Source organism: Phodopus roborovskii, unplaced genomic scaffold, assembly GCF_943737965.1.
Source record: "Phodopus roborovskii unplaced genomic scaffold, PHOROB, whole genome shotgun sequence".
NCBI classification, from domain to species: domain Eukaryota; kingdom Metazoa; phylum Chordata; class Mammalia; order Rodentia; family Cricetidae; genus Phodopus; species Phodopus roborovskii.
In genome coordinates, this window is record NW_026126480.1 from 27,504,863 (window position 1) to 27,623,369 (window position 118,507).

General features: G+C 45.9%; 2 protein-coding genes across 2 annotated transcripts; both read right to left on the bottom strand.

The window, feature by feature from the left end:
• Window positions 1–28,803: 28,803 nt before the first annotated feature.
• Window positions 28,804–38,634, bottom strand: Coq7 (coenzyme Q7, hydroxylase). Its single transcript, XM_051192784.1, has 6 exons — window positions 38,469–38,634; window positions 34,446–34,621; window positions 32,844–32,958; window positions 31,124–31,263; window positions 29,607–29,675; window positions 28,804–29,057 (listed from the first exon to the last, which is right to left on the bottom strand). The coding sequence occupies exons 1-6, from the start codon at window positions 38,539–38,541 to the stop codon at window positions 28,980–28,982; spliced, it is 651 nt and encodes a 216-aa protein (XP_051048741.1). The 5' UTR covers window positions 38,542–38,634; the 3' UTR covers window positions 28,804–28,979.
• Window positions 38,635–43,197: 4,563 nt separating this feature from the next.
• Window positions 43,198–69,501, bottom strand: Tmc7 (transmembrane channel like 7). The gene is made up of 15 exons (XM_051192785.1): window positions 69,232–69,501; window positions 66,948–67,096; window positions 65,060–65,227; window positions 63,117–63,199; window positions 59,854–59,999; window positions 58,119–58,266; window positions 56,893–57,066; window positions 55,457–55,614; window positions 52,166–52,283; window positions 51,888–51,985; window positions 50,794–50,980; window positions 48,348–48,478; window positions 47,336–47,491; window positions 45,188–45,266; window positions 43,198–43,537 (listed from the first exon to the last, which is right to left on the bottom strand). Exons 1-15 carry the CDS (start codon window positions 69,465–69,467, stop codon window positions 43,463–43,465), a joined length of 2,106 nt encoding a protein of 701 aa, XP_051048742.1. The 5' UTR covers window positions 69,468–69,501; the 3' UTR covers window positions 43,198–43,462.
• Window positions 69,502–118,507: the final 49,006 nt, after the last annotated feature.

Sequence of the window (118,507 nt, forward strand, 5' to 3'; positions counted from 1 at the left end):
CAAGGTTACAGCCATGTAAAAAGGGACTATGAACTAGAAAGGTTGGTGACCATCTCTGACACCTGTACTCAGGAGGCTGTGGTCATGAGTTCAAGGCCGCCACGGGCTGCATAGGCAGACCCCGTCTCAAAAACAAAGACCCCACAGGCAGATGTTCTGGAAGGAAGCTGACAGAAGGAGTAAAAGGGTGATCCTCCAGGGGTGAGTCCATACCCCACCCCCAGTCCTGCCCAAACTATGGGGTAGCTAAGGGGTGGTATTGGGCCTGAGAAGGAGAGCTGGAGCGAGGAGATAATGATAGTTTTTACAGGGCTGGAGTCAGGCTTGATGCCCAACCTCACCACCTGAGTTTGATCCTGGAACCTACATAGAAGAGAGAGAGAGGCACTTCCCCAGTTACCCTCTGAGCTTCTTATATATGCTTGTGAGTGAGCACAACACATACACAGAGAGACACAGTAAATGTTTCTAAAATGAAATGCTTTTATTTTGAAAAGGACTTATGCCTGCATTAGTCACATGGCACACATTCACTCTGTACTTTAATGCTAATACATACTGATTAGACACTAACACTAATATCTATTGCTAATGGGTAGTACCTTCTCTGCTTTTCCCATAGGGAAACTGGGACTCAGGCAGGTCTGACGATTGCTAGAGGTCACATGGCCTTTGCAGAGCTTTGTCTTGAACTTGGATGCTCACATCTGGAAGAGCCAGAGGGCAGGATGCCCAGGGAAGAGACCACAGGTCCCTTTACATCCTCTGAGCATTTTTTATGAGTCTAAGTGCTTCCAGGACTCTGCAAGCACCTGGAAAGCCTGTGCTTTTTCATAGCATGGATACTCCCAGGAGCATTCTGAATTTGAATAGTCATCTGTATTTGTTCATACTTAATTATACCTGTGTAAGTAGAGCTAGGGTGAGTGAATGAACTATAAAGCATATGAGAGCCCATCCATGGTCTGGAACCAGAACACAGGCTCCTCCTAGCATTAAAACAGATCTTGATTGAGCCGGTTGGTGCTAAGCATAAGTGTGTGTGTGTGTGTGTGTGTGTGTGTGTGTGTGTGTGTGTGTGTTGTGTTCACTCACATGCATATATAAAGACTATAATTAGGTGCTATTCCTTGGGTCCACCTTGTTTTTTGAGACAGGGTCTCTCACTGGGGCCCGAGATTGCTGACTCAGCTGGTCACTGAGCTCCAGGGATCAGATTGTTTCTACCTCCCAGATGCCGGAACCATAAGCTAGTGCCATCATGTCCAGCCCCTTCACACTGACCTTCCTCCAGTGATTCTGGGGATGGAACTAGAGTTTTCATGCTTGTGAAGCAAATGTTTTATTGACTTAGCCATCTCCCCCAGCCTCCACACCTGTTTTAGATCCCACCTGTGCTGGTTCCAGAATCCTGGGGGAGTCCTAGGGAGCTGCTGGTCTTCAGTTGATGCTGGGATTCCAAAGAAGTAGGTTCTACCATCCATGAAGAATGCCTCAGCAGCAGGAACCAAGAACAGATGAACTTGCCAGCAAGAGTGAGGGCAGGTAGACAAAAAAAAAAAAAAAAAAAAAAAAAAAAAAAAAGCTTCCATCTTCTGTGTCCTTTTATTTAGGACGTCACCAGAATCTAAGGACCAGATTTAGGGTGAATAGTACCACTTCAAATGATCTAATCAAGAAATCCCTCACAGACATGCCCCCAGCTGCTTAGGTTTTAGTTGATTCCAGATGCGGTCAAGAGGGCAACCAAGATTTGCCATCACACACCCACCCCTTGACAACCTGAGACACAGTCACATCACCTGATGCCATGCTTAATTTCCAAATGAAAACAATAACTGGGTCATAATTTTGCCAAACATGACATAACTAGCCACATACCATCACTAATGCAGTATATATTTTAGAAGAGGGGGCAATGTCTCTTAAGGAATGCTTAGTCTTCTAGTGTCTCATGATATGATAATAATCACTGATATTATCTCAACCTATATTATATTACATGATAGAGAAATAGAAGAAAGTGAAAATATCTGCTTAATGTTCGTGTTCCTACATGATAGAGAAATAGAAGAAAGTGAAAATATCTGCTTAATGTTCGTGTTCCCATGTACAAACACATTCTTAACAAAAATACAACAGAAACACATCAATTATAATCCTCATGTCCGCAATTAGTCATGTGGTCTCAGCTGATATTTATAATTACCTTTCTCAGCCAGGCGGTGGTGGCCCACACCTTTAATCTGAGCACCTGGGAGGCAGAGACAGGCGATCTCTGTGAGTTCAAGACCAGCCTGGTCTACAGTGAGTTCCAGGACAGCCTCCAAAGCAACAGAGAAACACTGTTTCAACTCCCCCCCCCAATGAAACAACAGCAACAAAACACATACACCTTTCTCTTCTACCCATTCTGTATTTCCTTCACCCTCAGCAGGTCTTGGCTCTTTTCCTGGAGGAGTGACCCACCCCTTCATTCCTGGGGGTTGGTACCGTATCTGGCAAGGCTCAGTGTGGGTCTCTGTTCTTGGATGACCTGGCACTCAGCAGCAGCTGTAGCCAGGTCAGTTTTGGTGACTGGAAGTTGCTGATCCCATACATAACCTGCATTTCTACCACCATAGCTACTTTGTTCATGGACCTATTGGGCAATGACAGGAAAGAGGCTGACTGTCCACAGGGTGAGTATTAGACTAGCTAACAAGTTGACAGGGATGAAATACAGCCAGACATTGTTTAAGGAGAAACATGTATTGCCTGTGGTGAACCTACTTCAGATTCAGCTGGATCTAGCTCCCATAATCCTATGTGTACCTGCTTTCCCTCTGTCTCTTAACTCTGGATTCTCCTAAACGGGCTGAGCTTTGTAAGGTCACCCCTCTCTATATGCCATGACTAGCCTAGCCTCACATTTTTTTATGGGTTCAGAGGGAAAGAATCTTGGCTTTCCCAAAAGTTGTGATCAATGTTGTGCCTTGGGATAGTGTCGGGTCATGTGTGAAAAGTGACCAGGTAAGAAAGGGCACTGATTGCCTTCCCCTGGATGGTACTCCCATCTCCAAATTCTGTGTTGAAGTAAACCCTCCAAGATGACTGAACATGAAGATAGGGCTTTGGGACATTCACTAAGGTTAAATGAGGTTGTAAAGATTGGGTCCTCATCTGATATGATCTGTGTGATATGTTCTCTTGTGAGGATGCCTGGCTGTGGGCACTCACAAAAGAAATATCATGAGGGCACAGGGAGGGTGTCCATCTCCAAGCTGGGAAAGCAGCCCTCCTCGGAAACTAAACCCTGGCAGAACCTCCTGGCCTCCAGACCCAGGCCTAGATAAAGTCCCATTGTTTAAGTCTCTCAACCTGTGGTGTTTGCAGTCAGTCCAAGCTAACTAATGTGCTGGGTACCCAGCCCTCGGAACAGGACACAGGGTCACTGTGGCAGGGGTGTTTCCCCAGAGAAAGTCACAATACTGAAGGAAGAGGGGTAGGGGAGAGCAGAGGCTGCCCAGTTTTGTCTTAACCTTGCTTTTCTCTGGTCATTGCATCCTTAGAGTAGGAAGGGTTGTGACACTTACTAGGTGAGTAATCGTCCCATATTAGATATGGTGGCACACTATCTCCTACCCCCCAACTAATGGCAACGCTGTAGATCAGAGGTTGGCAAACACTTTTGTGACAACCCACCCTATGAATAGTGTCAGATGGTGAGCCAGACTTCCACAACTGCTCAGGTCTGCTCAGTAGCCCCGGCAAAGCTCTGTTCACTTCCTGGGGCCACCAGAACAAAGTTATACAGAGTGGCTCAAACATGAAACTATCAGGCATGGGGACACCCACCTGTAATCCTGAGACTTAGAAAGCTGAGGCAGGAAGATCATAAGCTTAGAGCCAGCCTGGGCTACATAGTGAAATCCTGTCTCAAAATATCAGAAAGACAAAATTTCTTCCTAGTTCAAGAGGCTTCTGTAGCAAAACCACATGGTTGACCAGGTTCTTCCTCCTCCTAAAGCTCCCGAGTAGAACCTGTCCTAGTCTCTGTGGGAAGTCCTTAGCATTCCTTAGCCTGTGACCATAACATTGCTACCCCTGCCTTCTCTCAAAGCTAGCTTTTATGCATCCTGCCCAGTCCCACAGACACTTATAAAATAATCACTCTGAGGCTTAATATTATTATAATTGTTTGGCCAATGGCTCAGGTATATTACTAACTAGCTCTCCACATTTAAATTAACCCATTTCTATTAATCTATATATTGCCACATGGCTGTGGCTTATTGGTAATGCTCTGGCATCTTACTCCTCTGGTGGTTACATGGCACCTCCCTGACTCTATCTTCTTTCTCTCTTTATCTCTGTATGGATTTCCTGCCTGGCTCTATTCTGCATGTTTATTGACTAAATCGGCTTCTTTATTAATCAATGGTAATATAACATATTCATAGCATACAGAGGGGCATCCTACATCAATCTCTTCCCAAGATGAAGTCATACTAGGACAGAGTGGGTCTTAAAAACCTCTTACTCATGGTCATGGGTATTGAACCTAGGCCCTCACACATGTTAGGCAAATGATCTCCCACTGAGCTATATTCCAAGCCCTTCCTGTGGTTTTTCAAATTTTTGACACAAGCTCTCCATACACACACATACACATACACATACATACACATTCACACACACACACATATACACACATACATACACATAACACACACATATACACACACACACTCACACACACCCATACACACACATACACACATACATACACATAACACACACACACATATACATACATACACACACATACACACACATATATACACATAACACACACATATATTCATACATATACACACACACTCACAAACATACACACACACACAGTTTGTGTGTGTGTGTGTAGGGGGTACTTGACATTGAGGCATCCAGATCATCTAGAAATGGTTTAAAGTCAGGGGTTACACACACAGTATGCCTTTGGGTTTTAGTAACTACAGGGGCCAGAAAACAACTCCCCTCCAATACTGAGAGATGTGGAGTTATGTGTCATCCTCCTGGGAACTCAGGGATGTGAGTATGTGTTGTCCATTTTGTGATTTACTCCTTTGTCCTTCTGAAAGGTGCTACAGAAGTAGACCTATGTCTGCTCACTAATGTATCCCTGGCTCCCAGAACAGTGTCCAAGACATGGTAATCCCTGATAAATATGGTCGGGCATTTGCTTAATGACAGGTTACATTCTGCAAGAAGCTTTGCTTAGCAATCTTGTTTCAAGAACATCACAGACTATACTTGCACACTCTAAGGGTGTCATCATCTATGGGACCACCAGGGTCCATTCTGGAACAAAGCATGATGCTCTTGGCTGTATTTGCTGAGTGTTTCAGTTTCCTGTGTCTGCTGTGAAATCACCACACATAGGATGGCTTAAAACCACCCAGGTTCACTCGCTCAGTCCTGTGGTTTGGGTGTGAAATGGCCACACCGGATAAGGTTTGGTCATTTGGTCTCCAGCTGGCAGTGCTGTCTGGGGAGGCTGTGGAGCCTTGGCACGGGAGGAATGGCTGCAAGAGTTGTCATGGGGTGGGGGTTAGGGTGCCTTTCAGGATTATGCCCTGTCCCTACCCCACCAGAGCTCTCTGCTTCCCGATCCACCTGGATGTGAACAGATTCTGTCCCCATCCCCCATGCCTTCCCTAAGCCACAAGCCAAAATAAGTCCTTCCTTCCTGTATTGGTTACTTCTCTGCCATTGTGACAAAAACGCCATGACAAGAGTCCATCACCACTACAGGTGTGGAAGAAGGCAGGTGTAGAGTGCTCACAGGAATGTTAATCGCACTGGGTTGTCTCCTCAGTGGAGGAAATGTAAACTTGCTTTCCACCCAGAAGGCTAGGAGCCAATGTTATTAATGGCCTGGTGACCTTTGATATCTGTAGAGCCAGGCCCCACCCAGATCCACCAGAATGTTTATCCCAGAATGTTATGTCTGGGGATAAACATTATCTTTAGCTTTGTTTCTCTGGCAACAGAACTCATCCTTAGGGGAGATGTCACATGCACTTTATAGCCTGCTGACCTTTACACTTTCTCCAGATCCCAGGCCCGTAAGCTATAAAACCCATCTTCATGGCAAAGGTCACATGTACTTTGCAAAAGAGTTTCGATATAATCACACCTTAAGCTTTAATGTGCACACAAGATTGGGATATAATTGTTACTAGGAAACTTTTTCCCAAAACTGTACTGGACTTAAATATGTCTGAGATAAACCGACCTGATGTCAAACTCCTAGAGTTTGAACTAGCACCCAGTAAACTAAATCATCCAGAACCAGCTTTACTTGTTAACCTCGTGCAGATTGGAACCCATATTTCCCTTCAGGCTGTGATGCTTGCAGGGCCCCCACAGGCAGGCATGGAAAGAAAGGAGGGAGGGAGGGAGAGAGGGAGGGAAGGAGGAAAGGAGAGAAGGAAGGAGGGAGGAAAGGAGGGAGGAAGGGAGAGAGGGAAGGAGGGAGAAAAGGAGGAAAGGAGGGAGGAAGGGAGAGAGAGAGGGAGGGAGGAAAGGAAGGAGGGAGGGAGGGATAGAGAGAGGGAGGGAAGAGGGGAGGGGGAGAGGAAAGGAGGGAGGAAGAGAGGGAGGGGGGAGGGAGGACATACCAGATGTGACACAAGGCTTTTGAAACCTCAAAGTCTGCTCCCAGTGACATACTTCTTCCAGCAAGGCCACACACCTCTTAAACCTACCTAAAAATCATCACCAACCAAGTATTCTGATGCCTGAGAATATGGAGGGCATCTCGTTCAAACCACCACATCCATCATGGTCCCTTAAATTGCTTGTTGGGCATTCTGTCACAGCAACAAGGACACAATGTGCCTCCTGTTCTCTGGAACAGAATTCTGAAATCAAGATGCCAGCAGGACTGGATCTGCTTCTAAGAAGAGGGTCCTTCCTGCCTCTTCTACCTCCTGATGCTCCAGGCACTCCAGGTGCCTATGCCCACACATGGACCTCTCCTCTGGGACTCTGTCTCCTTTCCTGTTTCTTTCTTTTCTTTTTTCCTGGTCTTTCAAGACAGGGCTTCTCTGTAGCCCTGGCTGTCCTGGAACTCCCTCTATAGATAGACCAGGCTGGACTCAAACTCACAAAGATTCATCTGCCTCTACCTCCGAGTGCTGGGATTAAGGGTGTTAATCCTTAATCTGCCCTGCTCCTTTCCTGTTTCTTATTAGGACTACTATTTTTTATTTTGTGTCAGCCAATCCCCTGAACTTCATCAAGAGATGCTCAACTTACAAGTTTTTGACTCAAAGATCTTTAATTATATCTTTGGTTATATCCTTTTTCCAAATAAGGTAATACTCAGGGGGTGGACATGTCTTTTTTAGGAATGTGATGGCCAGTCTTCACTGTCAACTCATCTGCATTTACAATCACCAAGGAGACATAACTCTGGGTCTGTCTGTGAGGGCATTTCCAGAGAGGTTCAGCTGTAGAGGGAAGACCCTCCCTGAGTGTAGGCAACATTGTCCTGTGGGCTGGTGTCCTAGATTGAAGGGAAAAAGAAAGAAAAAAAAAAATCAGGCATGAAAGGAAGCCAACCCAGTGCCCAGTGCCAGCATTCATCTGTCTGCTACCCAATCCACCCACACAGGAACAAGCAGCTTTCTGCCACCGCAATGCCTTCCTATCATGATGGACTGTCCTCTCCAACAGTCTTCCTGTAAGTTACTTTTGGGGAGTATTTGGTCACAATGAGATGAGTAATGAATGCATAGGCCACCTGTCCTCACCCAGCTATGCTGAGGGTTCCTGCAGCTCTTCTCATCACCAGTTTCTTCAGAGCATTTTCTCCAAAGGGCTTGAACTAGACCCTCAGAGCCCGGAGTCTGGAACATCTGCTATTGGTGTTGAACCAAATGAAAGTTCATCTGTTGCTTCCTTCACTACCCATGTCTGTGGGTTCTTAGATATGCCAGGCAGAAGGGAACTTGAAAGAAAATAAGACATCCTGAGGTTACAAAATAAAAAGGTCCACACAGAGTAGGTGATTCCAGAAAAGAACCAGTCTCTTAGATTCCAGATAATCTTTTCATTATAATGTCTCCCTTAAACCCTAAGGCACAAAAGCAGGAAAAACAGTTCCACCCTTTACTCATCACTGCAAGGGGTGAACTAGCCAGGCAATGTTGTTGAGTTCTCTCTGGTGGTAAAGACGGGGGAGAGCTGGCAAGCTGACCAACCCTGCTACTAACTACACAGGCCCAGAACCAGGTGATGTGTTAACCCACACCAACATCCAGCCCATCTGTGATCTGCCGGAGCACAAGTGCTGCAGGATCTCCATGGCACAGGGCAGTAATGGGATATCCAGGAAGAGTCCCACTGTGGGCCTAGTGTTGATGGTGCAGCAGAGACCAGGGGCCTGGAATCAGATCAATGATTCTTTCCGATAAACGCCTGAATGTAAAAATGTATGGATAAAGGGGTTTACAGCATGACTCACTGTATCACACTGCAGCTTCCACAATGAGATTACCCATTTCTTCTTGTCCTTTCTTCTCTTAAATTTTATTTTTGGGGATAGGTAGATGGATGAGATCGGGAGATATGATGTGGAGACATAATGTAAAAATTTGAAAGACGAAAAGAATAAATAAAAAGAAAGTAAAGTAAGCAAAGTTTTTGTTTGTCTCCATTAATATTAAATACGTGATGAAAGACACACCTGAATCTTAACAGCCCAGCAAGGCTATGCACACATCCCTCTGTGTCCTGACAGCAGACAGGAGTGTCTGCTTTCCCACAGGAGGGCCAGGGGAGGCAGGCGACAGGTGGTTAACTTGATGGACAGTCTGGTGGATCCTGCTGGGTGCCTCCCGGGGGTGGCCCATGCTGAGCAGCATTTCCTGAAATGCTCAGAGAATGCAGTGAGGCTGGTGCCATTCCTGTCCAGGGAAACTGAGGCTGAGAGAGGGTAACAGACTTGTCCCAGGCCACACATCAGACATGCCTGATTCCAGAGCAAGGATCTCACCCTCTGGGCTCTACTCCCTGGCACAGCAAAGGAGCATCCTGGGAAGACAGGTTTTGTTCCATCTGCCTCATGATGGGATGGAGATCTCAACGGCAGAATCTTTGCTGCTTTCATCTCAGTACTCCTACAGCTTTTGCCACAGTGGGAACTTGCGGGCTTTAGTGAATGAATTCATGAGTGAACAGGAGTGTGAGATGCAGAAACTCGGAGATGCCAGCCCAGATGAGGGAAGCAAACACAGGAACGCTGTGGTCAGTGAGCATGTGACATTTGCGGGAGAGGGGTGGCTCTGTCGTGTGGAAGTCTGCAGTTTTAGAGTGGATGCTGTAACTCCATTCACCAGCCATCCATTCTAGCCCTTCTTCTATGCCCGCATTCTGTAGTGTGGGGACCCCAGCTCTGCAAGTGTGGCAGGCTGCAAGGACAATGTCTTTCTGAAGCTCTCGCCTAGCCTGTAGCAGCACTGTGTCTGGAAGCAGCTCCCTGTGGGACCTGGACCAACAATTCCCTTAATACTCGGTTGTGTGGGCTTGGAGTCTTCTAGAATCTTCACTTAGCATCTTTTCCTGTACACTTTCCTGTGAATCTGAAACTATATGTGACAAGTGACACTTTTTTTTTTTTTAATCTTTAGTGCTAGAGATGTGATTCGGTTGGTAGAATGTTTATCTAGCTTCCATGAGGCACTGGGTTTGATCCCTAGCACCACACAAACCAGGTGCAATCCCACCACTCAAGAATTGGAGTTAGGAGGATCAAAAGTTCAGGGTCATCCTTAGTTACATAGAGAGTTCAAGGCTAGCCTGGAATACGTGAGACCATCTCAAAAATAATTTTTTTGTTCTGCCACTCACACCCCACCAAAAACACCACACATACCCCCACTCTGTCCCTGCAGAGGGAAGAGCCAGCTGGTGACTGGCTGTCCCAGTGATGGTGAGTTAATATGGCTGCTTTAAGACTCAATGTCCTGGCCCAGAGAAGCCAGTGAAAGCAGGACCTGACACATAACACTACCAGCAATGATCTATAAATGGATCTATAAGTAGCTTGTCGTAGTTGGGGTTTTATTGCTGTGAAGAGACACCATGAACAGGAAGACATTTAACTGGGGCTGGCTTCCAGGTTCATAGGTTTCGTCCATTATCATCATGGTGAGAAGCATGGCAGCATGCAGGCAGATGGCTGAGAGATCTATGCCTGGACTGGCAGACAGCAGAAAGGGACACAGGGACTAGCTTGAGCTTTTGAAACTTCGAATCCCACACTCAGTAATACACTCCTTCCAACAAGGCCACGCCTACTTCAACAAGGCCACACCTCCTAATAGTATCCCTCCCTTTGAGCCTATGGGGACCATTTTCATTCAGACCAATCCAATTGGCTCAACCCAACCTTCTCTCTGAACAGGAAAGAAGAGCCATGGGGAAGTAGGATTGAGAATTAAACATTAACTTTAAACATCAGAAACTCAAGAACAGGCAAAAGCCTTCCAGCGACAGAAACCACAGGAAAGGAGAGCAGAAGGCTGAAAATGGCAGCTGTCCCTGCTGGCCAGCTCCTTGTGTGTGTGGGGGCGGGGGTGCACAGAACTGCTGTGAAACCTCCAGCTTCTAGGACTCTGGTTTGAAAGAACAGCTGTTGCCTCTGTTCCCAGGATCCATCGAATTCCCCAGGGGGGCTGAGATCATAGAATTAGTCTCTTCCTGGCAGCTCAGATTTGGGAAGAGGAGGGGCATGGCACAGGGGTGGTATGCGATGCGAAAGCGTTTCCTGTTCCCTAGGAAGCAGACACAAGTTACAGTCACCTGCAAATGTTTCCTTGGAAAGCGAGCCCCAAAGAAGCTCTGCAACAAACTGAGACGGTTCCTTGCTGTTCACAGAGGCTGTCTAGAGCTCAGAGCCCTCTCCCCCCCTTCCCCCATGCCAATCCCTGGACAGACCGTACCCACAGGGTGCTATGGTGAAGCCAGAGTCCCGCCAAATCTGGACTGTTGCTTGGCACCTCGTGAAGGAAGTGTGGGGTTTGGGGCAGGAGTGGGGTGGCAGCTGAGTCTTTCCAACTGTGCACACGAGTGGAGTGAGAGGTGGTTAGAGGAGCCCTGCCTGGGAGACAAGGCGAGGAGCTAAGTAAGATCCATGAGTGCAAATGGGGCCAGGTGGATCGGGAGTGATCTCTGACCTGGTCTGGGAACAAGAGTTCTTTGGAGCAGCTCCCTGCTGAGTTGACTTTAGAAGAACTGGTAAGAGCCAGGATGGAGAGGGGCCCCTCTAGTGCAGAGCCCTGAAGAAGCTGCTTTGGCTTTTAGTAGGTCTGAAGTGTGGGGAGAACTCGGGGAGATGAGACTGCAGTTAGTGGTGAGCAACGTCATAGACCACATGTTCCACCATGCCTGGCTAGGGTGTCCTCAGTGCAGCTGTCAGAAGAGTAACACAGACAATGAGGACACTGCCTTTCCATGACTGCAATGGCCCCCAGCTTGTTTTTCTAATGGTTCACCCATGGCATCTTGTTCCTACCAAGTCTCTGCTCTGCATTCCACAGCTTTGCTCTCCCCCCCCCCATTCAAGATGGCCACCATGGCTCTGGGTAGTCACACCCAAATACTGTAACAACCATCCGAATACATACCTAGGAGGCCAGCGAGATGGCCGAGACAGTAAGGGTGCTTGCCACCAAACGCAATGGGCTGAGTTCAATTCCTGGAACCCCATTGTAGAAGGAGAGAACACATCCCCTCATGGTGTCCTCTGACTTCCACACTTACACTGTGGCACACATAAGCCCACACACACACGATAAATAAACAGACAAATAAACAATGCATCCGAAAGAAAGAAAGGAAGGAAGAGACATACCTAGGAGCTGGGGAGGTGGCTCGGTGGTAAGAGCAGTTGCTATACAGACACGAGGGCCTGAGCTGGTCCCCAGCACATGACGCAGGCCTTCAATCCCACTGCTGTGTGGGGTGGAGACAGGAGGTTTGTGGGACTTGCTGATCACCAGCCTCACTCCAGGTTTAGTGAGGGACTCATCTCAAGGGAATTTGGTGAGGAGTAGTTAACTAAGATACCCACTGTGCTCCTATAGCCTCCATGTGCACACATTGGTGTGTACTCTGTCCCCATGGCACATGAGGAATAATAAGAGGAAGGAAGGAAGGAAGGAAGGAAAGAAGGAAGAAGAGAAAATCCAGCAATCTGCCGCACCACACTGGAGGAGGACTGGTCTTTCCTCTGGGGCCCATTGAGAAACAGGAAATTCTTTCAGAGATTTCATGAATTAGTCACATGGTCACGAGGAACAGCAAAGGAGGCTGAGAAGTATAGTAATCACCCTAGACATCACGGATCCCACTGAAATGTATTTTGTCATTATGAGAAATACTGAGAATACGTCTAGAAGGACAACCCCAGGCTGTGCCACAGTAGGGCACCAACAGAATCCACTCACTCTCAGTCCTGTGTTTACAGTGACTCACACAGCTACTAATAAATGCTTGCATTTACAGATAGATTGTAAATTTTTGAGTTGTAAAATTTTTAGTTGAGATGATTAAGAATACTTTTTTGTTTTGTTTTGTTTTTGAGACAGTCTTGCTGTGTGGCCCAGCTGGTGTCAATCTTCAAACTTTTGATCCTTCTTCCTCAGTCTCTATCATATACATGTTTTGGTTTTTCAAGACAGGGTTTCTCTGTGTAGCTTTGTAGACCAGGCTGACCTCAAACTCACAGAGATCCACCTGTTTCTGCCTCCCAAATGCTGGGATTAAAAGTGTGTGCTACCACTGCCCAGTTTAGATTACAATACTTTTGAGAGCAGGAACTATCTTTTTGTTTTGGTTTGATAATTCTCCATTTGCAGATAGGATCTCATGTAGCCCACACTGGCCTAGCACTTCTTGTCCCCCGACTAAGTGCTGGGATTATGGATGCACACTACCATATCCATCAATCTCTCTCTTCTCCCTCCCTCCCTCTCTTCCTCCCACTTGTGTTATTGAACTATCTGTCTGTCTGTCTATCTGCCTGTCCGTCTGCCCATCTGCCTGTCTGTCTGTCTGTCCACCCATCCACCCATCTTCTCACTCTGTAGCCTGAGACAGCCTAGTTCTCTGTAAACCTTCCTCTCTGCCTTCCAAGTGCTGAGATTCCAGATGTGAGCTCCTTTACCCAGCTTTCATGTCTGCCATGCAGACCCTCAACTGACCAGTAGGTGGAGTGGGGAGAGAGAGAGAGAGAGAGAGAGAGAGAGAGAGAGAGAGAGAGAGAGAGAGACTTAGAGAGACTTACCTCAGAGTCCAGCAGATATGGTCTGGATCAGTAAGGAGCCTTTCCCTGAAGAACACTTTCCCTGATCTTCATTTTAGAAACCACTGCTGTGAGTTATGCAGTCAACATCAGTTAAAGGAGAGCTTTGGTCTGGCTAAGATGAAGAGCTAATGAGTCTGATGTAACTGGGTACCAATAAAGTGGCACTATATGAATCAAGGCCATGAGAACACGATTAGAGACTAACTCATCTGCTCCAGCTCTTTGACTTTGAATCATTTTATGGACAAGTTCCCACTGACATTGTCTGGTGATGTCATGGTGGGAATCCTGACAGCCATTAAATTTCTCACCAGAAGTCCAACAGGGCCACAGAAACTCAGAAGGACTGGAACACTAAATCACAGAGCCCTCAAAGCCATTGTGCACAAAGTTGGCAAGGTGAGCATGTCAGATACAAGACTCCTTCTTCCTTGTCTGCTGGCAGCATCGTGGATAGAGACAGAAGGCAGCTGGAGTGTTTCCTCAGTAGCAGACAAAGCTCTAACAGGTAGTTCCACATGATAATAACTTGTTCAGCCCTTACATGCAGAACAGACTTACAAAGCAGAGTCTGTCTTCATCTCTACTTTACAGGCAGGAAAACTGAGGCACAGGCAAGCTATGTTCACTGCCTGGGATCCTATAGTATGCTGTGGCAGAGGTGGGATTTGAACCCAGGTTTTCCACACTTAAGCTTTCATCTCCCTGCACATTACTTTGAGTTCATTGTTTCCACATTCACTACCTCCTGCTTTGATGACATCTTTCATGATCTCACACAAAATATCACATAGGAAGAGAAATTTCATAAGGTTCTATTTACTATGGAGTCATCTCACATGGCAGGGACATTCAAAGCCAGCACTTTGCGGGGGGGGGGGGGGGGAGAGAAGAAAACCGTATTAAGTTCAAATTGACTTCACTCTGGACAGAGGAGTCTGTGTCACACACTCATCAGAACCACTGAACAGCCAGCTTCAATCTTGTGCGTTCCATTATATATCAATTTCACTTCTAAGTTCCATGAACTCGTGTGGAACACAGTGAAATGCACTTGGAGGGTGATTAAGATGGATGAGTGGGTGCAGAGAAGGAAGGACAGAAGATGGAAGATAAAATACTGAGCTCCGGGCGGCTTGTATACAGGACTGTGTGGTTCTCTCAGTTTCTCTGGATGTTTGGGAGGGTTTTAAACGTAATGTTGATGGAGGAATAACACACCTAAGGTTCTCTCGGGAAGCTGCTGGCATCCATTCTTTCATTGGCTACAGCAGTCAAATTCTCTACTATCCAAACCAAATTCTCACTAGTTGGGCATCTGATGATCCCAAGGGACCAAGAGCTATGAGGAATTCACAGCTGCCCTGGAAGTGATGGAGCTCTCTTTAAGTGTGGGGGTTGTCTTTAAGAAGCAGGCCTAGTGGGAGGTCACCAGGCCCACTGAGGGTGGATTACTGCCTCCGCTCTGGAATGGGCCTTGTAATTTATCTTAAGCACAAACACATGGCAGAGAGAATGGAGGAGAAGGGGGAAAATGGATAGGAGTGAGAGAGAGAGAGTACAGATCACAGCCCATGTTAGAATTCACTGAGTGGTGAACATCTCACGGTGAGAATAACCGGTGCTGGAGTCCTCTGACCCCTCACCTGTCTCCACCTGTCATTCTGCTGTCTGTTATCTGGTGGCAGAACCTATAAGAGGTGGGGCCTTGACTTAGTACCCTTTTCTGTTGCTATGGTAAGACGCTCTGACAGAAGCGACTTGACGAAAGGTTTATTCAGACTCAGTTCTGGGGTTCAGTTCTTCACAGGGGAAGTCAGTGCCTTCCCAGTAGCAGCTGAGGCAGCAGGTCACATGGCATTCTCATGGGAGACCAAAGTCCTTGGCATGGTGTCACCAAAGGTTAAGGCAGGTCTCCTACCCAGTCTAGAAACTCCCCCACAGACACATCTACAGGCCAACCTAACCTAGACAGACCCTCACAGGCTCCTCTCCTAGGTGCTTCAGGTCTGCCAAGTAAACCATCAATAATATATTAACTACCACAGGCCCAACAGAACAACTTAAGGCTATAAAATGGCCTGGATCCCTCCCCTTCCCTCCCTCCTACCCTTCCATTCCTCTGTTTCTCCTCCTTCTTGATCACAAAGTAAGCAGTTCAGACTGCCACATGCTCCTACTGTGATGTATGGCCACAGACCCAGAACAACCAAAACTGTGAGCCAAAAGAAACATCTCTTTCTAAGTCGATTGTCTCTGGTCTTTGTTACTGTAAAGGAACGTGATCTCGAAGGTGACTAATGCTTAATGCTTTCCACTTTTCTTCACTGTGTCCCTGAAAACAACTTCCCATTGAGGTCAATGAGAGAAATGGGATGATGCGTCCAAACTTTGGGGACAAGTTAGCTAGGTACATAGGTTCCCGAGGGGCCCCACAATTGCGATTTCTAGGTGTGCCGGATAGTTTTACATCAACTTGACCCAAGCTAAAGTCATCTGAGAGGAGGAAACCTTAATTAAGAAAATGCCTTCATAAAAACAGGCCATAGGCCAGGCAATGGCACATGTCTTTAATCCCAGCACTCGGGAGGCAGAGACAGGAGGGTCTCTATGAGTTTGAGGCCAGCCTGGTCTACAGAGCGAGTTCCAGGATAGGCCCCAAAGCTACAGAGAAACCCTGTCTCAAAACAAAACAAAACAAAACAAAACAAAAAAAAAAAAAAAAAAAAAAAAAAAAAAAAAGAAGAAGAAAGAAAAAGAAAAAGAAATTGGACTGCAGGTAAGCCATGCAGGGAGTTTTCTTAATTAGTGGTTGGTGGAGGAGGGCCCAGTCCATTGTTGGTAGTGCCATCCCTAGGCTGGTGGTCCTGGGTGCTATAAGAAAGCAAACTAAGCAAGCCATGAGGAGCAAGCCAGTAAGCAGCATTCCACCCTCCATGGCCTCTGCATCAGCTCCCACCTCCAGGTCCCTGCCCTGCTTGAATTCTCGTCCTGACTTCCTTTGATGTGGGCCATGATGTTTCATCACAGCAATAGGAACCCTGACTATGACATAGGAAATTATTTCAAGGCACCTTACTAATTTTGAGCCTCTGTCCACCCTGTCCCTACCCTGAGTGACCTGGGCCAAGCACACAACTCTCACTTGCTCCCACATGTGTTTTTCTCTGGAATGCTGGGATATGTTGCAATTCCAAACATTTTCACTGAAGCAGCTGTTTTACCCTGTCACAAACAGATGCTATTCATCCTCCAGTACCAACCTCTCTCATGGTCGCTTCTGGTGGCTTTGGCCCTTCTCCGTCTCCTCCCACTGTCTGGTTGTGCTACAGGGTTAGTGGGGATCAGAAGCCCATTGCTGACAGCCACAATGTCACGCTTGCTCAAGGCCACTTACGCTGCCCAGAGCCTTGCCTGTCACCCCCAGCTCCAGCCATCAGCCTGAAAAATGTCAAGCTGTTTTTGTGCATCTCACACTTGAACACAGAGGCCCTGCAGGTTCCCTTCTTTGTGGAGGGCAACTGTGAGGAAGAAGAGGTGCGTTTGGCTGTCTTTTTATAGTCCTCTGCAAAGGTCAGGCTTTGTTTTGCAGCTGAAAATGGCCCACACCATACTGTGTGCATAAAAGGGATGGATTATCAGCCTGCCTTCCCATCAGGCCTGCGCTGAGCACATAATCTGCCTTCTTTTTCTTGGGCAAAACCACCTAAGGTTTAATTTGATGAATTTTATTTCTGACCCTGCATGAAGGGTTGTCCCAACACCAGTCTCCTTTAGAAGGCAGTATTAGCCAGCTTTCCATGGTAATCACAAAAATACCTGGGACAGACAGTTTACAAAGTCAAAAGGTTAATTCAGGCTCAAGGTTTTAAAGCTCCAGACTGTGGCCAGTTGGTCCACATTCCTTTCAAGCCTGTGGGAAGGCAGCACACATTCTGGTAGGGAGCATGGGAGGGCAGAAATGATCTCCTGGGGTGGGTATGTGATGGGGTGGTGTAAGGAAGTGAGGGGAAGAGGGGTGTGTGTGTGTGTGTGTGTGTGTGTGTGTGTAGGTGCATGCACCTCCCCCCCAAAGACAGATAACCTCCATCCCTTAAAGGTCCCACTATGCCTGGATACTAAACTGGTATGGAGTGAGCATTTGAGGACTTTTATCCAAACCCCAGTAGAGACAAGAAATGGCACCTGCTTATTAGACATTTTACTTTAAGGTGTGTAACATTTGTTATTGCTGTATTTGTTTAATTATGTAAAGATGTGTTGCTGTTTTAGCTTGTTTGCCTAAGGCACTTGATTGGTCTAATAAAAAGCTGAATGGCCAATAGCTAGTCAGTAGAGGGATTAGTAGGGCTTTGTGGACAGAGAGAATAACTAGGAGGAGGAATCTAGGCTCAGAGAATGAGAGAGAATGAGGGAGAAAAAGAGAGAGATGTCCAGGGCCAGAGCCAGGCAGCTGCCAGCCAACCAAACACAGAGGAAACAGCAAAGTAAGACATACAAAATGAAAGAATGGTAAAAAGCCTGGAGGCAAAATGTAGATAAAGAGAAACAGATTAAAGCAAGAGTTAAGATAAGGCTGAGAATTCATAACTAATAATAAGTCTCTATGTCATGATTTGGGAGCTGGTTGGTGGCCCAAAAGAAATCCCAATACACCAATTTATGTCATAAGCTGTATGAAATGGGTGTCTGATCTGCATGAGGAAGACATCATGTGTAAACGGGCTTCAGCTACCCACAGCCATGTGTACATCCTTGTCCTCTGGAGGATGTTGGCTCACTGACAGGCTGGAAGATGATTCCTTCAGTATTGTAACTGAGCACACATTGCCTGACACCTTCAGTGTGCCATCCTCTGTTAAAGATTTTTGGAGCACACGCAGTTAACAAAACAAAGGCCTCATTATCATTCAGATGAGGTTTCCTGTCTAGGAAATTATACATGAGCAATGAAATTTATTTTCCAAACTCAGATTTGATGAAGGGAAAGTGGTTGCAAGGATAATTGAATTGGGACAACAGACACAGATCACAACGGCCCCCACACAAATCATAGTAAACACATATGTGTATGTTCCTGTGTAGACATGTGGATGCATGTACATGTGTGTGTGTGCAGGAACATGTAATGCCCCAGGACACAAGTGAATGTCATATTCATTACTTTTGCATTGCTGTGATAAAAACAACAAACAACAACAAAACAACACAAAGCAAACACCTGATAGAAACAACTCACAGAAGGTTTCTTTTTGCTCATGGTTGTGGAGAATCCCCTGTCAGACATGCTGGGCCGTCTATGGTGCTGAGAGAATGAGATGCAGGTTTCCATAGAATGGTGGGGTCTAGAAGCAGCAAGAAGGGCCAGAACCAGGGGCAAGTACAGCTGCCACAGGCCCAGGCAGGCTCCACCACCACAAGCTGGGCACTGAGAGTTTGGTCCATGAGTCTTCAAAGACATTTCAGATTTAGGGGTGTTAGCACCCCAAAAGTCACTCCCCTCTCATTGCCTCCTGGCTGCCACAGTGTGAACTACTTCTTTGTCACCTACTGCCTGTCACAGACCCCACAACAGCAGAGCCAGCCAAGTACCGAGTGAGCTCTCTGACACTGTAGGCTAAAACTAACCATTTGATAGTTTCAAGCATTTTGTCACAGTGACTGAAAGACGATACTGACCATCCCCTCCATCTTCCCTCTAATTGAGGCCTGATTTGGAGTAATGGCCTTTTATGGGATGTTTTCTGATCTTTTCCTGTGGACACCATTGTACCCTTCAAACGCATAACACAGCACCATCCTTCCTCTCCAACCAAACACATAGATGCAGAATACATTTTAGGACTGCTGACAACACCCATGACTTTCTATATCCTAATTTCACATTCAGTAACTCTCTAGCTAATTCAGAGGCTTTAACAATCATCTAATATATGGGTGAAATCATTGGAAAATGGAGTGATTCTAGAAGGGCATGGGACAGTGATTTTTTGGGTTGAGAATGACCTGCCAAGGAAACAGAATTAGAAATCAATGTGAGGAGGTCATATTTCCATTTTAAAGATGAATTTACCCCAAGAGTGGGCTGCAGGTCAGAGTCGGGGGTGAACTTGGTTTCTGGTTACAACAGTAGTTTTCAACCTTCCTAATGCTGCAACCCTTGAATACAGTTCTTCTTGTGTGGTGACCCCCAACCATAAAATTATTTTCATTGCTACTTCATAACTATTTCTGCTACTGTTATGAATCATAATGTTAATATTTTGGAGATAGAGGTTTTCTGAAAAAGCCATGCCCCACAGGTTGATATTTGCTGGGTTAGACACTCAGGCAGGTCTTTTCATTCCTATGTCTGGGGCTTCACCCGGCACAGGGCAGATGCTAACCAAATTCTTTTGCATAAAAGTTTGTTTTTCCTTATCCCAAACCAGTCTCTTCCCTTGACTTCATGTGTCTACCCTGTATTTCAATCATTCCTGGTCATTCTGCTGAGGTTCACATCTAACTCGGATTCCCTGTAGTGCCTGTGGTCAGAGTTTCCAGGGACTCGGAACCAATAGAAAGGAGAGGAGAGAAGAGGAACAGAGGGTGAGTGAGAAGGAAAAGAACAGGAAAGAGGAGGAGGAGAAAAGAAGAGAAAGAAGATTTGAGGAAAAGGAGAGAGAGAAAGGGTATAAAAAGAGAGGAGAAGAAAAAGACATAGGAGAGAGAATGAACACATGATAGGTAGGTAGACATAACGATAGATGAACAGATGATAGATGATAGGTAGATAAATAGACAATAGATAGATTAAATGAATAGATGCATGATAATGATAGGTAGATAGGCAATAGTTAGGTGATAGTAGATGGATGATCCAATAGATAGACAGATGCATTGACACACAGATTCATAAACACATAGATGCACACATTGATTTATTAGAAGGTCTCATGCAGTTGCAGAGGCTCAGAAAGGTCCCCAGGAGAGCATCTCATGGATATCCAGTGTGCACAGAAGGTTCTAGAAGTAGAAGAGCCAATATGACAAGGCAGTCCCCCATTTACAATGCTTCTACTTGAAAATTTTTCACCTGTATGATGTTGCAGAAGCCACTCCCAGGGAATTCTGTGTTTAGAGCATTGAGCTGGGATCTTTTCCCAAGCTAGTGCGATGTGGGGTGATTCTCTGTTGAAAAGCTGGGCACAGTCAGAGAGTGAAGATCCCAGTCAGCCATGCATCCATGAGGGGGCACAAGAGACTAACTGCAAAGTGCTGTGCTGTTAAGTTAAGATGCTTGGGAAGTGAGGTAGATGAACAAACTTCCTTTATTTATTTATTTAGTTAGTTAGTTAGTTATTTAGTTATTTAGTTAGTTAGTTAGTTAGTTATTGAGATGGGGTTTTTCTGTATTGCTTTGGAGACTGTCCTGGAACTAGCTCTTGTAGACCAGGCTGGCCTTGAACTCACAAGGCTTCTGCCTCCCAAGTGCTGGGATTAAAGGTGTGCACCACCAACGCCTGGCTAATTATTTATTCTTATTTCATGTGCATTGGTATTTTGTCTGCATGTATGTCTGTGTGAGGGTGTCAGATCCACTGGAACTGGAGGTGCACACAGTTGTGAGCTGCCATGTGGGTGCTTGGAACTGAACCTAGATTCTCTGGAAGAACAGACAATGCTCTTAACTGCTGAGCTGTATCTCCATCAATGACCACACTGTCTATATACGGTATTTTCAGCTTTTAGGGGGATTCATGGGATGTTACTCCATCAGAAGTTGAGAAACATCGAAGATAAGCTAATGTTTTTATACTTGGAACCCCAAAGCCCACACAGACAGTTGGCCCAGCCCTCAGGAAGCCAGGCAGGTGTCATGCTCTCTTATTCAGACTTTGCATTCTATAGGGTCTCTAACTGGTGGGGTAAGGCCCACCTGCTGTACTCAGCTCACCTATTGACATTGGTTGGTCATATCCAGAAACTCACTCCTAGGAACACACAAGCATTGACCAAATATCTTGGCACTTCATGGGCTACTCAATTTGACATAGAAGAAGAAGAAGAAGAAGAAGAAGAAGAAGAAGAAGAAGAAGAAGAAGAAGAAGAAGAAGAAGAAGAAGAAGAACCATTCCAGGTCCTTGGGCTGGAGCAGCTTTCTGTAGAGCCACGCCCTTGGAAGGAGAGATGAGACCTGAAGGAGGTGAGACCGGAAGGGAAGTGAGAGGAGCTGAGACATGAAGGGATGTGAAACCCAAGGAGGTACTATCTGGAGAGAAGGAAAGAGTGGAGGCATGAAGGAGAGTAAAGGAGTGAGGAGACAGAAAGAGGGGAGTGGGGGAAAGGGGAGGACCCTTTACTGTGAACATTAATTTCTATTGTCAACTCGATGGGATTGATGTCTAGGGAATCATGCCTCCCTGTATCTGAGGGTGTTTCCAGATACTAATTAAACTAGATCATGAGGGCTCTTGTCTAGTCCATTATCCTTATAGACTAATCTCCTGATGGATTCAGGATGGGGTGACATTAGGGAAGGGGTGGCAGGTAGGATATGGGACCTAGCTGGACAAAGGAGGTCTGGGGTGGGGGTAGAGTTAGGGGTTATATGTTGCCCTAGCTGTTTCTGCTTCCTGACCACCATGATTCAAACTGCTCAGCACCCTCTACCCCCCATGATGGACTGACAGTGCTGAAACTGTGAGCCAAAATAAGCCCGTCCTCCCTAGTGTGCATCTACTGGGTAACCTGGGGAGAGTGATGAGCACAGTAACTCACACACAAATCAAGCCATACCCAAATAAAGGGACCTCTGGGTTCTTCCTTAAGTAGAGCTCTTAACTTTCTATTAGGCACAAAGGTCAGATTTCTGTGGCCCTTCTAAATGGAGTACATGAATTTACAGTCTGAAATTTTTTTATACTGAAGCTTTAGAACAAAGTATAATTAAGGATAACTTAATTGTCCTTTTAATGGCCATGTAGCATTCTTTAAACACACACATGCGCGCACGCGCACGCGCACACACGCACACACACACACACACACACACACACACACACACACACACACCCCATCAGTGATTAAGCATATGGGAAGCTCAACATAATTTTTCATTATTGGAAGGAAGCAACTTGGGAGTTAGGCTCTGAAAATACCAAACAAAAGCTGTCCCCTCCCACAGCGAGAAAGGAGAACAGGGGAGCTGCCCAGCCACCATTGTCTCCACCTGGTGAAGACACGGGGCTTGGAATGTGTTTCCAGCTGCTGTGGCCTCAAAAGGGCTGGAGAAAAATTACAAAAAAGGCCCTTTCTTAGCAGAAAACAGTGGGGGAAAGTAGGACAGTAGAAACCTTGCCACAGCCAAGAAAGCAGGCTGCAAAGTGGAGGAAATGCCTCCATGGAGGGCAAACCAAGGCTGCCCTGGAATTAACATTTACTTCTCAATCTGGCCTGCACTTCCGAGCTCCCACATGGAGTTTTAAAATATATTCATCAGAGGCCTGGCCAGGGAGCCTCTGCTTCAGTAGCCAGAGGGGAGCATCTATAGTGTTTGCCTTAAGTCCATTATGATATGCTGGCTGAGTTAACAACCAAGGATGAAGTATTTGAAATTCTATGTAACCCTCAAAAGATGACTGGACTTAAAGGTAGATATGCTTCCAGAATCCCAAGAGACAAGGCTCTGGACATACCTGTGTGGTTAGGGGAGCTTCTAGACTGGGTTAGCCTCTGGGCATGCTTAGGAGGGAGGGTCTAGACTGAGGTGGAAGGGCCCCCTCCCTTAACTTTGGGCACGGTCCATGAGCTGGTGTCCTGCACTTTCTAATCAGAGTGAGCAGCAACCAGCAGCCTTCGGTTCCTGGTTCCAGGTGGATGTGACTGGCTACCTCCAGCTCCCACTGCCAGGCCTTCCCCACCATGATGGAGTATATCCTCAAACCATGAGCCAAAAGAAACCCATTCTCCCTTAAGCTGCTTTTGTCAGGGTGTTTTTATCACCACAACAGGGAAAGTACCTAAGACAGACAACAGCACGAAGAATTGAAAAATTCTCAAAAATAAACAGCAGCCCCCCCCAAAAAAAATCAGTAAAAGGTTGAGACACGGTTGCTGGGCTGGCAGGCTTGGCCACCTTGGGTGCTCATGGGCCGGCTCCTTCTCTCACAAGAAGTTCCCAGTGAGGGTCATTTCTGATTTGCTGCTATTTGTGTCTCCCATTTTGAGTCTTTACAGATGTGGGCTGAGAGCTCTACTCCAGGTGCTGGGAGATAATGAGGAGGTAAGTAACAAACAGGTTAGGTGCAGGGTGGAGGGGGGGCGGTGGTGTGTGGCGGGGACTTGGGGGGGTGGCGGACAGAAGGGAGATGAGGATTTCAGGTAAGCTATAAGGAGGGGGTTTAGAGGCAAGCAGCAGTGGGCAGCGAGCCAGATGGAGGGCAGTTGAGTCCGTGAATGCCACGAATGCGACAGAGTCCATGTGAGAGTCAGGAGTGTGCAGGGAGAGCAGGGACCATCCCGTGCAGCCTGGCCCTGGAACCTGGTTTCCCGCAGGGAACCCCAGGACAGGGACTAACTGGCCGCTCCTGTAGTCTCATCTCTGTCTCTTTTCTGAAAAAGCAAATGAATCCACCAGTACAGGACACCCAAGCTATGTGGGCAGTGCCGCCTGGACGCTCCAGGTCACCCTCCCATCTGGCAAGGCTCGGGTGTGGCATTAGGGGATGCTCTCCTTTTGCAGCAGAGGTGGAAGGATGGGATTGCCAGGGCCAAGTTATCCTCCTTGTGGCAGTTCCCTGATTCTCCCAGATGGAACTTACTACTGGCCAGTCACGCCTCGTGCTCCGCTCGGTGCACGCGCGCCCTCTGGAGGCCATTGGCGTGGCGGGCTGTCCCTGGGGAGGCGTCCAGGCGTGGCCCTGAGGGGCTGTGGTGTTGGCAAAGGACGCTTAAGCTGCGCTGCGGACAGCCCTGGGGAGCACTGAAGACCTTACTCGTTGATTCCACTTTCCCTGAGCAGGCCAGGTCGTGCTTCCTTTCCCCCAAACCAAGGATCAAACCTTGTCATGGAGGTGTTTGCGAGGTCCTGGGGTGAGGCTTCAAGACAGAGGTCTCCAACAGAATTAAGCCTTGCATCATAGGAGCTGGACATGTAGTTCGTAACTCCACAGTAAGGCCACCAGCAGTCACCAACAAAATCCCCACCTTGAGCTACAAGTTCAGATGGCCCCCTGAAACAACATCAGGGTCAGGAAGAACATTAGTTCATAGGGAACCCGCAGTGTTGTCAGCCTCCATCCAGATGGGTACCACTATCCCACCCAAGTCTAGTGTGGTCTACCAAGGAATCATGGGAACATGGGCAACTTTTAGGTGGCTGAGCCAATGAGAAAGGTCTCTCCTGAAGTAACCATTAACTAGGAAAGGTAAGTACAACAGAACAGAAACTACCAAGGAACCTGTGAAGCTCATGACACCACACTTGGCCAGGATGTAGAATCTGACAGGGGTGAGGGAGCACCCCCAAACTGCATTTACCATCTCCTCTCAGGTTGGACTCACTGCTGTTCGGAATGAGGAAGGAGTTGGGGGCATGCAGAGAACCCTAGCCCAGCTGCCTGTGGATGCACAGTGCTTGCAGGGACAGCTCTGCCATTGTCGTGGCATCAACTTTGGGTTCTGTCCAACTTTAAATCCTATTTCCCTGAAAGCTCAGAGTGGTAAAGAAAGAGAAGACAAGGGAACACCGACTATGTGAGGACACGCTGCGATGGATTAATGGCAAGAGGGGGAGTCAGAACCTTCCTGGCCTTGTTCTAGAAGCTCTCGGACGTGTCAAGCACCAGCCCTTCATTTTGAAGGGGAGGCTAAACAAACAACAGCTGAGAGTAAGATCCCTTCATGTGGCTCAGACATCTGGCTTAAGAGTGCTGATACAGGAAGGCCAGAGCTGGCACTGGAATCTCAGGAGACATCTCCACGCCTCTGCCCAGCACCGGAGAAGCAGAGGTCAGGATTTTTGGAGACACATGGCCTGCCAGTCCAGCTGGATCCTTGGGCTTTCCGGGTCAGTAAGAGACCTGTCTCACAGAATAAGGCAGTGACTGAGAAATAGCCACCACTGACCTTTTGCCTCTCCAAGCGCTCCTATCCCCACCCCCGACAAACACATAACCCATGAGGTCTTTGGTAATGGCCAGGACTGAAACTTGCATTCAAATACAGTATAGAACTGCATAATTTTAACTTTATTTCTATGGCAGAAAATCTACACCGTTGAACTTGGTGTCAGCGGGTTTAACTATATGCACAAGTTTGAACAATAGGCACCACCAATTCCAGAACACTCTCATGACCCCCACCCCCAAGCAATTGATATCTATTGGGAGTTATTTTGTTCCTCCCATCTCCCACTCCAGCCCCAAGCACCCACCAATTTCCCCTGTCTCTGTGACTGGCCTGTTCTAGATATGTCATATACATGAAGTCATAAGTGGCCTTTGAATCTGGCTCATTCACTGACCAAATGTTGGAAAATGTGGGAAAACATTAATGTAGCATTGCCACTTGGACCAGTTTTAAACAAACAGTTCAGGGTGTTGACACCAGCATCCCCCTTTAGGACTCTCCTCTTTCTTCTGTAGCTAAGCATATTTTAAGGTTCATCCATGTTTCAGCAGGGACTGATACCTCATTTCTTTGATGGCTAAGTAATACTCCCTTTTCTGTAGAGACCACTCTTCATTCAGTTTATCAAATGATGGGCATTTGAGTTAGGTTTTATGCCACTATGGACATTCATGTACAAATATGTGAACATGTTTTCATTTCTGTTGAATTAACCTGGGGTGTGTTAACTATGTGACTGAGGAATTGCCAGACTGCTTCCCTAAGTAGCTGCACCAGTGACCTTGTGACTAGCAGTACCTGAGGGTTGCAGTTTCTCTGCATCCTCAACAATACTTCCTATGGGATTACTCTTACAAGTAATGAGCAGAAACGTCCTCTCTGCTGATCACCTACACAACCATATCTCCTCTGAAGAAATGTCTATTCAAATCCATTGACTTTTTCTAGTTGATCTGCTTCTTTTTATTGAGTTGTAGGTGTTCTTTGTGTATTCCTTTTGGGGGAAAGGGTTTTATAACAGAATCTCCCTACATAGGCCTGGCTATACTAGAACTTGCTCTGTAGACCAGGTTGGCCTTGAACTCAAAGATCGGCCTGCCTCTGCCTCCTGAGTGTTGGGATTAAAGGTGTGCACCACCACACCTAGCTTCTAGAAACAAGTGTCTTATCAGATAATTCCATCTCCCACATTTTTTTCAGTGTCTTGACCTTTATGGCATAAGTTTTTAGTTTTGATGGTGTCCAGTGACTTGGATTTCACTGTTTTGTGGTAGGTTCTGCCACTGACCTGCACCCCAGCCCTCTTGTCTTCCTTTTCCACTTGTGCTTCTGATGTCATAGGCATCTAAGAAAGATGGCCTGATTCAGGGTCACACATACAGGCATATTTCCTTCTCAGGGTCTTGCATGTGGACACCACCAGATGGTCTATAAGCTTGTCTGTGGAACATTTTCTTGATTGACGACTGATGCATGTGTGTGTGTGTGGGGGGGGTCCATTGTAGGTGATGCCACCCCTGGGTTGATGGTCCTGGACTGTATAAGAAAGCAGGCTGAGCAAACCATGAGGGACAAGCCAGTAAATGGTGTTCATCCATGGCCTCTGCATCAGCTCCTGCCTCCAGGTTTCCACCTGAAGTTCTCTTAATGGGCTGTGATTGGGATGTGAAAGCCCAATCAACCCTTTCCTCCTCAGGTTGCTTTTGGTTGTATTTTATTGCAGCAGTAGAAAGTAAACTAAAACACATTAGATTTTTAGTGTACTGTAACTTAATTTTTATATGTGCTGTATGGGTCAAACACTTTTTGCTTTGAGACAGTCTCACTATGTAGCCCTTGACTGGCCAGCACTTACCATGTGACCAGGCTGACCACAAACGCACAGGATCCACCCACCTCTGCCTCCTGAGTGCTGGGATTAAATGTGTGCACCACTGCAACTGGCTTCAAACTCATTCTTTACATGGAAGCCCAGCTGGTACGTTTAAAACCATTAGCAAAACCACAGGAAAATGGCCTGTTGGTCCTTGGTGACATGAATCCTCACTGAATCTTTGCTGAGAGACGTGCAGGAGTCTCCAGTGAGCAGTTATTTGAAAGTGCCTGCAGGAAAGTTGCTCAGTGAACACGGGATGGGATTGAATGAAGAACTAGTCAATTTGCAAGTACTCCACAAGTCTGTATTTTATTGTGGTTGTCTGATAAGGCAGGGTGTCATGTACACTGTCCTTGAACTTGATTTGTGCTGAAGATAACCTTGGACTCCTGCTGATCTTGTCTCCGCCTCCGAAGTGCTGGGATTACAGGCCTGCACCACCACACCTAACTTAAGTATATTTTTCGGTTGGGGTAATGCTGTCCTGTCTTAGCCTATGTGGGCTGCTATTAAAATACAGCTGGCTGGGGAACTTGTAAACAATAAAAACTTCTTGTTTTCAGTTCTGGAGGCTGTGAAGTCCACGATCAAGGTGTCAACAGGTTAGTGTCCAGTGAGACCCGTATTCCCAGAGACAGCACCTTTTGTGGCACAGCATGGAAGGGACTGAGTCTCCCTCAGGCCTCACTTTTATAAGGGCACTAATCCCACTCCTCAGGGCTCTGTTCCCTTAGCTAATCACCTCCCAGCCTCCTCTCCCTTACAGTACCCTCTCAGGTGAGGGATTCAACCACCACCTTCTAACACCATCAGCTCTGGGCAAGGGCCAGGCAGAATTCAGAACGTGCAGTCACTTCCTGGGTGGACTTCCCAGTCTTGCTTAGCCCATCTTAAACATCCTCATGTTCCAAATGATTTTTTGTTCACTGTGAACTCAACTTATTTTCCTCTTTAAGTTTCCTGCAGGAGCTGGAGAGATGGCTCGGGGGTTAAGAGCACCTGCCATTAAGCAGAGGACCGGAGTTTGGTTCCCAGTTCACAATTTCCTGTAACTCCAGCTCCAGGGGATCCATCCCAATAGTCTCTTCTGGCCTCCACAGACACCCAAACATATGTACACACACATAAATAAAAATAAAATAAATATTAAGAAAAGATTCCTGCTAACTAATGAACGATACACTCTTGATGTCTTAGTACAAAATTAACTAAGATCAAAGAAAGACCAGCTGCATGAGCTGTGAGGTGAGCAGAGTTGGTCAGCTGCCTCCCTCACAGCAGAAGTAAACCCAGGAAACCAGTGCCAAAGAGGTTCTTGGATTGTTATTGTTATTGTTTTTTTTTTTTTTAAGTGTAATATCTGCCCTGGAACTCTGTAGACCAGGCTGGCCTCATACCCAGAAATCTTCCTGCCTTTGTCTCCTGAGAACAAGGATTAAAGGTGGGTGCCACCACGCAAGCTATCAAAGAGTTTTATTAGTGAAAAACAATGACAAAAAAAAAAAAACCAACAACCACCTCTTTTAGTTTATTAAAAAAACAAACAAACACACATACAGTGATAATTGTACAGTTCCTCCTCAGCAATCGATGAGGGACCATCTTTTCTAGAAATGGATCAACAGACATACTTTAAAACCTTTCTGATAAATATATTGCTGCACTGCATCCAGCCTGGATAACCCTCTTCAACAAGGTATATGCTGGAGCCTGTGGAGAACAAAGGGCAGAATGTAGCTGGGTGGGAGAGTGCTTGTCTGGCATGCACGGCATCCTGAGTCCGCAGTTCTTTGCAAGGGGTGGGAATAAGCAAACAGGGCAAAAGGTATGCTCAGTAGTAGAATGCTTGCCTAGCAAGGCCCTGGGTTCAACCCCAGCACCTAAGCGATCAGTAACCAAACCACGTGTGGTATCTATGTTTTGATGTCAGACTTGGACTCACTGGTAGGGTGGCAAGGTTTGGGCTCCTCTGGATAAGAAACAGGATCTGGGAAATCATTTAATTAGAAACAAAAGCCATTCAGACTGCTAGAAGCCCCTATGGCCACTGAGCCCCTAGGCTGTTTCTTGGGATGAAAATAGAGTGGGGCACAGGAGCCACACTCTGGACCAAGGCTGAGCTTGAGTGCTTTCTGTCAAGTAGCTGGCTCTCTGCCTTTTGACCTTTACTTCCAAATGCCTCTTTCTGGGAACAGAAACCTTTGGCCCCTCCACCTTTAAAACAGTCCCCAAGCATCACCAGCCACAGTCTGTCCCTACCAACTCAGCATTGTGGTCCAGGCCGGTGTCGTGGTGCTCAAGCTCCTCATCTCGAAACTTCTTGATAACCTGAGAAGGAAAAGGGATTCCAGTGGAAATAAGTCAGCACTCTAGGTCACCTGCTGCTCATCTATTTCCAGGCCAGAGCTTCGTGTCCTAGTCTACAGGTGAGGTCCATGTGCTTTTCCTATGAAAGGCCAGCGTTCACTCTACCATTTCAGTGAGGAGAGCAGCCTTGCAAAAGTAAACCATGGGTGTGGCTCCAATAAGACTTATTTATGAAACAGCTTGGCCAGCAGGCTGGTGATTGCCAACGGCTGATTTAGGTTTTAAAAATTAAGAGTTGTGGCCTATCTTAAGTCACTGTTCTACTGCCGTGAAGAGACACCATGACCAAAGAAACTCTTATACAAGAAAGCATTTAATTCGGGGCTGGCTTACAGTTTCAGAGGTCCGTCCATTATCAGCATGGCAGGGAGCATGGTAGCACTTAGGAAACTGAAGGAGTGGCTGAGAGCTATATCCTGATCTGCAAGCCAAGAGACTCTGGGCCTGGCATGGACTTTTGAAATCTTAAAGCCCACTGCCAGTGACACACTTCCTCCAACAAGGCTATACCTCCTAATCCTCTTAATCCTACTCAAATAATGCCACTCCCTGAAGAGTAAGCATTCAAATATAGGAGTCTATGGGGGTCATTCTCATTCAAACCACCACATGGTCAAATACAGTGCCGCACACTTTACAGCTCCAGCACTTGGAAGGCAGAGGCAGGAGGACTGAGAGCCAAGCAGAGACTCGGACTCAGAAGCAAAACAAACAAATATCAAACAAGCAAACTACTGGGGGGGGGGGGGAGTGTGGAGGGACGGTGCTAAGGCAGGCAGATCCCTTTTACCCACTGATTCAAGACCAGCCTGGGCTAATCTTCCTGTAGAAAATTCCCTGAGGCACTCCAGCAGCACTTCAGTCACTCAGCTTAAAGAGTTCATCATTTTTTAAATTTTATTCTTGAGATTATACTTTAAATACATCTTTCCCTTCCCTTTACTACCTCTAAACCTTCCCATTTACTAACCTCCCATGTTCTCCTTCAAATGTATGGCCTCTTCTAATTGTTACTGCATGCATATATGTGTCTATATATACATGTTTAAATATAACCTGCTGGATGTATATAATGCTATCTGTATGTATGCTTCCAGGCTCTTCCCTGGAGAAGGCCACCTCTCCTGTGTCGGCTTCCCTCCATTGCCTATGGTTCTGTGTAGGCTAAGGCCTCATGGACTTTCCTCTGTCCGGTTTAGCATGTTAGCTGGTATTTTCTGTGTACAGCCCATGTGGTTGAGTCATGGACACAGGGTTCTGGGCATCACTGTGCCAGAGCCCTGTGACCTCTCTGTCTCATCTAGAAGACTCACCACCACCCCAGGTCCTGCCCCCTTAGCGCCCTTATCTCTTTCTCCTCACTACTGTCACCTGCCCTTTCTCCCCTCAAGCACAGCACAGTCAGTCACCTGCAGCAGCTCCTCATACTTCTCAGGGTCCTCCTCCATCAGTGTGCGGATCTGGTTGTTATAGTGATGAGCAATGGACTCTTCTACTGCCACAGTGCAGGCCATTGCTCCTTCCTTTCCCAGCAAGGCAGTCCCTGCCCCTACAATCATCAAACAACGTCAAGCATGAGCCATGTGCTGCTGGTTAAGGACATCCGTGAGGCATCTGGGCACACACACATATATAAAACATATATACCATAATTCTGTATTCTTTGGTAATTTCACATCATGCACTCCAATCTCACCTCCCAGTCCCTTTTATCCATCCCTCACCCCTATAGCATCACCCCAAAAAAGAACTCCCCCCCTAAATTAAAACCAAAGCAAAAAACTCAAGAACCACCTTGGTCCTCTGTCTTTTCTTCCTCTCCAGACCGGGAGCTGCAGTGTGTCACGCAGTTTACCCTTTTGTCCAATCAGCTCCAGCCACAAAAGTTCAGTGCAATGAGTCACTGGTGTGGTTCAAGGCCTCTGGCCTAAGTCACACAATCATCATTGGACCCTCACCAAAACTACAAAATACCCTGCTATTGTCCCGAGTCATAGAAATCCTACCTACAGTTAGTGTTCAGCAGGACCAGTCCCGTCACACACTCCAGGAGATCACAGATGGATCAACCTAAGGTCCAGGATGTAGGCCTGGGTAGTAGCTGAGCTGGTCAGTCTGGACCCTGGGACTGTCCCCTCCCTCAGTCAAGGAGTAGAGCCAGTTCTCCCTCACCTGTGGTGAGGGGTGGGGCCATCTCTCCCTAGTATGGGAAGGGGGTGGGGTGGAGTTCCCATGAGGGTGGGGACCAGCTCTCCTGCTACAGTGTTCAGAGGCAGGCAGGACTGCTATCCCCAGGCCAGTGAAAGGCAAGGCTGGCTCAGCAAGGCTCTCAGATTTCAACACACATGGTTCCGGTAGCCCCACATCTGGGGATGTTTAACGGTGTCAGTGGTACCTGCTAAATGTAACTATTAAACATTCAGAGACTCCCATGAGTGCTCTGAAACAGTCAGTCCAAGTTGAGAAGTAGTTTGAGCTCATTATTAGACGCCAGTTCTAAAGTTCTTTTTTAATGTATTTTTCTGTTTTATTTGGTTGGTTTGTCTGGTTTTGTTTTTCTGAGACAAGGCCTCACTATGAAACCCAAGATAACCTGGAACTTACTGTATAACCAGGGCTGGATTGTATTCTCCACCCTCCTGCCCCTGCCACCTGAGTTTTGAGGTTACAGATATGCGCCACCAGGCAGGCTCAATGAGCCTTCTGCTAGGAGCTGAGAGTGCTACATTACATTCTTTGTTCTCCTTCCTTTTTCCTTTTTTCCTTCGGGGTGGGGCCTCAAGACAGGGTTTTTCTAAGTAGCCCTAGCTATCCTGGAACTTGCTCTGTAGACCAGGCTAGCCTTGAACTCAGAGATCAGCCTGTCTCTACCTCCCAAGTGCTGGGATTAAAGGGGTAGGTGTCCATGCCCAGCATTCCAGCTGCTCTCAGGTTAGCATCCCCAGGAGATATCATCTGTGTGCATCATACTTTCTATGTAGAAAGTGATGAGTCTCACATAAGCGAAAAAAGTTCAATCAGCTTCAATTTAATTTTAGGAAAACACTAAGTAAATATAAAAAAAAAAAAAGGGCATGACAAGAGTTACAGAGGCATGAACAAGTGACTCCTGGACAGACAGACACTTACCCAGTGCAAAGCCTGCCACATTCCACAAGGGCATCAGAACTGTAGGTCGGACCCTGAACGCAACCATCAGCTCATTGAACTTTTTCAAATGGTCTTTCTCTTGATCCCACATTTTCTGAAAAAAACAAAACAAAACAAAACAAAAAAATCTTTAAAACCCAAAACAAAAAGAGGCAAGCATTACAGGGGCCTCTAATATACCCTGAGGACTTGCTATGGCTGAGCACACAGGAGGCAATAAGGAAATGGTGTAATGATGGGAACTCGAGTCTTCCATCCCTTATGTATCCAAAAAGACAAAAGCAAAACACAGGAGAAACTCTCAAAAAAAGTAAAGAGCCTGCAAGGCAAAGGAAGAACCGAAGCTGGATCTCAGGCGTGGCTAAGAGTTCCACTGCCACACCTCCAGAGCCACATACAGCTCAATGGCCAGGCCTCACATCCGTGTGCAAGATGTTGGCCCAGCTCCAAACTGGGAGGGCAAAAAGTCACTCGCGGTGTAATTTCCTTCTAGACTTGACAAAAAGGATGGGGACAGAAGGACAAGGGCAGCTAAGGTAGGACAGTCAGTGATAGTGTAGGATGGACAGTTGATGGTGAGGTGCCATCAACATGGCTTTTGGAGGCTACTCCTGCCATCCATGCAATGCCTTGTTAGGGCAGCTGGATTATCCCTGAGGACTCAGCACAGGCAGCTTACAGTGAACCCTCTGGAACCCCAGGTTCTCAAGCAACCTCAGGAGAAAATAGCAGAAAGGAACTGTGTCCTGAGAACACATAGACTGTTCTCACTAGGAAACAGAACCCCTAAAGTGTGGTATTCTCCTGACATGGGGAACTCTAGTAGTCTTGACATGCTTCAAGGCAGAGGTGCAGGGGCTATATGCAGATGTACACCATCTTACTATGGAATGAGTTCTGGGGACTGGGATGTCTGTGGGGAATCTGAAGGGACAACATGCTAAGCTACCACATACTAGGCATGGTGGCAATAGTTCTATATGAGCTTGTTTATTCCCCAACCAAACCCAATGAGTTAGGAGTTTTACCAGGTTAATTTGCATAGAAGGAAATGGAAATCTAAAGGCCATGTGACCTCTTCAAGGTTGTAAAAGGTAAAAGAGCTGGAAAGGAAACCTGGGTCTTTGGGACTGTAAACCCCTCTCTCTGGCACTCTGTGCTAAGACAAGCCTACAATAACCTGGCACATTGAATATTCCCCCAATGAAGGGATTTTCAACCTCTGATGCCACAAAATATTCACACCACAAACACACTCAATTTTCACACCCAATTTCTTTTCTCTCTTTTACATTTCCTCTCTACTCATTCTTTCTTTCTGACCTGAGACTTCCTACGCAGATCAGGCTGGCCTCAAACTCACCGAGAGCTAGTTGTCTCTACCTCCCGAGTGCTAAGACTAAAGGCATGCAACATCACACCTAGCCATATTCAATTTATATCTGTGTTTTTACATAAACAGAACATGTGCTCTTTCTTTCCCTGCACCTTCCTTTAGGACAGACAGGCAAGTGATTACTACAGGCTTCAAGAGACATTGCCAGTGCAATAGATCAGGTTGAGACTTAGGGAAGAACCCACCTGAATGACGGGGCCAACACTGGACCGGCCCAACACAGCCATCTGCCCCGCATAGATGCGGTTTGCTCCATATTCACCAGCGTGATCCACCCGGATTATTCGATCCACAGCTGCCCGGTTAATATTGTCTAAGGTCATTCTTGAACTATGAAACCTGACAATGACTCTTCCACAGGCTGCAATGAAAATGCAAGTAACAGTCATTATCCATACAGAATATTGATAGTCTTTTTTATTCTAAAAAAAAATACATCTGTGTGTGTGTGTGTGTGTGTGTGTGTGTGTGTGTGTGTGTGTGTGTGTGTTGATGTGCACATGGCAGTCAGAGGACAACTTGTAGGGATCAGTTCTCTCCCTCTTCCATGTGGGGCCCAGGAACAGAACTCAGGCCCTTATGCTTGGCATCAAGCACCTTTATGCACCAAACCATCCCCTGTCTCCTTTTGAAGACAGAATGAAAGACATGTTAGAACCAAGGTCATAAACAAGCTCTGATGTCCATCAATGCATACTTTGTCATCTGCGATGCTCAAACCCAAAAAGTTTCACCTAAAGATTGGGGTTTCTGGCTTCACTTTACACATATTGGTCACCTGGAAAGGTCAAAGCTGTCCTCACCAGGCAGCTCATGTGACAGCTGCTTTGGGAAAGGCTCTTCCCTCCCAAGCTGTACAGAAGGCCATGGAGCACATCGAAAGCCATGATGCTCTTCCCCAGTCTCCCTGGGGAGAAGGTCCTTACTGATAGTTGAAAAAGCTCCAGGTGCAACATCTGGCAGCCCAGGTTGGGACTTAGAAGTTCTTTCAATACACCGGTTCCATGGACAGGTAACTTGAGACCCAGCCTGACAGCTTAGGTTTGACCTCACAAACTAAACTCCTCTTTAAATGTAAATTCTTTTGAGGAACCCGAATGGCAAACACTTCCTCTATACTCTCCAAGCTCTACATGAGACGATCTCAGATGTTCACCCCAGAGAAACGTCTTTGTAGTAAGGTATGTTCACAGGTCCCACAGAAACCACAGGTCCTCTGGCTTGTCACTCTAGCTGCAGCCTAGCTATTTAAAGTGCCACTTTTTACTATTTATTTAAAGTGCCACAGGCTCTTTGTGTCCTGTGACTACCAAGTCTTTAGAACATACTTTTCACCTTGGCTAAACTCAACATGCAGAGAGCAGGTGAAAAGGTTCATCTGGGACACATCTTTGGCTCTTTCATTAAGAAGGCCTAAGGTCTTTAGATACAAGGCCATGGGTGAGTCTGGCATGTATGAGTCAGAGTCCTGAACATGAACTTTGCTATCAAGTAGAATTTTAAATGTTGTACTTTTATTATGGGTCTGGAGATCAAGCCCAGTGCTTGATGCATTCAGGGGAAAAGAGTCTACCACAGAGCTATCCCCGCAGTCCTGGGATAAACAACACACTGTGTGCAAAAGAGGATGAACTTTGCAGGAGCACAACTAGCTTTGATCTACTGTGCATGACATGCTCTGCCTCTCTAGGAACACTGACTCTAGAAACTGAACAGAGTCCAGGAAGCAGACCTGGAACCCCATGGTCTTCTGCCAGGTGTAAGGCACCACTCCTGTCTTCAGAAAGTGGGTCAAAATGGGCTGTGGCCTATGTTTTATGGGAGAACAATGGGACACAACCAAAGTGACTTGCTGTGTTTCTGTATTCAAGTTCAAAGGCCCATGCTTCTAGCCAGCTTGTCTCAACTGAAGAAAGTAGGGTCTGGAGACAGAACTGATGAGCCAGTTCTACTTCTCAGCACAATCTTGTTTGCCTGTGTTCTCTTACTTGTTGGCAAAGAGAGAGGCAACCCTTTTAAAAAGGCACTGATAAATAGCAAGGAGCTGAGCAGGTGGGCCATCATGTGGCTGGCTTTTGGGGTATGATGAACAGGACTGTGGTTTTACTGAGAATACACTGCACTGCTCCCCAAATCCCACAGCTCATCTAGATTCAGGCCCTCGATAATGGCGAAGAGGATTGTGAAGGTTGTGTTTGTCCTTTTATCTAACCAAATCCATACAGGTATTTCTCATCTATAAAATCCTCAATCAATCCCAGCATCAGGAGGCAGAGGTAGGCAGAGTTCTGTGAGTTTGAGGAGGCCCTGTGAAGCAGCCAGTTCCAGGTCAGCCAGAGCTACAGAGTGAGACGCTGTTTTGAGTCAAAGCCAAAACAAAAACCTACCTAATAACAAGGCTATTTTCTTTCTAAAGGAGAAACACAAGATTTTTTTTTATTATCATGAGGCTAAATGAGACAAAGGAAGACAAATGACTTCATAAATGAAAACAAATAGTTCTTTTTTGTTTGATTTGTTTTGCTTTTCAAGACTGGGTTTCTATATAGCCTTGGCTGTCTTGAAACCTCACTCTAGTCCAGGCTGGTCTTGAACTCATGGAGATCCGCCTGCCTCTGCCTCCCAAGTGCTGGGATTAAAGGCATGTGCCACCACTGCCCAGTCAAATGATTCTTATTGTTACCTACTCACTGGGTTAACAAGCCTTAACATTCACATCCCTGAGTCCTGACTGCCTTGTTAGCCACTTTAAAATAAAACAGAAGTCCAGTTCTATAAGCTCTCAAATGTGCTGTTCCAAAAGTGATACCTGGAAGATTTTGAGTGGCTTATGGACTAGTAAGTGGACATACTAAGAGGCTCTTAATTCTTTTCTAATCCATTTATCATCAAGGAAGACACCATTTATAGCTGACATGTCTTAAATAATATCCAAACACTTGCTAAGCACTTTTCTTTTTCAGGAGGAAAAACAGTCTTGGAATCAAGCCTTGGTAGGCACATACAACATATCTAATGAAATTTCATATCTTGTTATCATGATGGTGTGTGTGTGTGTGTGTGTGTGTGTGTGTGTGTGTGTGATTATTCATCCATTTGGAGGCAGGCAATACTGACTTACTGTTTACCATAATGGCATGGTTTCAATGAAATTACTTCATAGGTCATAATTACACAAAAACACATCTCAAAATTGCAAACAGGCCAAGTAGTGGTGGTGTGTGCCTTTAATCCCAGCACTTGGGAGGCAGAAGCAGGTGAATCTCTTTGCATTCAAGGCCAGCCTGGTCTACAGAGAGAATTACAGGACAGGCTCCAAAGCTACACAGAGAAACCCTTTCTCAAAAAAAAAAAAAAAAAAAAAAGAAGAAGAAGAAAAAAGAAAAGAAAAAAGAAAGAAAGAAAGGAAAGAAAATTAAAAATTGCAAACAATTCCAAACAGTATTGCCATCGGGCAAAACAGAGATCTAATGCCTGAAGATTTAGTTTTGAGAAAATGACCTCACGATTTTCAGGGGCAGCCCAGATGATACATAATTCAGACCTGAATCCAGATCTGCGTCTCTCCATTCCAAATTTAATGTTTCTCATATTTTGCAATGCAAACAGTCCCATGAGGAGCTTGATAAAAATACTGATACCAAGGCTGGAAAGAGGGATCAGCAGTTAAGGAGTGTGTACTGCATTTGCTGAGGACTTGAGTTAAATTTCCAGCACCAACATACAGGGGCTCACAAACCGCTTGTTATTTTAGTTCCAGATTCAAACCCCGCTTCTGGCTCCTCTGGTACTTGACTTTGGGCACACACGCACGCACACACACACTCACAATTTTTAAAATATCTAAAAAAGAAAAACATAACCTAAGTGGATAATGAGTGTGACCCTTTTATAACAGGTTAATGCTGCCGACGGAAGGCTGCTTTGCTCGAGAAAACCCGGGTGGAGACTACAATGATACTACAGGGCACTCAAATTCCAACTCTGCACTGACGTCACGCCACAGGCTGGCAATCACTCGATCCCCGGGCGAATCCAGCGATAGTCCACCTGCTCCTGTCAATCACCACGACGTGTCCTACAAACCCCACCCTATGTCGCGCTCCTGTGACGCAATGAACGTCTCCCCCGTGACACCCGTGACCTCCCCTTCACTTATTCCCCGGAATGGTACCCTGCGCCGGAACACGACCGCGAGGGGCCGGTACCTGAGAAGGGCCTGCGGACGCCAGTGCGCAGGCGCCGCAGGGAAGCAGCCGCTATCGCCCTCGCGCCGCTCATCGCCGGTAACAATGCAACCACGGACGGATCGCCCGGGCCAATCGTGCTGTCGGCTCAGGGTGATGACGCATAGGTGCGGCGGGCCGGAGCCAGAGGAAACGCCCGAGACCCGGATTCCACCCGATTGGCTGGAAATGACCGACGCAAGAACTCTTATTGGGTGTGCTCCCTGTCGGTCGTTTGGACGTCATAAAGGGGACCCTGGCTGCTTTTAAGGGTGAGGATGCGGAGTTTCCCTGGAGAGGCAACCCAGGTGCGACCCCTAGGTCAGTCGTGGGCCTTTGTTTCTCCCGCTTCACGGAGATTATTTTTCTCTATTTGCAGTCTCTCTCTACCTAGAAATCAGTAGAAATTACCTGCTAAAACACTCCAGTGTTTGATGTAATTGTGGGCCTGACAGTTCATTTCACGGTATTCCCTGTCCCTTCCCAATTTTTGTATTGAGTTTTGTTTCATACATTGTTCTTCATACTTTTCTGGATTATTCCTGGCAGTGTGTATTGGTGCATATTAATAGTGAAGATGGCTGTGTGTTGAGGGAAGGAACATTTAGCAACAGTAAACCTTTTAAAATGGATATCTATTAATATGGCAGCTAGGATCCACATTTTCAAGTAAGTTATGTATATGAAGACAAAAAATGCCTATAAGGATATACATCAGTTGTCATAGGTGCCGCCAGAGGCTGTGGCTTTAAGGGGGCTTTGGCTTGCACCCTTATCTGTATATATTTGATGTATAGCTACTGTAAAATAATTGAAGCTTCTAAGCTATTCTATATGAGTATAGTGTTTAAATTAGTAAACTACAGTAACTTGAAATGAAAACGAATCCAAGTACTCATCATTAGTGGCAGTGAAGCTGTGTAATGCTCAGCTTAAATCTGGCACCCAAACCCAAAGGTTTCACATGCTGGAAACCTTTGCCATGTATTGCACTTCTAGATCTGTCCTAAAGAGAGAGAGAGAGAAATGTTGAGATGTATGGTGTCCTCGTTATTATTGGAAATTTTGGGAGGTAAAATGTTAAAAAAGAAGCAGAGACATGGCTGGGGGTTAAGAGTGCTTCCTGGCCTTGCAGGACGTGGGTTTGTTTCCCGGCACCTACTCCAGGAGGTTAACAGCTGCCACCTTCCTCTGGACTCTGCAGGCAGCTACACACACGACATACACAGACAAATACACATTAATAAAATATATACAGTGTTACCATCAAGAAAATGCTAAAAAAAACAAACATACAGAAACCCAATTGATTCATTAGCACAGTTAGCAGCTCCCTGGAAATGTATGTAATGACATTGTAAGGGAAAGGGGCCAGCCAAAGGAACACACCCAGAGCAGAGCCAAAGAAATGCACCCTAATCCTGAAACTAGTGCCAAAGAAACACAATTTGTTCCTAGAATCAGAGCCACTGAAAGAAATATACCCTGGTCCTAAAATTAGAGCCAAAAGGCTAAAAAGGACCAGTGAAAGAAACACATTTTGGCCCTGAAACAAGAGCCAAATCTGACCCTAAACCTGTGCAGAAAACCAACCAATCCCTGAGTAAGAGATCTAGCCAGTCTGAACTCAGGGATTGAAAATCTGACCAATCCCCACCCTGGAAATCATCTCCCTGGGGGAAATTCTGCACCAAAGCAGCTCTGTATATAAACCCTGTGCCTGTTCAGCTTGCTGCTGCCTTTTTCCACCCTGGCAGAGGCAGCCACTGTCCTGGATTCTTCCCTCCCAATAAATCTCTTGAATGAGGTTTGCATGAGACTTTCCTTTGCCGGAATGTAATGGAGAAGTAACAACTTTCCACCAGAGCAGAGCAAAGCAGGGCTGTAACACCTTTGCTGGGGAAACCTGCCCCTAGTGAAGCATAAGCTGCTATGCTTACTGTGACCTATGGTGTTCTTTGGCCCCCAAGTGCCAGAATACCTTTCCATCCAAGCCATGATGCTTACAGATATATTTTAAGTTCAGATCTGATTGGGTAACTCAGGCTTGCCTTAAATGGTGATATGGCTGCTTCAGCCTCCAGAACTCACAGGTGTGTTGTCAGTACAATGAACTGTGAAAGAACTTTGGATAAAATGGTAAAACTTTTAAGTGGGAAAAGTGAAAATACTATTAATTTCTTCCCTTCTTCTCTTCCTCCATCTGTACTTTATTTTATTTTGGTTATGAGACAACAGTCTCACCCTGTATCCAGGTGTCTTGGTACGTGCTGTGCAGTCCAGGCTGGCCTTGAAGTCTTTGCAGTCTACCTGCCTCAGCCTCGTTTGGTCCCTCTGTTCCTCATTTAAAAACAAACAAACAAACAAACAAAAACCCAGTTGTGTGCTTATGAGTAATTTCAATTTTTTCTCTGTAGTTTTCAAACTTTCTATGGTAAGTAGGTTTATGTTTCCAAAAGGGAATACAGAGTATATGCTTCCCTAATCAAATTCTAAAATTTAAAAGCAGTTTGTCTTATTTTTATATCTTAAATGTAAGGAAACTGTCCCAGAAAGTAAAGACATTTGTTCACAGTCACACAGCAAAGGGTACATCCCAGGTTTCCAGTACTTCCCACACTCTGGTCAGGCTTCTGGGAAAGCTACACACTACAGAGTCAAGATGTGTTTAGAAGTTCTCATAGAGTCAACCCTTGTGCCACCCTGGAAAAAATGAATTCTTTTGTTTCCAAATACTTAACGTAAGTGGCTAGCTGCTGGTCAGATTTTTAGCTGTGATTCTTATTTGCAAACTTAAGAGTTCATGCTGGAAGGAAGGAAGGAAGCATGGAGGAGAGAAAGAGAAAAGAACTAACAAGATCCTACAGAAGAAGAGGGCAAAATGAAAATGTTTGCAGAAGCTTTTAAAGTTCAGTCTTCCAGGGTTTGTATAGGGGAAGAATGACAAAAACCCACTTCAGGTAACCATTAGTGGTTACATTGTTACAGGAAATGTGTATTGCTGCTGTGGAATGGCCATTAAAAAGAAGGATGTAGCTACTTGCACAGAACTTCAAGGTATTATTAAGGAGAAATTCAGAAATATGTACTCATAACACATACCCAACACTTATATATTTATTTTAATATTTATTATATCTTTATAGAACAAAAAACACTAACAGTACTTTTCTATGTGTTCTATGTTTCTATGTTTTCTAGGTGTTAAGATATAAAATGCCTAAAATGTCTTTGTTTTTGAAATTTAAAACTCACAGGCATGCTTTTCTTTGGCTTCAGGAAAACCAAGAAGTGATAAAATTCATACCTGGTTCTTGATGAGGAGCTTCTGTGAGTTCAAGTACACAAATCACACTAAAACTTCCAAGACACTGTAATCAGTAGTTTAATATGCCTGTTAGAACCACACTTTAAAAACTACACTGACATTACCTGGTTATTAAAGTTATCAAAACATTCAAGTAATAGGTATACACATTAGCAGCATTAACTAAAATTAACATACTAGTTGGCATATTTTTGTATCTGTCTTATAACAAAGATATGTCATTTTATCCACCATCTGTTCAAACAGGAAAGTAGATAATCTTCAGGGGCATGGTGAGTGACAAGAATATTATATGAAGGCACTAGGCAAAAAGGCCAGCAATTAGAATGTATAAAATGAGGATGGAATGAGAAACCAATCATTTTTAAGAAATAAGGTAGTGGTAGGAAAAGAGAAATCCTTCTTGGCAGCTTTCTAAAAAATCTAATTTTAAATGCCAGCAAAGGTTAGGAGCCAATGAAAAATAGAAGACATACTGTCTGTCACAGGACTGCAGCACTCTGACAAAAACTTTAAAGTGAAAGCAGCTCAAACTAGACATTAAAAGGGTCGGCTTTGGGGAGGGCATATGACAAGGTATTTATTAAATACGGTTTTTACTGTAGCAAAGATCTCAAGAGATTCTATTTTTGTAATGTTTTATAAAAACAAAGGTACACACATCCAAAGTTTTACGTGCAGGCAAACAAAACCTAGCCCTTTGAAATGTGTATTTAAGCAATCAGGACCCAAACTATGTATTATGGGCTGTTCTTACGAATAGGCTAGGCCATGGATCTATATCTGAAATCACACATATAACCCTGGAGCCTTACCCACAGCTTCAATACCAAACAGCACATTGTAGCCTGGCTCTGAAACATTTGGTGCCCTTCAAGAATGAAGAGCTCTGCAAGGAAGAGTAATGCCATTTGGAAAACAGAGGACTTGTCTGTCCACCTTACAAGGTCGAACCCTTCTTCAATTCTTAGAACTTGGGGCCAGGTGGAAACAGAAGGCTGGTGGCTAACCAGTCAAGTAAGATCACTTTCCCTTGAGGAGTGAACAAGGCTGCAGAAAAGGCTTGGACAGCTGAGGAGCAGGGGCTGCAATCTGCCCCAATCCTCTGCTCAAGGGCTGACACTGCTAAGGGCAAAAATTCAAGTGTAGTCCAAGCACAAGGCAGGGGCTATCATGATGGTCTCTCCACATTCTTATCAGCTATCCCAAGCCTTTAGCACCTGAAGATGCATGTTCACTTAAAAAAATAAGTCAGGTTTAATTATAAGTCACTAGTGGCATTTGAGAGAGCACTCACTAGGCCTGGAGAGACTTCCAAAGAGACCTCCCAGCTTTGGAGATGGGGAAACTCAGTTTTACTGTGAAAAACAACACACACAAACCTTTAAATACTACAAAAGTTTAAACAAAAAATAAATAACAATCTTCCTCTCTGATTTCAATTATAAAGCCTGAGCAACTTGAGAAGTTAGTGGTTTGGTGGAATCCTCAGCGAGCCACAGCTCTCCAGGTGTTAGCCTGGTTGGCTAAGTCACTTAAAGCTCTGAGTCTAGAAAGATACATTTTAACATTTCCATTCAAAGCCCAGAGGGACTTTGTAGTGTCCTCAGAGTCAGGTGCTGAGAAATTGCAGTCAGCATCTTCATGCTCAAGCCTGCTGGCTCCGCACATCCCTTTGAGCTTCTGTTAGTTTCTGGATAAGATAACGCTTGTCACGACTCTCCTGAAAAAGAGAAGCAGGTTCCAAGTCCATCTCATATGTTTAGAAATGTACGAAGCTACTCCTATCAAATGAGTCTCTACCAGGCTCTAGATAAGGAATTCCAGCCATTGGATTGCCACAGTGATTTTCAATCTGGCCTGTCTCTCTCACTGGAGTCCTCACCACAGCCCCTTGTGCACATAATAGCTAGAGATCTTCTAGAAATGTACACGGGGGCTGAGTGCCTGGCATGCACACAGCCCTGGGTTCCATCCCCAGCATTGCATAAATTGGGTGTGGTGGGGTCCATGCCTGTAACCCCAACCCTTAGGATATGGATGTAGAAAGATCAAAAGTTCAAGGTCATTCTTGACTACATACTGAGTTTGGAACCAGCCTGGGGCTACAAAGACCCAGTCTCAGGCAGACAATTTAATTCAAATACTCAATAAAACCCAAGCCTCCTATCAGATCTGCCAGGCAATGCAATGACCTCTGCCAAATGTCAAAAAAGCATCTTGCCACCCCCATCCATCACAGCCCTCCAGCCTACACCCCCATCCTTTTGTCTCCCCAAAGGGCCGGGCTTATTCCCACACTAGGTCCTTCCACTCCACTAAGGACCTCTAATACTGGCTACTGCCATCATTCCCCTCTCACCTCAGAGCTCCTTCAACAGACCTTCCACATCCGCTGGCTGAAGTAGCCTTGGCCCCTCCATTACCCTACATACCTAGATTTTATGATCGCCACAGAAATTGGTTTTCAGAATTCATGTCATTGTGTGTATGTGCCCTTGAGATGTGTACATAGGGGTAAGGGAACATATGTGTGCATGTGTGGGCATTCATGTAGCAGCCAGAAGTCAACCTCGGGTATTATTTCTCAGGTAGGGTTGGGGAGGTGGGAGTAGTATTTGTCCTTAAAATTCTTTTTAGATGTTTATTTTATGTGCATCAGTGTTTTTCCTGAATGTACGTATGTGCACCATGTGCATACCTGGTGCCTGCAGAGTGTCAAAGGAGGGTGTCAGATCCCCTGGAACTATGGATGACTGGAAGCCACCATATGGGTGCTAAGAATTGAACCCGGATCCTCTGCAAGAGCAACGAGTGCTCTTTACCACTAAGCCACTGCTACAGCTTCCTGTCCACCATTTTTTGAGACGAAGTTTCTTAATTAGACCATCAACTTGCCTGTAGGACAGGCTTCTTGGCCAGTCGGCCTACAGATGTGCCTGATTTTGCTTCCCCAGCACTGGGACTACAAATGCAGGCTGTGGTGCCTGCCTTTCACATGGACTCTGGGGTTGAACTCCAATCCTCATGGTTGTACAGCAGCAGCAACTTAAACATTCAACTATCTCCCCATTCCGAACATTCCGAACACCTCTAACTCTTTAGTGCTTTTGTCTCCCTGGTGTAGCACTGGATAAACCAAGTGAATGAATGAATGAAACCAGAGAGGGCTCTTTTATTCCCCCCACCCCCTTCTTTTAACTGAAACCAGGTCTTGCTGGTATAGAACTCAGTATGTAGACCAGGCATATGCGGAACTTGCAACCTTCCTGCCTCAGCCTCCTGGGTGCTAGGATTATAGGCCTGTGCCATCATGTCCAGACTCCTAGTTTGATGTCCCTGGCCATGACCCTCAGGGTCTGTGCTTCCTTACCAGGGACAGCTGCTCTCGGAGCTGGACGACCACCCGCTTGTGTGCTCCAGCCAATGCAATGAAGTAGAACATGACAAGGCTGCAAGACAAGATAGACAGTCACGAGGGATCCTGTGTAATTAGCCAGTGCTACTTATAGTTACTGATGCTCCTGCCCTGATATTTGGAATGACAAAGCAAGAGGAAAAGTCCAGAAAGTCAGTTAAGGGTGTCAGTAACTGGCTGGGATGCTCACATGGCACGCACTCTGGCCTCTGTTTCCTCGTCTGTGAGACGGATAAAGGAAAACTCGGTGAGAAGTTAGGACTAAAAGCCATTAAAAGCTTCTAGTCTGCAGCTCTGGGTCTCAAATGGGGTCAAGTTACAGTGGACAGAGGGCAAGCCCCCATTTTATGGAGAAGCCAATCTCACCTTGTTCCTACCTAATATCCACAGACAAGGCTAATAAAATGAGGACCAAATAACCAGGAGATGTAGAGGTCCTCCGAATCTCTTTAAACCACAGGCCTCTAAGGACAGCAGAGGCAGAGCAGATGTCTACCACCAGGGGCACTGGGTGAACTATTAACCCACTGTGGCTGGGACACAGCTTCTTGTCAAGTCCAGGCCATTTGGCTGAGCATCTCTAAGTCATTTTATTAATCTTGACATGGAATAGGATTCCCCTTCCTATAGTGGGCTTTTACTGGAGTAATCATGTCATAGGATAAGAGTTAAGGCGTGAAAGGTGCAGTTAGTTTCAGTTAATTGTAGCTTAGACATGGCAGAGGCAGGGTTCAAGTGCAAGCAATTCTCTAGTGCTCTGTTTCCCACTGACCCATCATTTTCTTTTCAGAGTGTGGTAAGATTTAGGCAAACCACCAGTGATGTTAGGAATAAGTCATGCTTGCTGTGCTTCTATAAGCGGGCACATGGGGCTCAGGTCTTAAGTGTGTAAACTTTCTGAGTATGGTCAATATTCCCCTGAAAAGGTGAATGTTATGCCATTTTAAAACTGGAAAGTGAGGCTCAGAGAAGCTAGGTAACTTGTCAAGCCTAGCACAGGACAGTTTGTGGCTTCCCAAAGTCCCATATGCTAAAAGTGTGGCTCCCAGCAGGTGGTGCTGTTAGGGTCTATCAAGAGGAAGGTAGGTCACTGGGGTGTATCCTTGAAGGGGACATTGAAATCCAGATCCTTTCCTCTTTCTTTGCCTCCCAGTGGACATGAGGTAAACAGGCTTCCTGTACCACGAGCTCCCACTGAAGGGACTCTGGCCAGCTGGAGATGGTGAACGTGCCTCTGGCAGGCCTTCTGCTTCTCTCCCATTCCCTCTGCCATGCTACAAGCTGTTAATTTACATTCCTAAAGCTAGCCACCAAGGTCTATTCCTTTAGTAGGCCACTTCCTCCTCCTAAGAGCTGACTCTGAAAGCAGACTGGCCGCGCCCCTTGCTCATTGCTGCAAAGGGTGAACTACCCAGGGCAATGCAGGAGAGCTCACCCTGGTGGTGAGGACGGGGGAGAGCTGTCTGGCTGACTAACCCTGCAACTATCCAGGCCCATAACCACCCCAATATCCACCCCATCTGTGATCTGCTGGAGCATTTAAAGGGACCTGTCCTGCAGACCCAAAGCTGCAAGATTTCCACAACACAGGGCAACAGCAGGATAACCAAGAGGAGTTCCAGTGAGGGCCCAGCATTGATAGTGTAGCAGAAACTAGAGGCCCCTATAGACCAATGACTCTGCAATGAACGCATACAAATAAAGACATAAGGATGGCAGGGTCCACTGTGCGACTCACTAGGTCACACTAAAGCTTCCATGACCAGCTTTTCTTTTTCTTTATTCTTTAAATTTTATGGGGGGAGGGGTGTGCAAGGGCAGAGGGTGAATACAAAGGGATGGGGGAATGAATGGGATGGAGATGTATGATGTAAAAGACACCCGCCATGCTACACTAGGCCACTACAGGCCCAAAGGCAACAGGGCCAAGTGACCGTGGAACAGAGCATCTGAAACCCTGAGCCGGGAAAAAGTTCTCCTCCTTCTAAATTGATTCTGCTGGTATTTTTTTTTTTTTTTTAACAGTAACAGAAAAGCATCTGATCATACATCCTCCATTTCCCAAGTGAGAGGAGACACTGGTCTGGCCTGGCGGTCACTCACCAGATGATCATGAAGAAAGGCACTGCGAAGGCTTCCGATGTGACACCATGGATGAGGGTCTGCAGCGAGCTGGGGAAGGTGCTCACAGTCAGGGGTATAACCTCCCAGGTGGTGTTGAAGTTGGTGAACGGCCCACAGGCTTTGGAGGAAGGGATGCTGCCAGGACAGAGAGGGAGGGAGTGCAGCTCAGCCTGAGAGGTCTGCTGCTGCGTGGCCAGAGTATTTCTTTGCAATAGCCTGCAGGGAGCTTCCATGTCCACTAGTTTCTGGAGTATTGTGTTTGAGAATGCTGACCCTGAGACTCCATCAGGTCTCTAGGTCTAACCTTCAGTTTGTAGGACACACAAGGCAGACATGTACGCTTGATTTCACAGAAAAAAACCATACTGGACAGATATGTATTCCACAGTATTTTAATCTGAAAGCAGAGAAAATGGCCAGGACTCCTTAAGGAATCGAAAATGACGGCAAAGACTTGACAGCTGAGGGGACATGGGGACAACTGCTGCTTTAAAATAAACCTTGGAAGACTGTGTTGGGATAACTGAGACATTTGAAAGCTGGCAGGAGGAAATTAGCAGTGTTTCCTCTCTCTCTCGTGTGTGTGTACAAATGCACATGCACATATATGCATGTGTGTTCTCATGCACACATGTGTACCTGTCTGTTCCTGGAGGCAGAAGCCAACATCAGTGTCTTCCTTATTTAAAGCAGGTCTTAGTGAACACTGGACCTGGGGCTTGCCCTTTTGACCAGTCTGGCTGTCAGTGAGTCCCTGGGAGTTGCCTGTCTCCATTCCCCTGCCTGTCTTCTGCCTGCTACCCAGCACTGAGGTTAAAAAGTAGCAAGACCAAACAAAGCAAAGGAAAACCAAAAAAGGTAGGTCTGGAGAAACCAGTAAGGACTTCTGTGGGCTCTAGAAAAGCCCATGAAGAATGTTACAAGTTCTTGACCATAAAGAGATAGGAGTCACAAAAGAAAGGAGCAATTTAGAAAATGAAGACATACTTACCGAGACATGCTGATTGTTAGCGGTATTATTGCTAAACACAGCCCAATGAGCAACACCAGCAGGAAAAAGAAGTTAGAATTGGATGCTCTGAACTGCCTTGGGGAGGGTCTGCAGGTGTAAAGAAGACTCAACTATGGAACAAAAGAGAAAGGAAAATGAGTAAGAATCCCGAGTAGTAGAGCCCCACACTGTAGTACAACAGAGTGTCTAGCCTTGCCAGGGCACAGTATTGTACAGATCAAAAAGAAGAATGCTCAGCGCAGATTCCAGTTGGGGAAATTCATGCTGATGACATAAGAAGAAGAATGGACCAAAATACAGAGACACTACAACTGTTGACTAGAGGGGACAATCCAGCAGTGTTGAAAGCTAACAGTGGGGACTCCTTAAAGTGTGTTCCTGAAGGATGTAAGGATGAGAACCTGTTATATACCATGCAATGGATGGAAAATGTTACACTTCAATACCCTGTATAGCACAAACTTATGTAAGTTTTATTATTCATAGATTTAAATATACATAATGAATCTACAGTGGTCTATGCCAACTAAAGAAGACATTTTTCTTGAACAATTTACAAGAACATAATCTTTTCTATGTGTTAAAAAAATTAATATTTACACTGAGGAGTAAAGACTTGAAGGAAATACCAAGTAGAAAAGGAGGAAAAGAAAAATAAAGGCATACTATTTCCAATAAGACAAACAAACAAAACACCTGCATTTCTGGGTAGGACATGAAACTTTTCTGAATTCCATAGGAACCAGAACAACTTGTGAGCTTAGTTCTAGGCGATACTCAGCCAGTGGGGTGGGCCTGGAGCCTGTGTCCCACAAGAGGCCAGCGACCCATTCCACTTCACTACACTGCACATGGGAACTCTAGCCAACGTATTTTCCTGTGAATGTGTCCACAATCCTGTCTCTTCTGATGACATCAGCTTAATGATGTTTCCAAATGAAGGCATGAGAACACCAGCCAAAGGCCAAGGCACCCAGAATAAAGTCTGGCCCAAACCAAGGTCCCACTCACAGGGTGGGCAGCCATACCCAGTGGCAGTAAGCTACACCTGGCTCTAATACTCAGGGAGCATGTTCACACTGTGTGACTTGGGACCAGTTGGTCCTCTGCACCTCAGCATTCTCCTTCATTAAAAAAAAATAGTGTCTATTCCAGGGCTGCAGGGCTGGAGGTAAGCACCACAGACAGGAAATGAGGGCACTGAGGGGCATGGGATAATAGCATTATTGTCCACTGTTGTCACCATCGCCATTATGGATGCTATTTTTTCTATTTTTAATTGCTAGGTAATTGCTAGACTTGGGGTGGGCATGCAGGTGAATGGCACGGTACTTGCCTAACATGCTCAAACTTCTGCATTCGAGTGCCAGCACTAAAAAAATAAAAAATGAACTAATTAAAAATAAATCTTAGTAACAAAGAATACAGCAGAAGGGTGGTGATTATTATTTACATGCTTGTTTTATTGTTTAATGAGTATGGGGGCTCAGTAGCTAAGAGCATGTATTTTCTTACAGAGGACTAGAGTTAGTTTCCAGCACCCACACCAGGCATCTAGCTCACAATTCCCTGTAACTGATCTGAGAACCTAGCACCTCTGCCCTCTAGGCATGTGTGTGCTGTACACAAGCGTACACACACACAGAGAGAAAGAGAGAATTATAAATAATAAAAATAAATCTTAAAAAGATCTCCATCTTCATTTAAAAATTATGAGCATGGATTGCTTTATAATCATGAACAAATAAGTAAATCCAGGCAAGTCAGTCACCTGCAGGGCGACTTCACCCATGTAGCATCTGATCCTGCTGCAACGTGTGGGGACCATGAGCTGTGCCAGTCACCAAGACCTGAAAAGCTATGCATCGACTCCAACATTACAAAACAAATCAACAAACCCTAGGCTAAATGTCGCTGAAACACACCACTGTTGTTGGATTCCTAGTGGAGACTCAGCTCAGTCAGTCATATATAAAACTACATTTATGTCATAGCAAGAAAGCTCTGTGCTTGAAATTCTCACTGTGCTTGAAAAAGTTGACAAACAAAACAACAACAACAACAATAAAAATGACCCATAAGCCCAGCACTTGGGAGGGCAAGGCAGGAAGATAAGGGATTTCAGGCTAGTTAGAGATATATACCTAAGAGATGAACAGTTGCTGGAAGGCTTTTCCCAGACTAAACATATATTAAGGAGGAGGTGTTGCATGGGGCCCTGGGTTTGAGGGACATGAAATTACGATGTGCCTCAAGGGCTAAGGAATGGCCTTCAAACATGTGAGTGCCTCAGATGGGGCTGGGGACACAGCTCAGTGATAAACCACTAGCCTGGCATGCTAGGCACTGGATTCCTGTCCACAGCATTGCAATAGCAAAACAACAGAAAGAGTGTGCAGGGTGTGAGCCCCATCCCCTTTCCTACCTCTTTCACATAAAAGATGATAATAAATTTCAAGGTGGCAATTGCAGGGAGGAGTGGGGAGAAGAAGGCTCCGATCCAGCAGATGGTCTGCCCGTACACGATGCCCAGGACGTTGTCCGGGATGGCAAACTCCTGCTGCCCCCAGCACTGGATCAGCTTCGAGGATGCACAGTAGGTCACCAGGAGCCTGGAAACAAACTAGACTTATTCTTACCTGAGTCTACAAGAGCCCCTAAAGCTTCAGAACCATACCCACCAACCAATGCCATTTCCATGGCAAGTTCGAATGTGTGTGTTGTATGTATGAGTGTATACATGTTTGTGCATGCAGGTGTATGAATGTACCTGCAGAGACCAGAGATTGACATCAGATGTCTTCCTCAGATGTGTTCCACCTTATGTTTTGAGGCGGGCTCTCATCTCCTCTCCTCTCTCTCTCTCTCTCTCTCTCTCTCTCTCTCTCTCTCTCTCTCTCTCTCTCTTCTTTCTGTGCCCAGGGCTTACTGATTGGGCTGAAGTGGCTGGCCATTGAGACCCTATGATTCTCCCGTCTCCAACTCTCGAATGCTGGGATTACAGGCACAAGCTGCCACTCCATGCTTTTACATAAGTGTTGGCAATATGAATTCAGGTCCTCGTGTTTGTATGGCAAGTGCTTTACTGATGAAATGTATCATTTCCCTGGCCTAATGTTTCTTTTTTATTAAAAAGAAACTTCATGTATGTATGTATGTATGTATGTATGTACCTGTGAGTGCAGATGTGCAGTAGCACATGTATAGAGACCAAAGAGCAACTTGTGGAAGTCAATTCTCTCTTTCCACAGTATGGGTCCCAGTGAGGAACCTCAGGTGGTGAGGGTGGGTGACCAGTACCTTTACCCTCTGAGACATCTTGTTGGCCCCTACATTTGCTGTTCAAACATCTAATTTTAGGGTTCACTGAACTTCTAGCTGTCAACAGCCTACGCCCATTTGAAAGTCACCAAATGTCAGTGACTCCCCAGTGACTGTAGTCACCCAGCACTCATGGAGAACAGCTGGGTTGGGAGCATCCATTCATGGAGCTGGGGTGGCCAGGACTCCCACACTTACTTCCTAGGGAAGTCCACAAACAGCGTCACGGCCAGGATGATGATGAAGTCGAAGATCATCAGCTTGTACATTTCCTGTCCCACTTGTGTCTCCCAGCACTGAAACCAAGACATGAAGACACTAAAGGATCCACTCCAGCCCAGGAATCCAGCCTTCTCAGTCATCTCCACATCCCACTGCCCCTAAGCTCCTGCACAGACTTCAATATCCAAGTTCTTGACCATGCCCAGCATGGGGCCAGAGCGGTCTTGAAGCTGGGAGCTTGGGCCATGGCTCACCGGGTAGAGTTTCTGGTTATAGCCACAGAGGTCACATGTGTTGTCACCACAGGATGTGATCTTGGAGCCCAGCGTGAACACCAGCACACAGATGGTGGCCAGCCGCATAAAGACACACCTGCGACAAAGAGGGGAGTGGAGGAGAGGGCATCAGGGCCGGCCCTCCCGTGGACCCGACACTGAGGAACAGGTACCTTCCTTGCAAGCAAACCTGAACCTAGGCAGAGTTTCTGCTGGGGAAGTGGATGGTAGGGAATTGACTTACAGCCAATGAATTGTACACTTAAATGGATCAAATGGGATCTTCATATTATATATATTTTATAAGTTTTAAAATATCAATTTTTATTACTATATGCATATGTATGTGTTTATGTGTGGACATTGTGTACATGCATACAGGTGCCCCTGGAGGCCAGAAGGGGACATCAAATCCCCTAGAACTGAGGTTATAGGCTACCTGCTGCAGGTGCTAGGCTCTAAACCCAGGTCTTCTGAAAGAGTTCCTAACCACTGAGCCATCTCTCCAGCCTCTACAAGCTCTAAGGCAGGAAAAAGTAAGGTGTGATGGCACACAGATGATGAGTTCAAGGTCAGGTAGAGCCACATAGTGAGACTCTGATTCAGAGAGGAAGAGGAATAAGAGATGGAAGGGAGGGGGGAGGGAAAGAGGTGGGGGGAGGGTGTGAGTAATCAAACGCAGCATGTGGACCTGTGTGGAGCCACCAGCCTCTCCATCATGGAGACTGGCTCTGTTTTGAAATATGTGATAAAACAAGTCCTAGTGACTTGAAGACACTGAAGTGTTTACAGGTGAAATGACATGCCACCTAAGAGCTCCTTAATATAACCCAGCATAAACAAGAATGCATGAAATGAAGTGGGCCAAAGGTCAAGCATGGATGGAACTGTTGAATGGAAAGGGCTGAACATTCCTACAGAGACAGGGAGGGCACCACATATGAAATGGAAAACACGAGAATGTGGAGGAAGTCAACATGAAACTCATATACATGTGTGAAAAGTGTCACGATGAAACACATTATACTGTCCTGATAAGCACTAATAAAAAATCTCCCCCTGCTCCGTCTTTACAAAATGCAAAGGTTTTGTTGTTTGCTTGCTTTCAAAAAGAAAGAAAGGAAGAAAGAAAGAAAGAAAGGAAGGAAGGAAGGAAGGAAGGAAGGAAGAAAGGAAGAAAGAAAGAAAAGATATACTATGGATGGAACTTAAAGAAACCATCCTGAGTGAGGTAACCCAGTCACAAAAAGAGGAACATGGTATGTACTTACTCATATATGGATTTTAGACATAGAGCAAAGGATCACCAGCCTATAATTCACACCACCAGAGAAACTAGATACAAGGAGGAACCTAAGAGATTCATACAAGATCCCCTGAGCATATTGGGAATGGGGTGGGGGGTAGTGAGTAGAGAGGAAGTTAGGAGAAAGACAAAGGAATAAGAGGAGAACATGTGGGAATAGGAAGATTGAGTCGGGGGATGAATATACAAGAGCAAAAAAAAAAAAAAAAAACAAAACAAAAACAAAAATAGAGAGAGGGAGAGAGAGATACCATAATAGAGGGAACCATTATAGGTTTGAAGAGAAAACTGACTCTAGATGACCCCAACTAACAATCTGAGCAAAAGTGGAGAGGTTACCTTAAATTCCCTTCCCTGATAATAAAATTGATATCTAACTTATTATATGCCATTATAGAGCCCTCATCTAGTAGCTGATGGAACAGGAGCAGACACCCACAGCTAAACACTGAGCCAAACTCCTGGAATCCAGTTGCAGAGAGGGAGGAGTGATAGGAAAAGGGGTCAAGACCAGGCTACAGAAACCCACAGAGACAGCTGACCTGAACAGGGGGAGCTCATGGATCCCCAGACTGATAGCTGGGAAACCAGCACTGGACCGACTCAGACCTCCTGAACATGGGTCTCAGTTAGAAGACCTGGACAGTCTAAGGGACCTCTGACAGTGGAACCAGGATATATCCCTGGTGCACAAAAGGACTTTGGGAGAACATTCCCCATGGAGGGATACTCTCTTAACCTAGAGGCAGGAGGGAGGGCCTAGTCTCTACTCCAAATGACAGATTTTGATGCTCCCTCCTGGAAGGCATTGCCCTCCCTGTGGAATGGGTGGGGAATAGGATAGGAGGGGGGTCGGGGGTCTTGGGAGGTAGAGGGAACTAGGGTCGATATGTAAAATAAGAAAAAGTATATGTATGTATGTATATAAAGATATACTAAAAGCACTTAGGTGGTTGAGGCTGAAGGATCTAGAATTGAGGCCATCTTAAGGATAAAGTAAAGATTTCTAACAGCCATTTTCTTTCTCAACAGCAGTTCATTCAGCCACATATAAATCTATCTTGGATAAAAGATAAATTCCTTAGCCTTCTTAACCATACTGAGACTGTCTCTGTCCTGGATAGTTTTATGTCAACTTGACACAAGGTAGAGTCATCAGAGAGGAGGGAACCTCAATTGAGAAAACCTCTATAAGACTGGGCTGTAGGCAAGCCTGTAGGGCATTTTCTTATTTAATGATTGATGCGGGGAGGACCCAGTCCATTGTGAGTGAGGCCACCCCTGGGCTGTGGTCCTGGGTTCTATAAGAAGGCAGGCTGAGCAAGTCATAGGAAGCAAGCCAGTAAGTAGCACCCTTCCATGGCCTTTGCATCAACTCCTGCCTCCTGGTCCCTGCCCTGCTTGGGTTCCTGTCCTGATTTCCTTTGATAATGAACAGTGATATGCAAGTGTGAGCCAAATAAATAAACCCTTTCCTTTTCAACTTGCTTTTTGGCCCTGGTGTTTCATTGCAGCAATAGAAACACTAAGGAAATCTCAAAAAAAAAAAAAAAAAAAAAAAACCAAAAAACAAAAACCAAGAAACAAGAAACAAAAAACCTCACTCTTAGATACTTGAGGAGAAAAAAAAATTTATCCTATTCAAGCATAGTACCCACTTGGCCATCTTTACTCACTGGTGTAAACTCTCTGCACTCTGCCCAATACTGCCAAGTCTAACATCTTTAGAACAGTATGTCCTTCTAGGACCCCAACCTATGCTTTCAGTTAATACAGAATCAAAAGTGTAACATTGACAGGAGACTATGGAGTCTAAGGTCCCTCATTGCATGTGCAAATGATAACTTACTCATGGGGCTCATCAAAGAAAGGATAGCACAGCAGGAAAGTGTGCCACAACCGATTAGCAATGTCTGCCGTGAACAAGCAGTGGTATAGCTGGCACGCATGCAGTTAGGCATTACCTAAGAATTGTAAGGCGGATCTCAAAGCCTGGCGAGTAATCCTCATAGTGGATGATCCTGGCAAAGATGATGGGGGTAATGAAATTGGCCAATGTGATCACAATTGATGGGAGGTACAATATCAAGAGATTCTCCCCAAAAACCATCTTGTCAATTTCCTGGAAAGATAACAAAAAGCACTGGTCAGCATTAAGTGGGGTGGTGGCAATGACAACTTGAACTGAAAAGAACTCAACCGTTCATGCTGAGCAGACACACAAAGCACATTTATCATCCCATATGGCTGGAAAACAAAAGCTTTGGATGCTTGGAACCTTTCTCAGATGCATACATGCAGGGACCTACTGTCATTCTGGAAGAATAACAAATTATTATATTAATATATCATATTAGTGAAGTGCATAGAATTCTGTGCATGCTGCATAAACAGCCCGTTCAAGTTACTTTCAAGGATGTTGTGATGATTGACTTGTAACAGCCATTCTGTCTTTCCCTTATAAGTTCCTTACATGAAACTTAAGTTTCTTAGCCTTCCCTGAAGCCAGGTACAACTGTAACCAAATTCTAGCAGAGGCTGTAGAAGTTTTAAATAAAACTCCATATCTCATCCTTAAAGAGATGGGTCTGCCCCAGCCTCACCACTTACCCTTTGGCTAGAATGTGGAACACGGCAATGAACCACCTTGTACCATACAGAAGACAGCCACAGTATATGAATGGATGACAAAGCCATAAATTGGATGCTATTTATGGTATTTGGGTATCTAATACCCGATGACTGACAGCCACTAGACCAATTTAGACTTTTTTATATACCTAAAAAATACTATGTAATTCAGGCTGGCTCTGTTTGAGCCTCCTAAGTGCTGGAATCACAGGTATGCACAACCACACTCAATTCCAACATGGATTTAAAACACTGCTTGGGGCTGGGGAGATGGCTCAGGAGTTCAGAATGTGTACTACTCTTGCAGTGGACCTGGGTTCAATTTCCAGCATCCATAGCCAGCTACAGCTCTAAGTTCAGGGTCTCTGACACCCACTTCTGATCTCCATAGGCACATACACTCATGTGCACAAATCCCACCCCCTACATATATATGTGCAATTTAAGATAAAAAAATATTTTAAAACACAGATTCTTTAAACTGAGGTCCTGGCTATTAACTAGGAACAGTCAGAGAGAGAGCACAGGCAGCCCGGCTTAGCTCTAAATACTGTGAGCTCTTCAGGACGGAAGACATATCCCCAAAACAGTATTTTAGATGACTTCAAAGTGGAAACTGGTCAGCTGATTTACAGTCCCTGTATCAACTAAACTTCTCTCTCTGCCTGAATAGAGAAATGATGGTGGCACCTCCCACACAGGTCTGCAAGGCACCCAGCATGCCACCATACCAGAGCACAGGGTCAGCTGACTCTCATGGAGCACTTACTTTCTTCATGTGTTCTTGTGAAAAGGTAGTGGCTAGGTAGATTGCATAAAAGCATGCCGCAAGCACAGCCAGCACGATGCAGTTCAAGAACAGCCTCAAAGAGTAAATGCGTATGGTTTCCTCCGAAGTCCTCTCAGCTATTTTCTGTCGTATTCTCTCTTCCTCCAGATCTGCCTGAGGACCAAAGGAAACTCATCTGTGAGCAATGGGAGGGTCATTCTGTAACATATCCCACAGATTTCTCTTAAATATACATGTTGTTCAAGATACTTTCCCAGGCTAAGCCCCACCAGTTTTTATGTCTAAAACTTATGGTAAGAAAGAGCCTCCTACTCAAGACCTTTGTAAAAAATGTGTAAACTGAATCTGTGTGTGCTGTGTGTGTATGTGTGTGTGTGCATGTGCACATGTAAATGGTGCAGCATTTCTTTATTTTGTTATTTTAATTTGCTTATTAACTTGTCATTTATGTATCTGAAGTTCTGAGGATTGAACCCAGGACCTTGTGTATGCCAGGCCAGCACTCTACCATCAACCTATATCTCCAGCCCTTAAAAAAGTTATTGTTTTTTAGATAGTCTTATTAAGTTGCCAGGAAAGCCTCAATTTTAGCTCTTCTGCCTCTACCTTTCAAGTAGTTAGAATTATGGGTATGTCCTGCTATATTGGTTTGTTTTTAATCCAGCCTGGAAGTCTCTGCTTCTAACAGGATAATTTGACCTATTCATATTTAGTGTAATGAATAGTAAATAGAGCCAACCCCACCCATCTCCCTTAAGCTTTAGATTCCTACCCTCAAACTTTTTCTGATGGTTTTGACCAACACTACATTAATTTCTCTTTCTCTAGTAGATGTGGAAGTTTTCCTGTTATATTTCAATTTTTCTCTATTCTGTTACCACAGCATTCCCTTAATGTTTTTAGTGCGAACAATGTTTATAACACTATGATCAGGTAGGATATTAATAAGATAGGAGGGGATGGAGGTAAGATACCATCTGCCTGTGTGTCCTACCTCCTTTCCCAGTCCCAAGTTATCAGCACCCATGCTTGGGTTAAAGGTGATCAACACGATAAGATGTTTGCTATGAAGAGCTGCCAGAACCAGAAAAGAGGAAGCTTGCTGAGATAGAATGGATCCTGAGAACCCATGTAAGCAGCAAACAGCCTCCCCAGAGCCAGCCTGGCAGTGAGGTCCTTCCCCAGGGTGACCCAGCAGCACTCACTCGGAGCTCATACCGCAAGCTGCTGTGCTTCAGCTCGGCCATGCTGCGGTTGGTGATGCAAAAATCCCAGCCAGCGAAGATCTTATTACAGTAACTCTGGAAGTGCTCCTCGCTGCGGATCAGGTTGATTTTGAACCCTTCCACTGACCTGACCCAGAAATACAAGTGTCATTCTGAGAACAGCAGCAAAATATAGGCCCTCTATTTAATATAGAATTCGACATGGCAACCTTGCTGGCCCCTTGTGACATAGTCAAGCTTATTCTAAAGCTATGTGGCAGCTGAGCAGGTATTCGTTGATGAAAATCATTGTCTTTTTTCAATTCAGCTTCTTATGTTCTGGCTAGTGTGTGGTGAGACATTGTTGACAGTATTTAGAATCTCTCTCCTTTCTTGGGCGTTGCTCTCTCATCAAATCACCAGAGAAAGGCCTTGCTGTCTTATGACCTGTCTGACAGACTTTTCACACTGTTGCAAATACCTGACATTGACAGTTTAAAGCCAGAAAGGGTTATTTGCTTCACTATTCTGGAAACTTACATCCATGGACCTGAGGTGATGGGGAGGGCATCATAGCAGCAGATGGAAGAGGGGGGGGGGAGGAAAGAGTGAGGTACCTCATGGTGTCCAGGAAGCAGAGAAAGGGAGAGGGAAGGGATGTAGACAAAGCATGTCACCTGGTTCCTGCAACAAGGCCTGCCTCCTATTAGCCCAATCAGCTATGAATGCATCATAGATTACCCTATGCACCCTCATGATGCATCCACCTCTAAAGAGCACAGCATCAAGGGAACAAGCCTTCAACACTGAGCCTTTAGAGGGAATTTTACATCCAACCTGCATGACCCTAACCAGGGAATGGACACATACCATCAGGGGCTCAACACAGTCCTGGCCATGACTATAATGGAAGGGTCAGGATCAGGTATCTGAGTGGACAGAGCCAACAATGTCTTCACCGCATTTCTGTGCCCACAATCAAGGGAGCTGTAGGCTGACCGAAACGAATGTGCTATTTCCCGCCACTACAAGGAGTTGCCACCACACAGACACTCAGAGCTGATGAGGTTCTTGCTTCTGCTATCATGCCTAAGCCATGGCTGTGTCCTTCTTCAGTCTCTCTCCTTCACTGGTTCTCTGTGCACTAAATTCCCCAATGGTCCAACTAACCAGAGACAGTTTTCCGCCACTTCAGCCAAACGAGACCCAGCTAACAGAACCCTCCCCAGCCAGAATGAAGCCTGTAAGGAAGAGGCATCTGGAAGAGGCACTTGACACACATTGAACTGCAGGCCACTAATGCAGATGGCAGCTCCTGACTTCTGCTTCCTCCAAGTCTTGGCTGTAGCACACTCAAACCCTTCCTCTGAATCCCATCTTTCAGGCCCTGACTTCAGAATCCATGGAACAATAAGAAATTCCAGCCATCAAGAATCAGAGTCGCCCCACTGACTTATGGGAGTGGGGAAAAGTAGGAGGTTATAGGCAGAGCCAGACTCCTGGCTCCAGAGTGTTCTCCGCTTTCTGATCCACCACCATAAGAACAAGCTGCTGTGCCATGCTCCTACTGCCATTCCATACCTTCCCCACTGAAAGGGACTGAAATTCCCTGCAACCATGAGCCCAGATAAATCTTTCCTCCCTGGAACTGTTTCTGCCAGGTATGTGGGCACAGCAATAAGAGCTGCTCACACAACTGGCAATCAAAGGGAAGGAGAAAGCAAGGCACACTTACCTTTTCACTATCCAAAGGAGACTCAGGGCCAGGTAGGCAATCGTGCTTATTAAGTAAGCCAGGGGCAGATCATATGTGAAGCTCTGGAATTTTACTCCATCAATGGTATAATGTCCATAAAAAAGGCTGGTCTCCTCCAAGAAACCCTGAACAAAGCAAGAATATGGGGTCAGGTGGGTCAGCTCAAGCAGGCAACTGAAGGAGGCATTCCTGCCTCAAGGAACCCACATTTGAGTGCCCGTATTCATCCCAGAATCTCTCCACACCAGAGAAAAATACAAGGTATAAGGGATGTTCAGTTAGTGTTAGAGGAGTAAGGCACTGCTAAAACCTGAGTACCAAAATCTACTTCTAAGTGCTAGAAAGATGTCTCAGCAGTGCATGTACTGCGCATGTAGTAGACCCAAGTTTAGTTTCCAGCACCACAGCAGGGAACTCACAACCTCCTGTAACTGCAGCTCCAGGAGAACTGATGCCCCCTTCTGGTCTCCAAGGGTACTGTCTCATGTGCACATACCCCCCACACAGACACATCCATATACACAGAAAAAATAAAATACTTTTTAAAAAATTGACTGGTAAATCACACTTAACTGATGTGAGAAAAAAATTCTGGGTCATAGTATCAAAGAGAACACTTAAGAATAAGTTTAACATAAGTGTAAAAGTATATTCTGAAAACTATGAACCACAGTTGAAATAAAAGTGGGCTGGGGATGTAGCTCAGTGGGTAGAGTGCTAGCCTAGTATGCACAGGGTTATGGACTTGATCCCAGCTTAAAACAGGGATGGGGACCCACCCATATATCTGTGGTGGTGGTCACACCTATAGTTCATGTACTTGGAAAGCAAAACCAGGCAAATCTCTGTGAGTTCAAAGCCATCCTGGTCTACAGAACAAGTTCCAGGACATCCAGAACTTTTACACAGAGAAACCCCATCTCATAAAACCAAAAATAAATAAATAGGAAGGTATCCATTTGTTTTGGATCATGTTTTTGGTGCAGCATTTCCCATCAATAATCTACAAATGGGTCTACAGAACCAGCACAAACCCAATCAGAATCCAGCTGGCTTCACTCAGAAATTGACACGCTGGTCTTAAAGTTTAGTTGCAACTGCAAGGGAATCAGAAGCCAAACAACCTTGAGAAAGAAGAGTAAAGCTGGAAGACCACTATCTTGCCTCCAGATCTCACCAAAAAGCAAAATCAAGAGTGTCAAGTGCAGTCACAGAAACAGGCATAGAAGCTGCCTGTCATTCCAGCACTTGGGAAGCAGAGGCACGTGGATCTCTGTAATTCAGGGCCAGTCTGGTCTATACAAAACAAAGCAAACCAACAACCTCACAACAAAACCAGATACACAGCAGGGGAAAAAACAAAAAACCAACTACCAACCAATGAGTTTTTATAGGGGGAAACGTGTCCTCTGAACCCATGATACACATGTAACATCAACTTAAAATGGATGAAACATCTAATCATTAGAGGCAAATATACAAAAACAGCAAGAAGTTTAAGGTTAGCCTAGGCTGAATAGCAAGACACAAGACTGTTTAAAAATAGATAGATAGATAGATAGATAGATAGATAGATAGATAGATAGATAGATAAGAAACAAAGTCCTATTTTTTTTTTCATGACAACCATGCCTTCTCATACTACCTGGGTAAGAAAATGTTTAAATAGAAGCAAATGTAGAAAAAGAAGACTCTATACTATTTCCCATTCTAAGGCTAGACACACACATCTTAAAGCTCTGTCCAGCTCTTCAGATTCCTTTCCACATGGTCCCAGGTCCATCTCAGTTCTCACCCACCTTTCCCTCACAATAAAGGGACACCAAGGGCCAGAGGGCCACAGAGACCAGAAAATAAGCCCCCGACCTCAAAAGGAGCCTGTTTCAGAAGTCAAGCCTGTGGCCTTATTTGTCCCTCTTTTTTCCTGTTGGGCCTATTTCAGTGGAAAGTGGCAACAAAGAGATAAAAACTATTCCTCAGTCACAGATGCCACATCTCAAGAGCTCAAGAGCCAGTCGCTCTCACTGGGCATAACAGAGTCTAGCTACCCTCCGGAACACCGCATAAAGTTCTTTTGGACAGGGCTGCTGGAGCATGCTACCTGTGTTGCACATCTATGATCTGGTGCCACTAACTATCCCTTAAAATACACTAACCTGTGTTGCTTGTGGTATGCAACATAATGAAAAGGGGCTATTTGGAGAGTTCCTGTCTTGAAAAACCAGAGCGGAGGAGGAATAAAGAGATGACAGTAGCTCTGAGGCTTGGTTCTGGGAATTATTTTATTTATTTATTTTTTTTAATGAGACAGGGTATCACTATGTACACCTGTCTGTAGACCAGGTTGGCCTAGAACTTACAGGGATCCACCTGCCTCTGCCTCCCTGTGCTAGGAACAAAGGTGAACTCTACCATACATTGTTTGTTCTCAGTAACAATGACTTCAGACAAGATACTGAGTTGTTCTCATTTGCATAGCTTCCATTTTCTCATTTATATATCTGGCATTTGACTGTGTACCCAACAACCTGAGTTGCTTTGTAGAAAACATGACTTTGGAGATGTAAAGGCACACACACACACACACCCAATATTAAATGCAATGGATAAACCCCAGGCTTTCTACCTACCTATTCAGAAAAGCAACAAGTCCTATGATATGGCATTTTAATATTAGCAACTTCCAGGAAGATAGCTTAATCTGTATGCTAAGTGTCTTCTGTCTGAAATGCTTGGCACCAGGAGGGCCTGACATTTCAGAACTTTTCAGCTGAAAATTTGGAATATTACCCTAGACTTCACCAGTTGGGTGTCATCAGACAATCCCAAATGCCTCCAGTCCGGGTTTGGGTTTTCTGATCAGAGATGCTAACTGTAGAGCATTGTAATTCAGGCCAATACAAAGGTAGCAGAGGGCAGGAAAGGGCCACTGGCTGAAGCAGCCGGGTATTTCCTGAATATTCTAGTGGGGGGAGGAGGTCAGGAGAGCACAGGACTTGCTGATGAGCTCACTGCCCGCACTGGCATTTGGCTCTCATTGGTCTTTGAAGCACAACATTGTCTTTTGGATTTTGTTGTTCCTTTGAGGCAAGGTCTCACTAGGTAGCCTAGGCTGGTCTAGCAATCCTCCTGCCTCCACCTGTAAGTTCACAGGCACACACCACAGAGCCCCATTCGGGACACTGAGATCTAAATCACTGCTGTCATTGTAAGGAGGGTCCACAAAGGATTGGGTTACTTACTGTGCCAGACAGCAAGTCTATGATGTAACTGTAAAAGTAAATGAGCCCAGAGCTACTTATTGGGTAGACGGTGCACTGAATATCTGCAGGAAACAAAACCAAGGATCTGTGTCAGAAATGGCCTCATTATGTCAGTAACTCATCTATTACAGTTGGTGGACATAAGCTGTGGCTACATATTCAGATACACCTGTGCATTTGTCATTTCCTTCAAGTGCTACCTTCAAGTCCCAGTGTGTCTGGTACAACCCTTTTGCTCATATTTCTATTTTTAGGGTTTTTTTTTTTTTAACTGTTCCTTTGCTTTCCTTTACTAAATAATTTGGGGCTATATCTATTTTTGTTTGTTTAGTGTTTTTTTTTCATTGTTTCATTTTGCTTTTATTTTTGTTGCTTTTATTTATGTTTGTTGATATGCCTGTATATGTGCAACATGTCCATGCAGGTGCCCACAGAGGGCAGGGGAGGGCATCAGATCCCATAGAATGGAAGTCCCACGTGGTTGTGGCTGCTATGCTGATGTGGGTGCTATGACCAGAACCTGGGTCCTCTGGGAAAAAAAAAAAAAAACCTGGGTGCTCTTAACTGCTGAGTCATCAACCAGCCCCTTGTTTCACATTGTGGAGACAAGATTTCACTATATAGTTTAGACTATCACTCAGCATCTTCACACATCAGCATCCTAAGCAGTTGTGAGCTGCCCACTGAAGAGCTGAAAGCCAGTATTGTTTAAGGGAGAGATAATCATCTCTATTTAAATGATCACACCCCACCCTCTCCCCGCTCAACAGAAACAAACTGAGGCTCAGAAGGTCAATTGACTGGCACAGCTGGCCTGGAAACCTAATGTTGATTTTTTGCACAGCAGCAGGAAATATGTCTTTTAAAAAAAGATGGATACACAAGAAAATAGGAGTGCACACAAGGCAAAAGGCAGCCCTCACAGTAAGTCTGAAGTGCCGGGTTATTTGAATTTTAAGTGAACTAAAATGGGAACAAGATGAGGAGGAGGAATGCATAGGGCCCATAAATGTCCATCCAGGGTTCTTCTGGGTAAGGAGTTTTGTCACAGGAGGGCATGAAGGTTTGAAAGACCTCAGAAGATCAAGTTGGCTCCTCCACTGAACCTGGGACCAGAGGTTTACAGTGAGTATATGTGAAATAAAGGAAACCCTCCCCATCTGGGCTGATAGAATCCCCAGAAGATCTGAATTTTATTGAGAATACAAAAGCCCAGTCTAGCTCTTACCACAGTGTCTGGCACAAGATCACTGTGGAATTGCTATTAGCTTCAAGTGCATTTTTTGTTTGTTTTTCAAGACAGGGTTTCTCTGTGTAGCTTTGGAGCCTGTCCTGGAATACGCCCTGTAGACCAGGCTGGCCTCAAACTCACAGAGATCCACCTGCCTCTGCCTCCTGAGTGCTGGGATTAAAGTTGTGCACCTCCCGGCTTTCAGCACATTCTTATCATACATAACAATCTTGAAATGAAGCCCCCTTGGGTGAGGGGTTGATTCTTTTAGGTTTGCTAAATATCCCACTTACCCACCCTGCATTGCTCCTCCCATATGACCCCATGAACTCAGAAGGGACTGGGTGTCCTGATCTGGCCAGTGAAATGTGGAAGAAATGTGTTTGTGTCATATCCAAACAGAAGTGTCAGGAATCAGCATACACTTGCCATGGCTCTCTTCCCCTGGATCACAGTGACAATCATGGCTGCCCCAGCAGATTGGGCTCCAGAGTGAAGATTCCCAGCCCATGGTGGATCTGGACTATGAGTGAGAAGAGAAGTACATGTTTCCAGTCACTGGCACCCAGGTAAGGGGGTCATTTGTTTCTGCAGCATAACCTAACCCATTCTAACTGACACAGTTGCCTAAGACTCAGGTTGAAGATGCCCAGGGAAGGAAGCACTACAGCTCAACAGACCTTCGACTCACCCATGTCTTTGAATGGAATGAACACGAAAGTGCTGTTGGTAATCTTATACTTGGTGAGTAAGATGGGGAGCAAAACCAACATGAAGATGATCAGGAATATCACCAGGTTCAGGACCACCAGGAACCGTAGGAAAGAGAAGTAGGACTGGATCCCCGTGCCGAATTTCCCTGGAAAAGAAGCAACATGGGTACCAGTGACTCCATCACCAAGAGAAGGTTAAGGGAAGAGGATCCCTGCTGTGAGAAAGAGGGAGTCATAGCCCTTCGATGTATGTTTTTATCACTTGTGTGTGGGCACTGGTATGGAGGTCAGAGGACAACATTCAGGAGTCCTCTCTCCTGTCACCATGTGGGTCCCAGGGATCCACCTGGGTCATTGAGCTTCACCTGAGACATCTCATGCTCTGTTCTTTACTTGAAGCCCAAATTCCCAGAGTTTTCATATGTAGTTCCATAGCTGCTTCTGAATGTGTCCTCTAAGAGCCTTGTGAGGTAAGGAGGGCTGCACAGGTACCTACTGTCTCATGAATATCCAGCTGTCTCAGCACTGTTGTAGAGGCCAATTATCTGTATCTATGCATATGTTCTGAGTCCTATCCTGTCCCTGGTCCACACATCTATCTTTACACCAATGTCAGACTTAGTTGTTGCAGATTTATGCAAAGGAATAGCATCTGGAGCTACAAATTGTCAGAGGCACAGTTAAAGATCTGTCTTATTTTAATTACATGTATGTGTAAGGCCATGGGGGTTGGGGGAACATAAAGATGCCTATGGAGGCCAGAAGAGGGTGCTGGATTCCCTGAAGCTGGAGTTACAGTCTGTTGTAAGCTGCCCAGTGTGGGTGTTAGAAACGGAACAGAGGCCTTTGCAAAAGCAGTTTCCACTCTTAGTTGCTGAACTACGCTCCAACACTGTCCTCTCCAGAAGACCAGAGGACACCCCACTGTCTGTCTGTCTGTCTGTGGACATGGTTTTAAGGTATAACCTGGCTGATCTGAAACTCACAGAGATGCACCCATCCCTGGCTGAATTAAGGTCCTGGCCACCACAGCTGGCACTATACTTTTAGGGTAGGTAATAGGAAGATGGTCACTTCTCCCAAACATCCTGCCATGCTCCTTTTACAGACTATATAAGAACATCAATATCCACAGCTATAAGGCACTGATCACAAATCATTTTGTCTTATGTTAGAAAATACAGAACGGTAAGAGGCATCTCCCTGTCCCAGGCTCTGCTGTGACCTCTCTAGATGACAAAGGCACAGGCCTATTAAGGCTAAGTGTGGGTCAAGTTCATACTTGAGATGGTCAGCCTTGACTGTCAGCTTGCCCGGCTCTTGGCTCACCAAGGTGGCACCTCTAGGCGTGTCTGTCTGGGACATGTCTGTCAGGGAACAGAGAGGTTCGACTGAGGTGGGAAGTCCCAACCTAAATTTGGGCAGCAGCATCCCATGCGCTGGACTGAGTAAAACTGAGAACATGAGCCGAGCACCAGCATTCATGGCTTCTGTGTCCTGACTACAGACGGCATGTGAGCAGCCTCCTCAAGCTCCTGACAGCATGTCCTGCCCTACCATGGCAGCTATATTCTGAAATGGTGACCCAGAATAAACCCTTGCTTCCTTAGTTTACCTCTGTTGGGGGTTTGACTACAGTCATTAATACAGCTTTCATCCTGGAAGGACATCCTCAACATCACTTCAGCTAGGTGCAAACCCAAGTCGCTTGCAGGGGAAGAAGCCACATACAGCAGGTAGGCAAAATCCCACCCCACTCCCACCCACCCGAAACCTCAGCTGCCTGCAGGGGAAGCTGAAGTGGGTAGGCACACCCCCAGCTCCAGCTGCTGGCCTGCAGAGGAGCCAGCAGCAAAGGAACAATACCTTCAATGCTGCGGATGTCCTTGCGCCACAGCTCCAGGTGGGTTGTCATCTCGCGAGCTTTCTCTAGGAACCTCTTCCAGGACTTGCTGCTATACCGTTTCCACTGGTCCCACTCCGATAAATACTTCATCTGGGTTTCCTGAATGTCCCTGCATCAAAAAATGGCCACTAGCATGACAATGACACGGCATCGAGTCTAAGTTCCGTAACACCCTGGTCATAACTGGAATATTAGCCATAGCAGGGACAAAGCACTGATATATATATGCTTCTTGAAAGAGTTATTCAAAGTAGAAAAAGAAGCCAGACATGGAGGTCACATTCCATGCCATACAAACCCAGAGACAGCAGGTTCCTGGCTGCCTGGGCTGAAGGAGGGTGCTTTTTTAATGGGTACAGAGTTTCCAGCTGTGGGGGTAAAGCATTTTTGGAAGCAGCTGATGGTGATGGATGCACAGCATTGCCAATAGGCTCAGTTCCACTGGATTATAAGCTGTCAGTCACAATGGGTACTGTTCCTCAGTACAATGACCCTATGGTGCCATTCCTGACCTCTGGCCCCACCCTGTCAGCTGATCAAATTCTATTTTACCCCTAGGATACCCTTTCTTTTGATAACACATCCTTTCCAATTAATGTCTGTTTCTTCCAGTAGGTTACAAATGGTGGTTTTGTTTGAGACCGGGTCTAACAATGTAGTTCTGACTGGCCTGGAACTTGCTATGCTGACCAGGCTGGCCTTCCACCTGCCTCTGCCTCCCAAGTGCTGGGATTAAAGGTGTGTACCACCATGCCCAGCCTGATGCCACAAGCTCTTTAAAGGTTGAGAATGTATAGTATTCGTTGCTGTGGTCCTCTGTCCCAGGAACACAGAGTGCTGATTCCATGACAGCTCTGGCCTGGCCCAGTTTGCTTTGCTCTTCGTTCTTTCCTAAGAACAGTAGCTGGTGTTTAACCCATTCTTAATAAACACCCACCACTAAACAAAGAACAACATTCACAAAATATGTTCACTTATGTACTGCTGTGTTCATGAAAGGTGAACGGCTTTCCCATAGCACAGAGAATGTTTAGACAGACAAATAGATAGCTTTAGATACAGGTATTGATAAATGGATGGACAGGATAGACAAATGTATAAACAGATATAGATACAGATAAATTGATGGATGTATACAAATATAGATATAGAGGGATAGATGATGGATGGATATGGATAAATGGAGAGATGAATATGATTAGTGGAAGAGATGATTGTTGTTCTTTTGCTGCAGCTAATGCCTAAGAAACACAAACATGAGACTCAGCACCCACGTGGAGTTTATTGAGAGAGGGGAGAGAAAGAGGGGACAGCTGGTGGCCAACTGAAAGCAGGAGAGAGAGAGAGGGAACAGAGAGGGACCAGAGAGAGAGCAGAGAGAGAGCAAAGAGAGGCAGAGAGAGAGAAGCACTTGGCGTGCTTGCTTTAAAAGAGGCTTGCGCATGCATAACTGAGTCCTCTGGCGGCCAAGTAAAGCTGACTAGGGATGACAGGGCCATGAGCGTCCCACCCATCGTTGGGGCGGGGGTCAGCTGGCTGCTAGTTCCTAACAATGATGATAGCTGAGAGATTAATGGTGGGTGTAGAGATGGATGGATGGATGGATGGATGGATGGATGGATGGATACGGTATAGACAGGTATACATGCTTGTAACCCTAACTTTGGGAGGCTGGGACAGGTGAGTTCAAGATTTAGCCTAGTCACACAGAGATATCTTGACACAAAAAAGGAGGAAAAGAGGCCTGGGCTGATGCCTCAGTGGGTAAAGTACATGATGTACAAGCCTGAGGATCTGGTTAGGATCCCTAGGATCTGCCAGTAACTCCAGCTGGGGAGATGGAGACAGGTGAGTCTTGGGGACTTGATGGACAGCCAGGATAGCTGGTGAGAGAGTCTGCCCCCACCCAAAAACATTAAGGTGGAATGACAGAGGATGACACTGAATGTCAACTTCTGGCCCCTACATGGGTGCATGCACACATATACATGTACACAGAGAGAGAGAGAGAGAGAGAGAGAGAGAGAGAGAGAGAGAGAGAGAGAGAGAGAGAGAGAGAGAACTAAATAAACCTGGACTGTTTATTCAAACAGGAGATGAACAACTTCTTGAAGGTTAAATGTCACTGCAGCTTAGGAATGCTCACTACAGAATGAATTCTTGGTTCCTCACATGACAAACACACCACATACACCCCTCTCCCAGCCTATAGCATGGCCACTTGCAGGCAGCTATTGAACAAACCTCAGTCTCCGCTTCTCAGAGATGTTCAGTGCGTACTTGCGGATGGATTGGCTGTTGAGGTTTTCTGTGATTCCTCCATCCAGCTGGGAAGTGTAAGAGTCTGTTGGCTTCAGCAGGGTACCACTCTGCTTGTCCCGGGATAGGATGTTTGTCCGCCTCCGTGCCACTGACCGATAGCTTGGCAGCTCTTGAAGGAAGTTCACAGGTGGAGAGAAGCTACTAGAACCCTGAGACATGTTCTCTGGGTGAGAGAAGAAAAACAAAATTTATTCCAGACAGCTTGGGAGCCTTCGAATCTCAGAGACCATGAGCAAACCTTGTAGACAGTCGCTTGCACAGCCAGTGACAGAGTATCTGGACTTTCTTTTCTCTTTTACTGTGCTGGGAATTGAATCCAGAACCTTATACATGCTAGGCGAGTGCTCTACCACTGAGCTATCTAGCCAGGCCTTTGTTTATTTAGAAAAGGTTTTGATAAGTTTCCCAGGCTAGCCTTGAGTTTAGAATCCTCCTGCCTTGGTCTTCTGTGTAGTGGGAATTACAAACCTGTGTCAACACAAATTACCAATCTGTGTCATTCTTCTTTGTTTTGTTTGCATGTGTATGAATGCTCTCCTGTGTGGGGGCATGTGTGTGTGCAGGTGCATATGTATGCATGTGTTAGTGAGGACAAGGCTAGGTGTCCCCCTCCATCACTATCTACCTTAAATATTAAGACAGGGTCTCTCGTTTGAACCCTCAGATCACTCATCCAGATAGTCTTGCTGGGCAGCTTGCTCCAAAAGATAGGATTTCTCTATCTCTTGAGCACTGGAGTTACTACTGGGCTGTCCACCAGCATCCAAACTCTGGTCCACATATTTAGGGGGCAAGTACTTCATCCACTAAGTCATCTCCCTAGCCATAGCTGCATTTAATTGTTCAGCATGATGCACAGGACAGTGAAATCATCTTCACATGGGCTCACTCTATAGACATGTCTGCACAAAACTTAGGTGGTAAGATATTTATAGCCATTAGTTAAATGCATGATCCATTTGCTGAATGAAGCTAGCAATGTGTGTTCTATCTCCAATAAGTGGGGGAGGGGTAATGTATAAGAGCCATGATTGCCTCCATGGACATACTAACTTCTATTCTTCCTGTGTAGCATGATAAATAAAAGACAAAGAGACTGACATAGGGGTTCAGATTTCAACCTGAAGATCAGAAAAGCAAAGCAGCCAGCCACTAGCTCTTACTCTACCTCAGATTCAAAGACAATCCTGGCTCTACCAAACCTCAGACTGTTGCATCTCCTCAGTGTGGCTGGAGAATCCTGAGACTTCAATGTCTATCCTCGGTGTGGCTGGAGAATGAATGCCAGCTCTGAGACCCTGATCCTATCTTATATACCTCCCTAATGCTGGGATTAAAGGTGTGTGATCCCAGGTGCTGGGATCAAAGGCATGAGCTCTGTTACTCTTCACTCTTGTGTATGTCAGGGTGGCCTTGAACTAACAGAGATCCATCTACCTCTTAGTCCTGAGTCCTGAGATTAAAGCTGTGTACCACCATTGCCTGATCTCTATAGCTTGAGGCTGTCTGATTTCTGAACCCTCAGGCAAGCTTTAATAAATCATAAATAATATATCACCATGTTCCTGTTGGGTGCTAACTGGCTTACGTTCGAATGCTCACCAGATCTCTTTTTTTGCTGTGTGTTTAGGAAGAGTTACTTAACTTCTCAGAACTTCAGTTTCCTCATTCCAAATAGCCATTCAACAAATAGGCCTACCATATGTCCTTTATGGATCCAGGGATGCCTTGGTAACCAAGGAAAATGTCCTAACTCTTATGCAGCTTATGTTCTGAGGTGGGTGAGAGAACCAGACAATAAGCTGGTGATACACTTAGGCCAAGAAGTAATGAGTACAATGAAAACAACAAACCCCCAAAGCACAGTGGGGCGATGCTGAAGTGTGAAGGACAGAGGTGAAACTGGGGTGGGGTGCTGGTTTTGGCTAAGTACTTTCTGTTTTTGGTCAGTTCTTCCCTTAGCTGAAGCTCAGTGAAAGGGCACAGACTTGATGCTATGTGGGAGAGATCAGATAGGAAGCAGAAAGAGCCTGGGGCAGCAGTGTGCATGGCGCATTTGCAGAAAGGTGTGCAGACCCCTGACTGCAGAAGGATGGACAGACAAAAGCCCCAGAGTCCACCTTGTCGGTGGATGGTGGGGTCATCCAGCCCTCCTACCTAATGCCCCCTCCCCTAAGCCTGAGCTGTGACTTGCTTTAACTAAAGGGCACAAAAGAAAAACAACAACAACAAAACCTCTGCCAGTCCCAAGGCCTAAAAGAGCCCAGAAGCCACTTCTGGGCATTTGGGTCAGTCATATAAGAAAGCAGCCAGGGCCAGCAAGATGGCTCAGAGGGTAAAGGCAGCTGCCACTGACACTGAGGATCTGAGTTCGACTTCCAGAACCACATGACAGAGTAGAATAACTCCTGCAATCTGTCCTCTGACCTCTTAATATGCACCATAGCACGCATACATACACATTTATGCACACACATAAAAAACAAATGTAATTTAAAAGGAACCCAGTCAGTAGAACCCATTGAGAAGAACCAAGCCCCTTGCCTTTGTCCCCAGACACAGAGACCATCCATATGGGCATCGTATGTGTGGTGTGGAAAAGAGAAAAATAAGAGGTCTGAGTGGCTGGACTTGAGTCAATGAGATCTTACAGGCTCATATGACCTGCAGATGTCACCAAGAAAGGAGCCATTGAGGCCTTGGGGCCAGAGCTGACTGTGTTCTGACCACAGTTTAACAGGTCACCATGAGCAGGCTGCTGGAATCCATACTGTGAGCCTAACCCTTTAGAGACTAAGAGAATTCTGAATTTGAAACCACCAAGGCTACATAGTGAGACCCTAAGGACAAGCCTGGGTACAGTGGGTATGGTCACAGCATTACAGGTGCTCACCAGGGTGGGAGTTCTCAGTGAGGTGGCAGACATGCAGTATCGTCTCCCCCCCCCCGCACCCTCCCACCCCCGTGCGTCCTAGATGTACCTGGAAGTGTGAGAGGGCTGGGGGACGTTAAGGGCCAGCATTCCAGATCTCTCTGGAACGTGCAGATTCCCTAACCTCTGCCCTCTCCTGACAGGCATGCTCAGACACAAGACAGCAGTTATGCTACTGTAGATGACGCAGAGACATGCGCCTGGGCTCTGCCAACCTCATGAGCAAGCCAGGCCACATTCGCCCTGCCACACCCCGAGGATGTGAGCCACTCTCCTGTCAGACAGGGCTGCCTCCAGCAATTGAGTTCAACATAGAAGGCAGTAGGGCATGTGTGCCGCCTTGGGGCCACTCCCCCCTCTAGGCAGCAACAAAGAACTGTTATTAACTATGAACAAAGGTCTTTGAATATGGAGCCCATTGAATATTCAACAGGGTCAGGGTCCATTGCAGGATGGGGACTGCAGCCTGGCTGGGCTTCAGATGCTGTGCTGTTACCCACCAGCCAGGCCATCCCACAAAGATATTAATTCTACTCATCTTAGGAACAGGGCATCTAACACCACAGGCTATGGGCACCTGTCACACTGTGATCTATACTGAGCACTTACTCTGGGCATGACTGTTAGAAGTACTGGAAGCTAGGCCTAGCAGTGTATACATGTATACAGTCAGGAGGCTGAGGCAGGAGGACTGCTGCAAGTGTGAGGGTCAGCCTGGATTACACATGACCCTGACTCAACTTGACTGGATTTAGAATAGAAAGGTAGACAGTGAAGTTGAAGATGAAAATTCACCATCATGGGGCAAAAGAACTCGCAGTGCAAGCCTGGAGCCTTGAGTTTGATCCCAAAACTCACAGCAGGAGAGATCAACTCTTGAAGGATTTTCTTTGACCTCCACATGTGCTGTGGCACACATACACATGCGCACACACACATGTTCACACACAAACATGCACATATACACACATCCACACACACATGCACACACATGTGCACACACACAGGCACACACACACATGCACACACAGGCACACACACAAACATGCACAAACACACACACAGGCACACACACATGCACACACACAGGCATACACACTCATGCACATACACACATGCACACACTCAAGAAAGGGTTCAACTCCACAGGAGGTAAAGGAGCTTTCCAACTTGCTCTTAAGCACTGGGTCAGGGGACCTAACATACTATCAGATCCCCCCAAGTCCCACATCCCCTGTGAAATGGGCTGTGGATTTAAAATGGTCTTGTAAACACTAAAATGCCACACAGACAAAGTAGGTAATGGCTGAATATTATACTGTATACACACATTTCTCCTTAGCCACTCCAGGGAAATTTCCCATCTTTAAATAAAACATATCCAACAGTATCCTCATTCCCAGGCTCAACCTCTTTGTGCTTTCATACAGGACTGCCCATTTCAAAACTCCAACTGACTTCTCACACCTGTGCAGGGAGATACAGGCAGCTTCAGTGCTCTGGCTTTTAAACAGGGAAACTAAGGATCAGAAAGATGATGACTTGCCCATGTCTCGGGGTCAAAACAGTCTCCACTCTGGCATCTTACAAAGGTTACCGGCTGCATCTCTCTGAGCCTAGGACAGGTCATCCTTGGCGAGTATGATTGTCAGGTGTGCCTCTGACTCGGTCTTGCCATCAGCATGGCCAGTTAGGTCAATGGTCAGTGTGGGGGCTGCTTAGTTGTCATGTGCATATTTCCAATGTCAGGGTGACCATCTAGAAACAACTAGAGTTCCTTGGTCACTGGGATCAGCCGGAAGCAGTTAGGCTGTTACCAAAATAGGAGGGTCAGGTGATGACTGATGGTATTGGTCAAAGCAGAGAGCTACCTTATTTCATTTTCAGAACTTGAACTGAACCCAGGATCTCACACATGTCAGTCAAATGCTCTACTCTCAGCCATATCTTAAACCCTCTTTGTACTGTGACACAATCTCACTAAGCTCTCCAAAGCAGCCTTGAACTCAGTATCTTCCTGCTTCAGGCTCCTCAGCAGCTGGAATGACAGGCCTTCCCTACCAGGCTCAACTGAGCCTCTGAGTCTAGAGCAGTGTTTTGCTCCTAGAAAACCCTCCACTTGAAGGAAGGATAGATGGGAGAATGGATGGATGCATGGATGGATGGATGCATGGATGTATGGATGGATGGACGGACAGACGGACAGATGGAGGGACAAGTGAAAAGACAGAAGCAAGGACATGTAGAGGGTGTCCTTAGGTCCTGGCAGCTATTTTTAGAGTCCACCCTCCCAGGAGACTGGCCAACAATGGTCTAAATGGCACCAAGGGCCCTGCTGCTTCACAGCATGCCTGCCAAGAGCAGCTTCAGCCTAATATGGTGTTCACTGAGGGCACTGCTTCCTACTCTCGGGTTTGTGGAACTCTGGTTAAGAAGGGGCCCTGTGGGTCACGGAGAGTCTGTCAGTTACTGTGGAAATTACAATAGTGTCCTCTTTTCCCACATGGAACACGGTCCAAGATGCCAATGGATGCCTAAAACAAAGAATATCATGGCATTCTCTTTATACTAGACACATACATATATGTATTCACACACACACACACACACACACACACACACACATGTTTCTGGAGATGGACTCAGGGCACATTAGGCAAGCATTCTATCACTGAGCTACAATGTCAGCTCTGTCTTTTCCATCAGAATTAAACGCTTATCATACATTGTGACCTTAGCTTTTGCAGTTGCTGTTGTTTTAAATTATGGGGTTGGGGGTCATGCATATGTATGCAGGTGCCTAAGGAGGACAGAAGGGGGCATCACATCCCCTGGAGCTGGGATCACAGGTAGTTGTAAGTTGCCTGATGTAGATCCTGGCCTCTGCAAGAGCAGCTCTTAAGCACTGAGCCATTGCTCCAGTCCAGCTTTTGCAGCTTTGAGGTGTGACAGCAAGGCCATCATGGATTTCTTAGAAGGGGACACATTCTGTCATCATAGTAAGCTCAGCACACAGGATTCTTGTCTTTTTTTTCTTAGTAAGTCAGGAAGCACTTCAGCTCCTCTTTGGCATACACAGCCTGAGTGTGAAGCAGAAGGGACTTAAAAATGCAAACACTCCCGTGGGGACAAAGATATGGGTGGCTGTTGTATAATACAGCATGGATATACTGTGGTGTTTTGTGTCACCACACAAAATGTGGTGTGATGTGATTTAAAAATTTTAAGCTATTAAAATTGGTAATATTTTGGACCATAGTTGACCATAGGTTCCTAAAACCACATACAGCAAAACAATGAGGTTGGGAGGCAACTCTCATTCTGTTGGCTGGGAGCAAGGTTAGGATTCTGGAGAGGATGCAGGTTTGCTCTCTATGTAATGAGATTCCTCCCAGTTCTTCAGCCTCCACATCTCCTAAGTGCCCACTCTATGACAGTCATCCCCATCCTTAATCTATGCCATTTAATGTACATTGTCTCTGTCCTCTCTCAAGGACCACATCTCTCTCCACCACCTCTGGATCCTCAGGGTCTGCACAGGGCTTGGCACATGGTAGGTCTGATAGATATTTGATGAATGTATGAATGAATGAATTAATGAATGAGGAATGAATGAATCTGCTGCTGAGGACAAAGTGTTCAATTACCCACCAAGCTTTTGACCAAAGTTCGTGGTTAGCTCACCAGAAAGCAAGCAGGATGTAAAAATCAAGGGGGAAAAATGAAGCATTTTCTTTAATATTTTCTGTATGGCTAATAACGTTTTACAATTGAAAATAAAAGTCACTGTTGTTTTTCAGAGTGTTAATGTATCCCAGGCTAACCTGGAACTTTCTCTGTAGCCCAGGTTGGTTTCAAACTCAAGATCCTTTAGCCTCAGCCTGTCCAAGCCTCTGGTTACAGGCGTGGGGCATCATTCCCAGCTCTACATTGAAACCTTTTAAAGAGGGGGAGTGGGGAGCTGGCAGGAAACACTGACTCTACTTGTTTCGGGTTCTTTCCATATCTTGTTTATGGAAATGCACTGTTGTCTGTTAGGAACACAATTCATTGTTCTTTATCTGTGATTAACACAATCAGGGAGATACTGATTAGAGTCTGGTTACACTGGTTCCTGAACACTTGTCCATTCTCTATGGCTTGACGTCACTGTTCTTCTGGAAGCTAACTAGAAGTAGGAAGCCTGAAAAAACACATACTTACAGATTTCAACAGCTTTTCCTATAAGTTTCTAGGATTCAGAGACTTAAAAAACTACCACAAGACATCCATCAAATGCTTTAAAAATATCCAAGGGATCCATGGAGATGGCTCAGCAGGTACAGCACTTGCCACTGGTCTGATGACCTCAGTTCATCCCTAGGAACTACTCGGTAGAAGAGAGGCAACTGCTGCAGGTTGTTCTCTGACTTCCACACATGTGCCATGACACATGAACACATCCCGCCATGCACAAACAAAAATTCAATAAAGCAACACAAAGCTTCCTAAGCACTGCTGCCCTCCCCCCCCCACAAAGATCATCATCCCTCTCACCCATGCACCCATCCACTCCCTCATGATGAGAAACTATCATAGGCCAACCAGCTCTTTAAAATTGAGATACACCTGAATACCACATACCATGCCCATGTCTTTTACATATGTCAGGCAATGATAAAATGGAGAAAAATAAGTTGGGGGTGGGAGGTGAGGAGGCCTTAGGGGATGGGGTATAATTTCAAACAGAGTGGTCAAGGACAGTACCCCAGGAAGCTGACATTTGAGGAAGGCTGAGAAAATGGGGAAAAACAGCTATGCAGGTATCCTGGGAAAGGCTATCAATGATGAAAACAGCAAGAGCAAAGGCCCTGAGGCAGGCAGAGCTAAACTGATTTAAGAAACAGTACAGTTAGAGAGTCAACAGGGAGGACAGTAGGTCATGGGGGTGAAGGGGGGGGCAGGTACCATGGAAGACATTTGCTTTTATTTGGTACCATGAAGGATTTGCGGCAGAGCAATGCTGCTCTGACAGGAGTTTAGCAGACATCACTGCGGCTGCCACTATTTCTACACAGTAGCATGGCCGTGGTCCAAGCTGGGCACACATCCCTCAGGGAAGGTTTACGTATTGGTCATTTTTTTTTTTTTTTTTTTTTTTTGCCAACTCGACATAAACCTAGAAGAGGGAGTCTTTTTAGTTTTTAGATTTATGTACGTGTATGAGTGTTTTGTTTGCATGTGTCTGTACACCACATGGGTGTCTGGTGCCCTCAGAGATCACAAGAGGGAATCTTAATTGAGAAGATATCTCCACCAGATTAGCCTGTAGACAAATCTGTGGGACACTTCCTTGATTAATGACATAGGAGGGCCCAGCTCATTGTGGGTGGGGCCACCCCTGGCAAATGATCCTGATCCTGGAGTGTATAAAAGGCAGACTGAGCAACCCACAAGAGCAAGCCAGTAAATTGAGCTCCCCATGGCCTCTGCTTCAGTTTCTGCCTCCAGGTTCCTGCCCTGCCCTGGCTTTCCTCAGTGATGGAGTGTTACCTGGAGGTGTAAGCTGAAATAAACCCTTTCTTCCCCAAACTGCTTTTGTTCATGGTCCCCAGCAACAGAAATCTAAGACAGAAGGAAAAGTTCTGTATCTGGGATCATTAAGCAACTGAGGTGTGACTGAGAAAATGAAGTTTTCATTTGGTCACATGTCCAAAGCTACCTGTGGCTGGTGCTATAGTGGATATTGTGGAAGAGTCTGGCTCCCTGGGGCACGGAGTCTGGGGAAGACAGGAAAAGAGCTGTCTACCCACGAGACACCTGAACAGTGGGCTAGGAGGACCAACCTGAGTCACACCAGCTAGTCACATCAGAGCCAATTCAGGGGACTGGCTGGGCCCCACATTTTACAACCAGATGAGCAAATAGGAACGGGTGACTAACTTGCTAATCAGAGCTACCACTGGGTCAAGTGCCTGGATTTTAGTTGTGTTGCCAGACGAGAGTCAGGTATGTTGGCTGTGGGCCAGTTCCTATGAGTCAGTGTGCCTGATGATTGGGCAAGGCCTGGAGGACAGAGCCTTGCCTCCCTGGCCACCTGCCTGGTGCTGCACCCCAGTTCTTCCTCCTCCTCCCTGTTGTAGGCTAGCATGGTCCTTGACCATCCTGTGCCTCGGTCGGCTCTCATATGTAAAGTGTTTAGACAACAGCCAAACAGAAAAGCACGTACCCCAAGTCTCTGCTGCCCACATAGCAGAAAAGATCCCCAAGTGAAAGTCACAGCTGTATGCTAACAAAAGGTCATTCACAAAAATAGGTGGCAGCTGACATGGTGAGACACGTGGAAGCTGAGACTTACTATTCATTGATAAAGCTTAGTGTGTGGGATGATTCTGACTGTGCATGGGAGGTGTCTTCTTGGTGGGGGCCAGAATAGTCCTTAGTGGACTGTCTTCTCTCTACCAAGACTGCTTCCAGAAAGTCCAAAGCAAAGGCTGAGGCAGGAGGATTGAGACTCTGAGGCCAGTCAGGGTGAGGCCCTTTCTCAAAACAAATATAAACAAATGGAGCTGGGGAGATGGCTCTGTTGGTAAAGTGCTTGCCTTCAAGCACAGGGAACAGAGTTCAATCCCAGGACCCCGACGAAAAAGCTGAGTATAGTGGCATGTGTTTATAATCCAAGCGCTGGGAAGGTGGAAGCAGGCGGATCCCTGGAGCCAGCCTAGCCTACTTTTTTGCCACTTGTCAAGTTCCAGGCCACAATTAAGGAAAACTTTTACACTGGATCTCCAGTGAGTCTCACCGTGACTGGGTCGAATTACACAGGGTCTTCTCATGCACTACAGCTACACACTCCATAGGCAAATGCAGACCCAGGCCTGCAGAGTCCTCACAAACAGGCTCTGGCCTGCCTGACCCAGGTCATCCTTGTTCCTCTAAGCTCTACCAGAGGCCTCTTCACACACACCGGGGCTATTCACTGTCATTGATGCCTCCACATTGCTTACTTGGCAGCCAGGGGACAGGTCCCTTAGAGCCCAGGTGTAGTGGAACCTTGATGTCCACCAAGAGAAGACTCAAAACCAGTCAAGAGTGAGAATAAGTTAGGGAGTCCCCTGATTACACAGCAAGACAGACTGGAAGAGAGTCCAGGGCATATAGGAGAAATTTGCCCCAGCTGCCTCAGTAGTCAACAAGGATACAACTCACAGGCTTCCAAGCTATTCCAGCTCAAGTTTAGATGTTAGAGGAAACTCATGCTGGCCTGGAGACCTGTATCACAGAGCTGTGTCCCCAGAGAGACGCAGCTTGCCATTGGGGAAGGGAATGCTGGTGTAGATAAAACACACCTAAAAGGTCCTTGCTCTTCCTTGGGTCATAGTTTGCTGGCCCCATTTAGTAGCCAGAGTTCTTTACCTGCATGTATGTCTGTGTGAGAATGTTGGATCGCCTGTAACTTGAATTACAGACAGTTATAATTTGCCATGTGGGTGCTTTGAACTAAACCCAGGTCTCCTGGAAGAGCAGACAGTGTTCCTAACCACTGAGCCATCTCTCCAGTTCCCAATTAGCCAGAGTTCTAACAGCCTTATATGTAGTGCTTCCCAGAAAGGGTAGGGCAGTGCTATAAATCTGGGAATCAGCCACTGAGGGACAGCAATCAGAACCAGGAGTGTGAGGGGGGAGGGTCCTTCCTTCCTCTCTTTCTCTCTCCCTCCTCCCTCTTTGAGACAGAACCCAGAACCCCACTATGCAGCCAATGATGGCCTCCATGCCTTAGTACTCCCCTGTTGTGGAATATTAATTGAAGATGTGTTGCACTCATTTATGCTACGGAATATTTGTTTAATGATGGAAAAATGTGTTGCATTCTTTTATGTTGCATTTGTTTAATTCTCTGTGAAGCTGTGTTACTTTGCCTGCCTAAAACACCTGATTGGTCTAATAAAGAGCTGAACAGCCAATAGTTAGACAGGAGAGAGATAGGCAGAGCTAGGATGCAGAGAGAATAACAAGGAGAGAGAAGAGGTGGGAGCAATAAAAGGAGAAGGAGAGGAGAATCAGGGACCCAACCAACAATGGAGTAAGAAGTAAAGAAAGACATATAGAATAGAGAAAAGTAAAAGCCCAGAGACAAAAAGTAGATGGGGTAATTTAAGAAAAGCTGACTAAATGCTTCAATTCACAGGCCCAGAGAAGCTAGGTAAAAAGGAGGCCTCTAAGGACACACAAGGAGGGTCCCAGGAAGGGTAAACTGGTAGGGGGCAGAAGAGAGGGATCAGGGATGAGAACATGAGGGATCAAGATGGCCAAGTTGGGGGAGGAATGGAGAGGGAGAGCAATGAAAGATATCATGATAGAGGGAGCCATCATGGGGTTAGGGAGAAACCTGGTGCTAGGAAAACTAGGAATCCATTAAGGATGACCCCAGCTAAGACTCCTAGCAATGGTGGAGAGGATGCCTGAAGTGGCCTTTCCTGGTAATCAGATTAGTGACCACCCTAACTCCCATTATAGAATCTACATCCAGCAATTGATGGAAGCAGATGCAGTGATCCACAGCCAAGCACTGGGCTGAGCTCCTGAAGTTCAGTTAAAGAGATAATATGAGCAAAGGGGCAGGGCTCAAGATCTGATGGGGAAAACCACAGAGATAGCCGACGTAAGCTAGCGGTAGCTCGCGAACTCTGGACTGACACCTGGGGAACCTGCATGGGACCAAAGAAGGCCCTCTGAATGTGAGTGATGGTCATGCGGCTTGATCTGTGTTTTGGGGGAGGGGGGCTGGCAGTGGGACCAGGACCTACCCAGGGTGCACAAACTGTTTTTTTTTGGGGGGGGGGCGGGAAGCCCCTTCAGGGGGAAGGGGCTTGGTCCTGCCTCAACTTGTTATCCTAGACTTTGGTAACTCCCCGAGGGATGCCTTATCCCCTTTGAGGGGTGGATGGAAGGGGTGGGATGAAGGGAGGTGGGGAGGCAGGAGAAGGGGCGAGACGGGGAACCGGGGTTGGAATGTAAAATGAAAAAAAAAATTAAAAAGAAAAGAAAGAAAAGCTGGCTAGAAACAAGCCAAGCTAAACAAGAATAAGACTCCGTGTATTGTTTTGGAGTTGGGTGGCAGGCCCCCAAAGATAAAAACAATAAAACAAAAAAAAACTACACCCCCGCATTCCTCTGCCTCCCGCTGACTAGTCATGGAGAACCTGCTTGGCTCTTTCCCGATGCTGTTTAAGTTTGGTTTCTAATAATACATTTACCTGTTGTGTGTAGGTGGGTGAGCCAGGGTGCATACATGTAGAGGTTAGACAACCACTGTGGGGCTCAGCAGACAACTTTTCGGAGTCCTCTCCTTCCACCCAGAGATCAAGCCCAGGTCACCAGGCTTGGCTGAAGCATCTTTGTTCTCTGAGCCACCTCACCAGCCCTGGTTGGCCTTTTGAGACAAGGTTTCATGTAGCCTAGGCTAGCATCACCTGACAACATGTAGCCTAGGCTAGCATCACCTGACAACATGTAGCCTAGGCTAGCATCACCTGACAACATGTAGCCTAGGCTAGCATCACCTGACAACATAGTTGAGAATGGCATGAACTCCTGATCCTCCTGCTCACACCTCCTGTGCCTACCCCTCTCTATTTCTTATCTAGCCCCACCTACCCTCTGCCCTTCAGGTCCCCCTCTCCCTGAAGGCTCCTCCCACTTGGGTTGCCAACAAGGGCCCCCAACACTCTTTATATCCTCCTGCCTCAGCTCAGAATCACTTCACATCTGGGCTGGTATTATATCCCCACCCCACCCAACCCCCCACCCCCAGCCTTTGTGTAATTTCTTTCCCAGCATTTAGGCTCCCTTGGATTTTCTTCCCAATCTTTCCTCCTCTGTTTACTCCCTTGATCTGGAGCTTTGCAGGCTGGCTCTCTAGGGGTCAGCCCAAAGGTCTGACTAGAGCTGACCCATCTCCCTCCTCCTTCTGAGAGGGAACCTCAAATGTGCAGCCCAGTTTGAATGGTCCCAGACCCAAACAATCCTCCTTAGGAGAGAGCAGCCAGCTTGCAACAAAGTCACAACCCTGCAAAGACATTTCCCCCTTTTATCCTCCGATGTTTTCACTTCCTGAAAAAACAAAGAAAGCCACCTCTAATCTGGGTCACGGTTGCTGGGCAGAGAGCTGGGCTCTTCCAGACAGAGGGGCAAAAATAGCTCCACAAAACCAGTCCCCAAGAGATCCCTGACTAGAAAAGGCTCAAGGAATCTCCAGCCTTGTCCAGAACATTCCACCCTCCTCAGAAACCTAGAAGAGCGGTGGGTCACTGGCCCGATGAATGGGCTCAGCAGATAAGGAAAGACAAACACCACAGACCAATGGCTATTTGTCTTCGTATTTAATGTGGTGAAGCAGACTTGACTCAAGTAGAAGAGAAGTCTACGCAAATGCCGGATGGTATGTATATCTGCAGAAGCCCAGGCATGATGGGGCCTGTCGCAAACCTCATGTTCTTAGTCTTACAAAGACCAAGCAAAAATAGTAGTGCTGTCAGGGCTCTGGGACAATATCCCAAATTACTGTGCCTCAGAATCTCATGTCCCCGCTACTAGGCAAGGCACACATACAGAACTTATCTTGCCCAAGGCTAGTCATGAAAACTGGAATCCTTTGTCCTCAAGACAGAAGAAAATTAACTTTAATCTCCCCAGCTGGTCTAGGTGGCTGGAAGGACTTAGCCTGTGTTTGACAGGTGCTAATAGGAATCTCAACAAGGAAACTGCCTGGTGGTTCCCTGAGAAGCTGGGTGCCCTGCCTGGCCTATTAGCATAGCTCACACACACATCCCTGGCCTGCCTTTCAGTTCCCCAGAGGTGATACCATGTGGCTTCAGCACCTAAGCAGCAAAATGGAGAGATCACCCTGGCACTTTGGATCTTCAAGTCTATAAAAACAAAACAAAACAAAAAAACCAAAAAAACAAAAAACAAAAAAACAAAAAAAAAAACCTTTGATGTAGATAGGCATTGTACACACAGCACTGAGTGACAGGCAGGATAGTAGGTTCAAGGCCAGGACTGGCTATACTCTAAGACCCTGTCTGGAATACTGGGGGGAAAGGAAGAAAAGAAGGGAGAGAGCAAGGCTTTCCAACAAGAAAGCTGTGCACATGTGGGTTGAACAACCCCCTTCACAGGCACCCAAGGACTGAGTCAGCCTGGATGACCATCAGTGGGTAAGTGCATACACAAAGTGGGACCAACAGATAGTGAAGTATTAGTCACCCATGAAAAGGAATGAAGCACTATTTCATGTGAGCATGGATGACTACTAATGATGTGCCAAGAGGAAGCCACTAACCACTCATATTAGTGTCTAGATTGGAGATCCACAGAAGTAGGAGCCTGCTGGCTGCTGAGGAGGGGGAGGGACTGATGGATAGGGTGGAGTTTCCGTGGGGATAATGGAAATTTGCTGGAGCCAGTCAGCCCCAGTCAGACCCTTCTCCTGAAGCAAAGGAAATTTTAAAGTAGTAAAATCGTTACTATAAAGGATTTACTAATTAACTTGCTTAGGGAATATAAATTATACAAAGTGGAATGTAGATGAAGGAACACTGCCTCCACTATGACTAGAGATAACCAGGCTTGCTAAAAACTTCAGGAAGGAAAAAGTCATGCCACAACTACGTTTAGGGCATGCAAAGAACATGCCCCTAAGGGCAGCTCAAGGGGCAGAGCAGGTTTGCAACCACCATTAAGTCCTGGTCTGCAGTTAAGTTCCCTGAGCTCTCACCAGGAGAAGCACAGTTCTGTCAGGTGGGCAAGATGGGTAACAAACATCCGGACAGAATAACACTGGTTGTTAAGAAATAATCCTGGCAATATCTCAGCTATGTAACTCTGCCATCTGCCCAAGTGGCCCGACTTCAGTGTCCTGTCTCTGTTTAAATTATGCTAAGTGTGACCTGGGACTGAACTGAGAGAGCTTTAAGGATGACAGTGTGTGTGGAATACATAAGACTACAGTGTGTAGGTTAATAAAACCTCCAGGTCAGCTCCTCTTTGGACATCAGCCAGGGTGGGATGTGAGCTATCATTAAAGCACTTTCTCCTTATTCTTTCTGAATAGCAGAGTGGGTTCTCACTGGGGGGTGGGGGTGTACAGAGAGGGTTCACACTGGGATGGGGGCATGAAGAAAAGGTTCTCACTGGGGATGGGGGTGTGCAGAAAGGGTTCACACTGGGGAATGGGGTGTGCAGGGTAGGTTCTCATTGGGGGGTAGGAGGCATGCTTCTCATTACTCCATGCTGATGAATAACAGCTGAACGTGTGTGATCACACCCCCATGAAGGAAAGAGAGGAAGAGGAATGGAGGGAGGAAAGAGAGAAGGGAAGAGAGGAAATGTTAGGAATAAATGATCACATGGAAGAGTGCATGGACAAAGTAGCTTGGCAAGACAATCCTTTTTTTGTAAAAAGGATGCACCAAGACCCAAATAGGGGGAGCAAGCACACAGGCCAGGAAGCTCACTTCATTTTTACTCTGACCCAGGTGGTGACTATGTCCCCCACCGTCCCTTTGCCTGGGGTTGGATCAATCTTTCAAGATTGCCTAGTTTTAAAGGAATCCATGCAAAGGAAATGAAGGAAAGTAGAGGCCACTTAAATTCTGATAATACAGCTGGGCATGGTGACCTATTTCTTTCATCCTAGCATCTGGAAGGTGAGAGTTGAGGCCAGCCTGGTCTACACCTAGGCAGGCCTGAGCTGCGTAACAAACTATTCCAAACAAAACAAAAATGCATTAAGGCAAGGATAGGAAGAATCACTCCCCATCAGGGGAAGCCAGGGGGTCTCAAGAGCATATGGTGGGGACAGAGTCCAGCCTGGGAGAGGCAGTCAAGGAGGGCTTCTGGGAAGAAGTGACCCTGAAGGAAAAGATAGATAGATAGAAATATATCTTGTAAGGAAGGTCATGGTCCCCAAGGTAGAGGGACAGTGTCTCTAGCCGAACAGTACCATCAAGTGGGCATGGGAGGGATGAGTGAAAACAGGAACCAGTAGAGAAGGGCATCCACACCATTTATATCATCAGAGTGCCAGGCACTGGTGAGCCTGGCCACCTTCCAGGAACCCAGTGGCACAAGGAGGCACAGCCATAAATAACAACAGTTAATGTTTTGTAGCATTGCCACTGGCCCCAGGACAGCCCCATGAGCCATGCTCCCAACATCTAGGCATTCACATCCAAACCCAGCACCCTGCACTCTGGGCAAGGAGACCTATATGACCAAGGAGTTACTGCAGAAACATGGTGTGGACTTCAAGAATGGACACAGGACACTACAGCTCACAGGAGGACATGGGTCATATTGTGGGGAAGCACAAACAGCTCTGAGGAGGCCCAGACAGAAAGGAAGAAAGGTCTCTGCCAGCAAAGTTGGGTCACTCTACATGTCCAGGACATAGTGGGAAGGATGCTCTAGTCCAAGACAAAGTTGCAGACAACTGCAAAAGCAGATGCCCCTTGACTACAATCTTACTGTAAGAACTCAGGGGCAGAGATCTCCAGAGGGTTCCCTCCTGACTGTATACACTGTGACCTAGCACAAGACCATTGCTCACATACAATAAGCCATGCCACTGTGGTGTCCTTTCCCAAAGAGGCCCCACTTTATGCTTCTTTATTAGAAGATCAGAAAACAGCATCTGCCTGGGGCTGGCAGTATGGACCTGTATCCCAGGTTCAAGGCCAGCTTGGGCAGTATAACAAGACAGTGTCTCAAATTTTTAAAACAAAACAAAACCAGAGGTATTGGTGCACACCTGTACTTCCAGTGTCAGGAGGCAGAGGTAGGAATCCAACTCCAGCCTGGATTACATAAGATTGTGTCAAACAAAACAAAACTTAAATTGTAAAAGGCTGGGGAATGTAGTTCAGAGGGAGAGCTCTTGTCTGGAATGTGTAAGGCCCTGGGATCAATTCTCAGTGTTAAAAATCAAGCAAAAAAATTGTAAAAACTTGTGCATATACAAGGGGGTGGGGAGATTATTCAGCCATAGGGGCCCAAGAATGGTTTAGTGGCCCTTCAACTCTCAGCAAAGATCTGAGATGAGCTGACTGGCAACAGTATAGCAGCGTATGCCTGACGATCAATGGGAGCCAACCAGAAAGATACTTTGCTTCACAATGCTGGTGTGGAATCCTGGAACTTCATGGGGAGCCAGAAAAACTCTACCAGGGGACCTGCCCCCTCCCCTCACTGGGGGATTCTAAACCAGTCACACTACAGCCTCTGACTGCTACCGGGCTGAAATGGAGCTGACATCAGCAATGCTAAGACAGAGGAAAAGAACTACCATAGAGCCGAGGCTGATTTTCTTTTCCTGATTCCAGAGCATTTTCCAGGATCGGGGTCTTTCTTCTTGATGTTGAAAACAACCCAAAGCGAAGGGCCCAATGGCCGCTTCTCATCCTTGCAGCGTGCTAAGCTTTGCCTTGGTAGATACAATCTCACACTGAAACTCAGCCTACAGATATCATTGTGAGGTCTGTCTCAGGGCAGAAACAAAATAAATACAAACTACAAGGAAGCCTGCCTGAGGGGCTTGGCAGCTCTCTACTCTTATCTACTGGGCGATGTCTTTACATATTTCTATAAAATCTTATAACTGACTGTATGTTTAACATAACTATTAAGAAAATCTCCCTGCTACCATTGACTATTGTCTCACTATGGCCAGGACTATGTGGAGCATTTATTAATATTTCACTGTTTCTCAGCCAATCTGAGACTCAGAGAGGGCAAGTCACTTGGCAAAATTCACACAGCAATAAAGACCAGAGACAGAATGGCTTCCAAGTGAATCTAAAGGGAATATCCAGGGGCAAGCGGCTCGAGGCCAGCCCGTAGGGCAGGCAGGTTGTCAGTATCTCTTACAGAACAGATACTACAGCGATCTAGAGGTTGGCCTGGGCCCAGGGGTGGTCGTGTGGAAAGGGAGGACTGCCTCCCCAGCTCGGTAGACAGGGTGAGAGGAGCCTCCTCACTGGGCAGGTCGGCTGCCCACCCCTTTCCCCGCAGCGGATCGCTGCGGAGGACCAGGGCGGCCACCCCGCCTTCCCGCACGCCCGGTCCCGCCGCTTCCTACCTGGGTGTACAGCCCGCTGCCGGCTGGACCCGTAGCCCGGGTCCCCCGCGCTGCCCTCGCTCATCTTAGCTCTTTAAGGACCCTCCAGCCGCCTGGGCCAGCCGCCCCGCCTCGTCGGGTTCCGGGTGACGTCACAGAGGCGGGCGGGGCCGTTCCCACGGGCACGGGGTGGGGACCAGCTACCTCCTGGCGCCTCTGCCTCTTCTTTCTCAGTCTCCTTTCTTCTCTCCTCCTCTTTGTCCCCCGCCAGTCTGCCCCCGCCCCCCCCCCGTCCTCTTCCCTCCCTCGGTCTCTTCTAGTACTCTGAGACCTAGGCTTGAACTCCTAACACCCTGCCTCCATCTCCCAAGTGCTTTGATTTCAAGCCCCATTGTTGTATATTGTCATTATTTGGTAACATGGAAAGTGTGGAACGTTGTCGTTGTGTGTGTGTGTGTGTGTGTGTGTGTGTGTGTGTGTGTGTGTATAGACACATGCATCACTAAGAAAGGTACTTTGCACCAAATAGCAATGTGTGTGTAGATAGCTCTCTAGAGGGTGCTGTTAACTCACTTGCATGGTTATGGGGGGGGGGCAGAGGGAGAATTTGCTACATATGCTTGTCATAGAAATGTCCTCGTTTCACCGACACCCCATACCTATATTCATATGCAGCTAAAACATAAAATTAAAAGTAATGAACAGTGCCAGTGAGGTGATTCAGCAGGTCAGGGCATTTGCTGTGAAGCCTGAGTTCTGCCTGAGTTCTAGCCTCAGAATCTACATGGTGGAAGATGGATCCCCCTGCATGCATACAAACACGAAATAAATTCACAAATAAATGAAATTTGGACAATTGTCTTGAGAGAAGGTCCATTGGTTAAGAGCACCTCCTGCTCTTCCAGAGGGGAAAGAATTGGGATTTGATTCCTAGCACCCACAAATGCCCTGAACTCCAACTCTGGGGGATCTGACACCCTCTTCTGACCTACACAGGCACCTGCAAGCACATGACATATGTTCACACAAACACACACGCATAAAGATGAGTTTGGGATACGTAGACAGGCAGATATCTGTGAATTTGTGCCAGCCTGCTCTACATAGCAAGCTCCAGGTCAGCCAAGGCTATATAATGATACCCAGACTCAGGGGAGGAGGAGAAGGGACAGGAAAGAAATGGGACTTGATGGGTGCAGTTGATGTTCCACCTTCTCAGGAGGTTGAGGCAGAAAGATTGCTCAAGGCCAGCAGAGCCAAAATAAAAGGAGTGGGAGGGGGTGAGGGGTGGGAGGAGCAGGGCAGGTGGCAACAAGGCAGAGCAAGAAATTCTGTTTTGAGAGTCACTTAAAAGGCTCAAAAGCCAGCTGGCACTGGAGATCTTCAGCAGCAGCAGTGACGGCAGCCAGGCAGGGCCACTATGACTGTTTGAAGGTCACCCAGTTTCCCTCCCTGTGCCCTTCGCAGCCCTCCCTGTTTTCTTATACTGTGCTTTCTTCCTCTCTTGTCACTTAGATAGTGTCTTTTGACCTCTGGATGTTTACACAGTTTCTGTCCTTGTAGTTTCTCTGTCCTAGTGGATGATTAATACAAGATATTAACATTGCTTTAAAAAAAAAAAAAAGTTGGTCATGATGCCAGGCTAGGATAACTCCTGCTGGGGGTAGTTTGAGAGCCCTGGTGAGCTAGATTGCTTTTGATCTGAAGGGTAGAAGCCAGGGTTGTTCTCCAGCACCAAGCCATAGGTCGTCCTAACCCACACAACAGCCATCCTGCCTCCCAGAAACTTGGTAACAAAAGCCTGAGCCAATGGTTGGAGAGACGGCACTGCTGTTAACAGTGCACCCCACTCTTCCAGACGACTCAAGTTTGCTCCTCAGCATCCCTGTTATGCAGCTAGCCCACAGTTGTCCATAGTTCCAGGGGATTGGACGCCTCTGGACACTGCAGGCACCTGCACTCAGGTGAACACCCCCCCCATATACGCAAGTATGCATAATAAATCAAAAAATGAACCACACATTGCACAAACAGCTGTCTGATATGTCTGGTTCCTTTTGACAAGAACACAACTCACCAGGAACACGACCCCACATGTAGTACAAGAAAGGCACTGAAGATTTGGTCTCAAATTGCTTCTGAGGATCAGCCACTTGGAGTCGATCTTCACTGTCTACGTCGGTCGGTCCACATCTGTAGGTGCAACATTGGTGGTGTGTCCCCTGGAAATCCTCTGTTGTTGAAAACTCCCCTCCAAGCATAGCGGCCATCACCATCTCCATCAGAGCAGCTGTGGCAATCCAAAAAGACTCTCAAGATCAGGTCCGTGAAAGTTCCCTCAAAGACAGGACAAGAGAAGTAACAACAGACCCTCACCTGAGACTCCAGCTGGATGCTATTCTGTCCCTGCTGCTCATGGTCTCCACAGGTGCTAGAGTAGACAGAGGGCGGGAGGTGAATAGAAGGGGGTGGCGTCTATACAGTTCAGTCTCGCTGGGCTGGTGACGATAGGTTACGCGGGCAGGCCTTTAGAAGTTTTAACACAGTACTGGTTCGGGCTCCAAGGTGTCTTTATCCTGTCCATCACCATGTGAGTGAGCTACTCCATCCTTCCACCACCCATCTACGCTGTGCCTTCCCCAGACATGGTGGGCTGAAATCCCTCTGAAACCAAGAGCCCAGGCAATTCCCTCCATGTGTTGTCAGGTATTTTGGCCACCTCAGTGAAAAAATCAACACACCTGACATTTCCTTGGCATGCCCTTCTGCGTTTCCTACTTTTCTTGACCCTTGACCCTCTTCTCTGTCTCCTTTTCTCTTGGCATTTACTATTCTCTGACAAAATGAATTCAGCTTGCTTCCCTGGTTATTGTAACACTGTTATTCCTACCCCACAACAGAATGAAAGTTCCATGGCAGGGATGGTCTGTGGCCATGGTGCTGTGCAAGGCTTTTTTTTTTTTTTTTTTTTCCATCAACTAGCTCCCAAATCATTACACAGAGGGCTTCATTCCTGCTGAGTAAGCTACCAACTGATATATATATATATATATATATATATATATATATATATATATATGTATATATATATATATATATCCTATACATCCCCAGCTTGTTTGTTTGCTGTTTGAGAAAGGATATCACTATGAGGCCCAGCCTTGCCACTATGCAGCCTCTCACTATACAGCTCAGCCTCCCAAGTGGCAGGGTTACAGTACAGGTGTGCACCGCTATACCCTACTGCTCTCTGAATTTGACTAGATGGACTTTGCTGGCTTCTCGTTAGCCTGTTGGATGAAACTCACACCACCTACTCCATGGGCTACAGATGGAGCTGCCTCATGTGTACTGGGCTGTTCTTGGGTGCTGGGTGCCTCAAGAGTGCTGCTTGCTGAGATTTCTGTGCATATGTCACTGCACCTGAACCTAACGGGAACACTCACGATAGGTATTTGTGTCTTCATTATGGAGTCTTCCATATAGACAAAACATGGGTTAAGTAAATTGGTATACTTTTCTCTCGGTAATTGGCTGTGGAGTAATTTTGCTGTGGAGTGTTCACCATGATTCCTCTCGACAGACAGAGGGTGAATATCCCTTCTCTTTCCTACACACTGTAGCCGCCTCCTCACTTCCCAGGCCACCACCCCAGATTTACTTCTGGTCCATCTGGAAAACATTTACCTCCTAAGGACTTCTGCCTCTGCCCATTACCAAGGACCCTGCTACATTTCCCCAGTTCTCACTAACTACACTCTGTCTCCAGGGAGGACTTGGTTGAAATCTCCCAGGCAGGAGCTGACTTCTGACAGGAGCCAAGGTTTCTCTGAGGCTGCTCTCCAGAACACAGGCAGGGAAGCTTGTCGTGAATGGAGGAAGGGACATCGCCCTCTTGGCTATTGTTACCAACAGCAGGACACCAACACAGTCAGCAGCTGCCCTCTCAGGTGTTTATTGTGTGTCTGTATAAGTGTGTCAAAGTCCAAGGAAACCTTTAGGGAGAAACTATTCTGGTCTGATGTGTCAGCATTCCAACTTTCTCAAGTTAAGCCACCCTTTTCACAGAAAGGGTAAAGACAGCCTTGGATCAGCAGTTGGCTCTTTACTCACTAGCTGTGTGAACCAAGGCATGTTACTAAGCCTCTCTGTGCTTATGTTTCCTAATCTTTTTTTCCCTTTCCCCATCTTCTTTTTTAGACAAGAACTTGATATATAACCCAGGCAGGCTTTGGATTTATAATATTCCTGCTTCAGTTACCCAAATTCAGGGATCATAGGTATGCATGACCATACCTGGATCTCCTCCTCTACCGAATGAATCTAGTAATGGTATCAGTTTCTCTGTTAAATGTAACGAGAGGTTCTTTGTCCCAGCTGATTCTGCCACCCTTCAGCTTCAAATAAACACACGGATACTATATTAGTTATAAAACTGTTGGCCAGTGGCTAGGGCTTCTTATTGGCTAGCTCTGTCTTAATTATTAACCCATTTCTATTCATCTATGTATATCCACATAGTCTTGGCTTACTGGAGAATGCTTGGTGCATCCTCTCTTCCAGAACTCATGGTGACTCAGTCTGCCTATGTTTCCCAGAATTCTCCTCATCTCCTAGCTCAGCCTATACTTCCTGCTTGGCCAATCGGTATTTTATTCATCTATCAATAAAAGAAGCATATATACAGAAGGACAGCTCCCATCAGTTAAATCATTAGCAGGACCTGGATGCTTGCAGCAGGGAGAGGGGTGGGTTTGACTCCTAATGTGACATGGGTATGTGGGATCTGTATCTAAGGAGCAGGGCGGATGGGTAAGAGGAAATATCAGGGCTGTGTGAACTCTTAAGTTGTCCTGACCAGACAGTAGACAAAACAACTTAAAGGAGGAAGAATTTATTTTGGCTTGAGGTTTCAGAGGTTGTCAGTCCAATTTATATCCACGCAGCCAGGAGACAGAGAGATGGCATAAAGAGGTCAGGGCACAGTGTAGCTTTCCCATGACTTCCTTCCACCTTCCGCCTCCACCTTCCACCACCTCCCAGCGGTGCCATGGAGTTATGAACTCACCAAGATATTAGGTCAGAGCCTGCAGTACCTACCTGTGGGCAATCTATACATGCACAGCAGGAATGTACTTCTCTAATTAAGCCCGAGGGTTATTCCCACTTCAATCAGGGCAGCTGTGGCATTCTGATCTAACCATCACAGGGAGGGAGATAAGGGAGTTCTGGCTAGGCTGAGCTGATGCGGCTGGCACTGCAGATAATCAGATAACAGACACCATCTAGGAAGGCCCTATTCAGACAGTGATGGGCACCAGGTATTAGGGTCCCTTCTTATTCTGACTGAGCAAGGCGAGAATACTGGTCTTAATGGGGAAGCATACAGGCTGGCCTAGGAGGCAGCCAGGAGCCTTACAGTCAGGCCAAGCAAAGAATTGTAGCCATCTCCATGCAGGCCAGAAATGGGTTTGAGCTGTGAAGGCAGAACACCTGAGTTAAGTGCTAAAGAGATCTGAGGCACAGACTGAGCTTTCAGGGTTCCTGTGTCCCCCAACAAAGAGTTAGACCAGGAGCCCATGATAGTGATAGAAACAGAAACTGCTTTAAGAAAGAGAACATTCCCAAGGATGGAAGTGGGCCAGAAAGCTAAGGAAGGATAGAGGTGCTAATGTCCCCCAGCTGGAAGTGTAGTGAGCTGGTGAGCCTACAAAGGCATCCACCCTATCCTCTCTACAGAGCTCCTTGGGCTTGCTTGGTTTGTTCTTGGTGGGGAGGAGTTCCCAGGCATTCTGCCAGCTGGCTTCTTTCATATGCTAAGCTCTCTCTCTCTCTCTCTCTCTCTCTCTCTCTCTCTCTCTCTCTCTCTCTCTCCTCTCTCTCTCTCTCTCCTCTCCCTCCCCAATCCAATTCTGCCATCATTTGCTGTAACAGAAGACCCAATGCTAGATAGCTTGCAGAGAAAAAAAAAAAGAACTAGCCCTCACAATTTCCAGCGGGGAAGCAACATCTGTTCAGAGAAGGGTGACAAATCTAAACTCTAGAACATTTTTGTGAAGCAAATTGCCTGGGTGCTTCAAAAATATGTGTAGCTGGGAGCGGGGCAACAGGGGCTGGGAGGAGTGGATGAGGAGGGAAAGCAGGGTGGTAGAGGTCCTCAGTCTCACCCCAATACTGGGGGGGTGGCGGGAAGAGGGAGGTCATGGGGATTAACAGAAGAAAGGGAGGAGGGAAGAGCACTGGGCATTGGGACTGAAGGTAAGCAAAGCTGAAACTTGATGAAATTCACAGCTGACCTCCTCTGTTTTCATTAGCTGATACTTGCTGTGTGCAACAGGGAAGACCTTGTTACATGCTGGCACTCGATCTTCAGATTTCCTGCATCCAGAACTACGAGAGTATTCCAAAGCCTGCCATCAGGGACTGGGGGATGGCTCGGAGGGAAAGCTCTTGCTGCACAAGCTTGAGTTTGGATCCTCAGCACCCATGTAATAATTGGGTCCAGGAGCACACATCGATAATCTCAGCTCCTACAGTGAAAGAAGTCACAGAAGCCAGGGAACACTCAGGCCAGATAGGGAATACAGTTATATGCAAGACTGCCTCTCACAGGGGGAAGGAAGACACATGTCTCTCTTTCAGTGTCTCTTATTGAACCTGGAACTCAGCTGACTGTCAGCAAACCCCAGTGATTTCCTCTCTCTACACCACCTCTGCCATTTTCACCCCAGACTGGGATTACAGGTGTGCATGCAACCATCCCCGGCTTTTTACTGAGTGCTGGGGATTTGAATTCATTTCCCCATGACTGCAGCAAGTGCTTTTACCCACTGAGCTCCTTTAATTTGCAGACACTTGTTTTAATTTACAGACGTGCTATACTATCATTAAATAAAGATTGTCTGATGCTTCCAATCCTGGAACCTGTATGGTGAATCACACAGCCGTTGGTGAGCTTCCTCCTCCGTGTGTTAACTACTGGGAGAGGGTTTTATCCTAAGAGGTGTAGGATTCTCATGAGTCACAATTCTCGTATGGGTGGAATAGTAGGATTCGGATATAGTCTGGGCCTCAGCCATGCCAGCCAATCATATTACATTCAAATTCACAGCATGACACAGAGGCAGTATAGGTCATATGGCCCTGAGATCAAGCAGACCTGGACTATTACTGATGGGTCAGCAATGTTAGGCAAGTTCTTTTTGTCCCTGTCTGAATCTACCTCTTTGTTTCTAGATTTGAATGTCTTTACACTTAAGACAAGATAGGACTATGTTTTCTGAGCCAGTCTGGAAGCCGAGGGCTCAAGCAATCCATCCTCCTGCTTCAGCCTCACTTGTAGCTTGGACTGTACCTGTGTGCCCCTGCACACTGTTCAGTTTCTGCACTCATAAAGCCTCCTCACGGAGTTGTCACATGAGGGAGGGCATGATGTCAAGTGCCAGGTGGGCTCCTCGCCTGGCCAGTGAGCCCCATTCTTTGGCCAATGAGCTGGGCTAGCGCCCTTCTTAGTCTAGGTTAACTTCTTTCCTTACTGAAGACTAACTCCCTTTTCTGCCTCATACCAGATGTAGGTGGCCACAAGAGGGTACCAGAGAGCAGGCATGAATAACCTTCAAGGGACCGACACAAAGTTTGTATTGATGGCAAGCAACTCTGCAGAGTGTAAACACTATCCTCCCAGGAGAGGGCAGACTAAAACTGTATCTTGGCTATAGTGAATGCTCCCCAAGGTGGCCAGGGTTCTGTTGGGTCTCTGGAGTCTGATCTCTCTGGCTGCTATGGAACTGTTACAGCTTCTCCTCCTAAAAAAAACACCCAGTCAAATCCCTTTTGTGACTCAGAGTCACCATCCTTCCCATAGTGTTATGCTTTATCTTCTTCATGAAGGTATTTGGACAGAAACTGGAGGGCATTTATCCTTTTTATGATTATTATTTGTTTTGTTTTGTTACAACATGGTCTTACTACATGGTCCCAACTGTCCTGGAAATCTTTTTGTAGACCAGGTTGTTTTCAAACTCACAAAGATCTGCCTGCCTCCACCACACCCCACGTTCCACCCCCAAGTGCTAGGATTAAAGCCATGTGCTACCATGAGTCAATAAACACAATATGCTCACATTTAAAACTCTTTATTACTCTGTGTGTGTGTGTGTGTGTGTGTGTGTGTGTGTGTGTGTGTGTGTGTAAATCAGAGGAAAACTTGTGATAGGTAGGCAGGTCTCCCTTTACACCATGTAGGTGGAACTCAGGTCAGCAGGCTTGGCAGCAAATGCCTTTACCCTTCTAGCCATCTTACATTCCCACGATTGTATGTTAAAGAATTCTGTCTGACACCAGCACATCATGACCTTCTCAGAACCAGGTGTTAGTATCCACTGAGATCCCTGAGCAAACAGACACCACTTCCTTAAGGAGAAGGCCCAGCACCCTGATATCCCTGAAGCACCATGTACCCCTTGCAAGAGTCAGAATGACATCTAGGACACTGTGTGGTGCTGAGGCAGACCCCAGAGCACCATGCTTGCTGGGCAAGTACTACACCCTTAAGTTGCATCCCCAGCCCCTCACTGTGCATTTCTTTTTCTTTTCTTTCTATATTATTATTATTATTATTATTATTATTATTATTATTATTATTATTATTATTTTGGTTTTCTGAATCAGGGTTTCTCTGTATTGTTTTGGAGGTTGTCCTGGAACTCACTCAATAGACCAGGCTGGCCCTGAACTCACAGAGATCTGCCTGTCTCTGCTTCCCAAGTGCTGGGATCAAAGGTGTGCACCTCCAACGCCCTGCTTCTCACTGTGCATTTCTTAAACAGTAATGAAAAGCAAATGGCATGCAACTTAACATCCTCATCCTTCCTAATTCAGCTATTGGAGGAGAGCCACAGTATGGTGCAGCTTGTCTCCAGAATGTTCTTAGCAGGTCTCCCAGTGGCCCCCATCCTTTTTCCCATTTCTGTCTGTGGTTGTTTCCTATGTGAGTTGAACAAAGAGAATTCTAGCTGCTGTGCCAGGCTCCTCTCACCTAGTGTCAGAATCCCTTGTTAAAGACAAGCTTGCTATGAAGCATGCCTGGCATCCCAGCACATCAGTTCAAGGTCATCTTCAGCTATATAGTGAGTTCCAGGCTATCCTGCTATTTGAGATGCTGTCTCAAAAAGCAGATTAGGAGACAGCTCTGCAGGTAAAGGTGCTGCCAAGCTCGACAGCCTGAGCTCCGACTGCTACATGTTGTTCTGGGACCTCCACATGTACTCCCATGTATCCCTCAATAAATAATTAAACACACACACACACACACACACACACACACACACACACACACACGAGCATGCATGAATGCATATACCTCACTGTTTTGTTTTATGAAACCCTCACTCTAACCCTGGCTGCTTTGAACTTTCAGTGGTCCTGCCTTGGTCTCCCAAATGCTGAGATTACCAGCCTGAGCCACCAATCTAGCTGACATTTTCCTTACTATCCTAAGGCAGGGTTCACTGTCCTGGTTACGGACATCACCCTGCCAGGATGACAGGCTGGGTCATCACCCTGGCCACTTTTCTTCGTTCATCATGGGTGAACATTTGAGTTTGCTTCTGTTAAAATGGTGACGGGAAGAACAGAGGTGTGCATATATTTGGAGGGCCTTCTGGAGTATGGTATAGGGGATATCCTAACAGTAGGTGGCTGAATGACACCCCACTATCATTTCAGTGTCGGAGGACTCTCCATACTGTCTTCCCTTGGGTCACCTGGTGGTGCTGCAGCGTCCTCACTCACATCCACACCTACTTTTAGGCTGCTATAGCAGTAGCTGGTGTGTTTGCTCACCGAGGATGGGATGGGATTCTATGCTGCCTGGTGATCGAATGACTCACTTTGCATTTCTTTAGGACCCAGCAGCTTTTTGAAGCTAGCTGCTCCAGCTCAAAGTCTTCTGCAGCCCCTGGGGACTCCAAGGTGTGTGACAGCTGCCAGGCGGAGGGTGGGGTTTTCCTAGGAGACAGTAAGTAGCGCTTGCCCACTGGGACCAGCCCTTGTCCAGAAACGCCACCCGCAGGGACCCTCTCAATGCCAAGGATACTGTGGCCGGTCTCTGGAAAGCAGGAGGATGCACAGCCTCAGGTCCTCATCGCCATCTGGAACACACCACGAGTGACGAATGTGAGGGAGGCGCTCTGTGGAGGTGAGGCACCTGAACAGTGGCCATGGGTGGCGGCTGTGATGCGGGTTCTGGGAGCCACACAGGTGGGGTACGAGACAGCCAGGTAGAGGTGGGGGGGGAAATCTGGGAACTAGGGGCTATACAGCCTCTGCACCCCAACAGCAGCGCTGGCTTTCAGTGACAACAGAAACAGGGTAGTACTGTCCAAACCACAGCTTGTAAGAGAATAGCGTATGGTGTTTAAGCCAACGATGAAACGTCATCGTCATCACCACCACCCCTGCGCCTCCCCCTGACCTCCCAACACCTCCACCCCACCCCCACCCCAGTCTCTAGTCACCCAGAGTGATCACTGCTGCCAGGTTCAGGGCACCTGAAGACAACACAAGAAACATCACAATAGTGTCTAGGTCAGAGTCCCAGGCTATGTGAGATGGTTTCCAGAAGGGAGAAACCGTGTGGGGCTTATGGGTGTGGTTGACTTGGGGTGTCTCTAGGGTGGAAAGAGGAGAGGGCTGGGATGCTGTGAAGCACCCCACAGTGCACAAGACACCCGAATGCTAATACAGCAGAAACCCTGCCTCACAATCGCAAAAGAACCATTTGCCACGTGATTGATTCCTCCCCACTCTCTCTGGGAACAAAACCACCAATCCCTGTGTTCCTTGGGCCCTTGGCAGCTGGAGACCTATCCCTGCCCCAAGAGGACAGTTCTTGAAACAAGCCAAGCCATCTTCTTGGGGGCCATCTTATACTTTCTCTCATTTTAAGGCCTTTCTTCAATTTATAAGGAAGAAAAACCCATCTCTCCTCTAGAAAATTACCATTTTACATTTAAAAATTAAATTTTACCTTACTTATTTTTAAGAATTTATTTATTTTGCAACAGGGTATCTATCACTTTGTAGCCCTGGCTGAATTTGCTATGTAGACAAGGCTGGACTTGAGCTCATATTGATCCACCTGCCTCCCCCTCTTGAGTGCTGGGATTAAATTATGTGTATGTGTGGAAGCTTGCACACATTAGTGCAGGGCCCTGGAGGGTGTTGGGTCCTCAAGAGTTGAGTTAAGGGCAGTGACCTGAAGTGGTTGTGGGAATCCAATCCTAGTCTCTGCAATAACAGCAAGTGCTCTTAACCACCGAGCCACCCCTCCAGCCCCATAAATTTATTCTAAATGTCATTAATTGTGCTATGTTCGTTTCTGAGACAAGGGACTCTTATAGCATAGTCTGGCCTTAAACTCACTATGTAACTGAGGGTGACCTCAAACTTCAGGTTCTCTTGCCTCCACCTCCTGAGTGCCAGGGTCACAGGGGTTTATCTGGCACTGGGGATGGGGTTTCTTGCATGCTAGCTAGTGCCACATTTCTAGCCCTACTTTGCATTTTAATTTGGGTGTCAATATTACAGTCTAGGAACAGGAAGTATAAGCCCCATTCCCTGCCCTCTTCTCTCTCCCTCCTCGTTTATGAGACAGTATCTGCCTATGTTTTCTGGGCTGACTTCAAACTTGACATCCTCCTGCCTCAGCCTCTGCAGTGCTAGGAGTTCAGGCTTGTGCCACTGACCCACCTCTTTCCTTCCTTTTGAATGTTTCCTTCTTAGAGGCAGCACTGGGGGTTTCTCTCTAGAAGGTTGAGTCTTGTGTGGCTAGAAATGACCTGAGCTATATGAAAGTCCCATTTGTCTCCAGCGTTGCCAACACTGAGGAGGTAGAGATTTTGCTTCCATTTCTCAGATGAGGGGGGTAAAACTGAGGCTGGGAGAGGGTGAAGAATGAGGGAGGGTTTGAATTCTGAGCTGCCTGCCTTGAGATGTCAGTCATGTCTGCTGTGACTGCAAGGCACTGCCTCAGGAAAGCTGGCTGCAGAACACAGTGTCCACCAGCATGTTCCACGGGACCTATGGTTCAGTTTTTTTCCTTATCTCCATGACACTCTGCAGGGGGGGGAGGGGGAAGCAGGAGAACCCGGCTCACTTCCTTATGGCGTCTAAGAAATAAAACACAGAGGTGAAAGGACTTTGCTCTCGTTATTGTCTTGATGCCAAGAGGACATCAGGGGAGGAGCTCAGGCTCCGGAAGAAAGGATTTAGAGTCCAACATCAAGCACCTTGGCAAGTCCCGGCATTCAGCCCAGACCCTGGGACATGAAGCAGATCTGTGTTACAGCAGGTGAGGCTAGGTTCTTCGTTGGCAGGGGAGGGACAGGTGGCTATAAAGGGGCATTTGTAAAACTTTCACAAACTGGGTAAACAGTTCACCCTGCCACTGCCACCAGTTGGGGGTGACAGCCTGCCCAACCGAGTGAAGGATACAGCTAGGCGGGTAATCCGTGTGCACAGATGCCTGGTACCCGGACTGAACGAGAGGAGCTGTAACTGTTTACTTTAGAAAAAGGAAGTGTCTGTTTCTTTTTTCTTTATGCTTGTCTAAGCAGTCTCTTTCCCAGAGGCAGTGCTGGCTGAGTTGGCATCCCTGAAGTTGAGCTTTCTTCCTGGCCACAAGTGTCCCTGGCTAGAAATGCCTGAGCCACACAACAGGCTCACCCCAGTTCAGATCACAGAGTGCACTGGGAAATTATTGGGATATTTCTGCAGGATAGACAGAAGCTGAGCTAGGGACAGAGAAGGAGGTCACAGAAGCAAAGAGGATGCTTGGGGATGTGTCAGGGGAGCAGAAGCACACAGGGCTGCCCTGTGGCTTATTCCTGGGTGATGCAGAAAACACACACAGTGAACATGGTAGCCAAAAGAATGCCTGTGGGATAGTGGAAGTCCAGAGAACTCTTGCTAGGACCATATGTGCTCCTGCTACCTCCTACCTAGTTAGAATCTAGGCTTTCCTGGTCCTAACTCTGTTTTTGTGAATTACTGTTCCTGTCTGGCCTTGATTTCCTCATCTGCTGAATGGGTAAGATGCTACGAGCTCACACCTATGTAGGAAAATATCAGAGCTGATAAGAATATATGGAGTATTATAGTCACTCAGGAGTGTCTCCTTGATGTCTGTCACCTCCTCACCCTTCCTCTCTTGCTCTTCTTCTGTGCTAACATTGATGATGCTATTGATGGTGGTGAGCAAAGTTTAATGTCTCTTGGTAAAGAAGTTCTAGGATCACATCCCACCCAGTTTCTGTTTGTCTGTGCAACCTTGAGCAAAGTACACAGTTTATTGACTGAAATACTATCATCATAAGATGGGACAGCCAGACCTCCCCAGAAGGCTTGAAGTTCTAGTTGCTGGGATTGGAAAGCTTGGTCCAGTGTAGACACACACTGGCAAGCCCTTAGTACACTGTTCGTCTTTATTTGTCGGTGTTGGTGTTACTCTAACTGAGCAAGATTCTATCTGAACTGAGAGAGGAGCACTGCTCAGTAAGAATGGATGTCAAAGGCAAGGTTTGAGCCTAACATGGAAATGCACACTGTGATCCCAGTGCGTGGGATATTGAAGCAGAAGGATTTCAATTTTGAGGCCACAAAGCAAGAATTTGCTTCCAAAATCATACAAAGAAAAAGAAGGAAGGGCAAAGGGGAGATAAAAGAAAGAGGTGCCTAGAGAGATGGTTCCGCAAATAAGAGCACTGTGCAAGAATAAAGATTAGCACCTGTGTAGAGACCAGACATGGTTGTGGGCTCCTATAACTGAGCACCTTCAGGGGCAAAGACAGGAGGATTGCTGTCCACCAGCCCAGCACCAGTTCAGCCAGAGGTCCTGTCTCAAAGGAATAAAGTGGGAATTGATAGTGCAGAACGCCCGGGGTCCTCCTGTGCACCTCCCTGTGTGCACATGCACTCATGGGTGGGAGATGAGCTATCAGGAAAAATCCTCCAGCAGGGTCAAGTTGACAGTATAAATACCATTCAAGTCCAGTGAATCATCTGTTAGATATTTTTGCCACGATTTCCCAGAATGAGGTGAGAGACTGTGTTATTGTTGAGGTCATTTGTAGTCCTTAGGTTCAATGTCCTCAGAGATCAAGCCAACTGATAATCACCAGGAAGGGCCATTTCTGCAAAGAAACTAATACGAAGGAGTGTAGGATTTCCATGTTGTTATAAATGCTAGACCGAACAAATTCTACTTCCTGTGGTTTGAGTCTGAATATCATTTAAAAGGAAAAAAATGTCATTTTTGTAATTTACAAAAAGACTTGGAAGCCTGTAAAGATTGCTATTGTCTTTCCAGCAGGGAGGGGACTTGTAGACTGCAGGGTCTTGTTTGCAATCTGCACACAGCTGAGCTATAGAAGTTGAAGGCAGACGATGCTTTCTTTGTTAAGTAGTCAATGTTTTGTTCATGGAATCTGGAGTGACTTGAATCAGAAAAAAAATCCCCAAAAGGTTTGTGTGTTTGAACACATGACTCCCAGCTGGTGAATTTGGTGGTGGGGTCTGCTGGTGGTGATGGGGCCCTGCGCTGGGCCTGGAGAGTGATACCCTACCTACCTTCTGGTCCTGTTGCTTCTGCTTCCTGAACCACCAGAGTGTGAACAGGTTGCACAGCAAAACTGCTACTCAGACTGTTCCAGAAGCCATGCCTCCCCACCAGGGTGGACTGATAGCCCTGAAGCCACGAGCCTAGATACAGCCTTTCTTTGTGAGGCTGATTCCATCAAGTATTCTGTCCCAGAGATGAGAAAATTAACCAAGAGAATCTGTGTGTTTTCATTTGGATCATAGACACCACATCTGCCAGTTTCAAACGTTGTAAGAGGTACTTATCTGTCCAAAATTATTTCAGGGATGCAAAGATGGCTCAGGTAGGGAAGCACTTCCTTTGTAAGCATCAGGCCCCCAAACCCATGGGGAAAGGTGGGCATTGGGCCAGAGAGATCATTCAGTGGTTAAGAACTCTCACTGCTCTTGCAGAAGACCAGGGTTTGGTTCTTAGCACCCACTTGGTAGCTTACAGCCATCTGTAACTCCAGTTCCAGATGGTCTTTCTAAGCTCTGAGTGTATGTGTGTTTGTGTGTGTAAATGTATATGTGTACACACACGTGTGTGTTCATGCATGTGTTTGTGTCTGTGACAATTAAGCTCAATTGTCAGCCTAATGGGATCTAGAATCACTTGGGAGACAAACCCCTGGGCAGATCTGAGAAGCAGTTTCTAGGTTAGGTTAGCAGAGGTGGGCAAACCCACCCAAACTCTTGGAGAGACTATCCCATGGGCTGGGCTCCCACAATGAGTAAAGGAAATGGAACTGAGCACCATCTCTATCATTTCTGCTCTCTGCATGTAAAGCAGTCAGCTGTCTCAGGCATTTGCTACCAAGATTTCCCCACTATGATGGACCAGACCCTCAAAGTGAGTCAAAATAAGCTCTTCCTTCCTTAAATTGTTTTTGTCATAGCAACAAGAAAGGAACTGTTGGTATGGTGGTGCATAATTTTCATTCCAGCATTTGGAAGGCAGAGGCAGGCAGTCCTCTGTGAGTTCAAGGCCAGCCTGACCTACATTGAGAGTTCCAGAATAGCCTGGGCTATATAGAAAGACCCTGTCTCAAAAAAACAAGAGAGGGAGAAAGAGAGAGAGTTAATACAGTATGCATCTGTGGAATGCAGGTAGGTTCAATACTCAACATCTCACAAAACACATAACACAACCCAATAAAGAATTTCTTGATCGAACATCTCAATAGTGTGAAAACTGAGATATCCTGACCCATAACTACAAAAGAAAAAAATAATAAACAAAACTGGGAAAAGATCAAATGGGAGGAGGAGGGGAGAGGAGACAACATAGGGGAGCTGGACTCCTGAGCCCTCAGAACAGAGTCCATGAAAGATAGCCTAAGGGACTAAGCACCAAACGGGTGATGCTTCTACAATAGTCAATGAGACAACAGACCCTATAAGGTTAAAAGTGGCTGCCATAATAACCAGAAACAGATAAGGTGGCTGTCTCCCATGTGACCAAATGATGTGCAAGGTTTGGTGTAGAAGACACAAGAAGAAAGTGTTTAGTTTTTATCCTCTCCTTTGTACTATTTGAAAGTGTGTGTGTGTGTGTGTGTGTGTGTGTGTGTGTGTGTGTGTGTACCTATGGAGGCCATTGTCCGCTGTTATTTGAGACAGGGTCATTGCTGCTGGCAAGACCCACCTGCTCTGCCTCCCCTCACTGGTGTTACGCACATGCTATCATGCCTAGTTTTCTTTTTATTTTAATCTCCTCTGTGTGTGTGTGTGTGTCTGTGTGTGTGCTTTTGCATGTGCATGCATACCTGAATATATATATGTATACACACATATGCATATATATAAAGTCTTGCACACACAGTCACACTCGCTGTCATTCAAGTCTGTTTGGCTGGCTTTGACAGATACTCTCCTAGCTGACTAATGCCTGATACTCACAGTTCAAACACCCACCTCATAAACTGAGCACATGGACACCTTAACACCCTTATTCTAAGTTCTCCCATTTCACTTGTAGGCTTCTAGACATTACCTTCATGGAGCTGTTAAGTGTTTTATGTTTCTTGAATGTTGGGGAAACTGTTTTCTCCTGTGCTTCCTCCTGTGAAAGCTGTGGTTGCTGCCACTCCAAAAGTAGCCACAGGGGAATTCCCACAAAGCCGTGTTCCTTGTAGTCAGTGACAGAACTGGCTGGGTCTCCAAAGAAGGAAGTACTGAGTGCCAGGGGACCTGCTGGGGTGTCTGTCTATTCAGGGCACCTGTAGGAGACCGCAGCTCAGCCTTTGACAGAAGTGAAAGAAGTTCTCCCTAGGGAGGGTTGAGTTTGTGTAAGGGTTAACGGATTTAGGCCCAGTACCAGGTCTAGCTTCTCACAATGTTTTAACAACCTGACACCTTTGTTGATGCCTGGGAGCCCCCAAGGGGGAAAGCACAAAGAAAGCTGGGCTCTGGGAAGTTCCAACTCCTATTATATCTCAACAGAGAGAGAGACTCCTAGGCTTGATGGTACAAGGTTTTTCAGTATTGGTCAATTAGCCTATCCCAACTGGCCCATAGGTGAATTAAAGTTTTCGACCTGGAGTTAGTGCAACATCCCCAGGTTAACTACTCAGTCCCACAGGATACCCCACTTCAGAAGCCAGTGACTAATGTATGTATGTATGTATGTATGTATGTATGTATGTATGTATATATATTCACACACATATATAAAATTTTAGATCACATGTATATATCTGTTTGTACAGCTGCAGCACAAATGTGGAGGTCAGAGAACAACTTTAGGAGTTGGTTCTCTCCTTCTATCATGTGAGCCCCAGGGACTGAAGTCAGGTCATCTGGCTTGGTGGCAAACACCTTTATGCACTGTACCATCTTATCCAGCCCCCATCCCCATTTAAGATAGGCCTTGAATTTGTGGTCCTCCTACCTCAGCCTCCTGCATTCTAGCACCACAGGTCTATACCACCATGCCTGCCTAAAATATACAATGCCCTAGGTTGCCAGTGTCTCTTTGGTGTTTTTTGTTTGTTTGTTTGTTTTGTTTTTAAATCTTTTTTTGGCACTGCCAGCTGTGTAGTGCAGGCCTTGTATGCAGCTGGCCAACTCTGGACCACTCAACCACTCCCTCTATCTTTGAATGATCTTTGTGATTCTAGAAGCAGGCACCACCCAGTTCTGATGAACTGAGTGTAGGGTGGCTTGATAACCAGAAAATGGCTGGGGGAGACAGAAGAGAGACAAAAGCAATTGACCAACTGGTCATTTCAAAGTTACTTTCCCTAGAGCAGAGGGGACTTTTCTGTCCTGTTGGCAGAAAGTGGCTTCTTTGGGGACTTGGCTACCACCTCTCTCTCCTGATTTCCTGGAAGATCGGATAAAAAAAAATAGTTTTGACTTAATCATATGAAAGTTTAGTGTGCGTGACTCCATGATGGTTTGGTCTGTAGGGCCTGATGCATTTATGTTTTATTTAACACTGGAAAACATATTTTGTGCTCTCTCTCTCTCCCATGTGTGTGCATTTGTGTGTGTGTGTGTGTGTGTGTGTGTGTGTGTGTGTAATATGTGCACATGCTTGTGAGGGTCAGACGTGGACTCACTGTTATATGTATATGGATTTTCCATGGTTGCCAAACCCAGGTCCTTATGACTGCACAGCAAGCAGTTTATTGACCAAACCACATCCTATGTGTTTGATACTGAACTTCTCTGACCAGCCAACTCCCACCATTCATCCCTTCACGGATTTAATCATTTGCTAAAATTACTTACAATAATCTGGGAATTGCTCAGTCTTATTTACAGGTTTATTGTCATGGTTATGAAAGGATAATGATAAACAACCAGATGAAAGAGGACATAGAGTGAGGTGGAATTGAGGACAGGCACTTTGTTGACGAATGCCACCAATGAAGCGTGCCACCCAACTAGTGTCTGGTGTGTTGAAGCCATAATTCCTGCAACCCCCGAGTTAAGGGAGTGATATGGCATCTTTAATATATAAGTTTGATCTTGTGATCCCTCCATCTGCAGCCTGTGTCCTCATCTAGGACAACAGGGATGGGGCTAAGAGCTCTAAGCTGCTGCCCAGGCTCCCAACAGTCACCTCATTAGAGTAAAATAAGAAGTTCCCACCATAGGGACTCTGTCAGGAACTTAGTTCAGAGACCACATATTATTTTATTATTATTGTTTAAAATTTTGTAGTGCCAGGGAGCAAACCCAGGGCCATGAACATGCTAAGCAGATCCTCTACAAAGGAACCACAGTCCCAGGCCTGAAGACCAAACGTTAGATTGAAAGATTCTGGAGCTGGAAAGATGGCTCAGAGGTTAAGAGCACTGGCTGCTCTTCAATTCCAAGAACCCACATGGTAGTTCATAACTGTCTATAACTCCAGTTCCAGGGAATCCAACACCCTCATGCAGGCAAGACATCAATTAACATTAAAAAAAAAACAAAAAAGGAATTTTTAAATTGTATGAAAAGAAAGATTCTCCCACCATCTCTATTGTTCAGGAAATGACAGTCCCTTGGACATTCCTTCTCTCTTTCCATTTCTGCCAGGAGAGTAACTTTGTGACCAGTCACTTTTCATTCTGACTCTGCTTCCCTCAGTCTTTTCCTGGCTATCAAGCCAATCTTCCCTGAGCTCATCAGAATAGATGTTCTGATTTTACAAATTAGATAGATGTTCTGGTTTTGCAAATTAGATGGTGCTTGAGTTTAGAATCACAAGTTGGAGTCAATGAGGTTCATTCAAAGACTGGGGAAGGGGCTGAGTGTGTGAGCGCTGGCCCAGCATGCTTGAGGTTCCCTCCCTAGCACAAGAAGACACTGGTGGATGGCACAGACGAAAGACTAACAAAGGCGGCCACCAGGTTCTGGCCATGCTCATCTATGGGAAGCAGGGCCCATCCCAGTTTACAACACTGGGGCCCCTGAAGGAAGCTGATGCAGGCCCAGGTGAACCAACATCCCTTTCCCCCATTCTCTTCATGACTTCCAGTTAGACCAAAGTGTCACTTGTTCCCAACTTTGATAGGATTGGCTATTTTGCTGTTTCTGTGTGTCTCTAACTTCTTTTTGCTCTTTTGAGACTAGCCTTGAATTTTGCATTTTGCTTCTTTACCCTCCAGAGTCCTGGGATTACAGGTGCACACCATCATGCCCTAGTCATTAGATCTTCTTGGCGTGCTTTTGCCTTGTCCAATGGGATGCCCTTCATGTGATTACAACTGCCTTTTTGTTTTCTAGCTTCTGAGTTTTCCTTACTTGTTTTGACAAACATTGCTTTCATGCAATATAAATACCTTGCAAGAATTAAATATATGTATTTAAAACTTGATAAATTCCTTCCAGAATGAAACACATTTTAAGAAAGCAAATCATAACCATTTTTGCTAGAGAATTTGAAGTATTTATTTACTGTGTGCACACACATGCGCCATATAGTATGTGTGTGGGGGCGCATAGGATTACTTCAATGAGTCAGCTTTCCCTTCTACCATGAGAGTCTGGAGATGGAACTCCGCCTGTCAGGCTAAGTCACTACTGTCAATGGGCTCATCTCTCCAGCCCCTAATGGTCCACCTCTCCCATTCCTAGTCTCAGGTTGGATGACCCAGTGCTGAAACCATAGCATGGTTGTTTCTTGGGGTGGGGTGGGGGGGAGGTTGGACACTGGCAACATGTAAGTCCACTCATAGGCAGAAATAGAAACATTCTCTGAAAAGCCGCTCCAATCTTGCATTTGCAAATATTTAATTACCAGGATTTGTTAACATGCAAGTGAAGGTCTTGTTTTCGGTTACTGTTTGGAGGCTGTTTACTTTATGGACATTTCCTGGTTCTATACCGAAGGCATCCAGAGCCCTTGTGATGGCACTGAGGCCCCACAGTCAAAGTACCCATCATGCATACATGCGTGTACCTGTCAAAGTACCCAAGTGAGGAAATGTGGAACAAGAAGTTGATGTGCATAAGTCTGAGTGGCAGATGGCCAAGTACCTGGACCACCACCTTCAGAAATATGGCCATCACTACCCTTTGTGTTGGCACTTTTCCCCCTTTGGCAGTACTGGGAAATGGAGCCAAGGATGCACACACACACACTACACACACACAGTAGGCAAGTGCTTGCCCACAAGTCCCAGAAGAGCACAGTGAGAGTTGGGTGTAAATGAGAGGCCTGGTAATGAGTGACTGTGATGGTCACTGGCTTGTCAACTCCACAGAATCTAGACTCTCCTAGGAAACAAACAAACAGACACTTTTGTGAAGAGATTCTAGGTTCAGTTCATTGAGATGGGAAGACCCATGACACATGTGGGTGGCTGCATTCCGGGACTCCTAGGCTGTAAGAAGATGAAAGCCAGCTGAGTATCAGCATTCATCACTCTTGCTTCTTGAGTATACATGCAATGTGACCAGTGCCTCACCCTCCTGGCACCACGGCTTTTCCCTGGAGCTGTGAGAAAAACATAAACCCTCCCCTTCTTAAGTGGCTTTTTTTTTTTCCAGATACTTTGTTGTAGCAACAAGAAAATAACAGTGATTGTTTATTCCCCACTCCTTTCTCCTCCCTCCTGTGCCTTCTACTTCCTTCTTCCCTTCTCTTTCTTTCCTCGCTCCTCCCCTTTTCCTTCCTTCCCTCCCTCCCTCCGTCTTATGTCCCCCTTCTTTCTGATAAGGTTTCACTGTGTAGCCCAGGCTGGCCTTGGATTCATTTATGATGATCCTCCTGTGTCAACCTCCTGAGTGTTGGGATTACAAGTGAATCTAACTGATCTCTTCTCTTTCTATTCCTTTTCTATCTTCCTTTTCAACAATTCTTAGCCTAACCATCTGGCATTCTGTATTAATGTATTGTCTGTGTCTGTACAATTATTGTATAGCATATATATATAACCATGGTTTCTAACTTTAGTCATTTGCATTCCTCCTCTTTATCATTTTTAGTCCTGCTTTTCCCCTCATACATGCTCTTTACTTATTCATTTCACTTAATAGATTATTTTAATAGAAAACCTGTGTGTCTAGAATGGCTATGGAACTCAGGGCCTTACATTTGCTTGGCTCTACAACTGAGGTCTGCCTGTAACAGTAAACTGATGTCTACAGTTAATGGAGATCGTGTATAATTTGTGTACAAATATGGTTGACAATGTTAGGTCTCAAACCCAGAACAAATGGCTAACCTATTAACATATCAAAGCAGATTCTGAATACAGTTTCTCCCAGCATACCTCAATCCCTAATACAGGCCCCCTACCCAAAACTTCTCCAACCCAGGGACTGGGTGGGGCTTTCCCTTCTCCCAGCTGCTATTCTTATATAATCCAGCCATTTTGGCTACAATGTCTTTTTTAGCCCTTTTGGTCTCTTGGGCTCCTGCTCCCTTGGTTGCAGGCTGTCTCTTGGTCTTCTGGCCTCTTGGCCTTCCTGGTTTCCCCTCCCCACTTCCTCAGGGTCTGGACCCTTCCAGATGTCTCTGGCTATGCTCTCTGTCGTATCTACAATAAATGTTCTCCTCTACCACACCGAGGAACAGTCATGCCCTCCTTTTTATTACTTTTTTTCATTCATCTGGTGCCAAAACCTCAGGAGCGGTACCAATGAGCTCCCCATCCAAGGGACTCAGCAGCTGTTAAGGTATGCACTGATCATTTGTGTCTGGTGGCTTCTGCCACCCACAATATTTGGCCTCATTCCAAGTTCCAGAGCCCGTTTTGATATGTAAATAGGCGCCTCAGTTAGCCATTTGTCCCAGGTTTGAGACTTAACAGACTGCACATTGTATGCATGATATTAAAAGAAAACCTTTATTTTAGTTGAGTTTTTGGTGCTATGGCTGGAACATGCCTTGGGCATAAGAGGTAGTACATCATCGCAGCTCCATCCAGCTCAGGAGTAAAGTCTCAGACACATTTAATTTCTCAGAGTTCGGGGAAGAAAAGATACTGGAACCATGCAGCAGTATGAATGAACAAAGGTTTAGGAACCACCACCAACCAAAGGGCAGATACTCTGATACTCTTAACAAAAATAAGGAAGGAGATACTCAGAAATAGTTCCCATTTTGCTGTAGTTGGATAGATCTGAGCAGTTTGTAGCTGTGAGTAGCTGAAAACTCAGCTGCTATGGTTAGCAAAGAAGTGACAACTTGTTACAAGAATAATACACTGTCCAGGCAGGTTACACAGTTTGCTGTGTGTAGAGACAGCTTGGGACCAGATTTTAGCTGTATAGTTTCCATGCATGTGTGTGTTCAAGGAAAACAGTCATATTTTTTAAAAAATATTTTATCTTTTTTACTTATTTATGTATGCACAACATGCCTATGCGTGGGTATGTGCCTTTCTTGTGGGTGTCCCAAGAGACCAGAAGAGGGAGTCAGACTCCCTGGAGCTGGGGTTGTAGGTACTTGGAAAGCACCTACCTAATGTGGATGGTGGGAACAGAACTTAAATACTCTGGAAGAGTAACAAATGTTCTTAACTACAAAGCCATCTCTCTAGCTGCCCATGTTTTAAATTCTATTTAGATTAGGCTGAGTGGCTACATATTATGGGATTCCATTAATACATCATTTTGGTAAAGGTGAAGCTATATGAAGAGAGACGGGTAGGAGGAGGTTGCTGTCCAGGGCAGCAGCATGAACTTTTTGGGTGGTGCTCTATACTAATGATAAAAATACCGTGCCAGTCAGCTTCCTGTTACTGTAACAAATACCTGAGCTGATCAGCTTGCAAAAAACAAAAGCTTATTTTGGCTCACAGTTTTAGAAACACCAGTCTGGTCACTGGGTCTGTTCCTTTGGGCTTGTGGCCACTATCAAGGCAAGAAAGTCAAAGAGAAGAATGAGGAGCTGGAGCCAGTGTCTTCTTTAAGGGAAGTCCCCCTCCCCCAGTGACCCAAGACCTCCTATATCTACTTTTTAAGGTTCTACCAACTACCCACAGCTGCTCCAGCTAGGAAGCAAGCCTTGAATACACAGAGGGTGGGGGTGGGGAACAGGGACATGATGCCAAACAGTAACTATGTAATAGAAACAAAAGTCACTGTGTGTTAAAGTAAAAATAAAATGTGGGCAGTGTCCATGATCTAATTTATTGTCTACACAAATCTGTGTGACCTGGGAACACAGATTTAGGTTGTCCCCAAATTGGAAATTCCATGTTCCAATGTGGAAGCATTTTCATGAAGTTTTATAATTTTGAAAACTAAAGAAAGTGATGGCAAGGTAAGTTTAAAATACAAGGAGGATACAAGCTGGGTGTTGGTGGTGTATGCCTTTAATCCCAACACTCTGGAGGCAGATCACTGAGTTTGAGGCCAGCCTGGTCTACAGAGTGAGTTCCAGGACAGGCTCCAAAACAATACAGAGAAACCCTGTCTCGAAAACAAACAAACAAACATACAAAAAAGTATAAAAAAAAACATGGTGGATACATTAGAGAGGCATTTTCAGCAAGATGCAGGAAGCTTGTCTATAGGCTTCAGATGCTATTTGATAATAGTCTTGGCTTTTAAATTGGTGGAAGCTAGTGGTCTAGTAAATTAGTAGATTCCATAAATAGTTTTAGCTACTAGCTGCAGGATTTTAGTTCTTACATAGAAATGGCCAAGGGATGGGTGATCCAAAAGACTAGAACTAGCCCAAAATAAGGCCTCTGGACCTGACACATTCCAATCACTACGGTTCTAATCAATCAGTCTTGGCAGACACAGCTTCTTTCCAGCAATTACTGTGTTTTGACTTGATGAGAGTGTAAGAGCTACATGCATTCTACATGCATTCAGGGGAAGCACTTCAGAGTATTGATGTCAAGAGCTGAATGTTGACTTTTTCCAGCCCAGAGATGGCACCATATTCTCCCTGGGGTCCTGTGACCACCAGGGAAGCAGTCAGCATGCACACTTTACGGCACTGATGAGTGAAACGCTGTGAACATTCATCCATTTGTTTCACGTCATCTCCAGCTTACCGTGGGGTTTCTGGGCACATAACCTGTTCATAAGTTAGGAGTGTCTGCAGTGTGATTCTGGACACCCACTGGCTTCAGGAAGTCTCCAAGATTGCTGCTTTATTTGGTCTTCTTTGGGAAGGACATCAGGACATAGTTGAGAGGCTATTGAAGAGTCCTTGGTAGAGATGCTATGTAGCTGTTAATTAGAAGGACTTCAGAGGAAAGGTTTTTCTTTTTCTTTTTTCTTTTTTTTATTTGTTTTGTTTTTCTAGACAGGGTTTCTCTGTATTGCTTTGGAGCCTGTCCTGGAACTAGCTCTGTATAGATCAGGCTGGACTCAACTCATAGAGATCCACCTGCCTCTGCCTCCTGAGTGCTGGGATTATAGGAATGTGCCACCATGCCCCAGCAGGAAATGTTTTTCTATTGTGTGGAATGTATGTGTGTGTGCTTATATGATCACAGGTGTGTGGGGACACATATGTGCAAAAGCCAGTGTGCTTGCTTATATGGTGATTTATGGTTTTATTGCTGTGAAGAGACACCATGACCAAAGCAACTTTTTTTTGTTTGTTTGAGACAGAAGTTTTCTGTGTAACTTTGGAGCCTGTCCTGGAACTCACTCTGTAGACCAGATTGGCCTCGAACTCAGAGATTTGTCTGCTTCTGCTTCCTGAGCACGGCTGGCTTACAAGTCAGAGGTTTAGTCTATTTTCATCATGTCAGGAAGTATGGTGGCATGCAGGCAGATAGGGTGTTGAAGAGGTAGCTGAGAGCCCTACATCCACATTGGTAGGCAGCAGGAAGTGAATGTTACACTAGACCAAGCTTGAGCATTTGATACATCAAAACCCGCCCCCTTGAGACACACTTCCTCCAACAAAGCCACACCTACTCCAACAAGGCCACACTTCCTAATAGTGCCACTCTCTGTGGGCCTATGGGAGCCATTTTTATCCAAACTACCATATTCCACTCACTCCCTGGCCTTCATAGGCATATAGTCATATCAATCAATGGAAATGCAGTCAGTCCAATTTCAAAAGTCCCCATAGTCTGTAACAGTCTCAAACTTATTTAAATCTAAAGTTCAAAGTCTCTTCTGAGACTCATAAAATCTCTCAATTGTAATCCCATGTAAAACCAAAATAAAAAAGCAGATCACATACTTCTGAAAGACCTGCAGAGCTCCCACTCAGGAAAGGCGACACCTCAAATCACTCATGAGAAGCAGTCTCGATGCAAATAGCATCGAGGAATTTTTATTCCAAGTGCTCTGGGGTCCACAGTCATATGCCATGCAAGGGTAGAGGACTGAGGACCTCGAGGGCAGAACTGAGATAGCTTTTATAGGATTAACATCAAAGCTAACAAGGCCAGTTTCAAAGCTAGCCTGTTATTTTCATTAGGCCTAAAAGCAAAGGTCATGGGACAGTTCAAAACTTGCAATGGTTAATAAGGTTTCCTAGGTTACAGAGATTTCATAGAGTACACAGTTTTTACAAGGGGGGATTGTTTAGCGCACCTGCAAGGTTAGGGGGTTTTCTTTCTCTAGGACCAGCGGGCTCAGTGGCCTTGTCCTTGAGTAGCTGGAAGAATGTACTCTCCAGTCAGGGAGTTATCTATATCTATTGGCAGAGGCACTTGTTTTTTCTAGTTTTCCTTTCTTGCCATGAGTCCCATCTCTTAGTTATTAATTTTCTTTGTGGACAGGATGACCCATAACAATTCCTAGACTGTTGTTGTGGATAACAACATTCTTCAGAAACTAGGTGTTTATGAACCAAGCTATTTCATGTGTTTTTCTTTTTTCCTGAGCTTTGCAGGCAGCTAGGGTGATTTTTAAATACATGTTGATGGATGTTTTTTAAATTTCTAGCTCTTAGTGGTCATTAGAGAGTTAGGCTGTATTTTCATCCTTTCACTTCCAACATATAATGGGACAGGGTATGCAGTACTGTTCCAAAGTGGAGAAAAGAGAGCATAGTGAGGAAACACTGAACCAAAGCAAGACCAAAAACCAGCTGGGTAAACTCCAAACTGCATCTCCATGTCTGATGTCAAAGTGCTCTTCTGATCTCCAACTCCATATGGTCACAGTGTTGTGGGCACATGAGGGCAAAAGCCAGAGGTTGATGTTAAGCACATTCCTCTGAATCAGCAAGGGCTTTCTCTTTGCATCTTTTTCTTTTATTTAACTCTCTCTCTCTCTCTCTCTCTCTCTCTCTCTCTCTCCCTCTCTCTCTCTCTCTCTCTCTCTCTCTCTCTCTCTCTCTCTCTCTCTCTGTGTGTGTGTGTGTGTGTGTGTGTCTGTGTGTTGGTTAAGTGATTGCACATATTACTCAGATACCATTCATCTTACTATTGGAGACAGTCTCTCTCTGGCCTGGAGCTTGCCAAGCAGGACAGACTGACTGACTAGCAAGTTCCAGGAATCCTAGCTCTGTTCTCCAGCAACTATACCACCACACATGGCTTTTTAGAGTTGGTCCTGGGGATGGAACTCAGGTCCTCATGCTTGCAAGGCAAGTACTTGACCAACTGATCCATCCCTCAGCTCTCTTTGAGCCCTTTAAAATGCTCTCCGCTGTGCCTAGGTAGAACAAGCAGGCACCAACCTCTGTCCTGCCAGCTGTTTGTCAGCTGTCTTTACCAGCCGCAGGAGGAATGGGGCATGGGGCTGATCATCCAGTCAGCGATGAGGGTTTTTTTAAACCTACCTTTTATTGCTGTGATAAATGGCTATTCAGTTTCAATGATAACTTATCACTTTTGCTTCCAGGCATTTCTGAAACCCAGTAGGTGTGCCTGCTCTCTGATTAGATTTGCTTGAAAGCTTTTCTCACCTGTTTGGGTTTGATGGAGAGAAGCAATCACAGTGCCAACTTATCCCACCTTTTTGTCACCACTTTTCCCCAAGACACTTTGCTTTAATAGTTGGCTGTTTGCACAAACGGTTTTCATTTGAAATGACTATGAATCAAGAAAACGCTTGCCTTTTGTTTTTTTCACTGAGTCTTATCAAATGCTTTCTGTTAAGGCCTTTTTTTAAAAAACAGATTTTTATTTTACTTATTTGTTTATAAATATAAATATAAATATATATATATAATTTTCTAAATTCTTTGAGAATTTAATGCAATATATTTTGATCATATTCATCCCCCTCTTTACTACCTACCCAATTTTGTAAATTCTTTTAGTTTTATGGTTTGTTTGTTTGTCTTTTGTTTTGTTTTGTTTTAAACACATATCAGGTCCAATTTGTGTTGCCCATATATTCTTGGACGTGTGGTCTTCTACTAGACTATGACTGACTTATCAAGGGTTGACCATAACAACTCTTACAAAGGAAAATATTTAATTGGGGCTGGCTTACAGTTCAGAGATTTAGTCCATTATCATCATGGTAGGACATGGTTCTGCAGAAGGAGCTGAGAGTCCTACATTTTGATCCACAAGCAACAGGAAGTGAACTGAGTACCTCACAGGGCATATCTTGAGCATCTGAAACCTCAAAGCCCACCCCCAGTGACACATTTCCTTCAACAAGGCTACACCTACTTCAACAAAGCCACACCTCTTAATAGTGGTTTCCTAATTTTAGCTACTAGAACTAACAGCAAGGGTAGATTTTTAAGCCTGGCTTACATTAAACTGAAACATAGGTTATGGTGTTTTACATATGGGCAGCACACATCATTTGTGTTATATATAGAATGTATTTAAATGTTTAAATAGCATTCATGAATAATGTGTATCAGGCGGTCATCCCTCAGCACCAGTGAGGGACTGGCTCTAGGACCCAGCTGACATCAAATATGCAGGTATTCAAATCCCTTATATAAAATATCAACATTTGCATCGAAGCTAGGTGTACCCCGTCTAATTTAAACCCTCTCTGCATGACTTACAGCAGAAAATCCAATGTAAATGTTATATAAATGTTCTTACAATATACTTAGAGAATAGTGACGAGAAAGAGAGTCTGCAGGCTTAGTCAAGATAAGTGTGATTTCTTTTTTCAAATACTTTCCTTCAGTGAGTGGATACAGCCCCCTTCCCCACTCCCACCCCCAGATGCAGAAGTCTGGCTGTAGGGCTTAACTCTTCTAGTCTCCAGAATTCAGTGTAGTCTCCTGATTTTTTTTTTTATGTTCTTAAGAGAAAATAAACCAAGAAGGCATTTGCGCCCACCTTGCACATATGTACATGCTCCTTCAGTTCTGTGTCAGAGGCCGCCCCTCATCTCAGGACATTCATCTCTGCCTGCAGTCAGTAAGCTTGGAATGTTCAGGTGAGGCCAGCACCAGAGATTAGAGCCACTTATATCTACCTGTCACCCATTCCTGGAAGAGGCCATCCTAGCTCTATAGAGGACAATAACTAATAAGAATACATCACACATTTCAAGAGAAAGATTCTGTGTGCTTTCACCATCAAGAAACAATTGACATTTAAGACAATGATAAGCTCTTGCTCTGAGTTGATCATTGTCCAATGCACACACAACCCCAGGGAGTATGTACTCTGTAAAATATATGTCAGTCAACAAAATAAACCGATTTACAGAAGCCTGCTTCCTGAAAGCCGTGAGGCCAGCAGTTCCCTGTGAGATCTGTCCACTACATTTTATTGGGCACAATTCCTATTATTGCAGACACAATGAGAAAAGTAAGGGCTGAGGGGAGAGTTTCCATGGAACTGAGTATGTCCAGTTAATGGATCCTCCTTTCTCTTTATGAAGGGCATATAAAATATTCTTATTTTGTATTTTTATTTTATGTGTGTGGGTGTTTGCCTGCATGTATGTCTGTGTACCATGTGCATGCTGTACATTGGATCTCTGAGAGCTGGAGGTTGAGCCACTATGTGGGTTATTGAACCCAGGTCATCTGCAAGAGCAGCTGGTGTGCCTAGCTTCTGAGCTAAGTGTTAGGTGGGCATACAAACAGACTTCAGAGAGGTTAGGTACCCAGCACAGCCACATAGTCAGCCAATGGGAACTAAAGTCCTTTCTACCTGACACCAAGTTCTGGTGTTCCTAACCACTTTCATTTTAGTATCTCATCAACATTTAAGTCAGATAATATAACCTTGTTGTGCCTACCAGGTTTCCTCAACCTCCAAGGAAGTGGCTCCCAACTGCAAAAGCAAAAGGTTTTTATTGCTAAGAACCAACCTGGCTGGGACCTCACTCTATCAGAAGAGTAAGGCACCTGCTTACAATTGGGAAGGGTCTTTAAAAGGAAAAGGGGAAAGGGAGGCTTAAGACCACCAGTCCCAGTTCACAAGGTTTCCAAAGTTACAGACATTTCATAGAGTACAACATTTCTTTACAAGGTCACATGACTTGTCATCTTTTGGTGGATATATTTATTTCTCTTGAATATACTAGGCCTTACTTGGATATAAGACCTTGGCCTTATGTAGACTCTGGGAATTCCTAGCACTGGCATGGTAATTGCTACAACGAAACAAATGAGTTCCAAACCATGTTAAGAAAAATAATTTGCAGCATAGCATAGCGATAGGTCTTCATAGCACTACAGTGTGAATAAATGTCCCTACTTGCAAAGGTCATGTTGTAGTTAAGATTCTTCTATTTCATAGGCAATTAGCAACTTGACCCTAAATTATGTCAGAAGGGGAATGCAATGACATAGGCATGTAGTGTTTATCTGCTTTAGGAGTGGCTGGATCCAATGGCTTCGGGCATATCCCCAGCACTCTTTTTTCTGTGTATCTCTTGCCCTGCTCTCTCCCTGTGGGCATCACTTTTAGGCAAACCTTCCCATTGGTGACTAGTGGAAGCTTCAGGCTTAAACTGCCTAACTACAGTTCCAGCAAAACAAAGCTCTTAGGATTGACTCTCCAATTCTGCTTGGGTGATATGCCCTCCCCTGATCACCACATCCAGCCCATACGGGATAGGCATAAAGAGAAATGCTTCCCAAGGAGATGTGTTTCCACAGCAGAGAGGAATGGGCGCCAGGAAGGAAGAAATGAAAGTTGACTTCCCTGGTGCTGAGCCACAAGGAATAGAGTCAGCCTCCAAATGTTCCGAAGGCATAGATAGCTAAGAGGAGAGAGTTAATATTTTCTAAAGCTTTGGTTACTCAAAGCCTAACCCATGTCATTTGCACAGAGATATACTTGTCTAAATTGGCCAAGTCTGAAAATCTCCTACTTCCTTCTTGAAGGCATCCACATTTACCTAATCACTGAGGCATGAAACAGCAGCGGTGTGTTTGTGTTTTACTTTCCTTACTTCCCCTACCAGCTTAGCAACTGGCTCTCCTTGTGAACTTTCTTCTCTGTGTACTATTCTCTTCTCAGCCCCCACTGACACCACACCAGTATCTCTAGGCCAAGCTTTTTTACCTCCTTGGGAGAGGAGCATCTCCTCCTCAGCAAGTCTAGTCTAGAACCCATCCATTCCTGAGCCAAACCCTGTGGGCAAAGAAATGGTGGGTCTTGATTGGTCAGGCTAGGGTTATGTGTTCATAGGACATTGGTTGGACAGTTTGTGCTTCTATACCACCTGCACTAAGTGGGAGTGAGGAGGATTTCAAGGGAGAAATCAAGGCATTG

Coding starts and splice junctions, on each gene's coding strand:
- Coq7 (XM_051192784.1), bottom strand. CDS start 38,541: ATGAGCGGCGCGAGGGCGATAGCGGCTGCTTCCCTGCGGCGCCTGCGC. Junction 34,622..38,468: donor CGTCCGCAGGCCCTTCTCAG/GTACCGGCCCCT, acceptor TTTTCATTGCAG/CCTGTGGAAGAGTCATTGTC. Junction 32,959..34,445: donor GTGTTGGCCCCGTCATTCAG/GTGGGTTCTTCC, acceptor TGTTTTTTTCAG/AAAATGTGGGATCAAGAGAA.
- Tmc7 (XM_051192785.1), bottom strand. CDS start 69,467: ATGTCTCAGGGTTCTAGTAGCTTCTCTCCACCTGTGAACTTCCTTCAA. Junction 65,228..66,947: donor GGACATCCGCAGCATTGAAG/GTATTGTTCCTT, acceptor CTTCTTTTCCAG/GGAAATTCGGCACGGGGATC. Junction 50,981..51,887: donor TTTGTGGACTTCCCTAGGAA/GTAAGTGTGGGA, acceptor GTTTGTTTCCAG/GCTCCTGGTGACCTACTGTG.